Below are 133,402 nucleotides of genomic sequence, written 5' to 3'. Positions count from 1 at the left end.
GGGTAAGACCCAGAAAGAAATTTCTCAACAAATAGGCTGTTCCCAGAGTGCTGTATCAAGGCACCTCAATGGTAAGTCTGTTGGAAGGAAACAATGTGGCAGAAAACGCTGTACAACGAGAAGAGGTGACCGGACCCTGAGGAAGATTGCTGAGGAAGCAGTGGACTGAGTCTGGTGTGGAAACATCCAGAGCCACCGTGCACAGGCGTGTGCAGGAAATGGGCTACAGGTGCCGCATTCCCCAGGTAAAGCCACTTTTGAACCAGAAACAGCGGCAGAAGCGCCTGACCTGGGCTACAAAGAAGCAGCACTGGACTGTTGCTAAGTGGTCCCAAGTACTTTTTTCTGATGAAAGCAAATTTTGCATGTCATTCGGAAATCAAGGTGCCAGAGTCTGGAGGAAGACTGGGGAGAAGGAAATGCCAAAATGCCTGAAGTCCAGTGTCAAGTACCCACAGTCAGTGATGGTGTGGGGTGCCATGTCAGCTGCTGGTGTTGGTCCACTGTGTTTCATCAAGGGCAGGGTCAATGCAGCTAGCTATCAGGAGATTTTGGAGCACTTCATGCTTCCATCGGCTGAAATGCTTTATGGAGATGAAGATTTCATTTTCCAGCACGACCTGGCACCTGCTCACAGTGCCAAAACCACTGGTAAATGGTTTACTGACCATGGTATTACTGTGCTCAATTGGCCTGCCAACTCTCCTGACCTGAACCCCATAGAGAATCTGTGGGATATTGTGAAGAGAAAGTTGAGAGACGCAAGACCCAACACTCTGGATGAGCTTAAGGCCGCTATTGAAGCATCCTGGGCCTCCATAACATCTCAGCAGTGTCACAGGCTGATTGCCTCCATGCCACGCCGCATTGAAGCAGTCATTTCTGCCAAAGGATTCCCGACCAAGTATTGAGTGCATAACTGAACATTATTATTTGATGGTTTTTTTGTTTGTTATTAAAAAACACTTTTATTTGATTGGACGGGTGAAATATGCTAATTTATTGAGACAGGTTTTTTGGGTTATCAGGAGTTGTAGGCCAAAATCATCAGTATTAAAACAATAAAAGACCTGACAAATTTCAGTTGGTGGATAATGAATCTATAATATATGAAAGTTTAATTGTAATCATTACATTATGGTAAATAATGAAATTTAACACTATATGCTAATTTTTTGAGAAGGACCTGTACTTCGTAAGTTTATACGCCACTCCAGTGTCAGGAATAGATAGTATGTGAGAATACAGTATAATTCTTGTGTTTTCCTCCTATAGGGACTGCCCTAGTTTGGTATTGTAACAGCTGTTAATTAGTAGTGCAGACAAATTGTCCTGGACTAAACTCCGTTTTCAGACGGCCCAATATGTACCACTCAGGGAAAACTTACCTGCTCCAAAGATCAATAGCAGCTTCTAACTAATGGCCATGCTGCGGTCTGTCAAGGGATGAGTGCAATATCGTTATAAAGACTAGGGATGTGTGCAATCATAATGTCTGGAAGATCTGTGCCATTATTTAGTATGAATATGGAGATTATCTCTGAAAGTTAAGTGTTCCCTGAGCGGTATATACTGTATTGTCACATACTATCTATTCCTGACACTGGAGTGGTGTATAAACTTATGAAGTATATAGTTTGAGGTCTGCCAACATGTGGCTGGTTTTCTGACTGTTTCAGTTAATATGATACATGAATTTAGGGTTTTATTCATCTAGTCTCGCTTGAATATAGTTCAATATTAAATAGTCTCCTGAATGAATGAATCCAATTAATTTATTATTTTTTTTTATTATTATTATTATTATTGCGCCATTAAGTCCATGGCGCTTTACATGTGAGGAGGGGTATACATAATAAAAATAAGTACAATAATCTTGAACAGTACAAGTCACGACTGGTACAGTAGGAGAGAGGACCCTGCCTGCGAGGGCTCACAATCTACAAGGGATGGGTGAGGATAGAGCTGGTCGTGCAGTGGTTTGGTCGATCGGTGGTTACTGCAGGTTGTAGGCTTTTCGGAAGAGGTGGGTTTTCAGGTTCTTTTTTCTTAAGTAGCGGCACACGTGACCGCCGGCAGCAGCAAGAAGCCGGTGGCTGACATTGCGCACTACTGATGAGCAATGAATACTCACCGCTCTCTGCGCACAGTCCTGGCGAGTACTCCGGCAGCTGTGCTCTGCTTGTGACGTCCCTGCCATGTGCTGCTTACAAGCATAAAGCAGCTGCTGGCATCGGAGCAGGACGTAAGTGTAATGTTTACGGTTTTTTTATGTTTTCTGATGGGGCACTGCATACCAGGACCGGGATGGGGCCAATCATACCAGAATAGGGATGGTGCACTGCATACTGCGACCAGATGGGAGCCCAGCATACCAGGATAGGGATGATGGGGCCATGTGTATCAGGATGGGGGTGAGGGGACCGTGTATAATAGGATAGGGGATATTAAGTACAGAATTTACCACATTTTTTCCTTCAATTTTTTTTTCCTAATTTCCTCCTCTAAAACCTAGGTGCATCTTATAGTCCAAAAAATACGGTATATATATATATATATATATCTTTTTTTTTTCTCAGTGAACTCATTCCTCATGTTTGGCCTCATTAAAATAAAACCACTCATACTTCGCTGGCGGCCGGCTCCACTTCAGCGGTGTCAAGACTCACTGTCCCGGGGCTTATGTGAGGTGGTTACATCACACGAGCCCTGCACCCGATCAGCGGCAGCTTCACTGTTCCTTCCTTCGGACGTATTGAATACGAAGAGGAAGCCAGGGCCGCGGCTGCTCTCTGACTGCCTCATGATGCTTGATTTGTCTGAAGGTGGGGACAGTGACATCAGCACTGATTGGGCACAGGGCTCACATGACGTAACAACCTCAAAAGAGCCCCAAAAACGCAAGCGCCAACACCAGTGAAACGGTGCCACCATGGGAGGTTTGTATAAGTGTTTTTATTTTAAGGACCAAATATGAGGAATGAGAAGGGCTTGTCCAACTAGTTATCAACCTTCTTAACCCCTTTCATATATGCGACATACATTGAAGCCGATAGGCCGCTCACATGGGTGGTGTGCGGCCAATCGGGGCCGGGTGTCAGCTCTTTCTCACAGCTGTCACCCGGCACTAAGTGCCAGGAGCGATCACGGACTGCTTCGGCACTTAAACCCCCAGAACACTGCCATCAAACAAGATCACAGCGTTCCGGTGGCATAGAGAAGCATTGCGCAGGGAGTGGGCTCCCTGCATGCTTCCCTCAGTCCTTCAGAACAATGCAATGTGATCATGTTGTTCTGAGGGTCTCCCTGCCTGCAGACCCCCCGGATCCAAGATGGCAGCGCGGTCCTTCCTGGTCCTGTAGGGGGGTGTTGTGTTGAGAGCAAGACCTGAGAAGCCTCCTTCACTGCCTGTCAGATCTGACTTTATACAGTGATGTCCCATCCTGGGACAATGTAAAAAAGTTAAAAAAAAAATATTATACTGTGTAAAAATATATTTTTTTAAATTCCTAATAAAATAAAACTAAATATTGTTCCAATAAACTTATCTTTTCCCGCAAAAAATGAGCTGCCATACAGCATCATCAGCGAAAAAATAAAAAAGTTATAGCCCTCAGAATAAAGCGATGACAAAAATATTTTCATATAGTTTTTATTGTATAAAAGCACCAAATTATAAAAAAAAGATATAAATGAGGTATCGCTGTAATCGTACTGACCCGAAGAATAAAACTGCTTTATCAATTTTACCAAACGCGGAATGATGTAAACGCCCCCAAAAAGAAATTGATGAATTGCTGGTTTTTGTTCATTCCGCCTCCCAAAAATCGTAGTAAAAAGCGATCAAATAATGTCATGTGCCCGAAAGTGGTACCAATAAAAGCGTTAACTCGTCTCGCAAAAAACTAGACTTCGCATGACTCTGTGGGCCAAAATGTGGTGATGCAAAAACTATTTTTTGCAATAAAAAGCATCTTTTAACATGTGACAGCTGCCAAACATAAAAACCTGCTATCAAAATAAGCTATAAAGCGTAAATCAAACCCCCGTTTTATCACCCCGTTAGGGAAAAATAATAAAAAAAAAAAAAATGTATTTCCATTTTCCCGTTAGGGTTAGGGTTGGGGCTAAAGTTAGGGTTGGGATTAGGGTTAGGGGTGTGGTTAGGGTTGGGATTGGGGTTAGAGGTGTGTTCGGGTTAGTGGTGTGGTTAGGGTTATGGTTAGGGCTGGGATTAGGGTTATGGATGTGTTGGGGTTAGGGTTGGAGTTAGAATTGGGGAGTTTCCGCTGTTTAGGCACATCAGGGGCTCTCCAAATGCAACATGGCGTCCGATCGGAATTCCAGCCAATTCTGCGTTGAAAAAGTAAAACAGTGCTCCTTCCCTTCCGAGCTCTGCCGTGTGCACTAACCGTGGTCCCCCCACACATATGGTGTATCAGCGTACTCAGGACAAATTGAACAACAACTTTTGTGGTCCAATTTCTCCTGTTACCCTTGTGAAAATAAAAATCTGGGGGCTAAAAAATAATTTTTGTGGGAAAAATGAATTTTTATTTTCACGGCTCTGCATTATAAACTTTTGTGAAACACTTGGGGGTTCGAAGTTCTCACAACACATCTAGATAAGTTCCTTGGGGGGTCTAGTTTCCAATATGAGGTATGCGGTCACTTGTGGGGGGGTTCCACTATTTAGGCACATCAGGGGCTCTCCATATGCGACATGGCGTCCTATCTCACTTCCAGCCAATTTTGCGTTGAAAAAGTCAAACGGCGCTCCATCCCTTCCGAGCTCTGCCAATGGCCCAAACAGTGGTTTACTCCCACATATGGGGTATCAGCGTACTCAGGACAAATTGCACAACAACTTTTGGGATCCAATTTCTTCTGTTACCCTTGGGAAAATAAAACAAATTGGATGTGAAGTAAAAGTTAAATGTTCATTTTTTTAAACATTCAAAAAATTCTTGTGAAACACCTGAAGGGTTAATAAACTTCTTGAATGTGGTTTTGAGCACCTTGAGGGGTGCAGTTTTTAGAATGGTGTCACACTTGGGTATTTTCTATCATATAGATCCCTCAAAGTGACATCAAATGAGATGTGGTCCCTAAAACAAATTGTGTTGCAAAAATGAGAAATTGATGGTCAACGTTTAAGTCTTATAACTTCCTAATAAAAAAAAAATTTTGGTTCCAAATTGTGCTGATCTAAAGTAGACATGTGGGAAATGTTACTTTTTAAGTATTTTGTGTGACATATCTCTGATTTTAAGGGCATGAAAATTCAAAGTTGGAAAATTGCTAAATTTTCGCCAAATTTGTTTTTTTTTCAAAAATAAACGCAAGTCATATCAAAGAAATTTTACCACTATTATGGAGTTCAATATGTCATGAGAAAACAATGGCAGAATCACCATGATCCATGGAAGCGTTCCAGAGTCATTACCTCATAAAGCGAGAGTGGTCAGAATTGTAAAAATTGGCCCGTCATTAACGTGCAAATCAGCCTTGGGGTAAAGGAATTAAACATCAAAAATCCCACACAGGCAAAAGTCATTATTATACCTAGTGTAATGCATTGACCCATTTTACAGCCAGGGGGCACTGTATGTGCTCCAAAGAATATGCATGGAAGCGTATCTGTAATGGAACAGTGTCCGGCATGATTGTAAATGGCTGGTATGTGTTGCAGAGGGAGTCTGTGCTGTAATCTTGAAGTAATGTTGTTATGGGACCTGTAGTCCCACAAATATTTGTATAGTTGGAAAGGGAGGCTTGCAGGGTTAGTTTGAGAGCTGGGCGGGTCGAACTAACCACACACACCTCCCACCTATGGGGGTGGTTACAGCTACATAATGTGACCAGGGTTTGGGTCACATGTTCAGAGTGTATGGACCTGAATGGTCAGAGTGTGAGGTCCTGTGAATGGCCTGTGTGTTGGAATGTCCTGGAGTGGACTGGATTCCTGGAAGCACTGTTATGATCTGGTGGCCTAGGAGCAGCATGGATGAGCTCTGGAGTAGGTGGCCTCTATACTGACCGCAGACCCTGAACTTAACACCGCAACTAGAAGTAGCCGTGGGATGTTCCTGTCACTCCCTAGACACCTCGTCACAGCCGGAGGACTAACTACCCCTAAAGAAAGAAACAGGAAAACTATCTTGCCTCAGAGAAAATTCCCAAAGGAAAGACAGCCCCCCACAAATATTGACTGTGAGAGGAGAGGGAAATTACAAACGCAGACTGAAAACAGAGTTTAGCAAAGGAGGCCACGCTATCTAGAAAGAAAAGACAGGGCAGAGTACTGTGTGGTCAGTATTAAAATACTACAAAAATCCACCACAGAGAATACAAAAATCTCCACACCTAACTAAAGGCATGGAGGGTAACTCTGCAACTCCAGAGCTTCCAGCTTGGCTGAATAAATCCTTACACAGACAAAGCTGGACAAGAAAAAACATAGCAATTCACTGAACTATAAAGTCCACCGCATGTGGACTGCAAAAACAAAGCCAAGACTTATCTTTGATGATTTGGACAATCCAGCAGGAGAAACCAAGCAGAGATGTGAATCTCCAGAAAACAATGAACAACTGGCACTCACCAAAGGGTGAGGCCAGACTAAATAGCCCCGTCCAAAGTGGTCGCACCTGATGACTGCTGTGAAGGACAAACAGCAGCACTACCACTTATAACCACAGGAGGGAGCCCAAGAGCAGAACCCACAACAGAATTCACAACAAGCACATGGTGAAGCCATAAAATGAGGGCCTGTGTGTTGGAAGTGCCTGGGACTGGACTTCCTGAATAGTGCATGGAGAGGCCGTATCTGCAGAGCCTGTGATGGCTACTGATTTGGGGAAGCTACAGTTCTGTCTGCAGGTCTGGACTATCTGAAGTGCCCTGGTCACAAGGACAGTGACCCCAGTTTGGCAGCTTCCCTGGAAACCAGAACTGAAAGGAGTCAGCGTGTGGAGCAGGAGCTCCTGTAAGGTAACTCCAGATAAAGGGAGAATGGGCAGAGAAGTATCTGCCATTAGAACAGTGGTTTATGTGTTCCTTTGACGTTAATGAACTGTTCACCGAGTTAAAGTGCTATGGACTCTGTGTAGGCCTGTCATGTGTAACATGGCCTACAGTGTGGTTTATGATGTTTAAATAAACCAAATAGACTGTTTTCGTGAGAAACTGTGCCTGAGTGCTTTCATCCCGTTGCCAAGCGAGTGTCCCCCAACCCACTCAGGTAACGCTATCTCACACTAGAGTGTGAGGAATGAATTACAGGAAAATCGTATTTTGTTAACCTTCAAAAAAAACTCAGACGGGGAGAACCTATATATATTAGTGACAAATTGTACAAAAACATGATGCGCGCAGCGTGCGTTCAAGGATGAAATATTATATGGGAGTTTTATAGGATAAACCAAATACCAACAGAAAATAAATGACCCAAAACAAACATTTATCAGTAAAAATAACTCATCTTTATTAGGTAAAGTATAAAAGAATTGCACCATTTTCTGATACCCGTCGCATCTCCATTTTTCATGATCTTGGGTTGGGTGAAGGTTTATTTTTTGCGTGCCGAGCTGAAGTTTTTAATGACTACCATTTTATTGCAGATACAATCTTTTGATCGCCTATTATTGCATTTTAATACAATGTTGCGGAAACCAAAAAACATAATTCTGGCATTTTGACTTTTTTCTCGTTAAGCTGTTTAGTGATCGGGTTAATTCTTTTTTTAAATTGATAGATCAAGCGATTCTGAACACAGCGATACCACATATGTATATGTTTGATTTTATTTTCATTGTTTTATTTTGAATGGGGCAAAAGGGGGTAATTTGAATATTTTTTTTTTTTTTTTTTTTTTTAATATTGTTAAAAACATTTTTTTTTACTTTTATTAACCAGATGACTATTTTTAGCAAACTAAGAATACTAGAATGTTATCTGTATGTTTGCTTTCAAATTTAAGTGTTGATTTCTGGTTGGTCAAGAAAACATTTTGTTTGTGTAAGGGTGGTTTCACACTTGCGCTTTTGTCTGCAGCGTTTTTTGCACAAAAAACGCATGCGTTTTTTTTCCCTATATTTAACATTGAAAACGCATGCGGTTTTGGGTGTTCGCGTTTGCATGCGTTTCTGAACGCATGCGTTTTTTTACTGCATGCGTTCATTTTCAAAAATGCAACTTGTAGTATTTTTGAGGGGCGTTTTTTGGACCAAAAAAAACGCATGCGTTTTCATGCGGTTTTTTTGGGACCAAAAATGCATTGGCGTCAATGGGGACGCATGCGCTTTATTGTACATGCGTTTGCATGCGTTTTTTGGACGCATGCGTTTTTTTAACAAAGGTTGAATAGACTGTAGATAAGGTTGTCTAGACACTGATAAGCCTCCCCCATAGCAGCAGGGTTATAAAAGGAAGGTTGGGGGAAGTTTCTGGTCACTTCTCATCAGACTCCATAGAAGACAAGACCCTGCCCGGACGCATTGGTGGACAAGACCCAGAGCAATGTGAGTATATCCAAGCCAATGCATTTATTTCAAATTTTTTGGATCTACATGTCCTAATTTCTTCTTTTTTTTCCTTTCAACATGCATCAGAATGTCTTCTACGGAGTGTTCATCTGATGAGGAGTTCCAGCCACGTCAGTCAGAAGTGGATCATGTCAGTGAGGTTAGTTTTTTGTCCTTCAGCTTGGTAAGTATTGACTGTCACATCGACACATGAGACAATTTGATTTTTTTTTTTTATAGAGCACTTCAACTGAGGGACAGAGAGGGACAGAGCAGCGGAGTCGAGGTCCGATGAGAAGACGGCAGCGGGTATGTATACAAGGCAGACTGTCCTCATTGTAATATTCTTGAATCTTCCTTTCTGTACCCTTGATTTTCTTTTAATTTTTCTTGTATGATCCTTTTCTGAAAGTTGACTTTCATATTCCTGCCCTTTCTCATCTTCTGGTATTTTTTTTTCCCCAATGTGATTGAGCAAACTTAAATGATTTCCTTTTACTTTTAGGTTTCACAACGGGACGACGACCGGATCGATAATGACCTCCTGATCACCCTGGTCCAGGAGCGAGTCCCGTTGTGGGACAGCCGGGATCCACAGCACGCAGTCAATAGTACGCTACGTCGGTTGTGGAGTGAAGTGGCCCAAGCGTTGTGGGATGGCTGGGAGAATGCCCCGCCACGGGTCCGTAATGCATTTGGTAAGTATTGCACTGCAGTGTGAAGCAGCAGAGACCTTGGCCGGGCTCTCTTGACTGTGTGTGATGAAAGAAACTTTTCTGAGTTTCTGTCATCACACACAGTCAAGAGAGCACGGTCAAAAGTACTTTTTCTGACCATTATATGTTTTTGTTATTTCACAGTGGACAAAATAAGAACACGTTGGCGTGTAATGACCAGAGGTCCGAATAAGATCCAGTGAGTCACAAACCAAGACTAAGGCAGAAATCTCCAACGGTATTTACTCAAAGGCAAAATAATAAAGGTAATATGGAGAATATTAAAGTAGATGCACCCCAAAGATACAACAGCTCAGCAGCAGCTGAAATCACTGTGCCAGTCCAAGGTCTCCTGAGAACTGTATGCTACAACAGACTAGTAAGAAATTTACCTAACAGGGCAACTAAACAGGAACAAGTGTAAATTGATTGTAGTGTTATAAAGGGAGCCCCTGGAATGGCACACTGAGTATAACTTACACAACTCTAATATAAGATACACCTCTAAGTAACAATTAAACACTCTGAACAGGGATACCCGGGTATCTATAGCTATGGTACCGTATCCTGAGATGGATTTTCTCTCAGGCAGGAATCCGCACAGGCTGCAGCCCAGTCCAAATCTTCAGCGCCAATAAGTTACAACAAGCTCCTCTGTATTGTCGGCCGGTGCCGAGCCCAAACGCCGGGGACTTAGTTAGTGGTCTCACGATGTTGTTTCTGCTTCTGTAGCTCCTAGGGATGCTTCCACGACAGCCCGTCCGTCTCTGTATCCGCAGTCTGTCCAGGCTTGTTCCTCCACACGATGCACAGGGGATCCACAGACTTCCAAATACGTACTGGGTTTTTAATCAAGTCTCAGTCTTTTTTAGATAAAGGGTTAGCTCTTCTTCAGAATACGCTAGCAACGAAAGTCTCTCACAGGTTAACAAAAGATTAGCTCTTCTCCAGGGGAACGTTAGCAAGACAAAGTCTCTCAACAGCTTCTTTTCTCCACACACTCGCAGTAAAAGTCCACACACTGTCTCTTTGCAATATCACCGCAGCTTCTGTCTTTTCTTCCCGCACTTTTTCTCTCTCTCTTCCTTGTTTCACTTTTACACAGAAGACACCAGACCCCACCCACCAGCACAGATTGTCTCCGGGATTCTGAAAGTGTCTGAATCTGTCCCTTGCTGCAGCAGGCAAAAACCACAGGGTCCTAGTGCTCTCTCAGTGGGACTACAGTTCACCCTCTTACATGCCACCCCACTAGAGGTTGGCGTCCTCGACACACCTTCCCACTCAAATTCATCCTGAGCATATCACTGAGGCGGTATTCCTGCCGTAGATCGTGTAGTTCTCCTGAGTCCTACATCAACAGGTGCAACCCTAGAGGGAGCTAAAGTCTCTTCCGTGATCGTGTTAGTGGGCGCAAGTGGAGCTGCCTCCTTCCGCGGCTCGATGTCCCGCGATACAGCGTCAGGACCAAGCAGTTGACCTGATGCGCTCTCCTCAACAGCATCCGCCACATTCTCAACATTCTCATCACACGAGGCAAGATTGGTCACAGGGGGCAAATAAGCAGGCGCAGGAGTAAGCACACCATCAAACTCAAGATCATTCAGAGTTCCCGCCCCTTGGGACATGGCCTCTGGCTCTGGGGAAATAGGCGCCGAATCTTCAAACCAGCACCGTTGTAGCATGTTACGGTGCAAATTACGGGTTGGCCCCCCTGTCCCCACCGGTTCAACTTCGTACACTGGAATCTCAGGATTCACCTGTTTTTTTATCAGATACGGTATCGCCTCCCATCGGTCACTCAGCTTTCCTGACCGTCGCTTTGTCCTCACCAACACTCTGTCTCCCGGAGAGAACAATTCTGTTTGCATGGGTCGCGTGTCCCTATGGACCACCTGGCGAAGACGGTCGCCCACCACCTGATGCACCACCCTTAACCGTCGCCGATGTTCTCGTACCCACTCGGATGCAGTCCGAGGGGGGACGGAGGAGGGATCTGGCATGTTCAAATCCTCAATGTCTCGGCCAGGTCTACCAAACATCAACATGTGTGGTGAGTAACCAGTAGTACTGTGCACCCTGTTATTGTAAGCCCACATCAATTCGGGGAGATACTCAGGCCAGCATGTCTGTTGCTGACTCTCTAAGGACCTCAACATTTGCAACAAGGTCCGATTAAAACGCTCACATGCCCCGTTACCCTGAGGGTGGTAAGGCATTGTTCTCGACTGCTCGATACCATAGAGCTGGTGCAACTCTTTCATCAGCGTCCCCTGAAAGCAGGCCCCTTGATCAGAATGTATTCTCTGCGGACACCCGAACACTTGGAAGAAATGTCAGCCTCAGCCGCTGACTTGGCCGTCTGATCTCTTGTCGGCACCGCTACAGCATACTTGGTAAAGTGATCTGTCATCACCAGGCAATAGGAGTACCCTTACGTAGAGTACCCTATCAACACGTAATCAATCATGAGTAGCTCCAGTGGAGCTGAAGTCTTGATAGACTGTGTGGGAGCCCGCTGCTCAGGGCTTTTGTTGAGCCCACAAATTCGGCACTGCCGACACGCGTCGGCCACCATCCCTCCCAACTCAGGGCAGTAGAGAACTCGCTGCAACCACTGAAGTGTCTTTTCACTTCCAAAGTGGGCCCCCTTCTCATGCGCCTCACGAGCGACCACTGGACCCATCCCCACAGGAATTATCAGTTGGTACCTATGCTGCAGCTCCGATGGCAGGTACACCTTACGATACAAAAGACCTTGTTCCACACACAATTTATCCCATTGTCGAAGGAGTTTCATTCCTTCTATGGACAACTGAGCCTTGTCCTCTGCACTGGGCCAGGCCTTGTTTTGTACCCAACGGCGCACAAGTGCAACGTCCGGACACTCATCCTGGACTCTTGTCCAATCTGAGGATGTTTTACCCAGGACACAGGGCATCCCGGTGGCCACCCCACTTGAGTGTACCACACTTTGGAAGATAGGTATCTGCCCCAAAGCTGGAGTTTCAGTGTCCTCAAGTTGTTCGTCAACATCTTCTCCTGATGACCCAAGGGGCACTCTTGACAATGCATCTGCATTGCCGTTTTCACGACCAGAGCGAAATTTAATGCGGTAATTGAACTTGGCTAATCTGGCGACCCACCGCTGCTCTAACGCTCCCAGTTTTGCATTCTCTAAGTGAGCTAGCGGGTTGTTATCTGTCATGACTAGCACCTCAGCTGCTGTTAGATACTCGGCGAAGCGTTCTGTGTCATGATTCTCAATGGCGAGAGAACATAGCCCAGCATATATGAGAACTAGCTCTTGGAAGATGGAAACTATACTGACCATGAACTAAACCTGCCGCACAACTAGAAGTGGCCGGGTAGCATGCCTACGTTTTTTAACCCTAGATGCCCAGCGCCAGCCGGAGAACTACCTAATCCTAGCAGAGGAAAAGACAGTCCTGGCTCACCTCTAGAGAAATTTTCCCAAAAGGCAGACAGAGGCCCCCACATATATTGGCGGTGATTTTAGATGAAATGACAAACGTAGTATGAAAATAGGTTTAGCAAAATCGAGGTCCGCTTTCTAGATAGCAGGAAGACAGAAAGGACACTTTCATGGTCAGCAGAAAACCCTAACAAAACACCATCCAGAAATTCCTTTAAGACTCTAGCATTAACTCATAACACCAGAGTGGCAATTTCCGATCACAAGAGCTTTCCAGACACAGTAACGAAACAGCAGCTGTGAACAGGAACAAAATGCAAAAACACACAAGGACAAAAGTCCAACTTACCTGGGAGTTGTCTAGTAGCAGGAACAAGCACAGAAGGCTTCTGATTACATTGTTGACCGGCAAGAAACTGACAGAGGAGCAAGGTTATATAGCGACTCCCACATCCTGATAGGAGCAGGTGAACAGAGGGGATGATGCACACAAGTTCAATTCCACAAGTGGCCACCGGGGGAGCCCAGAATCCAATTTCACAACAGTACCCCCCCCTCAAGGAGGGGGCACCGAACCCTCACCAGAACCACCAGGGCGATCAGGATGAGCCCTATGAAAGGCACGGACAAGATCGGAGGCATGAACATCAGAGGCAGTGACCCAAGAATTATCCTCCTGACCGTATCCCTTCCATTTGACCAGATACTGGAGTCTCCGTCTGGAAACACGAGAGTCTAAGATCTTTTCCACAACGTACTCCAACTCACCCTCAACCAACACCGGAGCAGGAGGCTCAACGGAAGGCACAACCGGTACCTCATACCTGCGCAACAATGACCGATGAAAAACATTATGAATCGAAAAGGATGCAGGGAGGTCCAAATGGAAGGACACAGGGTTAAGAATCTCCAATATCTTGTACGGGCCGATGAACCGAGGCTTAAACTTAGGAGAAGAAACCCTCATAGGGACAAAACGAGAAGACAACCACACCAAGTCCCCAACACAAAGCCGAGGACCAACACGACGACGGCGGTTGGCAAAAAGCTGAGTCTTCTCCTGGGACAACTTCAAATTGTCCACCACCTGCCCCCAAATCTGATGCAACCTCTCCACCACAGCATCCACTCCAGGACAATCCGAAGATTCCACTTGACCGGAGGAAAATCGAGGATGAAACCCCAAATTACAGAAAAACGGGGACACCAAGGTGGCAGAGCTGGCCCGATTATTGAGGGCGAACTCCGCCAAAGGCAAAAAAGCAACCCAATCATCCTGATCCGCAGACACAAAACACCTCAAATATGTCTCCAAGGTCTGATTAGTCCGCTCGGTCTGGCCATTAGTCTGAGGATGGAAAGCAGACGAAAAAGACAAATCTATGCCCATCCTAGCACAGAATGCCCGCCAAAATCTAGACACGAATTGGGTCCCTCTGTCAGAAACGATATTCTCAGGAATACCATGCAAACGAACAACATTTTGAAAAAACAGAGGAACCAACTCGGAAGAAGAAGGCAACTTAGGCAAGGGAACCAGATGGACCATCTTAGAGAAACGGTCACACACCACCCAGATGACAGACATCTTCTGAGAAACAGGCAGATCCGAAATAAAATCCATCGAGATGTGCGTCCAAGGCCTCTTCGGGATAGGCAAGGGCAACAACAATCCACTAGCCCGAGAACAACAAGGCTTGGCCCGAGCACAAACGTCACAAGACTGCACAAAGCCTCGCACATCTCGTGACAGGGAAGGCCACCAGAAGGACCTTGCCACCAAATCCCTGGTACCAAAGATTCCAGGATGACCTGCCAACGCAGAAGAATGAACCTCAGAGATGACTCTACTGGTCCAATCATCAGGAACAAACAGTCTACCAGGTGGGCAACGATCAGGTCTATCCGCCTGAAACTCCTGCAAGGCCCGCCGCAGGTCTGGAGAAACGGCAGACAATATCACTCCATCTTTAAGGATACCTGTGGGCTCAGAATTACCAGGGGAGTCAGGCTCAAAACTCCTAGAAAGGGCATCCGCCTTAACATTCTTAGAACCCGGTAGGTACGACACCACAAAATTAAACCGAGAGAAAAACAACGACCAGCGCGCCTGTCTAGGATTCAGGCGCCTGGCAGACTCAAGGTAAATTAAATTTTTGTGGTCAGTCAATACCACCACCTGATGTCTGACCCCCTCAAGCCAGTGACGCCACTCCTCAAAAGCCCACTTCATGGCCAAAAGCTCCCGATTCCCAATATCATAATTCCGCTCGGCGGGCGAAAATTTACGGGAAAAAAAAGCACAAGGTCTCATCACGGAGCAGTCGGAACTTCTCTGCGACAACACCGCCCCAGCTCCGATTTCAGAAGCGTCGACCTCAACCTGAAAAGGAAGAGCAACATCAGGCTGACGCAACACTGGGGCGGAAGAAAAGCGGCGCTTGAGCTCCCGAAAGGCCTCCACAGCATCAGGGGACCAATCAGCAACATCAGCACCCTTCTTAGTCAAATCAGTCAATGGTTTTACAACATCAGAAAAACCAGCAATAAATCGACGATAAAAGTTAGCAAAGCCCAAAAATTTCCGAAGACTCTTAAGAGAAGAGGGTTGCGTCCAATCACCAATAGCCTGAACCTTGACAGGATCCATCTCGATGGAAGAGGGGGAAAAAATGTATCCCAAGAAAGAAATCTTTTGAACCCCAAAAACACACTTAGAACCCTTCACACACAAGGAATTAGACCGCAAAACCTGAAAAACCCTCCTGACCTGCTGGACATGAGAGTCCCAGTCATCCGAAAAAATCAGAATATCATCCAGATACACAATCATAAATTTATCCAAATAATCGCGGAAAATGTCATGCATAAAGGACTGGAAGACTGAAGGGGCATTTGAAAGACCAAAAGGCATCACCAAATACTCAAAATGGCCCTCGGGCGTATTAAATGCGGTTTTCCACTCATCCCCCTGCTTGATTCGCACCAAATTATACGCACCACGGAGATCAATCTTAGAGAACCACTTGGCCCCCTTTATACGAGCAAACAAATCAGTAAGCAGTGGTAACGGATATTGATATTTAACCGTGATTTTATTCAAAAGTCGATAATCAATACACGGCCTCAAAGAGCCGTCTTTCTTAGACACAAAGAAAAAACCGGCTCCTAAGGGAGATGACGAAGGACGAATATGTCCCTTTTCCAAGGACTCCTTTATATATTCTCGCATAGCAGCGTGTTCAGGCACAGACAGATTAAATAAACGACCCTTAGGGTATTTACTACCCGGAATCAAGTCTATGGCACAATCGCACTCCCGGTGCGGAGGTAGTGAACCAACCTTGGGTTCTTCAAAAACGTCACGAAAGTCAGACAAGAATTCAGGAATCTCAGAGGGAATAGATGATGAAATGGAAACCAAAGGTACGTCCCCATGAGTTCCTTTACATCCCCAGCTTAACACAGACATAGCTCTCCAGTCGAGGACTGGGTTATGAGATTGCAGCCATGGCAATCCCAGCACCAAAACATCATGTAGATTATACAGCACCAGAAAGCGAATAACCTCCTGGTGATCCGGATTAACACGCATAGTCACTTGTGTCCAGTATTGTGGTTTATTACTAGCCAATGGGGTGGAGTCAATCCCTTTCAGAGGTATCGGAGCCTCCAGTGGCTCCAAATCATACCCACAGCGTTTGGCAAAGGACCAATCCATAAGACTCAAAGCAGCGCCAGAGTCGACATAGGCGTCCGCGGTAATAGATGACAAAGAACAAATCAGGGTCACAGATAGAATAAACTTAGACTGTAAAGTGCTAATTGAAACAGACTTGTCAGGCTTCTTAGTACGCTTAAAGCATGCTGATATAACATGAGTTGAATCACCACAATAGAAGCACAACCCATTTTTTCGTCTAAAATTCTGCCGCTCGCTTCTGGACAGAATTCTATCACATTGCATATTTTCTGGCGTTTTCTCAGTAGACACCGCCAAATGGTGCACAGGTTTGCGCTCCCGCAGACGCCTATCGATCTGAATAGCCATCGTCATGGACTCATTCAGACTCGCAGGCACAGGAAACCCCACCATAACATCCTTAATGGCATCAGAGAGACCTTCTCTGAAAATCGCCGCCAGGGCGCACTCATTCCACTGAGTAAGCACAGACCATTTGCGGAATTTTTGGCAGTATATTTCAGCTTCATCTTGCCCCTGAGACAAGGACATCAAGGCCTTTTCCGCCTGAAGCTCTAAATGAGGTTCCTCATAAAGCAACCCCAAGGCCAGAAAAAACGCATCCACATTGAGCAACGCAGGATCCCCTGGTGCCAATGCAAAAGCCCAGTCTTGAGGGTCGCCCCGGAGCAAGGAAATTACAATCCTGACCTGCTGTGCAGGGTCTCCGGCAGAGCGAGACTTCAGGGACAAAAACAATTTGCAATTATTTTTAAAATTTTGAAAGTGAGATCTATTCCCCGAGAAGAATTCAGGCAAAGGAATTCTAGGCTCAGACATAGGTGCATGAACAACAAAATCTTGCAAATTTTGTACCTTTGTGGCGAGATTATTCAAACCTGTAGCTACACTCTGAAGATCCATTTGAAACAGGTGAACACAGAGCCATTCAAGGATTAGAAGGAGAGAAAGAGAGGAAGGCTGCAGTATAGGCAGACTAGCAAGTGATTCAATTAAGAGCACACTCAGAACTAGAGGAAAAAAAAAAAAATTGTAGCAGACTTCTTTTTTCTCTCCTTTCTCAGCCAGTAACTTAACCCTTTTTTTTTGGCCGGTCAAACTGTCATGATTCTCAATGGCGAGAGAACATAGCCCAGCATATATGAGAACTAGCTCTTGGAAGATGGAAACTATACTGACCATGAACTAAACCTGCCGCACAACTAGAAGTGGCCGGGTAGCATGCCTACGTTTTTTAACCCTAGATGCCCAGCGCCAGCCGGAGAACTACCTAATCCTAGCAGAGGAAAAGACAGTCCTGGCTCACCTCTAGAGAAATTTTCCCAAAAGGCAGACAGAGGCCCCCACATATATTGGCGGTGATTTTAGATGAAATGACAAACGTAGTATGAAAATAGGTTTAGCAAAATCGAGGTCCGCTTTCTAGATAGCAGGAAGACAGAAGGGACACTTTCATGGTCAGCAGAAAACCCTAACAAAACACCATCCAGAAATTCCTTTAAGACTCTAGCATTAACTCATAACACCAGAGTGGCAATTTCCGATCACAAGAGCTTTCCAGACACAGTAACGAAACAGCAGCTGTGAACAGGAACAAAATGCAAAAACACACAAGGACAAAAGTCCAACTTAGCTGGGAGTTGTCTAGTAGCAGGAACAAGCACAGAAGGCTTCTGATTACATTGTTGACCAGCAAGAAACTGACAGAGGAGCAAGGTTATATAGCGACTCCCACATCCTGATAGGAGCAGGTGAACAGAGGGGATGATGCACACAAGTTCAATTCCACAAGTGGCCACCGGGGGAGCCCAGAATCCAATTTCACAACAGTTCTGTCATTGCCCACACTAGGGCCAGCAATTCCAGCCGGAATGAGCTGTAGTTAGCCGGATTTCGCTCGGAGTCTCTTAAAGATCTGCTGCCATAAGAAATCACTCGCTCTCGGCCGTCCTGCACCTGTGCTAGTACTGCCCCCAACCCATGGAGACTACCATCGGTATACAACAAAAAAGGGGTGTCAAACCGGGCGTAGGCCAGCAATGGGGCACTCGTTAGGGCGGTTTTCACTTCATCAAATGCCTTTTTCTGTAGGGGCCCCCATGGGATGGGGCGATTTCAAGGACCCAGCGCTGTCCCTCTCAAAAGTTCATTCAAGGGACTCACCACTTGTGAGAATTTAGGCACAAACCGCCGATAGTATCCTGCTAGGCCCAGGAAGGACCGCACTTCTCGCAGGTCACAAGGAGGTGGTCACTCTTGTACCGCCTTGATCTTACTGTCTAAAGGTAGTACCCCGTCCGGGGTCACCAGATGCCCCAAATATTCAATCTGGTTTCGTAACGGTTGACATTTTTTTGGCTTTATTTTCAGGCCGTAGCTCTTGAGCCGCCGGAGAACTTGACGCAGCTTCTCCAGATGATCTTCAAATGAGGTTCCGAACACCACAATGTCGTCTAGATATATCAGGACTGATTCAAAATTTAGATCGCCCAAGCAATGTTCCATCAGGCGTTGGAAGGTTCCCGGGGCGGTGGCGAGGCCAAAGGGCATCCGGTTGAACTCAAAGAGCCCCATTGGCAAGACAAACGCCGTCTTGGCCCGATCTTTTTCAGCCATTGGGACCTGCCAGTACCCGCTTGCCAAATCCAACGTTGAGAAATACTTGGCCCGACCCAGGGCCGACAGGGATTCTTCAATACGGGGTAAAGAATATGCGTCCCGTACGGTGTGGGCGTTCAATTTTCGATAGTCCACACAAAATCGGAGTGTCCCATCCTTCTTGCGGACCAAAACTACAGGAGCCGCCCAGGGACTCCGGCTCTCTCGGATCACTTGGTTCTCCAGCATACTGGCCACCATGCTCTTCACCTCTTGATAAAGTGCTGGAGGAATTTGCCGATATCTTTCTCTAATGGGTGCAGTATTCCCCGTTGGAATCTCATGTTCAATCATCTGGGTACACCCGAAGTCCTCTCCATGTCAGGAAAAGGTCTCTTGATGTTCCCACAAAACTCTCTCCAACTGCTCCAACTGCACGGGGGTCAGCTTCTCCCGATCCACTCCCATCTGCTCCATGATCACATGACCATTCCATTCCTCCGTAGGAGGCTCTGTCCGGCCTACCTCCACTGCAAAGGTCCAGGATGACTGTTGGTCTGGTCGCAGTTCGAATCCTGCATTTTCCGGCACCTTTTCTGCCGGCACGAACAGTTCAGCCAGTATGGTTCCAGCAGGAATTGCAACAGCTTCATCTAAAACAATGATGCATCGGACCGGCACTCGTCCATTCTTCACAATCGCCAGAGACCGGGCCACATGTACCTTGGCAAATGAGGAACCCTCTCGGGCGGGCTCAAGTAGCACTTCAAGCCCATTCAATCTCTGTGCAGCTCCCACCGGCAGCATTAAGAGCTCCTCTTGTCTTGGTCCCAGCAGGATCGGGGCCCTCGATGGCACTCGGACCCGGCCCACCCGGCCGCCTGGGACCGCACTTTTCAGCAAGTCGCAACTCAGCACTAGACGGTGTAGAATTCTCTGTGTGGGTCGGTGTCTTGTCGCAACGGGCCCAGTATCGGGGTCCTTCACTGGCATACATCTGGTGATTCAAGTCTCGCAGCACGTTCATTCCGAGCGTCACTTCCATCCCTCTTCTAGGGGGGTGATCCACCAGTACTACCCCTTTCTGCCCCAGCTCTTGACCAAACATTTTTAGTTGCATCCACACGATTCCCTTGACTGACAGTTGACCATTATTTGCGGCGGTCAGTCGTATCACTCGGCCATCCTCTGGAATCACTAGTCGACTGAAGTATCTCTCATATACTTCTAGTGGCATTATAGTACATTCGGATCCCGTGTCAACCAAGCACCTCATCTTCCGCCCTTCAAATTCTGCTTCTATCACTGGGCTACATGCAAACAAATCTTGCTCATCCCGTCGAGGGCTTTGTGTGGGTGGGGCCGCTGCTGCTTGCCCTCTCATGGCAGCGGCCGGAAGTTTAAAGCCGGCGACGGGGTTTCTGGGGCTGCAAGCATCCGGCAGTAACGAGAGATGTGTCCCTGGCGCCCACACTTCCAGCAGGTGATTGCTCCTCGTGGACGAGGGCTTGACTCATTCTGATAGGACGACCTGGCCGTCTGTGGGGTCACCGTTCCAGGGGGTGGGGCAGGAGGCCCCCGTGAGGGGGTAGCGGCGGGCTCAACTGTCAGTTGAGACAATTTCAGCTTCAACTCCTTCACCTCAGCACGCAAAGCTTGTACCACGCTCACCAGCCCCTCTCCCCCTGACCCTGATGACCCACCTTCTTCCAGCTGGGCACTGTTCACTGACCCCTCAGGCACATGGGTAGATTTCTCTTCCCTTTCCACTGCAGCTCAGTAAATCTGCCAGAAGGATAATTCTGGTGCAGCCCGGGCCATTTCCAGCAGTTTGTCCCAGAGAAGTCTATTAGCTAAACCGGTGATGAATTGATCCCGGAGCAAGCGGTCTACTTCGCGGAACGCTCCCATGGCCCCCTGGTCTAGTCGCTGCATCCTATTCAGCGTCTCTTGCAAGATATTAGAGTACTGCATCAGGGACTCACATTCTCTCTGAGGACGATTAAAGAATAGGGACCGAAGCTGGGCCACACGCGCTCGGCCCCCCAAACTCCCCTCTAACAGTTCCAAAATCTTTTCTAACGTATCCCTCTCTGATTCTGGGCGCACCATCACCATACGTCTAATATCGCCCTCCAGTGCATTTAATGCCAGCTCAGCGCGTAACGCGGGGGTAAAATTACACATGCGCAGAATACTCCGGATTCTCTCAGCCCAATCTTGCAACGCCATATTGCGCCCGTCGTATTTCGGCATGTGCTGAAGCAAGGCTCCTACAGGCACATACCCTCCCGAAATCGCCGCGGCTGCCAGGGGAACCCCAACCCCCAAGGAGGATGTGGATACAGCGGAGTCATTTCTACCCTCGCCCTCGTCCATGACAAACACTGGATCCTGCCGACTACGCCAAAAATGTAATGACCAGAGGTCCGAATAAGATCCAGTGAGTCACAAACCAAGACTAAGGCAGAAATCTCCAACGGTATTTACTCAAAGGCAAAATAATAAAGGTAATATGGAGAATATTAAAGTAGATGCACCCCAAAGATACAACAGCTCAGCAGCAGCTGAAATCACTGTGCCAGTCCAAGGTCTCCTGAGAACTGTATGCTACAACAGACTAGTAAGAAATTTACCTAACAGGGCAACTAAACAGGAACAAGTGTAAATTGATTGTAGTGTTATAAAGGGAGCCCCTGGAATGGCACACTGAGTATAACTTACACAACTCTAATATAAGATACACCTCTAAGTAACAATTAAACACTCTGAACAGGGATACCCGGGTATCTATAGCTATGGTACCATATCCTGAGATGGATTTTCTCTCAGGCAGGAATCCGCACAGGCTGCAGCCCAGTCCAAATCTTCAGCGCCAATAAGTTACAACAAGCTCCTCTGTATTGTCGGCCGGTGCCGAGCCCAAACGCCGGGGACTTAGTTATTGGTCTCACGATGTTGTTTCTACTTCTGTAGCTCCTAGGGATGCTTCCACGACAGCCCATCCGTCTCTGTATCCGCAGTCTGTCCAGGCTTGTTCCTCCACACGATGCACAGGGGATCCACAGACTTCCAAATACGTACTGGGTTTTTAATCAAGTCTCAGTCTTTTTTAGATAAAGGGTTAGCTCTACTTCAGAATACGCTAGCAACGAAAGTCTCTCACAGGTTAACAAAAGATTAGCTCTTCTCCAGGGGAACGTTAGCAAGACAAAGTCTCTCAACAGCTTCTTTTCTCCACACACTCGCAGTAAAAGTCCACACACTGTCTCTTTGCAATATCACCGCAGCTTCTTTCTTTTCTTCCCGCACTTTTTCTCTCTCTCTTCCTTGTTTCACTTTTACACAGAAGACACCAGACCCCACCCACCAGCACAGATTGTCTCCGGGATTCTGGCAGTGTCTGAATCTGTCCCTTGCTGCAGCAGGCAAAAACCACAGGGTCCTAGTGCTCTCTCAGTGGGACTACAGTTCACCCTCTTACAGGCGTTCCATGAAGGACCGCTTCAACAAGGACCTTCGTGAAGAAAATCGTTCAGCAAGTGGTTCCGGAGCAAGGCACCGGCTGTACAAATATCACCGTGTGCTGGCCTTTCTAAGACCGGTCCTTCTCATGAGAACGTAAGTATTTCTCACATGCTTCCGGTTGTATTTCATTGACATAATCTGTAATTTTAAATTCCACAGGATGTACCGTCTTGTTATATTTTGGTATTCATTTTCTGTTTTCTTTTTTCACAGCACACACTGCACGACTGTCGCAACAGGTTCTGGAGCGGTCCTTCAGCCGGCAGCCACGGACCCGTCCCAGCCATCCAGCAGCGCAGCACCAGGTGGGTCTTCCACACTCACTGGAGACCAGGGGGCTGGCCCATCAGGTCTTCCCCTTTCGCAGTCCTCTTTCACTGCACCCATTTTTGGGGGTCATCCCGGCAGCGACAGAGGGCTTCGGATAGGTCCCTCATGCCCGAGTTTTTGCACTTGAGCTCGGTTTTACACGAAGCAATCAAGGCTTTAGGTGACAGAATGGATGTGTCCCATAACCTCTTAGATTGCCGCATCCAGGATGTCGCCAAAATCGTTGATCAAGTGAAAGCCGACCTCCAGAAGCCAGCTCATCATTTTTTTTATCAAATACAACAGGGCATGTCGGAACACCTTAGCCCTGATGTCCAGCTGAGTGTGATGCAGGCCTGCAATGTTGCTTTTGTGCAGGCTATGCAGCAGAGTCAGAGTCGCAATTTACAGCAGACAGGGCGGCCTATCCAACTGTGCCGTCACTGTCACGATTAACCACCATTCCTACCTCTGCTGCATACCACTGCACGGCCACCTCTATTCCATCCACAGGTGTACTCCACTACAGCGCCAACATGATGACGAGTGCTGTTGGACATCCCACCGCCACCACCATGACAACCGCTGCTCAGGCTTGGACCTCCTCCGCTGACACCACGATGACGCAGGACCCTGGCGTGGCTTATCGGCCCGGCCCCCTACCGATGCAGCAGGACCCAGGCATGGCATATCGGACCGCCCCCCCCCCGATGCAGCAGGACCGAGGCATTGCTTTCTGGGCAGGACACCCCCCGATGCAGCAGGACCGAGGCATTGCTTACCGGGCAGGACACCCCCCGATGCAGCAGGACCCAGGCCAGGCATATAGGACGGCACCCCCCCATGCAGCAGGACCCAGGCATGGCGTATCGCACCGGCCCCCCCATGATGCAGCAGGACCAAGCCATAACTTTCCGGGCAGGACCCACCCCGATGCAGCAGGACCCTGCCATGGCTTTATGTTCCCCCCCACCAGCAATGCAGCAGGACCCTGGGAGGGGTTTAGGTCCCCCCCAACTATGCACCAGGACCCTGGTATGGGCTTATGTTCCCCCCAACGATGCACCAGGACCCTGGGAGGGTTTTATGTTCCCCCCCCAATGATGCACCAGGACCCTGGGAGGGTTTTATGTCCCCCCCCCCCAACGATGCACCAGGACCCTGGGAGGGTTTTATGTTCCCCCACCCCAACGATGCACCAGGACCCAGGCAGGGCTTTATCTTCCCCCCCCCCCACTACGATGCTGTTGGACTCTGACGTTGCCGAGCGCTCCACAATGGAGACAGACTGTGTTATTGTGGAGCCGGATCCTGACGTGTCTCTCGCCAACACTCAACATCCTATTAGCCCAAGAAGACATCCCCCTACCAGGAAAACCCAAAAGAAAACCGCCAAAACACATAAAAAACAAAAAACTCTGAGTATTCCTCCTCCATCACCTACCGATGTGTCTCTATTGTCTGTTGTGTCTCACCCTTCCAGTGTGCAAAATATGAAGATGGCTGACAGCACTCACTCATTTGGGCGCTCGTTCCATATCCAGGGAACCCTCCTGGGTAAAGCTTCAAATTCTCACAGAAGAATGCTTTGATGCTATATGGCTGAATAAAGATTTCTTTGGATTGTTACACCCGGTGGTGCGCTGTTCTTCTGTGAGAATTTTCACCCTTCCAGTGTGTCTCAAGCCCCTCATGTTTTAAGCCCCATCCCCGAACTTCCAGACCCTTCCAGTTTTATTGCCCCTTCTCCTGCCACCTCTGCCTGCTCCACGGTGAGCCAGGCTTCAGTTCTGAACACCCCCCAGTTACGTCACTCCACCCCAAGCCGGCGCGGTACAACCCGTCGCGGTACAAAAAAATAAATTTGTTTGTTTTTACTCAATAAAAAAAAAAGTTTATTTGCAACAATTATGCTTGGTTTATTGTGTCTTTCACCGCTCTCAATACACACCAATAAACTTCGCCACACACTTATTCTTTTGGCCAAAACATATCTCCAGTAGTATAAAATACAAGACTACATCTATATGTGTTTCTTTAGTATACAGATATGAGTTGGCCAAAAAAATATTATTTATTTCCATACTCTTATTTTTGTACCTAGTGTAGTGTCACTGTACAAAGAGAAAATGGTGGAAATCAAGTTCAGAACTCAACTGAACCGGTCAGATGTCAAAATAGACACCTGACCGATTAAGTTGATTACTGCCTTGTATATTCACCATAGTCTATATAGCACATTATGTGACAATGGTTGTCAAACTGATGGGACAATGGTTGTCACACGCTACATATCTATGCTCACCTGGCCAGGTGTAAGAAATTGTGAATTCATGATCATGTATATGTTTATCATGAATTCATTATTTCTTACACTTGACTTGATGGGTATAGAGAGCATGACAGTCTTGACGCAATGACGTCAAGAAGATTACCAATAAATAAATCAAAATTTTGTACCATTATTATAAGTATGCGGCCTGTGTTTTATATCATTCTCTGTAAACCAAAATAGGGAGTGCAACAATATAAGAGGTCAAATATGATGAAAAAAAAATAATTATTACCTCATCATCTATCACCCACTCCTGGTTTTGGATTACAAAATATGATATACATATCTACTGCCCATCTTTGGTCAACCTTTGTTTAGAGAGGAAAAAGATAGGAGACATGGTCAACACAACCAACAATAAAGTTTATTAATTTGAAAAATTTGTATCAGTATTTAATAATTGGTAACGATAAACACACAACAGGACATTTACACAACATTGTCCTGCCATGACACCCGTCCAATATCGGAAACAAAATAGGCCGCAAATTGGTCCCGCATAAGACCAACGGCTGCAGTTGACCGCATCGGGTGATGCTGAAAATCAGGCAATGGGTGTGAAACTGGTTCATCAAGTTCAATGTGGGGTCGCTCCTTAGCAATGAGGTAATTGTGTAGAACCACACAGGCTTTGACCACCTCGTCCACTGTTTCAACTTTTAGATTTATGGCTGATGCAAGAATGCGCCATTTAGCAACCAGAATGCCAAAGCTGCACTCTACGGTTCTTCTGGCCCTGGTCAGTCTGTAGTTGAATATTCTTCTAGTGTGGTCCAAGTCCCGACTGGAATAGGGCTTCAGTATGTTTTCACACATCTGGAAGGCCTCATCCCCAACCATAACAAATGGCAGCGGTGGGCCTTGAGTGTTGGGGAGAGGCTGTGGAGGGGGAAAATTAAAATTGTTGCCATACACCCGACGGCCCATATCCGAGCTCTTGAAGGTCTGGAAATCATTGCCATGGCCAAAAGCTCCAATATCCACGGCGATGAAGCGACACTCTGCATCCGCTATTGCCATGAGCACTACCGAAAAATATTTTTTATAATTATAAAACTCAGATCCAGTTCTGGCAGGTTTGACAATGAGGATGTGCTTTCCATCCACCGCCCCTAAACAGCTGAAATCACTGTGCCAGTCCAAGGTCTCCTGAGAACTGTATGCTACAACAGACTAGTAAGAAATTTACCTAACAGGGCAACTAAACAGGAACAAGTGTAAATTGATTGTAGTGTTATAAAGGGAGCCCCTGGAATGGCACACTGAGTATAACTTACACAACTCTAATATAAGATACACCTCTAAGTAACAATTAAACACTCTGAACAGGGATACCCGGGTATCTATAGCTATGGTACCATATCCTGAGATGGATTTTCTCTCAGGCAGGAATCCGCACAGGCTGCAGCCCAGTCCAAATCTTCAGCGCCAATAAGTTACAACAAGCTCCTCTGTATTGTCGGCCGGTGCCGAGCCCAAACGCCGGGGACTTAGTTAGTGGTCTCACGATGTTGTTTCTACTTCTGTAGCTCCTAGGGATGCTTCCACGACAGCCCATCCGTCTCTGTATCCGCAGTCTGTCCAGGCTTGTTCCTCCACACGATGCACAGGGGATCCACAGACTTCCAAATACGTACTGGGTTTTTAATCAAGTCTCAGTCTTTTTTAGATAAAGGGTTAGCTCTACTTCAGAATACGCTAGCAACGAAAGTCTCTCACAGGTTAACAAAAGATTAGCTCTTCTCCAGGGGAACGTTAGCAAGACAAAGTCTCTCAACAGCTTCTTTTCTCCACACACTCGCAGTAAAAGTCCACACACTGTCTCTTTGCAATATCACCGCAGCTTCTTTCTTTTCTTCCCGCACTTTTTCTCTCTCTCTTCCTTGTTTCACTTTTACACAGAAGACACCAGACCCCACCCACCAGCACAGATTGTCTCCGGGATTCTGGCAGTGTCTGAATCTGTCCCTTGCTGCAGCAGGCAAAAACCACAGGGTCCTAGTGCTCTCTCAGTGGGACTACAGTTCACCCTCTTACAGGCATTCCATGAAGGACCGCTTCAACAAGGACCTTCGTGAAGAAAATCGTTCAGCAAGTGGTTCCGGAGCAAGGCACCGGCTGTACAAATATCACCGTGTGCTGGCCTTTCTAAGACCGGTCCTTCTCATGAGAACGTAAGTATTTCTCACATGCTTCCGGTTGTATTTCATTGACATAATCTGTAATTTTAAATTCCACAGGATGTACCGTCTTGTTATATTTTGGTATTCATTTTCTGTTTTCTTTTTTCACAGCACACACTGCACGACTGTCGCAACAGGTTCTGGAGCGGTCCTTCAGCCGGCAGCCACGGACCCGTCCCAGCCATCCAGCAGCGCAGCACCAGGTGGGTCTTCCACACTCACTGGAGACCAGGGGGCTGGCCCATCAGGTCTTCCCCTTTCGCAGTCCTCTTTCACTGCACCCATTTTTGGGGGTCATCCCAGCAGCGACAGAGGGCTTCGGATAGGTCCCTCATGCCCGAGTTTTTGCACTTGAGCTCGGTTTTACACGAAGCAATCAAGGCTTTAGGTGACAGAATGGATGTGTCCCATAACCTCTTAGATTGCCGCATCCAGGATGTCGCCAAAATCGTTGATCAAGTGAAAGCCGACCTCCAGAAGCCAGCTCATCATTTTTTTTATCAAATACAACAGGGCATGTCGGAACACCTTAGCCCTGATGTCCAGCTGAGTGTGATGCAGGCCTGCAATGTTGCTTTTGTGCAGGCTATGCAGCAGAGTCAGAGTCGCAATTTACAGCAGACAGGGCGGCCTATCCAACTGTGCCGTCACTGTCACGATTAACCACCATTCCTACCTCTGCTGCATACCACTGCACGGCCACCTCTATTCCATCCACAGGTGTACTCCACTACAGCGCCAACACGATGACGAGTGCTGTTGGACATCCCACCGCCACCACCGTGACAACCGCTGCTCAGGCTTGGACCTCCTCCGCTGACACCACGATGACGCAGGACCCTGGCGTGGCTTATCGGCCCGGCCGCCTACCGATGCAGCAGGACCCAGGCATGGCATATCGGACCGCCCCCCCCCCCGATGCAGCAGGACCGAGGCATTGCTTTCTGGGCAGGACACCCCCCGATGCAGCAGGACCGAGGCATTGCTTACCGGGCAGGACACCCCCCGATGCAGCAGGACCCAGGCCAGGCATATAGGACGGCACCCCCCCATGCAGCAGGACCCAGGCATGGCGTATCGCACCGGCCCCCCCATGATGCAGCAGGACCAAGCCATAACTTTCCGGGCAGGACCCACCCCGATGCAGCAGGACCCTGCCATGGCTTTATGTTCCCCCCCACCAGCAATGCAGCAGGACCCTGGGAGGGGTTTAGGTCCCCCCCAACTATGCACCAGGACCCTGGTATGGGCTTATGTTCCCCCCAACGATGCACCAGGACCCTGGGAGGGTTTTATGTTCCCCCCCCAATGATGCACCAGGACCCTGGGAGGGTTTTATGTCCCCCCCCCCAACGATGCACCAGGACCCTGGGAGGGTTTTATGTTCCCCCACCCCAACGATGCACCAGGACCCAGGCAGGGCTTTATCTTCCCCCCCCCCCACTACGATGCTGTTGGACTCTGACGTTGCCGAGCGCTCCACAATGGAGACGGACTGTGTTATTGTGGAGCCGGATCCTGACGTGTCTCCCGCCAACACTCAACATCCTATTAGCCCAAGAAGACATCCCCCTACCAGGAAAACCCAAAAGAAAACCGCCAAAACACATAAAAAACAAAAAACTCTGAGTATTCCTCCTCCATCACCTACCGATGTGTCTCTATTGTCTGTTGTGTCTCACCCTTCCAGTGTGCAAAATATGAAGATGGCTGACAGCACTCACTCATTTGGGCGCTCGTTCCATATCCAGGGAACCCTCCTGGGTAAAGCTTCAAATTCTCACAGAAGAATGCTTTGATGCTATATGGCTGAATAAAGATTTCTTTGGATTGTTACACCCGGTGGTGCGCTGTTCTTCTGTGAGAATTTTCACCCTTCCAGTGTGTCTCAAGCCCCTCATGTTTTAAGCCCCATCCCCGAACTTCCAGACCCTTCCAGTTTTATTGCCCCTTCTCCTGCCACCTCTGCCTGCTCCACGGTGAGCCAGGCTTCAGTTCTGAACACCCCCCAGTTACGTCACTCCACCCCAAGCCGGCGCGGTACAACCCGTCGCGGTACAAAAAAATAAATTTGTTTGTTTTTACTCAATAAAAAAAAAAGTTTATTTGCAACAATTATGCTTGGTTTATTGTGTCTTTCACCGCTCTCAATACACACCAATAAACTTCGCCACACACTTATTCTTTTGGCCAAAACATATCTCCAGTAGTATAAAATACAAGACTACATCTATATGTGTTTCTTTAGTATACAGATATGAGTTGGCCAAAAAAATAGTAGTTATTTCCATACTCTTATTTTTGTACCTAGTGTAGTGTCACTGTACAAAGAGAAAATGGTGGAAATCAAGTTCAGAACTCAACTGAACCGGTCAGATGTCAAAATAGACACCTGACCGATTAAGTTGATTACTGCCTTGTATATTCACCATAGTCTATATAGCACATTATGTGACAATGGTTGTCAAACTGATGGGACAATGGTTGTCACACGCTACATATCTATGCTCACCTGGCCAGGTGTAAGAAATTGTGAATTCATGATCATGTATATGTTTATCATGAATTCATTATTTCTTACACTTGACTTGATGGGTATAGAGAGCATGACAGTCTTGACGCAATGACGTCAAGAAGATTACCAATAAATAAATCAAAATTTTGTACCATTATTATAAGTATGCGGCCTGTGTTTTATATCATTCTCTGTAAACCAAAATAGGGAGTGCAACAATATAAGAGGTCAAATATGATGAAAAAAAAATAATTATTACCTCATCATCTATCACCCACTCCTGGTTTTGGATTACAAAATATGATATACATATCTACTGCCCATCTTTGGTCAACCTTTGTTTAGAGAGGAAAAAGATAGGAGACATGGTCAACACAACCAACAATAAAGTTTATTAATTTGAAAAATTTGTATCAGTATTTAATAATTGGTAACGATAAACACACAACAGGACATTTACACAACATTGTCCTGCCATGACACCCGTCCAATATCGGAAACAAAATAGGCCGCAAATTGGTCCCGCATAAGACCAACGGCTGCAGTTGACCGCATCGGGTGATGCTGAAAATCAGGCAATGGGTGTGAAACTGGTTCATCAAGTTCAATGTGGGGTCGCTCCTTAGCAATGAGGTAATTGTGTAGAACCACACAGGCTTTGACCACCTCGTCCACTGTTTCAACTTTTAGATTTATGGCTGATGCAAGAATGCGCCATTTAGCAACCAGAATGCCAAAGCTGCACTCTACGGTTCTTCTGGCCCTGGTCAGTCTGTAGTTGAATATTCTTCTAGTGTGGTCCAAGTCCCGACTGGAATAGGGCTTCAGTATGTTTTCACACATCTGGAAGGCCTCATCCCCAACCATAACAAATGGCAGCGGTGGGCCTTGAGTGTTGGGGAGAGGCTGTGGAGGGGGAAAACTAAAATTGTTGCCATACACCCGACGGCCCATATCCGAGCTCTTGAAGGTCTGGAAATCATTGCCATGGCCAAAAGCTCCAATATCCACGGCGATGAAGCGACACTCTGCATCCGCTATTGCCATGAGCACTACCGAAAAATATTTTTTATAATTATAAAACTCAGATCCAGTTCTGGCAGGTTTGACAATGAGGATGTGCTTTCCATCCACCGCCCCTAAACAGTTGGGGAAATCACACACGTTCAAAAATTTATTTGAAATTTCCCGCCACATGTCCACGGTGGGTACGGGTATAAACTCCTCACGGAGTACATTCCATAACGCATGACAGGTGTCCACAACAATTCCGGACAGGGTTGATATTCCAAGGCGGTATTGGAAGTGCAGGGAAGATAAACTCTCTCCTGTGGCAAGAAATCTAGAAGAAAAAGAAACAAAAAAAAACATTTAAAATCGGCTCTTTTAATGGTGTGTTGAAAAATAAGAAAAAGAAAAAAACAACATAAAATACATGTCATAAAAAAAAATTTGGACTGTCATTGGTTTAGTTTTGGAACGTACCGTAATGTCACTAACAGACGTTCCTCGGGTGGAATTGCTCTACGGAGCCGTGTGTCCTGTCGCCATATGGATCCTTCGACACGAGACAGTAAATCCCGGAAAGATTCTTGAGACATTCTCGTGTAATCCTGGAATTTCTCTGGGTTGGCATTCAGCTCCGCATAGAGCATGTGATATGCTCCACGGGTCTCACGCACTTCAATGATGGGATGCCTCCAAAAACGCCGACGCTGTCTCCTTCTCCATCTTTGGCGGTTTCGGTCTTGCTCCCAAGCAAAAACACAGGCAAGGAAAATCTTGAAGCTGAACTCCAGTTTGAAATAAAAGCTCTCCATTGAAAGATCCATCATGACACCGGAAACAGTAGCAAGCTGTGAAAATTTCTGTACCCCTAGGTACTGGACTCAGGCACTTGAAACGACTTTCATCAGACATGTATCAGACACAACTTCCATCAGGCTCTTCTGTAATCTTGATTGAAGATTGTTGATGAGGTTCCTCCATGGACAGATATGCAGATCTTTACTAGGCAGGTCAGAATTTCTTAAGTAGGGAGTGATGTCACAATACCAAAGTGGATTGTGGGAAAATTACACCGTCTAATTGTAACCGACATTCAATCCATCCCTTGCGAACTTCATCTAGGGATTAGAGTGGCAAATACCTTAGATGAGGGACCTGTCCCTAGGGAACCTTACTCTTTTCCACATTCACACAAAATACATATTACAATTCCATAATGCAAATAGAGACTTAAGCTCTACTGGCTGTAAATGCATGGACACCTTCACATGAACACACTTACTAAGAATGTCCATGTACAGGTAGTCCTGCACTTCCACCTAAAGTGTCTATATGCACACATATGGAATTACTACACAGTAACAAGACAATGAATATAACATCATTATTATATACAATATATATATATATATTGGATTCGGGGTAAAGGACTGGATTTTTCTTATGTCCTTTACCCTGCTTCACCGGCTGAGTTTATGGTGCTCAGCCTGACTTCCGTGTAGTTGGATGTCCAGTCTTTTGGTCCTCCTGCAGATAATAAACAGTACAATGTATATAAAATAATGACCAGGAGGAAAATGACAGGACGAAGTGGCGTTGGGCTTTATTACAGTCTCCTCCTCGTGGCTGAAATCTGAGAGGAGATGTTTCAGCTCGGCACCAAACGTAAGAGGGGTGTTCTGGAGTCTCTCAGGGGCATCTGGGCAAAGATCAAGACTTTTTCTCTGGAAAGTATAGGTGCTCTTCTACATAGATACCTAAAATGGGACAAAAGGAACAATATGCTCTGTGAGATCTCCCAGTGCAGTTAGTAAACATCCTTATTTGATGCTTCCCTGTCCCCCCAAACTCTCTCATTCTTTATACTTTTACTTCAGGGTGACCTCCCCTTGTTAACCTTTCTTGAGCTGCCCAGTAATTAGCTAATGCCTCTGCAGCGCCCCAGAGTCCTGGTCGTTGCAGTAATGTCGCTCTGCCACTAAGGGGAGGGATATTACGTCTGATTGCACTAAAGGAGTTTCTCTGACCAGGTAACACTCACACTACACTTCACACTCCGGCCACCAGGGGGGGTGGTTCTATCTAGTAGGCCACTCCTCACACTCTGGTAAAACTGGGGGTTGGACAGGAAGACAGGGAGAAGTAACTGGGAAGAGCTAGTGAGAGGACCTGTCAGGGATTGGATCCTGGCAGACTCCTAAGAGCAGAACTAACGAGTGAACAACGGGAATACAGGAAAGAGGCATTAGGACCAGAAGGAGTCGTGCTGTTAGACCGAGGCAACATCCTTCTGAGGCGCAAACAGTCGGTGGCCGGAACGCCGAGCAAGTAAGAGACTCTAAGTACTACTGCAAACCACGGCCGGACAGCCAATTATAGGTTGACTGTCCCACACAAATCACCTAAGCAGACACCGGAGGCAGCTGTGGGAGAGGGGCGACTCTAGGGTCCCGGAAGAACTCCAGGCCTACCCCATCATACGGGTGCGTCCTACCATATCATCTGGGGGACGGAGAGAACGAATGTCAGAGACAAACAGAATCAGTTGTGAGGACTATCCCAGGAGCTCAGCAGGGAAGGACTACAACACACAGCGCTAGAAGGTAGACACTGATTCCCACCTGTAAAGAGAACTCCTGATGTGCCTTTGGACCGGCCGGTCTCAGACAGCCCTGTTGACAGCGCTCTGGACTGAGGACTCTAAAACCTTCAGTAAAGAGGTAAAGAAACTGCAACCTGGTGTCCTTGTTATTTACTACGACCTACACTGCACCGCAACATCACCACCATTTACCACCACCTTTCACTGGACACCCCTCAGCAGGGTCACGGACCGGGTCTAGCCACCGTGACAACCCTAGAGCAGAGACTCAGAGGCCCGGTACCGGGTACCCCTCGGCCCTGCGGCAGTGGGGGCGCTCCAATTTGGCATCACGAACAGGATTCTACTTAAGCCTGAGGAATCGGGTCATGTGTGCCTTGGAACTGTGATTTATTGTGCTTGGACTGTAACTTATTGCAAAGACTGTGCGTCGACAATTGCCGCCAGGAGTTCCCACCACGATTCGCCATCGCAGTGTGCGGAGGGAGGAGCCTCAGCTTCGTGGGCGGAACCGGCCAAAAGAAGCGCGGAACGAGAAAGCGCGGTAACGTGCCGATCCCGGAAGAGGAACTCCGATCTCCAGCAGGTTAGTGGAGGAAGGGCCAGCCATGTCCGAGTCGGGAGGAGCGGAGGAAGAGGCCGCAGCCGGGGACGCAGGGGCACCTCCAGGCCCTGCAGCGGGCGAAGCCGCGGCCCTAATACAACCACCGTTTGCCGCAGAACCCGCTGTTCCCCTCAGTCAATCGGACGCTGCCGCTAACACAAAAGCCATAATGCCCTTCTCTATGCCGTACCTGCCCGGAGCGGCCTGGCTCCCACGATACTCTGGGGAGTCGCATACATTCACTGACTTTAAGGAAGGGCTCTGCAGCCTGCTCGAGTTCTATCCCCTGACAGAGCTTCAGAAGGTTCATATGATAACCGGCCAACTCTTTGGGGCGGCTCTGAGGGAATTGAAGTCCTGGCCCGCTGAGGATAAGGGAACTGCACAGCAGATTTTTGCAAAGCTTAAAGCCACCTTCGATACTCACACTGCTACAGAAATTAAACTGACTTTCTATGGATGCAAACAGAGACCGCAGGATAGCTTACGGGACTATGCCCTTAATCTCCAGGAGGCGATGCGGGCCATTAAGCAGAGTGACCCCGGCAGCATGCAGGATGAGGATAAACTCCTGAAGGAGCGGTTCATTGAGGGGCTCCTGTGCAGTCACCAGCGGGGCCAATTGCACTTCCTGGCCATGCAAAATCCAGACTTGACTTTTGCGCAATTCAAAGATAAAGCTATCCAGGCATTGCAGGAGCGACAGCCCCGCCGTGCAGCACCTCCCCGGCGTCCCGCTCTCACATACCACCAGGAGGTGGCGTCGGATGCCCCAGTCGCCGCCGAGGCCAATGCCCAGAGCCTAGAGGACGACTCCCCTGCAGGACTTCGCCTCCAGATGCAGGAGCTAACCAAGAGCGTTGCTGCCCTGGCCCGGACGGTGCAGTCCCTACAGGAGGCCCCCAAGGAGAAGATCCAGTTGGCCTCCAGACCAGAGGATGTCCCTTGGATGCGACAGAGGAGGACTCCGCCGACCAGAGGCCGGAACGACGATCGCTTCCACCAGGACGGACGACCCATCTGCTGCCGCTGTCACCAGGTGGGCCACTTTGCAAGGTACTGTCCTTTAAACGAGCAACCCCTGGGGCAAAGGGCCAACCCCCAGGAGTAGGACGGTCAGGCCCGCAGCATTGGAGAACGAAGTACATTTGAGGACGACCAGTTCTCCCTGTAGTGGTTGATGGAATCCCCTTGAACGCTTTGCTGGACACCAGGTTCTCAGGTGAAGACTATACCTTACGTGCTTTATAAACGGTATTGGGAGGACACCGATATTACTCGTGGCCCTGATGATGATTTCACCATAATAGCCAGTAATGGTCAGCCATTGCCACAAGTGGGGTATAAGGAGGTCACCATCAAGGTGGGGCGGGTGGAATTGAAAGCCCAAGGGATTGTGATTGTTGATATTGATCGTCGAGAATTTAATCCCATGATGACTCTTGGTACTAATGTTATAGAAAATTGTCTTGCAGAAGTTATTGTTTTGTTGCAACAGGTGGCAGAATCCGCTGGCCACAGTGAGCAACGTGCCCTGCAGAAGGAAATCAGAGCTCTGATGCAGAGACAGCAGGTAGAGCTGACTGGTGGTGAGATTGGTCGTGTCACTGTGAGTGATTCAAACCCCATCGCGATACCCCCCAGGAGTGAAATGTTAATATGGTGTCGGGCAGCCATAGGCCTCAGGGGAAAGGACTACCAGGCCTTGGTAGAACCCGTATATTCAGACAATAGGCCTACTATTCTGACAGCCCGGGGGGTGGTCGACGTTCGCCAGGGGAGAGTGCCCGTACGTGTCCTCAATTGTGGGGACGAAGAGGTTCACCTCACCAAATATGCCACGCTCGCCAAATTGTTCACTGTTAACAATAGTGTGATACAGACACCTGAACCCTTGGTCCCGTCAAACGTGGCGGAGGACAACGGTTCTGCAGAGCACTCGAAAGATTGGTGTCGGGAATTGCATGTGGGCACTGACTCTACCCCATCCCATCAAAAACAGGGGGCCTACAGGGTGGTACACGAGTACGAGCAGGTATTCAGCAAACACCCCTTAGATTTTGGACAGGTGAAAGGGATCCAACATCATATCCCCACGGGAGATCACCGACCCATAAAAGAGAGATATCGCCCTGTACCCCCAGCTCATTACCAGTGTGCCAAGGACATGTTGCGGGAAATGAAGGAGGCTGGGGTGGTGAGAGACAGCTGTAGCCCCTGGGCCGCTCCGTTAGTCCTTGTTAAAAAGAAAGATGGTACAATGAGGATGTGTGTTGATTACAGGCAGTTGAATCGCATTACACATAAGGACGCATACCCACTGCCTAGGATAGAGGAGTCTCTGGCTGCCTTAAAATCTGCTAACTACTTCTCTACCTTAGATCTCACCAGTGGGTACTGGCAGGTTCCTGTAGCGGAGGCGGACAAAGAGAAGACGGCCTTCACGACACCAATGGGTCTCTGCGAATTCAATTACATGCCCTTCGGATTGTGCAATGCTCCCGGGACGTTCCAGAGGATGATGGAGTGCTGCCTAGGACACATGAACTTCGAAACTGTGCTGCTGTATTTGGATGATGTCATTGTCTTCTCTAAGACCTACGAAAACATCTGAAGCACCTGGCCGAGGTGTTTGAAGCCCTGTCCAACTTTGGCTTAAAGGTGAAACCGTCCAAGTGTCATCTGCTGAAACCTAAAGTGCAGTACCTGGGCCATGTGGTGAGCGCTGAAGGAGTGGCCCCAGACCCCGACAAGGTCACGGTGATCAAGGATTGGCCAAAGCCCAGTGACCTTCACGAAGTCCGGCAGTTCCTCGGGCTGGTAGGTTATTACCGGAGGTTCATTAAGGACTTTACCAAGAAGGCCGCACCCTTGCAAAACCTGTTGGTGGGCCAACCAAAGAAGACCAAGGGGAAGAACACCCCCTTTGATTGGAACGAGGAGCTGGAGGGATCCTTCACCTGTTTGAAGTCGGCATTGATGGGAGAAGAGGTACTGGCTTACCCCGAATACGACCAACCGTTTGTGCTGTACACAGATGCCAGCAATGTGGGATTAGGAGCCGTGCTGTCCCAGGTCCAGAAAGGCAAAAAAAGGGTGATCGCTTACGCCAGCAGGAAACTCCGTCCCACGGAAAGAAACCCTGACAACTACAGTTCCTTTAAGCTGGAATTCCTTGCCATTGTCTGGGCAGTGACAGAGAGGTTCAAACACTACCTGGCCTCCGCGAAATTCACCGTCTTCACGGATAACAATCCGCTAACGCATCTGGATACTGCCAAACTCGGGGCCTTGGAACAGCAGTGGATGGCCCGGCTGTCCAACTACGATTTCACCATCAAGTACCGGGCAGGACACAAGAATGCCAATGCTGATGCCTTGTCCCGAATGCCCAATTTGCCAGAAGCGGGAGAAGACCTGGAGGCACTTGAAGAGGTGGAGCTGCCTGCATTCCATCGCCCCAAAGCCACTCAGAACTCTCATCATGTGAAGAACAGGCACAGGAACCAACCGGATGCCACGCTGAATCCCCTGCCCCATCACGGGTGGGCGGAAACTCAGGATGGTGACCCCACGGTCCGTCGGGTGAAAGAGCTCTTGACGCAGGCAGGGTTGCATCCCGGCCCAGATGATCCACAGGAAACCCAACAGCTGTGGAAGGGGAGAAGCAAACTGTTTATCCATGATGGCAAGCTGTGCAGGAGGAGCATCGACCCACGTACTCATAAATTGGTGTGGCAGATAGTGGTGCCAAGGTGGGATGCGCCCATGGTATTGGGAGCCTACCACGATGGAGCCGGACACTTCGGATGGAGGAAGCTAGAAAGGCTACTCCGAGGGAGGTTCTATTGGATTGGCATGAAGAGAGCCATTGAGAAGTGGTGTCGGGAGTGCGGTCCATGTAGCCTATGCAGGAAGGACCGTGGCAGGCAACGGGCTCCCCTGCAGCCTATCATCACCAAATGGCCGCTCGAACTGGTCGCGCTGGATCATGTGAAGTTGACACCTAGCCGGTCAGGCTATATCTACGCTCTTACCATCGTAGATCACTACTCCAGATTTTTGGTGGTTGTACCTGTCAAGGATCTAACAGCCAGGACGGCCGCCAAGGCCTTCCAGCAGTACTTTTGTAGGCCCCATGGCTACCCGGAGAAGGTACTGACCGATCAGGGTACAGCATTCGAAGCAGAAGTGTTCCAAGAGTTCTGACAACTGTACGGGTGTAAGAAGATCCGAACCATGCCGTACCATCCTCAAACCAATGGGATGTGCGAAAAGATGAACCAGGTGGTGATCGACTTATTGAAGACCTTGCCCGTAGAGGAACGGAACCTGTGGCCGACAAAGTTGCCTGACTTGGTGGATATCTACAATCACATCCCAGTAAATTCCACCAACTGTACTCCAGCGTACCTAATGAGGGGAAGGCCTAGCCAGTTAACCGTTGATCTGGACATGGGGGTCCTAGTCCCCAAAGATACCTCACCGGATGCAGATTGGGATGCAGAAAGGCAGCGAAGGTACCGCAAAGTACAGGAGTGCGTGGAAAGAAGTCTCGCCCAGGCTAGGCAAAAACAAGAAAGGGACTACAACCAGCACGCTTCTGCGACTCTCCTGTCACCTGGTGAGCAAGTACTTAAACGAAAGAGGAGACTACACAAGCTCGATGACCAATGGGAAGCGGAACCATATACCATCCTGCCATCCGACTTCGACAACACGAAGGTCTGTCTCATCAGCAAGGACAGAGGGGAGACCTCGACAGCGGTATCCAGGGATCACCTTAAGGTCTGCCCCGATAAGTTGAGAGAGAGGGACACGGCCCCAGGAATCTCCCCGCCGGTGGAAAAGGAGAAGATGATCCATACCGTCCTTGGTGACTTTCCCCAGTCCTGGACTCAGATAAATCAGGCCATCGTGGTACCTGTTCTAATGTTTCAACAGCCGGACCCACCAGAAACAATGGTGGTACCAGATCATCCGGCCCCGCAACCTCAACAAGCCTTACCTGAAGATGCCATGCCAACCCTTGAACCGGCAAATCCTCCCTCAGCTATCGGTGAATCTGCTGTACCCACTGTTGATAGCAGCAGCTCTGAGAGCCCCAACTGTTGTGATTTTGCTTTTTGCTCCCTCTAGTGGTCATTAGTGATTTGACTCTGGAGCGTCTGTCTTTTCCTATATCCTCACCTGGGCCGTTAGTTCAGGGGCGTTGCTATATAAGCTCCCTGGACCTTCAGTTCAATGCCTGGCATCGTTGAAATCAGAGCTAATCTGTTGTGCTCTTGTCCTCTGATCCTGGTTCCTGTTTTTCAAGCTAAGTCTGCTTCTTTGCTTTTGTTTTGTTTGGTATTTTGTCCAGCTTGTTCCTATCTGTATCCTGACCTTTGCTGGAAGCTCTAGGGGGCTGGTGTTCTCCCCCCGGACCGTTAGACGGTTTGGGGGTTCTTGAATCTCCAGCGTGGATTTTTATAGGGTTTTTGTTGACCAGATAAGTTATCTTGCTATATTCTGCTATTAGTAAGCTGGCCTCTCTTTGCTGAACCTGGTTCATTTCTGTGTTTGTCATTTCCTCTTACCTCACCGTTATTATTTGTGGGGGGCTTGTATCTTGCTTTGGGGTCCCTTTTTCTGGAGGCAAGAGAGGTCTTTGTTTTCTTCTCCTAGGGGTAGTTAGATTCTCCGGCTGGCGCGAGTCATCTAGCGATCACCGTAGGCATGATCCCCGGCTACTTCTAGTGTTGGCGTTAGGAGTAGCTATTTGGTCAACCCAGTTACCACAGCCCTATGAGCTGGATTTTTGTATCTTGCAGACTTACACGTTCCTCTGAGACCCTGTCCACTGGGGTCATAACAGTATGCCAGGCCAGTATTAAATGTTTAATGCATTGCAGAAGTGGGATTATAAGAAAGAAAATTTTGAGTTTTTTTTTTCCCTCTCTCATTTTTTTTTCTTTTCCCCTTTACCTCAGAGTGGCTTAAGCTTGCTGCAGACATGAATGTCCAGACCTTGATTACAAGTGTGGACCAGCTTGCCGCTCGTGTGCAGGGTATACAAGATTATGTTACCAGAAATCCTAGGTCTGAACCCAAGATTCCGATTCCTGAACTGTTTTCAGGAGACCGATTTAAGTTTAGGAATTTCAGGAATAATTGTAAATTATTTTTGTCCCTGAAACCTTGTTCGTCTGGAGACTCTGCTCAACAAGTAAAAATTGTTATTTCATTCTTACGGGGTGACCCTCAGGATTGGGCTTTTTCGTTGGCGCCAGGAGATCCGGCATTGGCTGATATTGATGCGTTTTTTCTGGCGCTCGGTTTACTTTATGAGGAACCCAATCTTGAGATTCAGGCAGAGAAAGCCTTGCTGGCTATGTCTCAGGGCCAGGACGAGGCTGAGGTGTATTGCCAAAAATTTCGGAAATGGTCCGTGCTGACACATTGGAACGAGTGTGCACTGGCCGCTAATTTTAGAAATGGCCTTTCTGAGGCCATTAAGAATGTTATGGTGGGTTTTACCATTCCCACAGGTCTGAATGATACCATGTCCCTGGCTATTCAAATTGACCGGCGGTTGCGGGAGCGCAAAACCGCAAATTCCCTCATGTTGTTGTCTGAACAGACACCTGATGTGATGCAATGTGATAGAAAAACCGCAAATTCCCTCATGGTGTTGTCTGAACGGACACCTGATTTGATGCAATGTGATAGAATCCTGACTAGAAATGAGAGGAAAATTCATAGACGCCGGAATGGCTTGTGCTACTACTGTGGTGATTCTACACATGTTATCTCAGCATGCTCTAAACGTATATCTAAGGTTGTTAGTCCTGTCACCGTTGGTAATTTGCATCCTAAGTTTATTCTGTCTGTAACTTTGATTTGCTCACTGTCATCTTATCCTGTCATGGCGTTTGTAGATTCAGGTGCTGCCCTGAGTCTTATGGATCTCTCATTTGCTAAGCGCTGTGGTTTTATTCTTGAACCATTAGAAAATCCTATCCCTCTTAGGGGTATTGATGCTACGCCATTGGCAGAAAATAAGCCGCAGTATTGGACACAGGTTACCATGTGCATGACTCCTGAACACCGCGAGGTGATACGTTTTCTCGTTCTACATAAAATGCATGATTTGGTTGTTTTGGGGCTGCCATGGTTACAGACCCATAATCCAGTCCTTGACTGGAAGGCTATGTCAGTGTCTAGTTGGGGCTGTCGTGGTATTCATGAGGATTCCCTGCCTGTGTCTATTGCTTCTTCTACGCCTTCGGAAGTTCCGGAGTACTTGTCTGATTATCAGGGTGTCTTTAGCGAGTCCAGGTCCAGTGCATTGCCTCCTCATAGGGAATGTGACTGTGCAATAGATTTGATTCCAGGCAGTAAATTTCCTAAGGGAAGACTGTTTAATCTGTCGATACCTGAACATACCGCTATGCGTTCATATATCAAGGAGTCTCTGGAGAAAGGACACATCCGTCCGTCTTCTTCCCCTCTTGGTGCGGGATTCTTTTTTGTGGCTAAAAAGGACGGATCTTTGAGGCCTTGTATTGACTATCGGCTTTTAAATAAGATCACTGTCAAATTTCAGTATCCTTTGCCGCTGTTGTCTGACTTGTTTGCCCGGATTAAAGGTGCCAAGTGGTTTACCAAGATAGACCTTCGTGGTGCGTACAACCTTGTGCGCATTAAGCAAGGGGATGAATGGAAAACCGCATTCAATACGCCCGAAGGTCATTTTGAGTACTTGGTGATGCCTTTTGGGCTCTCTAATGCCCCTTCAGTTTTTCAGTCCTTTATGCATGACATTTTCCGGAACTATCTGGATAAATTTCTGATCGTTTATCTGGATGATATTCTGGTTTTTTCTGATAATTGGGACTCGCATGTGGAGCAGGTCAGGATGGTCTTTAAAATTTTGCGTGAAAATTCTTTGTTTGTCAAGGGCTCAAAGTGTCTTTTTGGTGTACAGAAGGTTCCCTTTTTGGGGTTCATTTTTTTCCCTTCTGCTGTGGAGATGGACCCAGTCAAGGTCCGAGCTATTCTTGATTGGACTCAGCCCTCGTCAGTTAAGAGTCTTCAGAAGTTCTTGGGTTTCGCTAACTTCTACCGTCGTTTTATCGCTATCTTTTCTAGCATTGTGAAACCTTTGACGGATATGACCAAGAAGGGCTCCGATGTGGTTAATTGGGCTCCTGCTGCCGTGGAGGCTTTCCAGGAGTTGAAACGTCGGTTTACTTCGGCGCCTGTTTTGTGCCAGCCTGATGTCTCGCTTCCCTTTCAAGTTGAGGTGGATGCTTCAGAGATTGGAGCAGGGGCCGTTTTGTCGCAGAGAGGCCCTGGTTGCTCTGTTATGAGACCTTGCGCCTTTTTCTCTAGGAAGTTTTCGCCTGCGGAGCGAAATTATGATGTGGGCAATCGGGAGTTGTTGGCCATGAAATGGGCATTTGAGGAGTGGCGTCATTGGCTCGAGGGTGCTAAGCATCGTGTGGTGGTCTTGACTGATCACAAAAATCTGATGTATCTCGAGTCTGCTAAACGCCTGAATCCTAGACAGGCCCGCTGGTCATTGTTTTTCTCCCGTTTTGACTTTGTTGTCTCGTATTTACCAGGTTCAAAGAATGTGAAGGCCGATGCTCTTTCCAGGAGCTTTGTGCCTGATGCTCCTGGAGTCGCTGAACCTGTTGGTATTCTTAAGGATGGTATTATCTTGTCAGCTATTTCTCCTGATCTGCGACGTGTGTTGCAGAGATTTCAGGCTGATAGGCCTGATTCTTGTCCACCTGACCGACTGTTTGTGCCTGATAAGTGGACCAGCAGAGTCATTTCCGAGGTTCATTCCTCGGTGTTGGCAGGTCACCCAGGAATTTTTGGCACCAGAGATCTGGTGGCCAGATCCTTTTGGTGGCCTTCCTTGTCTAGGGATGTGCGGTCATTTGTACAGTCCTGTGGGACTTGTGCTCGAGCTAAGCCTTGCTGTTCTCGTGCCAGCGGGTTGCTCTTGCCCTTGCCTGTCCCTAAGAGACCTTGGACACATATCTCCATGGATTTCATTTCTGATCTTCCGGTGTCTCAGGGCATGTCTGTTATCTGGGTGATATGTGATCGCTTCTCCAAGATGGTCCATTTGGTTCCTTTGCCTAAACTGCCTTCCTCTTCCGATCTGGTTCCTGTGTTTTTCCAGAACGTGGTTCGTTTGCACGGCATCCCTGAGAATATTGTGTCAGACAGAGGATCCCAGTTCGTTTCCAGATTCTGGCGATCCTTTTGTAGTAGGATGGGCATTGACTTGTCGTTTTCGTCTGCTTTCCATCCTCAGACTAATGGACAGACGGAGCGAACTAATCAGACTTTGGAGGCTTATTTGAGGTGTTTTGTCTCTGCTGATCAGGACGATTGGGTGACCTTCTTGCCGTTAGCTGAGTTTGCCCTTAATAATCGGGCTAGTTCCGCCACCTTGGTTTCGCCGTTTTTCTGCAACTCTGGTTTCCACCCTCGTTTTTCTTCGGGTCATGTGGAACCTTCTGACTGCCCTGGGGTGGATTCTGTGGTGGATAGGTTGCAGCGGATCTGGAATCTTGTGGTGGACAACTTGAAGTTGTCACAGGAGAGGGCTCAGCGCTTTGCCAACCGCCGCCGCGGTGTGGGTCCCCGACTACGTGTTGGGGATTTGGTGTGGCTTTCTTCCCGCTTTGTTCCTATGAAGGTTTCCTCTCCCAAATTTAAACCTCGTTTTATTGGTCCTTACAAGATAATGGAAATTCTTAATCCTGTATCCTTTCGCCTGGATTTACCTGTGTCGTTTGCTATCCACAACGTGTTTCATAGGTCCTTGTTGCGGCGGTACGTTGTGCCTGTGGTTCCTTCTGCTGAGCCTCCTGCTCCGGTGTTGGTTGAGGGCGAGTTGGAGTACGTGGTGGAGAAGATCTTGGATTCTCGTCTCTCCAGGCGGAGGCTTCAGTACCTGGTCAAGTGGAAGGGCTATGGTCAGGAAGATAATTCCTGGGTGGTCGCCTCTGATGTTCATGCGGCCGATTTAGTTCGTGCCTTTCACGCCGCTCGTCCTGATCGCCCTGGTGGTCGTGGTGAGGGTTCGGTGACCCCTCACTAAGGGGGGGGTACTGTTGTGATTTTGCTTTTTGCTCCCTCTAGTGGTCATTAGTGATTTGACTCTGGAGCGTCTGTCTTTTCCTATAATCTCACCTGGGCCGTTAGTTCAGGGGCGTTGCTATATAAGCTCCCTGGACCTTCAGTTCAATGCCTGGCATCATTGAAATCAGAGCTAATCTGTTGTGCTCTTGTCCTCTGATCCTGGTTCCTGTTTTTCAAGCTAAGTCTGCTTCTTTGCTTCTTGCTTTTGTTTTGTTTGGTATTTTGTCCAGCTTGTTCCTATCTGTATCCTGACCTTTGCTGGAAGCTCTAGGGGGCTGGTGTTCTCCCCCCGGACCGTTAGACGGTTCGGGGGTTCTTGAATCTCCAGCGTGGATTTTTATAGGGTTTTTGTTGACCAGATAAGTTATCTTGCTATATTCTGCTATTAGTAAGCTGGCCTCTCTTTGCTGAACCTGGTTCATTTCTGTGTTTGTCATTTCCTCTTACCTCACCGTTATTATTTGTGGGGGGCTTGTATCTTGCTTTGGGGTCCCTTTTTCTGGAGGCAAGAGAGGTCTTTGTTTTCTTCTCCTAGGGGTAGTTAGATTCTCCGGCTGGCGCGAGTCATCTAGCGATCACCGTAGGCATGATCCCCGGCTACTTCTAGTGTTGGCATTAGGAGTAGCTATTTGGTCAACCCAGTTACCACAGCCCTATGAGCTGGATTTTTGTATCTTGCAGACTTACACGTTCCTCTGAGACCCTGTCCACTGGGGTCATAACACCCAACCTGCCAGTGCTACCCAGACTCACTAGAAGTGTAGCTAGAAGACAGTGCACTACACCAGCGGTAGCAAGCATAGCGGGCCCTGTTAGGCCAATAGCAACCCCTGCGCTGCGAAGGTCCACACGCAGCACTCAAAATCAAACTCCCCTCCGCTACAAAACTTGGAGGTATTAATAAGGGCTGCTATTTAGTTGAAAATGTTTGTGTGCATATCTTTTGTTACAGGTTTTAAAATGGACAGTAGAGTAATGGACGGTGAATTGCTCAAAAACTTTCAAAAGGGGGACCCCTTTGTTTACCCGGTGTCCCCGCTGTTTCAACCACTGAACTGAGAGTCATAAACTGTGCATGACCTAACTTTCGCAACATTCAAGAGTCCTCACCTCCCCTAAAGGGAAGCACTGTTATGTTTAATTGTTTATGCTATTTCAAAATTTTGTGTGTTTTCTGTTAACATGTATTGTTGTTCTTGTTTTCCCAGTCCGGGAGTACTGGATTTAACCGGGGGGGAGTGCAGCGCCCCAGAGTCCTGGTCGTTGCAGTAATGTCGCTCTGCCACTAAGGGGAGGGATATTACGTCTGATTGCACTAAAGGAGTTTCTCTGACCAGGTAACACTCACACTACACTTCACACTCCGGCCACCAGGGGGGGTGGTTCTATCTAGTAGGCCACTCCTCACACTCTGGTAAAACTGGGGGTTGGACAGGAAGACAGGGAGGAGTAACTGGGAAGAGCTAGTGAGAGGACCTGTCAGGGATGGGATCCTGGCAGACTCCTAAGAGCAGAACTAACGAGTGAACAACGGGAATACAGGAAAGAGGCATTAGGACCAGAAGGAGTCGTGCTGTTAGACTGAGGCAACATCCTTCTGAGGCGCAAACAGTCGGTGGCCGGAACGCCGAGCAAGTAAGAGACTCTAAGTACTACTGCAAACCACGGCCGGACAGCCAATTATAGGTTGACTGTCCCACACAAATCACCTAAGCAGACACCGGAGGCAGCTGTGGGAAAGGGGTGACTCTAGGGTCCCGGAAGAACTCCAGGCCTACCCCGTCATACGGGTGCGTCCTACCATATCATCTGGGGGACGGAGAGAACGAACGTCAGAGACAAACAGAATCAGTTGTGAGGACTATCCCAGGAGCTCAGCAGGGAAGGACTACAACACACAGCGCTAGAAGGTAGACACTGATTTCCACCTGTAAAGAGAACTCCTGATGTGCCTTTGGACCGGCCGGTCTCAGACAGCCCTGTTGACAGCGCTCTGGACTGAGGACTCTAAAACCTTCAGTAAAGAGGTAAAGAAACTGCAACCTGGTGTCCTTGTTATTTACTACGACCTACACTGCACCGCAACATCACCACCATTTACCACCACCTTTCACTGGACACCCCTCCGCAGGGTCACGGACCGGGTCTAGCCACCGTGACAACCCTAGAGCAGAGACTCAGAGGCCCGGTACCGGGTACCCCTCGGCCCTGCGGCAGTGGGGGCGCTCCACCTCAACTCTCCTGAACCCCACAAAATGAATGTAATTTTCTTATAATTTGATCCTAATCAATTGCCTCTGTTTCCTATACAGACACCCCTACCAGTTTTCCACAATTCAAAAGAGTAACATACAACCCTCGCAGCTACTTAACACCCTAGGAAAACTAAACGTTAAACTAAGGTACACTGACTATAGTTGTATCCTGCATCAGCTCATTTACAGTCATGAATAGGCGGCTCCACCCCTATGGGAGGTGGAGCCACATATTCATGACTCTAATCGGCGGCCCCACGTGACCGCATACAGTAGAAGGGGCGGCCAGCACAGGAAGCAGCGACAGCCAACGAGGGAAGCGGGTGAGTATTTTCAGAACAGCGGGGGGGCGCACAGGGGGTGGGAGGGCGGCGGACAGATAGATCTTTCTTTTAAACACTATTATTCATATCTTCTATGCAGCAAATGCTGCTGCACAGAAGATATGAATGGCGGCTTCAGCACCATGTGGGGGGGACAGCGCTTACTGGAGCGCTGTCTCCTGCACACCACAGGGACTGCACACGGAGAACGTCCGTGTGTGGTCCGTGTTTTACACGGACCCATTGACTTTAATGAGTCCGTGTAATACGTGCGCTCCCACGAACACTGACATGTCTCCGTGTTTGGCACACGGAGACACGGTCCGCAAAAAATCAATGACATCTGCACAGATGCATTGATTTTAATGGGTCTACGTGTGTCAGTGTCTCCGGTACGTGAGGAAACTGTCACCTCACATACCGGAGCCACTGATGTGTGAAACCGGCCTTAGTCCTGTCCTGTGCCCCCCACTCATAAATCCTGAACGTGTGCACACAGCCTTAGTCCTGTCCTGTGCCCCCCCACTCATTATAAGTCCTGAACGTGTGCACACAGCCTTAGTCCTGTCCTGTGCCCCCCCACTCATTATAAATCCTGAACGTGTGCACACAGCCTTAGTCCTGTCCTGTGCCTCACACTTATTATAAATCCTGAACGTGTGCACACAGCCTTAGTCCTGTCCTGTGCCCCCCACTCATTATAAGTCCTGAACGCCTGCACACAGCCTTAAGTAAAGAAAATTGGCGCGCACTCTGGATGAGGGGGAGCGAGATGCTGGTGTAGTGGGCTGTAATAGCCCCACGTATATGGAAAGTATAGTACACCGCACACTCTGTATGTAAATTGCAAATAGTGAAGAATTTATTAACAAAATTTACTATGTGACATGAAAAGCGACCAGAGGTAATGTATTGACGTTTCGGCTCAACCTGAGCCTTAATCATACAATCGCTATGGGAAAATAAAGAAAAAACAAAACATATAAGCATACAATATATACAATAAACAAAATCGATGGGTAGAATAAAACAAATAATAAAGTTCCCAACCTGGATAAAGGAAACAAAGGACCGGGTAAACAGAAGGATATAAAACATAGTAACTGTCGCAATATGATGCGTTTATCTAGTGATACACCACGTAAGTCCGCAAAGGGAAAACATAAACATGATCACAGGGGGAGACTAAGGTTCAGGAATCCCGATCATATGACAATATACATGGAGCATATAGTAGAGATAATTTACCTTTAATGTGCACAGAGGAGAGGATAATTATCCTTGGAAGTATGGAAATGAAGGCTTACACTGTAGATGAGATAGTAAAATATGTAAGATAAAGAAGGTACACAGAAAATATAGTGTTGGTAATGGAGTAGTTTGTAATGTACCTTAAGTGCCTGTTTGTAATGCGTGTGAACACGCCAAGGCTGCCCTTAAGTGGGGTCTGTGGAGAGGTGAGATATGGGGAGGTAAGGCACATATAGTAGATGAAGCCACGAGGTAATGGGATGGCGGTGGCAAAAGCCTGTAGTGGGTATTGGGGAAGCGGTTACCTTGTAGATAATGCTGATGAGCGGCGCTCCCGCGCCCTGCTGCCTGTGTGTAGCGTGGCCGGCGCTGCTGTGCCTTAAGTGCGCGAACCGGAAGTAGGACCTGCGGTACCGGAAGTGATGCGGGCGGCTAGGGAATGCCACTGCGCATGCGCTGCCGGCGTTACTGTGTGTGCCTGGTTGCTGGGTAACCCAGGTGCTGCAGAGTGTCGGCGGTTACAGGCAAAGTGCGCCTGCGTGGGCAGTGTTGAATGCCCGTTAATGGGAAGGACATTTAGAGCTGCAGCATGTTAAAGAAAATGTGTGCCACCTATGTATCCAATATAGGGTGTAGCTAAGGGCATGGAACTTAGTCCCAAATATAAATTGTTACGATATGAGTGGGTATGTGTACAGTGATAAAAGGGAAAAGTCCCAGAGTCATGTAGGGGGACTATATATATTGCAAAGGGCAATTACAGGTAAAGATACTAACGGAACTCACCAAACAATTCAACGGATCTGAAAGGAAAGAAGGAAAATATTAGTAAGCTAAAAGTGTTGGTTAAAGCAACCAGTCAATTTCCCTATTAAGGCCCCTAGGTGTAAGAGTATCTAGTGTATAGATCCAGTAAGTTTCCCTAGACCTCAGTAGCTTAATGTGATTCCCACCCCGCCTGGGACGAGGTACCTGCTCCAAGACCTGGAATTTGAGTTGGGCCACTGTGTGTCTTGCCTTCGTAAAATGGTCAGGGAGGGGGAGCCAGATTTTGTTGCACCTGATGGTGGACTTGTGGCTGGCGATCCTATCGCGTATGTGCTGCGTGGTTTCTCCCACGTAAAGCAGGCCGCACGGGCACTTAACGATGTACACCACAAAGTTTGAGTCGCATGTGAAGAAACCTCGGATAGGATAAGACTTCCCAGTCCTAGGGTGGGTTACATTGTCGGATTTAATTACGTTCGAGCACGCGGCACAGTTCAGGCAAGGGAAGGTCCCATTACGGCGTGAGCTCAAGAACCGTTGCGTTGGTACTCGTAGTGCGCTGCCCATGTCGGCCCTGACTAATTGATCCCGAATGTTGGGGGGTCTTCTTGTACTCATGAGTGCGGGCACCTTGAAGGACGGGATTTCGGGGTGGGTTCTACCCAGGAGGGGCCAGTGTTTTTTGATGACAGAATATACTTTGGTCATGAATGGATGGTGGGTGTGCACGAACGGTATCCTCTCTTGGGGTTGACGTGGTGCAGGGCTCATCGGTGGATCGGAGGACCTCCTGAGTTCCTGTGTCAGAAGGGCAGAGGGGTAGTTCCCGTCGCTGAACTTTTCCGCCATGGATGTTAGTCTTATCTGCCGTTTTTCGGGGTCTGTGACTATGCGGGAAACCCTTTTGAATTGGGACCGAGGTAGACTATTTTTGGTGGTAGTAGGGTGGCAGCTTGAATAGAGTAGCAAACTATTGCAGTCAGTGGGTTTCGTGTATAGATATGTTGTGAGGAATCCGCTAACATCTTTAAGTACAAGGGTATCCAGAAAGGCTATTTCCGTCCCATGGGTGTGGATGGTGAATTTGAGCTCTTGAAAAGTAGAATTGAGGATGGAGAAGAATGAATCAAGGGTATCAGATGACCCTGTCCAAACCAGAAAAATATCATCTATGTACCTGCAATAATTGAGGACATGTTGGGAAAAAAACTCATTGTTGTAGACGTGGTGTAACTCAAAATAATTCATATACGCATTGGCGTAAGCCGGGGCCACATTCGAGCCCATGGCGGTCCCGCAGGCTTGGACGTAGTATGTATCCTCGTAGAGGAAGTAGTTTTCGAACAAGACCGTACTCAAGAGGTCGAGACAGAAGGATATTGAATCCCGGGACATATCCGTTTGTTCCAAGAGCTCTCTGGTGGCCCGTATGCCCTTCTCGTGGGTTATAGATGTGTAGAGGCTGTTAACGTCCATAGTAACTAGAAGACTATGGGGAGGTACCTGATGTATCTCTTTAATTTTCTCAAGAAATTGACTTGTGTCCAGTACAAAGGACCTGGTGTTTTTTATTAAAGGTGTCAAAATTTTTTCCAGGAATATGGAAAGTGGTGAGAGGACCGAATCCGTGGAGGCCACGATTGGTCTACCTGGGGGGTTATTGAGGGATTTATGAATTTTAGGGAGGACGTAAAAAACTGGAATGATAGGGTGGGGATTCTGTAGGAAAGTGGCAGTCTTGCGGTCGATGGTTCCGTTGTCCAGGTATGCCTCAATGAGGTCCTTAATTTTCCTGGTGATGGCTGCCGTGGGGTCCCTAGGTATGGCCCTGTAGGTGTTGGTGTCTGAAAGTTGTCTGAGTATCTCGCCTCGGTACTGTGACCGATCCATGACAACTGTAGCACCCCCTTTGTCCGCAGGTTTTATGGTAATAGTATTATTGGAACGTATGGAGGAGAGTGCCTGCTTCTCCTCAAGTGACATGTTAGTATGTGTCGGGAAAAAACCTAATCTCTGTTCGTGTGATAAGGATTTAATGTCACGATCTACAAGAGAGATGAAAGTTTCAGTGGCATGATCGGAATGTGGAGGTGAAAAGGTACTGACATTACGAAGCCCCAGAGTAGAGATAGAAAGTGCCGAGGTATTATCAGTAGATCCGGAGGATATCCCACCCGGGTCCAATGCAGACATATTGCCAAAATGAGTCTTAAGTCTGATGGACCTGTAGAAGCGATTCAAGTCCTTCTCCAGTTGGAATGGATCCCAATGGGGTGTGGGACAAAAAGATAGTCCTTTCTGTAGGACTGTTAGTTCCGCTGGTGACAGGGAATAGCTGGAGATGTTAACCACTTGATTGGTTGGCTTACCTGGCTTCGGGTCACCATCCTTTCGCCGCGCTCGTCGGGTTGGTCTGTTTGGTGTCGTCCTCCCCTGCGGCCTGTAGCTAAAAAATGTTGCCTGGTGGAACCGGTAGAGGAGTCGCTGCCGGAGCTGTATGACCCTGGTCTCCTGTAGTTGTTGTGGCGACGCCAGTTTGTGGTGTTGGTGAAGTCGCTCCATTTGTACACCTTGTCGTTGGCGTAGTCCTCGCTGTCTCTCTGGAACTTGAGTCTCTTGCGTTCCTGTAGGTTCTTTTCAAATTCAGTGATGGCTTTGTCTGTCTTCGTTTTGAGTGCAGTCCAGTCGGTAGACGTAAGAGTGGTAGTCAGCTGGGTCTCGATGGCCTGAATGTTTTTTTTAACGTCAATAATTTCCTTCTGGAGGTATTCAATAGTGAGTACGATAATGTCCAATGAGCATTTATTAAGAATCTGTTTGTATCTGTCACAGTATTCGGGAATGTCCGCGAATAATGTGGGTCGCAAATTACACCTCAATCCCCTAGGGATTTTGCTCTGGCGATAATATTCGGCAAGCGTGGTACAGTGTAGGTCATATGAGACTAGCTTCCGCTTAGTCTTCTCATAATCCCTGGTTCTCAGGTCGGTTACGGGTGTTCTGAGAAACTCAGTGGAGCCAGTTACTGTAGAGATAATACTGGCACTAGTGGCTGTATCGTAAGCAAATGTGGTAGTGGACATCAGGGCAATCCGGTGCAGCGGCCAAGACTATGGCAAGATAAGTAAAGAAAATTGGCGCGCACTCTGGATGAGGGGGAGCGAGGTGCTGGTGTAGTGGGCTGTAATAGCCCCACGTATATGGAAAGTATAGTACACCGCACACTCTGTATGTAAATTGCAAATAGTGAAGAATTTATTAACAAAATTTACTATGTGACATGAAAAGCGACCAGAGGTAATGTATTGACGTTTCGGCTCAACCTGAGCCTTAATCATACAATCGCTATGGGAAAATAAAGAAAAAACAAAACATATATCCTCTACGAGGATACATACTACGTCCAAGCGTGCGGGACCGCCATGGGCTCGAATGTGGCCCCGGCTTACGCCAATGCGTATATGAATTATTTTGAGTTACACCACGTCTACAACAATGAGTTTTTTTCCCAACATGTCCTCAATTATTGCAGGTACATAGATGATATTTTTCTGGTTTGGACAGGGTCATCTGATACCCTTGATTCATTCTTCTCCATCCTCAATTCTACTTTTCAAGAGCTCAAATTCACCATCCACACCCATGGGACGGAAATAGCCTTTCTGGATACCCTTGTACTTAAAGATGTTAGCGGATTCCTCACAACATATCTATACACGAAACCCACTGACTGCAATAGTTTGCTACTCTATTCAAGCTGCCACCCTACTACCACCAAAAATAGTCTACCTCGGTCCCAATTCAAAAGGGTTTCCCGCATAGTCACAGACCCCGAAAAACGGCAGATAAGACTAACATCCATGGCGGAAAAGTTCAGCGACAGGAACTACCCCTCTGCCCTTCTGACACAGGAACTCAGGAGGTCCTCCGATCCACCGATGAGCCCTGCACCACGTCAACCCCAAGAGAGGATACCGTTCGTGCACACCCACCATCCATTCATGACCAAAGTATATTCTGTCATCAAAAAGCACTGGCCCCTCCTGGGTAGAACCCACCCCGAAATCCCGTCCTTCAAGGTGCCCGCACTCATGAGTACAAGAAGACCCCCCAACATTCGGGATCAATTAGTCAGGGCCGACATGGGCAGCGCACTACGAGTACCAACGCAACGGTTCTTGAGCTCACGCCGTAATGGGACCTTCCCTTGCCTGAACTGTGCCGCGTGCTCGAACGTAATTAAATCCGACAATGTAACCCACCCTAGGACTGGGAAGTCTTATCCTATCCGAGGTTTCTTCACATGCGACTCAAACTTTGTGGTGTACATCGTTAAGTGCCCGTGCGGCCTGCTTTACGTGGGAGAAACCACGCAGCACATACGCGATAGGATCGCCAGCCACAAGTCCACCATCAGGTGCAACAAAATCTGGCTCCCCCTCCCTGACCATTTTACGAAGGCAAGACACACAGTGGCCCAACTCAAATTCCAGGTCTTGGAGCAGGTACCTCGTCCCAGGCGGGGTGGGAATCACATTAAGCTACTGAGGTCTAGGGAAACTTACTGGATCTATACACTAGATACTCTTACACCTAGGGGCCTTAATAGGGAAATTGACTGGTTGCTTTAACCAACACTTTTAGCTTACTAATATTTTCCTTCTTTCCTTTCAGATCCGTTGAATTGTTTGGTGAGTTCCGTTAGTATCTTTACCTGTAATTGCCCTTTGCAATATATATAGTCCCCCTACATGACTCTGGGACTTTTCCCTTTTATCACTGTACACATACCCACTCATATCGTAACAATTTATATTTGGGACTAAGTTCCATGCCCTTAGCTACACCCTATATTGGATACATAGGTGGCACACATTTTCTTTAACATGCTGCAGCTCTAAATGTCCTTCCCATTAACGGGCATTCAACACTGCCCACGCAGGCGCACTTTGCCTGTAACCGCCGACACTCTGCAGCACCTGGGTTACCCAGCAACCAGGCACACACAGTAACGCCGGCAGCGCATGCGCAGTGGCATTCCCTAGCCGCCCGCATCACTTCCGGTACCGCAGGTCCTACTTCCGGTTCGCGCACTTAAGGCACAGCAGCGCCGGCCACGCTACACACAGGCAGCAGGGCGCGGGAGCGCCGCTCATCAGCATTATCTACAAGGTAACCGCTTCCCCAATACCCACTACAGGCTTTTGCCACCGCCATCCCATTACCTCGTGGCTTCATCTACTATATGTGCCTTACCTCCCCATATCTCACCTCTCCACAGACCCCACTTAAGGGCAGCCTTGGCGTGTTCACACGCATTACAAACAGGCACTTAAGGTACATTACAAACTACTCCATTACCAACACTATATTTTCTGTGTACCTTCTTTATCTTACATATTTTACTATCTCATCTACAGTGTAAGCCTTCATTTCCATACTTCCAAGGATAATTATCCTCTCCTCTGTGCACATTAAAGGTAAATTATCTCTACTATATGCTCCATGTATATTGTCATATGATCGGGATTCCTGAACCTTAGTCTCCCCCTGTGATCATGTTTATGTTTTCCCTTTGCGGACTTACGTGGTGTATCACTAGATAAACGCATCATATTGCGACAGTTACTATGTTTTATATCCTTCTGTTTACCCGGTCCTTTGTTTCCTTTATCCAGGTTGGGAACTTTATTATTTGTTTTATTCTACCCATCGATTTTGTTTATTGTATATATTGTATGCTTATATGTTTTGTTTTTTCTTTATTTTCCCATAGCGATTGTATGATTAAGGCTCAGGTTGAGCCGAAACGTCAATACATTACCTCTGGTCGCTTTTCATGTCACATAGTAAATTTTGTTAATAAATTCTTCACTATTTGCAATTTACATACAGAGTGTGCGGTGTACTATACTTTCCATGCACACAGCCTTAGTCCTGTCCTGTGCCCCACACTTATTATAAATCCTGAACGTGTGCACACAGCCTTAGTCCTGTCCTGTGCCCCCCACTCATTATAAGTCCTGAACGTGTGCACCCAGCCTTAGTCCTGTCCTGTGCCCCCCACTCATTATAAGTCCTGAACGTGTGCACCCAGCCTTAGTCCTGTCCTGTGCCCCCCCACTCATTATAAATCCTGAACGTGCGCACACAGCCTTAGTCCTGTCCTGTGCCCCCCACTCATTATAAGTCCTGAACGTGTGCACCCAGCCTTAGTCCTGTCCTGTGCCCCCACTCATTATAAATCCTGAACGTGTACACACAGCCTTAGTCCTGTCCTTTGCCCCCCACTCATTATAAGTCCTGAACGCCTGCACACAGCCTTAGTCCTGTCCTATGCCCCCCACTCATTATAAGTCCTGAACGTGTGCACAAAGCCTTAGTCCTGTCCTGTGCCCCCCACTCATTATAAGTCCTGAACATGTGCACACAGCCTTAGTCCTGTCCTGTGCCCCCCCACTCATTATAAGTCCTGAACATGTGCACACAGCCTTAGTCCTGTCCTGTGCCCCCACTCATTATAAATCCTGAACGTGTACACACAGCCTTAGTCCTGTCCTTTGCCCCCCACTCATTATAAGTCCTGAACGCCTGCACACAGCCTTAGTCCTTTCCTATGCCCCCCACTCATTATAAGTCCTGAACGTGTGCACAAAGCCTTAGTCCTCTCCTGTGCCCCCACTCATTATAAATCCTGAACGTGTGCACACAGCCTTAGTCCTGTCCTTTGCCCCCCACTCATTATAAGTCCTGAACGCCTGCACACAGCCTTAGTCCTGTCCTGTGCCCCCCCACTTATTATAAATCCTGAACGTGTGCACACAGCCTTAGTCCTGTCCTGTGCCCCCCCTATTTATTTTAAATCCTGAACGTGTGCACACAGCCTTAGTCATGTCCTGTGCCCCCCACTCATTATAAATCCTGAACGTGTGCACACAGCCTTAGTCCTGTCCTGTGCCCTCCCACTCATTATAAATCCTGAACGTGTGCACACAGCCTTAGTCCTGTCCTGTGCCCCCCACTCATTATAAATCCTGAACATGTGCACACAGCCTTAGTCCTGTCCTGTGCCCCCACTTATTATAAATCCTGAACGTGTGCACACAGCCTTAGTCCTGTCCTGTGTCCCCCACTCATTATAAATCCTGAACGTGTGCACATGTCCTGTCCTGTGCCCCCCACTCATAAATCCTGAACGTGTACACACAGCCTTAGTCCTGTCCTGTGCCCCCCCACTCATTATAAGTCCTAAACGTGTGCACACAGCCTTAGTCCTGTCCTGTGCCCCCCACTCATTAAAAATCCTGAACGTGTGCACACAGGCTTAGTCCTGTCCTGTGCCCCCACTCATTATAAATACTGAACCTGTGCACACAGCCTTAGTCCTGTCCTGTGCCCCCCACTCATTATAAGTCCTGAACGTGTGCACACAGGCTTAGTCCTGTCCTGTGCCCCCCACTCATTATAAGTCCTGAACGTGAGCACACAGCCTTAGTCCTGTCCTGTGCCTCACACTTATTATAAATCCTGAACGTGAGCACACAGCCTTAGTCCTGTCCTGTGCCCCCCACTCATTAAAAATCCTGAACGTGTGCACACAGACTTAATCCTGTCCTGTGCCCCCACTCATTATAAATACTGAACCTGTGCACACAGCCTTAGTCCTGTCCTGTGCCCCCCACTCATTATAAGTCCTGAACGTGTGCACACAGGCTTAGTCCTGTCCTGTGCCCCCCACTCATTATAAGTCCTGAACGTGAGCACACAGCCTTAGTCCTGTCCTGTGCCTCACACTTATTATAAATCCTGAACGTGAGCACACAGCCTTAATCTTGTCCTGTGCCCCCCCACTCATTATAAATCCTGAACGTGTGCACACAGCCTTAGTCCTGTCCTGTGCCTCACACTTATTATAAATCCTGAACGTGTGCACACAGCCTTAGTCCTGTCCTGTGCCCCCCACTCATTATAAGTCCTGAACGCCTGCACACAGCCTTAGTCCTGTCCTGTGCCCCACACTTATTATAAATCCTGAACGTGTGCACACAGCCTTAGTCCTGTCCTGTGCCCCCCCACTCATTATAAATCCTGAACGTGTACACACAGCCTTAGTCCTGTCCTTTGCCCCCCACTCATTATAAGTCCTGAACGCCTGCACACAGCCTTAGTCCTGTCCTATGCCCCCCACTCATTATAAGTCCTGAACGTGTGCACAAAGCCTTAGTCCTGTCCTGTGCCCCCACTCATTATAAATCCTGAACGTGTGCACACAGCCTTAGTCCTGTCCTTTGCCCCCCACTCATTATAAGTCCTGAACGCCTGCACACAGCCTTAGTCCTGTCCTGTGCCCCCCCACTCATTATAAATCCTGAACGTGTACACACAGCCTTAGTCCTGTCCTTTGCCCCCCACTCATTATAAGTCCTGAACGCCTGCACACAGCCTTAGTCCTGTCCTATGCCCCCCACTCATTATAAGTCCTGAACGTGTGCACAAAGCCTTAGTCCTCTCCTGTGCCCCCACTCATTATAAATCCTGAACGTGTGCACACAGCCTTAGTCCTGTCCTTTGCCCCCCACTCATTATAAGTCCTGAACGCCTGCACACAGCCTTAGTCCTGTCCTGTGCCCCCCCACTTATTATAAATCCTGAACGTGTGCACACAGCCTTAGTCCTGTCCTGTGCCCCCCCTATTTATTTTAAATCCTGAACGTGTGCACACAGCCTTAGTCATGTCCTGTGCCCCCCACTCATTATAAATCCTGAACGTGTGCACACAGCCTTAGTCCTGTCCTGTGCCCTCCCACTCATTATAAATCCTGAACGTGTGCACACAGCCTTAGTCCTGTCCTGTGCCCCCCACTCATTATAAATCCTGAACATGTGCACACAGCCTTAGTCCTGTCCTGTGCCCCCACTTATTATAAATCCTGAACGTGTGCACACAGCCTTAGTCCTGTCCTGTGCCCCCCACTCATTATAAGTCCTGAACGTGTGCACACAGCCTTAGGGTACCGTCACACATTGAAATTTTCATCGCTGCGACGGCACGATTCGTGACGTCGCAGCGATCGTATGAATATCGCTCCAGCGTCGTAGACTGCGGTCACACGTTGCAATCACGGCGCTGGAGCGATGCCGAAGTCCCCGGGTAACCAGGGTAAACATCGGGTAACTAAGCGCAGGGCCGCGCTTAGTAACCCGATGTTTACCCTGGTTACCAGCGTAAACGTTAAAAAACAAACAGTACATACTCACCCGTCGGTGTCCTTCAGGTCCCTTGCCGTCTGCTTCCTGCTCTGAGTGCAGCCGTACAGTGAGCAGAGCGCAGCACCGCTGTGATCTGCTCTCACTTTCCGGCCGGCACTCAGAGCAGGAAGCAGACGGCAAGGGACCTGAAGGACACCGACGGGTGAGCATGTACGGTTTGTTTTTTTACGTTTACGCTTGTAACCAGGGTAAACATCGGGTTACTAAGCGCGGCCCTGCGCTTAGTTACCCGATGTTTACCCTGGTTACAAGCGAAGACATCGCTGGATCGCTGTCACACACAACGATCCAGCGATGTCAGCGGGTGATCAAGCGACGAAAGAAAGTTCCATACGATCTGCTACGACGTACGATTCTCAGCAGGATCCCTGATCGCTGCTGCGTGTCAGACACTGCGATATCGTAACGATATCGCTAGAACGTCACGAATCGTAACGTCGTAGCGATGGAAATTTCAATGTGTGACGGTACCCTTAGTCCTGTCCTGTGTCCCCCACTCATTATAAATCCTGAACGTGTGCACATGTCCTGTCCTGTGCCCCCCACTCATAAATCCTGAATGTGTACACACAGCCTTAGTCCTGTCCTGTGCCCCCCCACTCATTATAAGTCCTAAACGTGTGCACACAGCCTTAGTCCTGTCCTGTGCCCCCCACTCATTAAAAATCCTGAATGTGTGCACACAGACTTAATCCTGTCCTGTGCCCCCACTCATAAATACTGAACCTGTGCACACAGCCTTAGTCCTGTCCTGTGCCCCCCACTCATTATAAGTCCTGAACGTGTGCACACAGCCTTAGTCCTGTCCTGTGCCCCCCACTCATTATAAATAGTAAATGTGTGCACACAGCCTTAGTCCTGTCCTGTGCCCCCCACTCATTATAAATCCTGAACGTGTGCACACAGACTTAATCCTGTCCTGTGCCTCCCACTCATTATAAATCCTGAACGTGTGCACCCAGCCTTAGTCCTGTCCTGTGCCCCCCACTCATTATAAATCCTGAACGTGTGCACACAGCCTTACTCCTGTCCTGTGCCCCCCACTCATTATAAATACTGAACCTGTGCACACAGCCTTAGGCCTGTCCTGTGTCCCTTCCACTCATTATAAGTCCTGAACGTGTGCACACAGCCTTAGTTCTTGTCCTGTGCCCCCCACTTATAAATTCTGAACATGTGCACACAACCTTATTCCTGTCCTGTGCCCCCCCACTCATTTTAAATCCTGAACATGTGCACACAACCTTATTCCTGTCCTGTGCCCCCCCACTCATTATATGTCCTGAAAGTGTGCGCACAGGCTTAGTCCTGTCCTATGCCCCCCCACTCATAAGGCCTTAACGCATGCACGCAGCCTTAGTCCTGTCTTGTTCCCCCCCTCTTATTATAAGTCCTGAACATGTGCACACAGCCTTAGTCTTGGCCTGTGCCCCCCCACTCATAAGTCCTGAACGTGTGTGTGGCGCCCCAGGTTCCTGGTCGTCGCAGTAATGTCACTTTCCTTCCCGGGAGAGTGATGTTTCGTTTGGAGGCAATTATGGATAACTGCATACAGGTATCACAAACATGCAACACATTTCATTCTCCAGGCACCAGGGGGAGCTTCTGATCCTATTTACTAGGTGACTCCCCATATATACTGTATATAACTGGTAGATTGGAGAGAAAGTTAGTCAGTCCTTCAGGGAAGCTGTGTCTGGCAGGAGTTGGTTCCTGTCAGAGAACAGAAGGTCCACGGAGCTGTGCATGCCCTAAGGGTATGTGCACACGATGCAGATTTAGTGCAGAATTGGTGCAGAACTGCAGCAGATTTTTCTGCTGCAGAAACGCTGCAGAACTGCACTGTGAATTACAGTACAATGTAAATCAATGGGAAAAAAAAAAAAGCTGTGCACATGGTGCAGAAAAATCTGCGCAGAAACGCTGCAGATTTCAAAGAAGTGCACGTCGCTTCTTTTGTGCAGTTCTGCAGCGTTTCTGCTGCAGATTTTTCTGCACCATGTGCACAGCTTTTTTTTTCCCCATTGATTTACATTGTACTGCACAGAAACTGCACAGAAACTGCACAGAAACTGCATAGAAACTGCATAGAATCTGTGCAGAAACTGCATAGAATCTGCATAGAAACTGCACAGAAACTGCATAGAATCTGCGCATAAACTGCATAGAAACTGCACAGAAACTGCATCAAATCTGCAGATGCAGATTTAGTGCAGAAAAGTCTGCACCACATTTCCTACGTGTGCACATAGCCTTAGAGCTGCAGCTTCCAGAAAGAGACATTTTGGAGGAGAATTGTATAGCAGCGAGCATGAAAAAAAGCAAAGCAAATGAGAGGATACCAGATGGGGACCAGCCCCTCTCAGGCTGCCTCCTTCTGAGGTGCAGAACACCGGTAGCCAGAACACCGAGGTAGTAAGGACCTCTATGCCTTACTTCAGAGACCGGCAGGACAGCTAATTGCAAGTTATCTTTCCGCACCTACACCCAGGAGGCACGTTGACACCCCACAGAGCCGGGTTATCTAAGAGACCCTATAAACAGGCTCAAGTCACCAGTCATACGGGTTTTGTCCTATCCTATACGGGGGACAGAGAGAGAGAGACATTACATCTGTGAGGACCTTATGAGACGCTTAGCAGTAAGGGACAACACCACTACAGCGCAAGAGAAGGCTATTGATTTCCACCTGGACTAGGGAACTCTGGACTTGCCTCTGAACCGGCCGGACTCTGCCTACCCTGTGGTCTGGTGCCCTGGACTGTGGATGCTGAAGTCTTCAGTAAAGGTAAAGAGTCTGCAACCTTGTGCACTTGTTCTTCACTAAGCCATTTGCCATCCACCATCTACATACTGGGAAGCCCTGGGGACATGCTTCACCCGTGGGAAGGTATATGATCTAGCTGCCATAACATCACCCCAGCAGACCCCTTAAAGCAGCGTCGGTCACCCTGACCGAATACCACAGGTGGCGTCAGGAACATAAACTTTATTCTCTTTACAGACCTTTCCCCTTTACATGGGTGCCCAGGGCCACGGACCGAGTCACCGCCACCGTGACATCCCCCTGTGAAGTACTGGACCCGGTACCGACTACCCCACGGCCCTGGCGGGCGACTCATCCGCACACAGCCTTAGTCCTGTCCTGTGCCCACCCACTCATTATAAGTCCTGAACGTGTGCCCACAGCCTTAGTCCTGTCCTGTGCCCCCCACTTATTATAAATCCTTGATAGCATCATAATGAATTAGTGGGTGGTAGAAGACGCCATCATCCTCCGCCACCTCCCAATTCATGACAAGTCCCTAACAGCGTCTTCTCCCACCTTTCAGTTCATTATAAAGGGTCCTATGCCCCTTACCGCCTTCTCTCCCACCCATCAATAAATTTTAAGTCCCCATTAGCATCACACATCTTTCTATATTATTTCAAAACACTCTTTTTCGGTGATTACTTTGTATCTCCATTCATACTTCACCCACACACACAAATGATGCACCATTTGAAAGGTAAACTTGCCCCCTTCAGCAAGAAAATAGCCAAACAAACCACACATTCATGATGTGATCACAAAATACACTTTAAACATTAATTTTCATAAAACTGCAGTAAGGAAAAATGACCTGCAGGTGGCACCACACTACCCCAAAGCACAATACCACAAAGCTGAAACAAATCCTAAGATTTGCCTTGGGGGCTTTCCAGCTTGCCGAACTCCTTGCCCAGCCGATTTCAGTATAAACCAAAAGAAAAAACAAAGATCCCTAAAATATAACCTTTATTAATTACAGTTAAAAAGACTATATTGATTCAAAATACATATAAAACAGTATTAAATGTACCTAGTGAGACCCTACGTCAACCTACAATGAGTCCTGCCTGGCAGTGGAGGTTGGCACCCTACTGTACTGTGGTTGGCGCCCCCACTCCTCGATGGCTCACCCTATAGTACCCTAAAAGGTGCCTACAATCAGGAAAATAACTGGTGAGCCCTATTACAAATTACTATAATGCCAACTGCCTGACAGTGGAGGTAGACACCCTGATTTACTGCGGTAGGTGCCCCCACTCAGCGACGGCTGACCCTAGGGTCCCTACTACTCCCTATAATAGGAGAAAGGCAAAAGATATTGTCCCACATACACCTCCGATACCCGTGAAAGAAAAAAATGAACAAAATACAAAAAACAACCAAAAAAAATTATTATAAAAAAAACAAAAATGAATAATCACAAATGTACTTATTCAATATGCCAAAAGAGGCAAATGCAAAGCACAATATCAAGAGAACAATGCCCCTCTAAAGATAAGGTAGGGTCAGATAGTTAAACCCACATACGGGTACACAGAGTGCTAAATGTTTTGTCCAAAAAAGGATAAAAAAGATGCAAGCACCAATGTGCATCAAATAATCAATTTAGTCAAACATAGGACATAATTATACACACTCCTCTATCTTATTGAATAAAGTATAAACTTGTCTTGTTGTTTAAAGGGAACCTGTCACCACGTTTTTGGAAGATGGGATAAAAATAGCGTTAAATAGGGGCAGAGGTGGGCGTTACATTAGTGTGTGTGTTATGCGTTTATTACCCACCTAAGTTGCCGAAATAACTTTGCAAAGTCTCCGTTTTCGCCTGTCAATCAGGCTGGTCAGGTCGCATGGGCGTTGTCTTCCCCCAGATTTGGCGTAGTTTTCCGTTGGTGGCGTAGTGGTGTGCGCATGCCCAAAGTCCGGAATCCTCTTCCAGGGGATTTAAAATAGCGCGGTGTTCGTTATTGCATTGGTGATCGGTGGGCGCGGCCATCTTCCTTTGGCCGCGCGTGCGCAGAAGCGGCGCTCTGCTGGCCGCGGCTTCAGGAAAATGGCCGCCGCGATCTCCATCTGCGCACGCGCGGCATCCCGCGGCCATTTTCCTGAAGCCGCGGCCAGCAGAGCGCCGCTTCTGCGCACGCGCGGCCAAAGGAAGATGGCCGCGCCCACCGATCACCAATGCAATAACGAACACCGCGCTATTTTAAATCCCCTGGAAGAGGATTCCGGACTTTGGGCATGCGCACACCACTACGCCACCAACGGAAAACTACGCCAAATCTGGGTGAAGACACCACGCCCATGTGACCTGACCAGCCTGATTGACAGGCGAAAACGGAGACTTTGCAAAGTTATTTCGGCAACTTAGGTGGGTAATAAACGCATAACACACACACTAATGTAACGCCCACCTCTGCCCCTATTTAACGCTATTTTTATCCCATCTTCCAAAAACGTGGTGACAGGTTCCCTTTAATATACCAATGTTAGATGTAGGAGGCAAAAAAGGACTATCAGTATGTGTCCTCAAGATTGGATATGATGTAGTAATCCACGGTCTCTTTGAAAAGTCTATCTTCCTTCTAAGGTTGCAGCTTATTGGTGACCTGGAGTCACCTCTGGTTCCAAGTAAAAAACTGCATCATTGACATATCTCAGACTGTACATTGTTTCCTGATGGGAGAGATTGGTGGAAACAACCTTGCAAAAATTGAAAAAATAAATCCAACGGTAGGGAAAAAGAGGTAAAGTAATCTGCAGATAGTACTTTTTTACAAAGGATATTCCCAATTATTATACAATGGTGTAAATACGCTCAGTTATGGGGTCAATTCTACTTCATCATTTTTACTGTCAAAGTAGCACTGCTGTAGAGGGAGCTGCTCCGTTCACATACATAGGGCTGTGTTGAACTTCCCTACACTGCAGATAGATGGCAGTGCTGCTGTGGAGGGGAAAAATGCTGCTGCCCCTGTTCTTTTGCAAGGTCCTGACAATCAGACCCCTTCTGATCAGTAAGTAAAATACCATTATGTTTAATGTTGGGCGATCTCCTTTAGGTTGGAGTAACACACAACATGTAAAAAAAAAAATTGCAGATATGTTCCCTGAACAGTGATCCGTATGTCATCGGTGTGCAGTGTAAGGGTGCGATTTTCTCGCATGTAAGCATCGTTGTGACATCCATTTGACATCCGTATGGCAAGATTTTCTCGCCGGCTTGCAAAATGGACATATAATGGATCCATGGGCTCAAATATTCGTGAAAACATACATAAATCAGTGAGAAACATACCTCTTCGTGATCATCATCTCATTAAACACATTTACATTTGACCAGCTTAATTTTCCTGAAATTGCCTGCACCCCCGACAACCAATGTGCGAAAATTTCACACGGACCAACTAAAGCAGCGGCTGTAACATACTCACCTGCTCCCGGCGCGGTCCCTGCATGTCCAATAGTCTCCGGGCGCCCGCAGCTCTTTCTGTGGTCAGTGGTCACGTGGTACCGCTCAATGAAGTAATGAATATGGACTCCACTCCCACAGGGGTGGAGCTGCATATTCATTACTGTAATGAGCAGCACAGGAGACTGACCACTCAATGCTGGAAGAAGCTGTCAGCGCCCGAACAAGGGACGTGCAGGGATCGCGCCGGGAGCAGGTGAGTATAACGGGGGAGGGTGAGCATTTCATATTCACCTTTCTTCCGCCGGGCGCCAATCCATCTTCAGCGTCTTCTGGCTGTGACTGTTCAGGTCAGAGGGCGTGTTAGTGCGTGCCCCGTTCTGCCTGACCAGTCAATGTGGAGAGATGGGATGCTGAGGAGCAGCGGGCAGCGACGAGAGGCGAGTATGTCATTTTTTTTTTATTGCAGCAGCATTATATGTGGCACATTATTATATGGAGCATCTTATGGGGCCATAATGAACTTTAATGCAGCATTATATGGGGCAAATGTTTCTATGGAGCATCTAAAGGGGCAATAATCAAACTTTATGCAGCATTGTATGGGGCCAATGTTTCTATGGAGCATATTATGGGGCCATTATTAACCTTTGTGCAGCATTATATGGGGCATATTTTAATATGGAGCATCTTATGGGGCCCATCAATCTGTATGGAGCATTATATGGGGCTTTTGACTCAATATGGATATTTAAAAACACTTAACCTGCTGATGTCTCAATTAATTTTACTTTTATTGGTATCTATTTTTATTTTTGAAATTTACCAGTAGCTGCTGCATTTCCGACCCATTTCCCAGTTTTTTGTGGCAAAATTAGGGGTCTCGGTTTATACTTGAGTATATACGGTAGTTTGAGGTCTGGGATCTGCCAATATGTGGCTAGTTTTCTGACTGTTTTGGATAATATTATACATGATTTTAGTTTTTTTTGTCTAGTCTCGCTTGAGTATAGGTCAATATTAACCCCTTTCTGCCATTGGACGTACTATTCCGTCCATGTGGGGTGGGCCCTAACTCCCAAGGATGGAATAGTACGTCCAGAGCGATCAGCCGCGCTCACGGGAGGAGTGTTGCCGATCGCGGCCGGGTGTCAGCTGACCGCCCCGGCACACTGCGATCAAAAATGATCGCATTGTTCCGGCGGTACAGGGAAGCATCGTGCAGGGAGGGGGCTCCCTGTGGGCTTCCCTGAGACCCCCAGAGCAACGCGATGTGATCGCGTTGCTGCGAGGGTCTCTTACCTCCTCCTCCCTGCAGCAGGCCCGGATCCAAGATGGCCGCGGCATTCGAGTCCTGCAGGGAGGTGGCTTCACAGTGAATGCTCAGAGCAGGCGCCGGGAAGCCTCACTGCTGTGTGCATGTCAGATCGCTGATCTGACACAGTGCACAGCAAAGTGTCAGATCAACAATCTTACACTATAACATGATGCCCCCCCGGGGCAATGTTATAGTGTAAAAAAAAAAAAAAATTCACATGTGTAAAAAAAATTTTAAAAAAATTCCCCCCAAAAAAATATATATATATATTGTTCCTATAAATACATTTCTTTATCTAAATAAAAAAAACAATAAAAGTACACATATTTAGTATAACCGCGTCCGTAACGACCCGACCTATAAAACTGTCCCATTAGTTAACCCCTTCAGTGAACATCATAAAAAAAGGGCAAAAAACAACACTTTATTATCATACCGCCAAACAAAAAGTGGAATAACACGTGATAAAAAAAAAAGATATGAAAAAATGGTACCGCTGAAAACGTCATCTTGTCCCGCAAAAAATGAGCCACCATACAGCGTCATCAAAGAAAAAAGAAAAAGTTATTGTCCTCAGAATAAAGCGATGCAAAAATAATTATTTTTTCTATAAAATAGTTTGTATTGTATAAAAGCGCCAAAACCTAAAAAAATGATATAAATGAGGTATCGCTGTAATCGTACTGACCCGAAGAATAAAACTGCTTTATCAATTTTACCAAACGCGGAACGGTATAAACGCCTCCCCCAAAAGAAATTCATGAATAGCTGGTTTTTGGTCATTCTGCCTCACAAAAATCGGAATAAAAAGCGATCAAACAATGTCACATGCCCGAAAATGTTACCAATAAAAACGTCAACTCGTCCCGCAAAAAACAAGACCTCACATGACTCTGTGGACCAAAATATGGAAAAATTCTAGCTCTCAAAATGTGGAGACGCAAACAATATTTTTTGCAATAAAAAGCATCTTTCAGCGTGTGACAGCTGCCAATCATAAAAATCTGTTAAAATACCCGCTATAAAAGTAAATCAAACCCCCTCTTCATAAACCCCTTAGTTAGGGAAAAATAAAAAATTTAAAAAATGTGTTTATTTCCATTTTCCCATTAGGGTTAGGGCTAGGGTTATTATTATTAATTTATATAGCACCATTGATTCCATGGTGCTTTACATGAGAAGGGGTAACATACAAGTTACAGATATCACTTACAGTAAACAAACTAACAATGACAGACTGATAGAGGGGCGAAGACCCTGCCCTTGTGGGCTAACATTCTACAGGATTATGGGGAAGGAGACAGTAGGTTGAGGGTTGCAGGAGCTCCGGTGTTGGTGAGGCGGTAGCTTTGGTAGTGATGAGGCGGCAGCGGGGTCAGTGCAGACTGTACTAGGGTTTGGGTTGGGGCTAGGGTAAGGGCTAGGTTTAGTTCTAGGGTTAGGGTTAGGGCTAGGGTTAAGGTTACAGTTAGGGTTGGGGCTAATGTTAGGGTTTGGATTACATTTACGGTTGGGAATAGGGTTGGGATTAGGGTTAGGGGTGTGTCAGTGTTAAGGGTGTGGTTAGGGTTACCATTGGGAATAGGGTTAGGGGTGTGTTTGGATTAGGGTTTCAGTTATAATTGGGGGTTTCCACTGTTTAGGCACATCAGGGGCTCTCCAAACGTGACATGGCGTCAGATCTCAATTCCAGCCAATTCTGTGTTGAAAAAGTAAAACAGTGCTCCTTCCCTTCCAAGCTCTCCCGTGCGCCTAAACAGGGGTTTACCCCAACATATGGGGTATCAGCGTACTCAGAACACATTGGACAACAACTTTTGGGATCCAATTTCTCATGTTACCCTTGGGAAAATACAAAACTGAGGGCTAAAAAAAAATTTTTGTGGAAAAAGGTTTTTTATTTTCACGGCTCTGCGTTATAAACTGTAGTGAAACACTTGGGGGTTCAAAGTTCTCACAAAAAACCTAGATAAGTTCCTTGGGGGTCTAGTTTCCAATATGGGGTCACTTGTGGGGGGTTTCTACTGTTTAGGTACATTAGGGGCTCTGCAAACGCAATGTGACGCCTGCAGACCAATCCATCTAAGTCTGCATTCCAAATGACGCTCCTTCCCTTCCGAGATCTGCCATGCACTAAAACGGTGGTTCCCCCCACATATGGGGTATCAGCGTACTCAGGACAAATTGGACAACAACTTATGGGGTCCAATTTCAACTGTTACCCTTGGAAAAATACAAAACTGGGGGCTAAAATATAATTTTTGTGGAAAAAAAAAGATTTTTAATTTTCACAGCTCTGCGCTATAAACTGTAGTGAAACACTTGGGGGTTCAAAGTTCTCACAAAAAACCTAGATAAGTTCCTTGGGGGTCTAGTTTCCAATATGGGGTCACTTGTGGGGGGTTTCTACTGTTTAGGTACATTAGGGGCTCTGCAAACGCAATGTGACGCCTGCAGACCAATCCATCTAAGTCTGCATTCCAAATGACGCTCCTTCCCTTCCGAGATCTGCCATGCACTAAAACGGTGGTTCCCCCCACATATGGGGTATCAGCGTACTCAGGACAAATTGGACAACAACTTATGGGGTCCAATTTCAACTGTTACCCTTGGAAAAATACAAAACTGGGGGCTAAAATATAATTTTTGTGGAAAAAAAAAGATTTTTAATTTTCACAGCTCTGCGCTATAAACTGTAGTGAAACACTTGGGGGTTCAAAGTTCTCACCACACATCTAGATACATTCCATGGGGGGTCTAGTTTCCAATATAGGGTCACTTGTGGGGTATTTTTACTGTTTAAGTACATTAGGGGCTCTGCAAACGCAATGTGACGCCTGCAGACCATTCCATCTAAGTCTGCATTCCAAATGGCGCTCCTTCCCTTCCGAGCCCTCCCATGCACCCAAACGGTGGTTCCCCCCACATATGAGGTATCAGCGTACTCAGGACAAATTGGACAACAACTTTTAGGGTCCAATTTCTCCTGTTACCCTTGGGAAAATACAAAACTGGGGGCTAAAAATAATTTTTGTGGAAAAAAAAGAATTTTTATTTTCACGGCTCTGCGTTATAAACTGTAGTGAAACACTTGGGGGTTCAAAGCTCTCACAGCACATCTATGAGTTCCTTAAGGGGTCTACTTTCCAAAATGGTGTCACATGTGGGGGGTTTCAATGTTTAGACACATTGGTGGCTCTCTAAACGCAACATGGCGTCCCATCTCAATTCCTGTCAATTTTGCATTGAAAAGTCAAATGGCGCTCCTTCCCTTCCGAGCTCTGCCATGCGCCCAAACAGTGGTTTACCCCCACATATTGGGTATCAGCGTACTCAGGACAAATTGTACAACAACTTTTGGGGTCCAATTTCTTCTCTTACCCTTGGGAAAATACAAAATTTGGGGCGAAAAGATCATTTTTGTGAAAAAATATGATTTTTTATTTTTACGGCTCTGCATTATAAACTTCTGTAAAGCACTTGGTGGGTCAAAGTGCTCACCACACATCTAGATAAGTTCCTTAGGGGGTCTACTTTCCAAAATGGTGTCACTTGTGGGGGTTTCAATGTTTAGGCACATCAGGGGCTCTCCAAACGCAACATGGCGTCCCATCTCAATTCCAGTCAATTTTGCATTGAAAAGTCAAATGGCGCTACTTCGCTTCAGAGCTCTGCCATGCGCCCAAACAGTGGTTTACCCCCACATATGGGGTATCGGCATACTCAGGACAAATTGGAGCTAAAATAAATTTTTTGTGAAAAAAAGATAAATGTTCATTTTTATTTAAACATTCCAAAAATTCCTGTGAAACACCTGAAGGGTTAATAAACTTCTTGAATGTGGTTTTGTGCACCTTGAGGGGTGCAGTTTTTAGAATGGTGTCATACTTGGCTATATTCCATCATATAGACCCCTCAAAATGACTTCAAATGAGATGTGGTCCCTAAAAAAAAATGGTGTTGTAAAAATGAGAAATTGCTGGTCAATTTTTAACCCTTATAACTCCCTAACAAAAAAACTTTTGGTTCCAAAATTGTGCTGATGTAAAGTAGACATGTGGGAAATGTTACTGATTAAGTATTTTGCGTGACATATGTCTGTGATTTACGGGCATAAAAATTAAAAGTTGGAAAATTGCGAAATGTTCGCCAAATTTCCATTTTTTTCACAAATAAACGCAGGTAATATCAAAGAAATTTTACCACTATCATGAAGTACAATATGTCACGAGAAAACACTGTCAGAATCATCAGGATCCATTGAAGCGTTCCAGAGTTATAACCTCATAAAGGGACAGTGGTCAGAATTGTAAAAATTGGCCCAGTCATTAACGTGCAAACCACCCTTGGGGGTAAAGGGGTTAAATAGTCTCCTGATGAGTCGCCTTTGGTGAGGACAATGAAACTTGTAGAAATAAGAGGCTTGGAGAGTGACTGTGTATACGTCACCTCACCCTATATACAGAACTGTGGGGTACATGTTTTTTCTATTAGTCACCAACTGACTAATCTCCAGGGGGTGAATTATGGGTATAGTTTTACATTTGGAATCAATAAAGTTTATTTTTTCCTTTTGACACCAAACATGAGAAATGACAAGAGACAACCCGTTTAAGAAGATTTAATTTTGGTTAACTATTCCAAGATTCTGAACATAAAAAAGGCTTCTACCCCTATGTGACATCTCTGATGTTTATTAACAGTTGATTTCCAAGTAAAATATTTCTCACATTAAGAAAATGAAAAAAACTTCTCTGTGTGAGTGCTCTCATGTCTAACAAGAAGCGCTTTCTGGTTAAAACATTTCCCACATTCTGAACAGGAAAAAGGCTTCTCCACTGTGTGAGTTCTCTGGTGACTAGCAAGATACCATTTATGGCTAAAACATTTCCCACATTCTGAGCAGGAAAAAGGCTTCTCCCCTGTGTGAGTTCTCAGGTGTCTAACAAGATGCTCTTTATAGGTAAAACATTTCCCACATTGTGAACATGAAAAAGGCTTCTCTCTTGTGTGAGTTATTTGGTGTGCAACAAGATTCCCTTTATGGTTAAAACATTTCCCACATTCTGAACAGGAAAAAGGCTTCTCCCCCGTGTGAGTTCTATGGTGTTTAACCAAATCTGATTTCCAGTTAAAACATTTCCCACATTCTGAACAGGAAAAAGGCTTCTCCCTTGTGTGAGTTCTCTGGTGTCTAACAAGATGCTCTTTATAGGTAAAATATTTCCCACATTGTGAACATGGAAAAGGCTTCTCTCCTATGTGAGTTATTTGGTGTGCAACAAGATTCCCTTTATGGTTAAAACATTTTCCACATTCTGGACAGGAAAAAGGCTTCTTGCCCGTGTGAGTTCTATGATGATTAACCAAATCTGATTTATGGCTAAAACATTTCCCACATTCTGAACATGAAAAAGGCTTCTCCCCTGTGTGAGTTCTCTGGTGAATAACAAGATTCCCTTTCCGGTTAAAACATTTCCCACATTCTGAACAGGAAAACGGCTTCTCCCCTGTGTGAGTTCTCTGGTGACTAACAAGATGCCATGTCCTTTTAAAACATTTACCACATTCTGAACATGAATATGGCTTCTCTGCTGTGTGAGTTCTCTCATGTTTAATAAGATGTGAATTGTGAGCAAAACATTTCCCACATTCTGAACATGAAAAAGGCTTCTCCCCTGTGTGAGTGCTTTGGTGTGTAACAAAATGTGATTTGTTGTTAAAACATTTCCCACATTCTGAACATGAAAATGACTTCTTTGCTTTAGGAGCAGTTTGTTTTTTAATGCCTCTTTTGTGACTTTGATTTTCCTTAGTATTCAGTAATGAATCAGAAGATGGGACCTGTTTCATAGGATCAGATGACAGGTCTTTGCTGTGAATGGTTGATGATATATCTGGAGTAACAGCAATCACTTCAGTTGTATCTTGTAGGATCTCAAGATCATCAGATTTAAAATTTGAAGATGTCAGATGTCCCTCTGATCTCCTGGTACAGCCATCTGCTAAGATAAAAACATTTTTTTTAATAAAATATCCTCGACTTTTATATTTTTGAACATTTCTACTTAAGCTGTGCATAAAAATGGCAAGCTATGTAAAAAAAGTTTAATTATTTACCACGACTATGACAGTTCACAGTCTAATAGAAAACCTTGCTGGATGAACCAGTAGTGTGTGGTGTTCAACTGTTTGTTCATTCTGCTTCCCAAGTATCGAATAAAAAGAAACCAATCAGTGTTATGTAGACAAAAATAGAACCAATTCTCATCTCACAAAAACAAGTCCACAGTCAGGTCCATCATCTGTCAAAGGAAAAACAGAGGTTTTCATACTATTAGTGGCTCAAAGGCTGATGAAAAGCAACAGAGTTTCTATAAATAGTGATGAGCGAATATACTCGTTACTCGAGATTTCTCGAGCATGCTAGGGTGTCCTCCGAGTAATTTTTAGTGCTCAGAGATTTAGTTTTTATTGCCGCAGCTGAATGATTTACATCTGCTAGCCAGCATAAGTACATGTGGGGATTTACTAGCAACCAGGCAACCCCCACATGTACTTATGCTGGCTAACAGATGTAAATCATTCAGCTGCGGCAATAAAAGCTAAATCTCCGCGCACTAAAAAATTCTCAGAGGACACCCATGAGTTCTCAAGAAATCTCGAGTAAAGAGTATATTCGCTCATCACTATCTATAAACCAATCCAGCAAAATCCGCTCTTACTTCTGAGTCTTGCAGTGTGCTCAAACAACATTTAGGATCCCTGTATTTAGCAATATTATAGTGAGAAGAATCCACTTAATTTGCGATGTGTGTCTCCTGGAGCACAATCTGGGCATTATGTGCTGGGGAATAAAATGGCAAATGTGTAATTTTCACTCTCCAACATCCACTGCATGTTACCGTATATACTGGAGTATAAGCCGACCCGAGTATAAGCTGACCCCCCTAATTTTGCCACAAAAACTGAGAAAACTTAATGACTCAAGTATAAGCCTAGGGTAGGAAATGCAGCAGCTACTGGTAGATGTCAAAAGTAAAAATAGATACCAATAAAAGTAAAATGAATTGAGACATCAGTAGGTTAAGTGTTTTTGATTATCCACATTGAATCATGAGCCCCATATAATGCTCCATAAAGTTTATGATGGGCCCCATAAGATGCTCCATATTAAAATATGCCCCATATAATCCTGCATAAAGGTTAATAATGGCCCCATAAGATGCTCCATACAGACACTTGCCCCATATAATGCTCCGCAAACGTTAATTATGGCGGCCCCATAAGATGCTCCATACTGACACTTGCCCCATATAATGCTGCACAAACGTTAATTATGGCCCCATAAGATGCTCCATACAGACACTTGCCCCATATAATGCTCCACAAACGTTAATTATGGCCCCATAAGATGCTCCATAAAGATATTTGCCCCATATAGTGCTGCACAAACCTTGGTTATGGCCCCATAAGATGCTCCATACAGACATTTGCCTCATATAATGCTGCACAAACGTTAATTATGGACCCATAAGATGCTCCATAAAGATATTTGCCACATATAGTGCTGCACAAACCTTGATTATGGCCCCATAAGATGCTCTATAAAGATATTTGCCCCATATAATGCTGCACAAACGTTGATTATGGCCCCATAAGATGCTCCATAAAGATATTTGCCCCATATAGTGCTGCACAAACCTTGGTTATGGCCCCATAAGATGCTCCATACAGACATTTGCCTCATATAATGCTGCACAAACGTTAATTATGGACCCATAAGATGCTCCATAAAGATATTTGCCACATATAGTGCTGCACAAACCTTGATTATGGCCCCATAAGATGCTCTATAAAGATATTTGCCCCATATAATGCTGCACAAACGTTGATTATGGCCCCATACAGACACTTGTCCCATATAGTGCTGCACAAACGTTGATTATGGCCCCATACAGACACTTGCCCCATATAGTGCTGCACAAACGTTATGGCTCCATACAGACACTTGCCCCATTTGCTGTTGCTGCGATAAAAAAAAAAAAATCACATACCTCTCCAACGCTCAGGCCCCCGGCACCTTCAATATTCACCTGACTTCGTTCCGGCGCTGCTCCATCTTCAGCGTCTTCTGCACTGACGTTCAGGCAGAGGGCGCGCACTAACCACGTCACCACGCCCTCTGACCTGAGCGTCACTGCAGAAAACGCTGAAGACGGAGTGGCGCCGGAAAGAGGAGCAGGTGAATATCGCTCAGCGCAGCGCTCCCCTCCCCGTTATACTCACCTGCTCCTGGCGTGGTCCCTGCTTACCCGGAGCTGCAGCTTCTTCCTGTACTGAGCGGTCACCGTTACAGCTCATTACAATAATGAATATGTGGCTCCACCCCTATGGGAGGTGGAGCGGCATATTCATTACTGTAATGAGCGGTACCATGTGACCGCTCAGAACAGGAAGAAGCTGGGGCGTCAGGGAGCCAAGGACCGCGCCAGGAGCAGGTGAGTATAATTAGACAGCCCCGGCTCCTCCTCCCCTGCCGACCCCTGGGTATGACTCGAGTATAAGCCGAGAGGGGGACTTTCAGCCCAAGAAAATGGGCTGAAAATCTCGGCTTATACTCTAGTATATACGGTAATTTCCGGAAGGTGGCTGTGGAGTCAAAATATTCACGCCTCAAACACATGTGGTCAAAATTATTGGTACCCCTCTTTAATGACAGAAAAACCGACAATGGTGACAGAAATAACTTGAAAATGACAAAAGTAATAATAAATAAAAAATGTATGAAAATGAGCAAATGAAAGTCAGACATTGCTTTTCAACGATGCTTCCACAGAATAAAAAAAAATAAAACTCATAAATTAGGCCTGGACAGAAATGATCGTACCTTATGACTGTCAATGGTAGATAAACGTCGGCGCTAGCAGGGCTTTGTGCAGCGCTGATGTTTGTCTACGGTTGGTGGTTTTGTGCTCATCAGGACCCCACATACCTTATAACGAGGGGATTCTGGCGCACAACGCTTACTGTGACCCCCAACCTCATTGAGACCTGATTGCTTCAGGTCCTGATGACGTCAGCATCACACCAGCCAATGAGACAAATCACTAGGAAAGTTTGTTGTAGCAACGGACTTTTTTGGGCGATCTGTCTCATAAACACGATGTTTGTCCTCAGATCTCCTGTCAGTGAGAGATTAGAGGAGAAACAGTGTTACAAGTGCTGCTGGCAACAGCTGTGTCAGTCAGCGATCTTGTTATAACGTAGAAAAAACAGATAAGGCAGGTTAGGGTTAGTGCTATAGTAAGGGTTAGCTTTGGGGCTAAAGTTAGGGTTACTGATAGGGTTAGTGCTATAGTTAGGGTTAGTGTTGAGGCTAAAGTTAGGGTTAGTGTTGGGGCTAAAGTTAGGGTTAGGATTTATTCTAAAGTTAAGGTTAGGCTAAAGAATTTGGCTTTTCTCAATTGTCTCACCAATAATCTGGTCAAATCAGAGTTTTCTATTACCTTGCTAGAGCATATTGTCCTACAAACAAATTTATATGCGTCCCAATTCATCAGCCAGAATCCATGATCCTATTACGCTAGGTCAAATTTATGGACACCAACTAATATCCTAGAAATGAAAATTTTTTTAGGACTTACATTCGCTGTGGGGCTTGTTAAAAAAACGAGCATTCGGTCCTATTGGTCCTGTTCAAGCCACCCTAATGTTTTCTGCCGTTCTTCCTAGGACCCATTATGAAATGCTCATGTGATTTTGGCATTTTAACGACAATAGTAAATGCCTGCCCAGAAATGCCCCAGGACATGACAGAATATTCAAAATCAGACCCATCATCGAAGACTTGACAGAAAAGTACTTAAAGCTTTACGCCCCAACAGAAAACATTTCCATTGATGAGTCTTTTGTAAAATTCAAAGAAAGACTGCACTTCAAGCAATTTATTCCTTCAAAGAGGGCAAGATTCGTAATAAAGCTCTATAAAATGTGCGAGAGTTCAACTGGATACACATCAGCTTTTAACTCCCATTTTTACAAAAAGGCTACAATCTGTATGCTGATAACTACTACACCAGCATACCCCCATTTAAAAGTCTGGTTGAACATAACATGGGGGATTGTGGGACCATTCGCAAAAACTGTCAGGGGTTTCCACAATCATTGGTCAACGAAAATTTCCGAAAGAGGCAGTCAGGAGCTTTACACAATGGAGAGCTGCTTGCCCTTAAGTATAAGGATAAAAAAGATATTTTTATCCTGAGCTTGATCCACACAGATGCCACAAGGGCCACTGCAGACCAACAGGGATCCACTACTCCAAAACCTGTGTCTGTCATTGACTACAACAAATATATATGGGGGTGGTGTGGACCTTGCAGACCAGGTTCTACAGCCATAACAGGTATCAAGAAAATCATATACCTGGTATAAAAAGTTAGTCATTTATTTGTTTCAGGTGGCCACATATAATTCTTTTGTGCTATACAAAAAAGCCGGAAATGCAGATACTTTCCTTGATTATCAGGAAAAGGTCATTGAAAATCTTGTTTTTGAAAATGTCCCCGCCAATCCTTTAGAATCTGAAGATGTCAGAAGACTCACTGAGCGACATTTTATTGCACTCATTCCAGCAACTGAAACAATAAAGATCCCCCAGAGAAGATGTCGTGTATGTTCCAAGAGAGGAATGAGGCGATACCCGCTATTATTGCCCACAATGCCCATCATTGCCGGCCTTATGCCTCCATGACTGCTTTATAATCTTCCACACAGAACCACGTTTTTAAACTGTTCTGACATTCAAGCATTTGGTTTATTTAGTGACAGACACATCTGAGTAGATAACGATATAAGGAAGACGTTCCAGCTCCATAAAATTCAGATACTTTATTTCTTCATTAAAAGTTGATACAGCATAACAGGTCCTTGCCTTGGTGCAAATGTGCCAGTACAAAGTGCATGCGAGGCATTTCGATCGTACCCGATCTTAGTCAATGCATAGTTTTCCAAAGTTCGCGCTAATTGTTATCAAGTGTTCATGGACCAATCCAGTGGTCAATACTGATCACATGATTATTGCCACAGGTCCTGAACCCATGAACTTCACCGCAGCTGCGAGAATTTCACATAAGTGCGGTGAAGTGATAACAATTGACAAGACAATGCTCATAATAAAAACACAGTGATAATTACAATAATAAATACATAAACATTACAAAAATTAATAACAATTAACAATAATGATATGCAGCGCCCCAGAGTCCTGGTCGTTGCAGTACTGTGGCTCCGCCACTATGGGGAGCTATGGTACGTCTGATTGCACTAAAGGAGTTTCTCTGACCAGGTAACACCTCACTACACTTCACACTCCGGCCACCAGGAGGGGTGGTCCTATCTAGTAGGCCACTCGTCACACTCTGGTAAAACTGGGGGTTGGACAGGAAGACAGAGAGAAGTAGCTGGGAAGAGCTAGTGAGAGGACCTGTCAGGGATGGGATCCTGGCAGACTCCTAAGAGCAGAACTAACCAGTGCACAACGGGAATACAGTAAAGAAGTATTGGGACCAGAAGGAGTCGTGCTGTTAGACCGAGGCAACATCCTTCTGAAGCGCAAACAGTCGGTGGCCGGAACGCCGAGCAAGTAAGAGACTTTAAGTACTACTGCAAACCACGGCCGGACAGCTAATTACAGGTTGGCTGTCTCACTTAACACCTAAGCAGACAACGGAGGCAGCTGTGGGAGAGGGGCGACTCTAGGGTCCCGGAAGAACTCCAGGCCTACCCAGTCATACGGGTGCGTCCTACCATATCATCTGGAGGACGGAGAGAATGAACAGTAGAGACAGACAGAAACAGTTGTGAGGACTATCCCGGGAGCGCAGCAGGGAAGAACTACAACACACAGCGCTAGAAGGTAGACACTGATTCCCACCTGTAAAGAGAACTCCTGATGTGCCTTTGGACCGGCCGGTCTCTAACAACCCAGTTAACAGCGCTCTGGACTGAGGTCTCCAAAACCTTCAGTAAAGAGGTAAAGAGACTGCAACCTGGTGTCTTCATTATTTACCGCGACCTGCACTCCACAACTGCACCGCTTCACCACCACTTATTCTACCGGACGTCCCCCACTGACAGACAGGGCCACGGACCGGGTCTAGCCACCGTGACAACCCCAGGACTGAGACCCAGAGGCCCGGTGCCGGGTACCCCTAGGCCCTGCGGCGGTGTGGGGGCGCTCCAGATACATGATCTCGTTTTTTCGATTAAGACCAGATGGATATCTGGTTCGCAAATTGTAGATCCAAAAAGCTTCTCTGGTTAGAAGCTGTCTTTTGGTATCTCCACCCCGCTGAGACAGATTTATACGCTCTATGCCCTGAATTGTCATCATGGATGTATTTCCTGAATGGCACATGGTAAAGTGTTTGGCAACAGCTGATAAATTCCTATTTGGAGTGTTGCTACTCCCCAAATCCCTCAGATGCTCGGATATCCTAGTTTTTAACTTTCTCGTTGTACACCCTATATATGCCAAATTACATTCCCTGCAATCAATTTTATAAACTACATTATTTGAATGGCAGTTAATAAAATTTTTAATTTGAAAAGTTTTACTATTATCCCTATCCTGGAATGTGTTTTTCGTCAGGTTGTGCGGCCTCCATTCTGTCACACTGCAGCGCCGCAGCGTTCGTCATTCCCCCTTTGGTGGGCGGCCGTGGAGTTCGGGCGGAATGATTAATGAATGTACTCTGCTGTGACACCATCAGCTCTGCTACATCTGTGTTCAGTGTTTCATAAACCCGACAAATGAATCACTCTGTGTATGAAATCTACAAGTGACACATTCCTCTCTGCTACATCTGGCCTCATGCTAAAGCTTTGTGGTACTTTTATCAGTGCAGTGTGGACCGATAACTTCTCTTGAGAGCACATGATCAATGACTAACACAGGTCTGCTACATCCGCACCGCCGTGCCGGAGGAAATGTTATGGAATGATCAGGAAACTGTCAAGGAGCGAAAGAAAAAGAACAAATGCAGCCCTCATTATAAATGTCATAATTATATGATAAGTATGCACTAAGCTCCATCCCTCCATAACCCCACCCCCATATGACCAAAACCCCGCCCCTGCCCCACCCCCACCGGGCCATGGAAAACTGGTCTTGCTTAAAGCCGGTCCCTGGTGCAAAAAAGGTTGGGGACCTCTGCCATAGATGAATTCCCAGTGGGGTGTCATTACCAAAATGGGGTTGTAGCGCCCCCACTGCCGCAGGGCCGAGGGGTACCCGGTACCGGGCCTCTGAGTCTCTGTTCTGGGGTTGTCACGGTGGCTAGACCCGGTCCGTGACCCTGCAGAGGGGCGTACAATAAAGGTGGAGGTATGGGATGATGTTACGGTGCGGTGAAGTGCCGGTCGCAGTAAATAACGAGGACACCAGGTTGCAGTCTCTTTACCTCTTTACTGAAGGCTTCAGGATCCTCAATCCGGAATACGGTTAACCAGGCTGCGCAAGTTCGGCCGGTCCGATGGCACCTCCAGAGTTCCCTTTGCAGGTGGAAATCTGTGCCTACCTTCTAGCGCTTGTGTGTTGTGGTCCTCCCCTGCTGTGCTTACGGGATAGTCCCCACAACTGTTGTGTCTGTTTCTCGTGTTCCCTCACAACTCGATTCTCATGTTCTTCTGCGTCCCCAGATGTTACGGATAGGACGCACCCGTATGACGGGGAGGCTCGGAGCTCTTCCAGGACTCTAGCGTTGCCCCACTCCTGTTGTTACCCCCCTGTGTCTTCCTAGGTCAATCGGGTGAGACAGCCCGCCTCTAACTGACTGTCCTGCCGTAGGTTTGAAGTATGGCTTGGAGCTTAGTACCTCCTCGGCGTTCCGGCCACCGGTTATGCGCCTCAGTAGGATGTTGCCTCGTCTTACAGCACGACTCCTACTGGTATTCTCCTTGTTGCGTTGATCTCGTTTCTCACTCAGCACAATAAACCTCGCTTCTTGTCCTTTCTTGGGGTACCGCCGCTATATCGTGCAGGCGCGGTCCCGTAACGTTCTCTCTGGTTGCTAGGCCTCTGTCAGGATCCCACCCGACAGGGACCCCTCTGAATCTTCCCCTACAACACCCTCTGCCACAAGGTGTTGCCTGGTTCCAACCCAGTCAGCTTTCTCTCTAACTTCCTGCCTAACCCCCAGTTTTACCAGACTGTGAGGAGTGGCCTAATACATAGAACCCTTAGCTCCCCCTGGAGGCCAGACTGTGAAATGTATTGGTGTATGTGATACCTGGTCAGATGAACTCCTTCAGTGCCATCAGACGTACCATAGCCCCCCTTAGTGGCGGAGCAACAGTACTGCAACGACCAGGACTCTGGGGCGCTGCAGGATCACTTCAAGGGGGGGGGGGATTCTGTTGTTCTGGCATTTAGCGGCTCTCTAAAGTGCCATAACAGCAGAATCCCCCCTGAAGTGACCCCATTTTGGAAATGACACCCCTCTGGGAATTGGTAATGACACCCCTCTGCGAATTCATCTATGGGTGTAGTGACCATTTACCTATCTGCCTATTTTCCAATGTAAATTCTGGGGTTAAAACAACAGCTTAGTGGTAAAAATGTAATTATTTTTCTTCACTGCCCAATGGTGTAATTTTCTATGGAGCAGCTGTGGCGTCAGTATGCTCACTGCACCACTAGAAGAATTCATTCAGGGAAGTATTTTGTAAAATGCAGTCACTTTTGGGGGCTTATGCTGTTCTGGCACCTCAGTGGCTCTGACAATGTGACATGTCACCCACAAACAATTCCAGCAAAATCTGCTCTCCAATATGGCGCTCCTTCCCTTCCGAGCTCTCAAACAGTGGTTTACCCTCGCATATGGGGTGTCAGCATACTCTGGACAAATTGCACAACAACTTTTGGGGTCCAATTTCACCTGTTACAGTTTGGAAAAAAATGAGAGTGAAAAGATTTTTTGTGGAAAAAATGATTTTTTATTTTCACAGCTCTACGTAATTAACATCTGTCTAGCACGTCAAAGTGCCCACTACACATCTAGATAAGTTCCTTGGGGGTCTAGTTTCCAAAATGGGGTCACTTGTTGGGGGTTTCCAATATTTAGACACATCAGGGGCTCTGACAATGTGACATGTCACCCACAAACAATTCCAGCAAAATATGCTCTCCAATATGGCACTCCTTCCTTTCCAAGCCCTGCTGTGCACCCAAACAGTAGATTTCCCCCACATACGGAGTATCAGTATACTCAGGAGAAATTAAAAAAAAAATGTATAGACCATTTTCTTCAGTTACCCTTGAGAAAGTAAAAAAAAAAATAGATCTAAATGAAAATTTTTGTGTAACAAAAGTAATTTTTTATTTTTTCCTTCCACATTCCATTCATTCCTGTGACGCACCTGAAGGGTTAATAAACTTCTTAAATGTGGTTTTGAGCACCCTGAGGGGTGCAGTTTTTAGAATGGTGTCACTTTTGGGTATTTTCTGTCAAATTGACCCTCCAAACTCACTTCAAATGTGATGTGGTCCTTAAAAAAATGGTTTTGTAAATTTTGTTCTAAAAATGAGAAATCACTGGTCAATTCAACTTTTAACCCTTATAACTTCCTAACAAAAAAAATTGTTTCCAAAATTGTGCTGATGTAAAGTAGACATGTGGGAAATTTTATTAACTATTTTGTGTGATATGACTCTCTAATTTAAAAGCATAAAAATGTAAATTTTGAAAATTGCTAAATTTTCAAAATTTTTGCCAAATTTCCATTTTTTTTTTAACAAATAAACACAAGTTATATCAGAGAAATGTTACCACTATCATAAACTACAATATGTCAAAAGAAAACAATCTCAGAATCACCAGGATTCATTGAAGCGCTAGAGATATGACCTCATAATGTGACACTGGTCAGAAATGAAAAATGTAACCCGGTCATGAAGGTAAAAACAGGCTCTGGCGCGGAAGGGTTAATATTTTTCTGCACAACCTTTTGAGGCAATCTCTGCAATCAAACGATTCCTGTAACTGTCAATGAGACTTCTGCACCTCTCGACAGGTATTTTGGCAGCTCCTCAAGAGCAAACTGCTCCTGTTGTCTCGTGTTTGAAGGTTGCCTTTTCCAGATGGCATGTTTCAGCTCTTTCCAAAGATGCTCAATAGGATTTAGGTCAGGGTTCATAGAAGGCCACTTCAGAATAGTCCAATGTTTCCCTCTTAGCCATTCTTGGGTGATTTTAGTTGTGTGTTTTGGGTCATTATCGTGTTGCAAAACCCATAACCTGCGACTGAGACCAAGTTTTTTGACACTGGGCAGCACATTTCTCTCTAGAAATAGTCCCTTGATAGTCTTGAGATTTCATTGTACCCTGCACAGATTCTAGACATCCTGTGCCAAATGCAGCAAAGCAGCCCCAGAACAGAGCCTCCTCCATGTTTCACAGTAGGGACAGTGTTATTTTCTTGATATGCTTCATTTTTCCATCTGTGAACATAGAGCTGATGTGCCTTGCCAAAAAGTTCCATTTTTGTCTCATCTGTCCACAGGACATTCTCCCAGAAGCTTTGTGGCTTGTCAACATGTAGTTTGGCAAATCCCAGTCTGGCTTTTTTTATGATTGTTTTCAACAATGTTGTCCTCCTTGGTCGTCTCCCATGAAGTCCAGTTTGGCTCATACAATGACAGATAGTGGGATCTGACACTGATGTTCCTTGAGCTTGAAGTTCACCTTTAATCTGTTTAGAAGATTTTCTAGTATCTTTTGTTATCATTCATATTATCCATCTCTTTGATTTGTCATCAATTTTCCTCCTGCGGCCACATCCAGGGAGGTTGGCTACAGTCCGATGGATCTTACATTTCTGAATAATACGTGCAACTGTAGTCACAGGAACATCAAGCTGCTTGGATATGGTCTTATAACTTTTACCTTTAACATGTTTGTCTATAATTTTCTTTCTAGTCTCCTCAGACAACTCTTTCCTTTGCTTCCTCTGGTCCATATTGAGTGTGATACACACCATGTCACCACACAGCACAGTGAGGATCTGTTGCCCTACATACAGGCCACTCACTGATTCCAAGATTGTAGACACCTGTGATGCTAGTTAGTGGACACACCGTGATTTAACATGTCCCTTTGCCACATTATTTTCAGGGGTACCATCATTTCTGTCCAGGCCTATTTCATTAGTTTTATTTTTTGAAAAATTCTGTGGAAGCTTGGTTGAAAAGCAATGTCTGACTTTCATTTGTTCATTTTCATAGATCTTTTATTTCTTATTACTTTTGTCAGATTCAAGTTATTTCTGTGACCATTGTGGGTTTTTCTGTCATTAAACGAGGGGAGCTGTTATGATCCGGTGACCCTGGAGCTGCATGAGACTATCTCTGGAGTAGGTGGTACCTGTACTGACCGCAACCCTAAACTGACACCGCAACTAGAAGTAGCCGTGGGGTGTTCCTAACACGGCCTAGACTGTTATGATCTGGTGGCCTAAGAGCAGCATGAGACGTACTCTGGAGAAGGTGGTACCTGTACTGACCGCGGACCCTGAACTTAACACCGCAACTAGAAGTAGCCATGGGATGTTCCTGACACTCCCTAGATACCTCGTCACAGCCGGAGGACTAAATACCCCTAGAGAAAGAAATGGAAAAACTATCTTGCCTCAGAGAAAATCCCCAAAGGATAGACAGCCCCCCACAAATATTGACGGTGAGAGGAGAGGGAATTAACATACACAGACTGAAATCAGGATTTAGCAAAGGAGGCCATTCTAGCTAAATAGATAGGATAGGACAGAGTACTATGCGGTCAGTATTAAACCACTAGAAAATATCCACCACAGAAAATACAAAATCTCCACATCTAACTAAAGATATAGAGGGTATATCTGCATCTCCAGAGATACCAGCTTGGATGAGCAAGTCCTTATACAGACCAAACTGGACAAGACTAAACATAGAAATGCACTGAACTATAAGGCCCACAGCATGTGGACTGCAAAAACAAAGCCAGAACTTATCTTTGTTGAAATGAACAGCCAAGCAGGAGAGACCAGGCAGAGATGTGAATCCTCCAGGAACAATGGACAACTGGCACTGACTAAAGGGTCAAACAAAACTAAATAGCCCAGTGGATTGTATTAAGTGGACCCACCTGATGAAATGCAGTGATCGAAGACAGCAGCGCTACCACTTATAACCACCGGAGGGAGCCCATGAGCAGAATTCACAACAGTACCCCCCCCCCCCCTTGATGAGGGGTCACCGAACCCTCACCAGAGCCCTCAGGCTGATCAGGACGAGCCAAATGAAAGGTACGAACCAAATCGTCAGCATGAACATCGGAGGCAATAACCCAAGAATTATCCTCCTGGCCATAACCCTTCCATTTGACAAGATACTGAAGCCTCCGCCTCGAAAAACGAGAATCCAAAATCTTCTCAACCACATACTCCAACTCCCCATCAATCAACACCGGGGCAGGAGGATCAACAGAGGGGACAACGGGCACCACATATTTCCGCAACAAAGATCTATGAAAAACATTATGGATGGAAAAAGAGGCTGGAAGGGCCAAACGAAAAGACACTGGATTAATAATCTCAGAAATCCTATAAGGGCCAATAAACCGAGGCTTGAACTTAGGGGAAGAAACCTTCATAGGAACATGACGGGAAGACAACCAGACCAAATCCCCAACCCGAAGCCGGGAACCAACACACCGACGACGGTTAGCAAAATGCTGAGCCTCCTCCTGAGACAACACCAAATTGTCCACCACAAGAGCCCAAATTTGCTGCAACCTGTCAACCACAAAATCCACCCAAGGACAATCAGAAGGCTCAACCTGCCCTGAAGAAAAACGAGGATGAAAACCAGAATTACAAAAGAAGGGCGAAACCAAGGTAGCAGAACTAGCCCGATTATTAAGGGCAAACTCGGCCAATGGCAAGAAAGCCACCCAATCATCCTGATCAGCAGACACAAAGCATCTCAAATAAGTTTCCAAAGTCTGATTAGTTCGCTCGGTTTGGCCATTTGTCTGAGGATGAAATGCGGAAGAAAAAGACAAATTAATGCCCAGCCTAGCACAAAAGGCCCGCCAAAACCTAGAAACAAACTGGGAACCTCTATCGGACACAATATTCTCCGGAATGCCATGCAAACGAACCACATGCTGAAAAAACAACGGAACCAAATCAGAAGAGGAAGGCAATTTAGGCAAAGGTACCTAATGAACCATCTTAGAAAACTGGTCACAAACCACCCAGATAACCGACATCCTCTGGGAAACCGGAAGACCTGAAATAAAATCCATAGAAATATGCGTCCAAGGCCTCTCAGGGACCGGCAAAGGCAAAAGCAACCCACTAGCGCGGGAACAGCAAGGCTTAGCCCGCGCACAAGTCCCACAGGACTGCACAAAAGAACGCACATCCCGTGACAAAGAAGGCCACCAAAAGGACCTACCAACCAAATCTCTGGTACCAAAAATCCCAGGATGGCCAGCCAACACAGAACAATGAACCTCAGAAATCACTTTACTAGTCCATCTATCAGGAACAAACAGTTTCCCCACTGGACAGCGGTCAGGTTTATCAGCCTGAAATTCCTGAAGAACCCATCGTAAATCAGGGGAGATGGCAGAAAGAATCACCCCTTCCTTCAGAATGCCAACCGGCTCAAGGACCGCAGGGGAATCAGGCAAAAAGCTCCTAGAGAGGGCATCCGCCTTAACATTCATAGAACCCGGAAGATACGAGACCACAAAATCAAAGCGGGAGAAAAACAGGGACCATCGAGCCTGTCTAGGATTCAGCCGCTTTGCAGACTCGAGGTAAATCAGATTCTTATGATCGGTCAAGACCACAATACGGTGCTTGGCCCCCTCAAGCCAATGTCGCCACTCCTCAAATGCCCACTTCATAGCCAACAACTCTCGATTGCCGACATCATAATCGCGTTCTGCAGGTGAAAACTTTCGAGAAAAGAAGGCACACGGTTTCATCAAGGAACCATCAGAATTCCTCTGAGACAAAACGGCCCCTGCCCCAATCTCAGAAGCGTCAACCTCAACCTGAAATGGAAGAGAAACATCCGGCTGACGCAACACAGGGGCAGAAGTAAATCGGCGTTTAAGCTCCTGAAAGGCAGAAACCGCCGCAGAGGACCAATTCGTCACATCAGCGCCTTTCTTCGTCAAATCGGTCAGGGGTTTAACCACACTGGAGAAGTTGGCAATGAAACGGCGATAAAAATAAGCAAAGCCCAAAAATTTCTGAAGGCTCTTCACAGATGTGGGCTGAATCCAATCATGAATGGCCTGAACCTTAACTGGATCCATTTCTATAGATGAGGGAGAAAAAATGAAGCCCAAAAAAGAAACCTTCTGCACTCCAAAGAGGCACTTAGACCCCTTCACAAATAAAGCATTATCATGAAGGATCTGAAATACCATCCTGACCTGTTTCACAAGACTCCCAATCATCGGAAAAAATCAAAATATCATCCAAATATACAATCATGAATTTAACAAGATAACTCCGGAAGATATCATGCATGAAGGACTGAAACACAGATGGAGCATTAGAGAGCCCGAATGGCATCACAAGGTATTCAAAATGGCCTTTGGGCGTATTAAACGCAGTTTTCCATTCGTCACCCTGCTTAATACGAACAAGATTATATGCCCCTCGAAGGTCAATCTTAGTAAACCAACTAGCCCCCTTAATCCTAGCAAACAAATCAGAAAGCAAAGGCAAAGGGTATTGGAATTTGATCGTGATCTTATTCAAGAGGCGATAATCAATACAGGGTCTCAAGGAGCCATCCTTCTTGGCAACAAAAAAAAAAACCTGCCCCCAATGGTGAAGAAGATGGCCGAATATGCCCCTTTTCCAAAGACTCCTTAACATAACTCCGCATGACGGCATGTTCTGGCACAGACAGGTTTAAAAATCGGCCTTTAGGGAACTTACAGCCTGGAACCAAGTCAATAGCACAATCACAGTCCCTATGCGGTGGAAGGGAACTGGATTTGGGTTCATCGAATACATCCTGGAAATCTGACAAAAACTCAGGAATTTCAGAAGAAGGGGAAGAGGAAATTGACATCAAAGGAATGTCACCATGAACCCCCTGACAACCCCAACTAGTCACAGACATGGATTTCCAATCTAACACCGGATTATGTACCTGTAACCATGGGAAACCCAGCACAATAGCATCATGCAAATTATGCAACACCAGAAAACGACAATCTTCCTGATGGGCTGGCGCCATGCACATGGTCAGCTGTGTCCAAAACTGAGGTTTATTTTTAGCCAACGGTGTAGCATCAATACCCCTCAAAGGAATAGGGTTCTGCAAAGGCTGCAAGGGGAAACCACAACGTTTGGCAAATTCTAAGTCCATTAAATTTAAAGCGGCTCCTGAATCCACAAATGCCATGACAGAAAATGACGATAATGAGCAGATCAGGGTCACAGATTACAGAAATTTAGGTTGTACAGTACTGATGGTAACGGAACTAGCGATTCTCTTTGTATGCTTAGGGCAATCAGAAATAACATGAGCAGAATCAAAAAACAACAAAGAAAAAGACGAAGGTCATATGAATGGGGATCACCACACTTTGGATTTAGCAAAAAGTAGAAACAATTTTATTATGCTGCAAAAACACATGAAACACGCAATACAGAAAACAGACAGTTAAAAACAATTAAAAAAGCAACACACTTGTTCCTTAGAACCATGGCCCTTAATAAGGCCTGCACCTGCGCTATGGCAAATAGGGCAATGTCACATAGCATGAATACCTATATGGACACCACTGTACATACACTTAGTAATGCAATGAAATAGGCCCACAATAAAGTATACCCGGTGATCACTATGAGAGACAATCCTCTGACCCTGTATCATAAGCACCGTATACACCAGAGGGTTCTGCCATAAGTGCAGACTAATGTTCTCCCTCATACAGGCATGACCCTCACTTTAGCATGCACAGAGGTGAGTGGCCTCACACAAGTCACTGAATAAGGTCTATAGGTAAAATACCGAACATAGACCTCCATGTGTAGCCATACCATACAATACCATGGACATGTGCAGCCAAGTGGATAGCGCAAGTGGAAGAGGGACCCAACGCGTGTCGCCCCGCAAAGGAGGCTTCGTCAGGGGTACCGACCACTGTAACTGTTTTACCTTATATGCAGGTTCCAATAAAGTTTACCAATTGCAGCTGTGTGTGAGCTGCCGCGTGTAGGCTTCAGTGAAAAGACTTCCTGGTAGAAGGTACAACTGCGCAGATGCGCACAGTAACCACCCCCTACCAAGGTGCCATAGTAACCCAGTGTGTATAAACAATACCATATCTGCATGCAGAGAGACTCGTCTCAAAGATTTATCTACCATACACTGGGCTGCAGTGTTTGCGGAGAGAGAAGATAACTATGTAAACATACTTTGCCTGCACATCCAAGGTCTCCGTGATCTGTAGTCACTTCATGTAAACGTGCACAGGCTTGAATGGAGTGCTTCCTGGTAATGGACTCGACTGCGCAGCTGCACACAGTGACAGCCCCATGCCCAGGCACCATGGTAACACAGCGTACACACACAGTGTTGTGTAACCCTGCAGGAACTCACATCTCAAGAGCAATACGCAGGTGTCAGGAATACCTGTCTTACGCCGGCTGCAATATCAGCAGAGACAGAAAATCTATATAGACTCATATTACTTGCCTGTCAGAGGTACCCATAATCTGTGGCCACCCCATATAAACGTTCGCAAGCTTGAATGAAGTGCTTCCTGGTAGTAAGCTGAACTGCGCAACGCGCACAATGACTACCTCATACCAAGGTACCATGGTAACACAGCATATACTAATAGTGCTGTGCAGCCCTGTAGGGATTCACATCCAGAAAGCAATACACAGGCATCAAAGATACCTGTCTTGCACTGGACTGCACAAAATATTCAAAATAGCCATATACCTAATTTGTACCCATCCAAGGGGCCCACATATAGGCTATAGAGCTACAGAGAACGGTGAACATCTACCCCGGAATACAATTCTACATAGATATTTCAGAGTAAGAAGGCGCAGATGTCACCTGCAAGTTCTAAAGATAGAATGATATCTAGCCATGATAAAATCATGCAGATGTTAAACATGCCTGTCTTAGAAATGGCTAGTATAGAAAAATAGCCTACCCCAAAACACGGAAGTACTAATGATAATCCCATATGCACACACATAAGAATATAAGAGTAAGAAGGCGCAGGTGTCACTTGCAAAATATAAGAATAAACTATTATCTAATAACGATCGAATCATGCCGGTATAGACAAGCCTATCCTACAGATAGCTTATGTCAATTATGCTATGAGAGAAAAAAAAAAAAAAAAAAAAAAAAAAAAAAAAAAAAAGCCAAGGTATATGTGCATATCCCTATAGGGCTTAATCTGGGAAACAAAACTGCCATGTAGATGACATATAGAACACGTACTACAGGCCCCCAGATGCATGAGGACATATGAATCCCGCCAGCCAGGTTCAAATGCAACGCCGCTGGTATTCCAAAACACACCTAGATATTGAACTAAATCAAAAAAATATATAACGTTGGAGTGGTGTCCAAATAGGCAAAAGTGATGTCCATATAGGTACAATTTAGACCTAGAGAGTCACAAAGCAAAACCAAACACTATAATAACTATTTAAAGCTGTTTATAAAAGCCCGTAAAGAGCAAGTCCTCATTAAGGCCAAATGGTGTAACGCTGTTCAGTTCATAAATCCATTTTGATTCCCGTCTCAGGAGATCCAAAGAGATATCTCCACCTCTAATGTTGGTCCGAACCCCTTCTAGTCCCATGACCTTGGTTCCTTTCCAATGAGCACCGTGTGCCTCCAGATAATGCGCTGCCACCGACGTCAAAGTCTTCCCTTTGTTGTTATCACTCCGGGCCGTTGTAATATTAGAGAAATGTTGTTGGATACGTCTCCTAAATTCTTGGGTTGTCTGTCCAACGTACACCTTGGGACATGGACATAGCGTAGCGTAGCGCACTTCATTCAAGCTTGCGAACGTTTATATGGGGTGGCCACAGATTATGGGTACCTCTGACAGGCAAGTGATGTGAGTCTATATAGATTTTCTGTCTCTGCTGATATTGCAGCCGGCGTAAGACAGGTATTCCTGACACCTGCGTATTGCTCTTGAGATGTGAGTTCCTGCAGGGTTACACAACACTGTGTGTGTACGCTGTGTTACCATGGTGCCTGGGCATGGGGCTGTCACTGTGTGCAGCTGCGCAGTCGAGTCCATTACCAGGAAGCACTCCATTCAAGCCTGTGCACGTTTACATGAAGTGACTACAGATCACGGAGACCTTGGGTGTGCAGGCAAAGTATGTTTACATAGTTATCTTCTCTCTCCGCAAACACTGCAGCCCAGTGTATGGTAGATAAATCTTTGAGACGAGTCTCTCTGCATGCAGATATGGTATTGTTTATACACACTGGGTTACTATGGCACCTTGGTAGGGGGTGGTTACTGTGCGCATCTGCGCAGTTGTACCTTCTACCAGGAAGTCTTTTCACTGAAGCCTACACGCGGCAGCTCACACACAGCTGCAATTGGTAAACTTTATTGGAACCTGCATATAAGGTAAAACAGTTACAGTGGTCGGTACCCCTGACGAAGCCTCCTTTGCGGGGCGACACGCGTTGGGTCCCTCTTCCACTTGCGCTATCCACTTGGCTGCACATGTCCATGGTATTGTATGGTATGGCTACACATGGAGGTCTATGTTCGGTATTTTACCTATAGACCTTATTCAGTGACTTGTGTGAGGCCACTCACCTCTGTGCATGCTAAAGTGAGGGTCATGCCTGTATGAGGGAGAACATTAGTCTGCACTTATGGCAGAACCCTCTGGTGTATACGGTGCTTATGATACAGGGTCAGAGGATTGTCTCTCATAGTGATCACCGGGTATACTTTATTGTGGGCCTATTTCATTGCATTACTAAGTGTATGTACAGTGGTGTCCATATAGGTATTCATGCTATGTGACATTGCCCTATTTGCCATAGCGCAGGTGCAGGCCTTATTAAGGGCCATGGTTCTAAGGAACAAGTGTGTTGCTTTTTTAATTGTTTTTAACTGTCTGTTTTCTGTATTGCGTGTTTCATGTGTTTTTGCAGCATAATAAAATTGTTTCTACTTTTTGCTAAATCCAAAGTGTGGTGATCCCCATTCATATGACCTTCGTCTTTTTCTTTGTTGTTTTTTGATGTACTGTTTTGGAGGTCAGGGTGATCCCATTATATAATCCGTGGTGCCCCCTTCATATTTATAACATGAGCAGAATCGCTGCAGTAAAAACACAACCTATTCTGACATCTGAATCCTTGTCGTTCAGCTCTAGACAAAATCCTATCACACTGCATAGGCTCAGTACTCCGGTTCGGAGGACAATGCCATAGTGTGCACAACTCTGCGCTCGCGCAAGCGCCGATCAATCTGAATGGCCAGAGACATAGAATCACTCAGACCAGCAGACGTGGGGAACCCCACCATAACATCTTTAACGGATTCAGAAAGACGCTTTCTGAAAATTGCCGCCAAGGCATCCTCATTCCATTTAGTCAGCACAGACCATTTTCTAAATTTCTGGCAATATGATTCTGCCGCTTCTTGACCCTGACACAGGGCCAACAAGGTCTTCTCAGCATGATCCAGTGAATTAGGTTCATCATACAATAACCCTAGTGCCTGAAAAAAGGTGTCTACATTAAGCAAAGCCGGATTCCCAGATTCCAGTGAAAATGCCCAATCCTGAGGATCACTGCGCAGCAGAGAAATGACAATCTTAACCTGCTGTATGGGATCACCAGAGGAACGTGGTTTCAGAGCAAAAAACAGTTTACAGTTATTTTTAAAGCTCAAAAATTTGGACCTGTCCCCAAAAAACAAATCAGGAGTTGGAATTCTAGGCTCTAAAACCGGAGTCTGAACGATATAATCGGAAATACCCTGTACTCTAGCAGCAAGCTGATCCACATGAGAAGCCAATCCCTGAACATCCATGCCAGCGCCAAACTCCTGAGCCACCCAGAGGTAAAGAGGGAAAAAAAGACACAACAGACTACAGAAAAAAAAAATGGCTCAGCACTTTCCTTCCCTTCTTTTGAGAAGCAATTAACTCATTGTGGGCCAGTTGTACTGTTATGATCTGGTGGCCTAGGAGCAGCATGAGACGTACTCTGGAGAAGGTGGTACCTGTACTGACCGCGGACCCTGAACTTAACACCGCAACTAGAAGTAGCCGTGGGATGTTCCTGACACTCCCTAGATACCTCGTCACAGCCGGAGGACTAAATACCCCTAGAGAAAGAAATGGAAAAACTATCTTGCCTCAGAGAAAATCCCCAAAGGATAGACAGCCCCCCACAAATATTGACGGTGAGAGGAGAGGGAATTAACATACACAGACTGAAATCAGGATTTAGCAAAGGAGGCCATTCTAGCTAAATAGATAGGATAGGACAGAGTACTATGCGGTCAGTATTAAACCACTAGAAAATATCCACCACAGAAAATACAAAATCTCCACATCTAACTAAAGATATAGAGGGTATATCTGCATCTCCAGAGATACCAGCTTGGATGAGCAAGTCCTTATACAGACCAAACTGGACAAGACTAAACATAGAAATGCACTGAACTATAAGGCCCACAGCATGTGGACTGCAAAAACAAAGCCAGAACTTATCTTTGTTGAAATGAACAGCCAAGCAGGAGAGACCAGGCAGAGATGTGAATCCTACAGGAACAATGGACAACTGGCACTGACTAAAGGGTCAAACAAAACTAAATAGCCCAGTGGATTGCATTAAGTGGACCCACCTGATGAAATGCAGTGATCGAAGACAGCAGCGCTACCACTTATAACCACCGGAGGGAGCCCAAGAGCAGAATTCACAACACTAGACACCTCGACACAGCCGGAGGACTAAATACCCCTAAAGTTGGAAATGGGAATACTATCTTGCCTCAGAGCAGAACCCCAAAGGATAGGCAGCCCCCCACAAATATTGACTGTGAATATTAGAGTAAAGACACACACAGGCAGAAAAACAGTATTTAGCAAAAGAGGCACTTCTAGCTAAATAGAAAAGGATAGGACAGAATTCTAAGCGGTCAGTATTAAAACCCTAAATATATCCACAGCAGGTAATACTAATATTCTACATCTAACTAAAGACATAGAATGTATATCTGCATCTCCAGAGAATCCAGTATGACAGAAAAATCCAAACAAAGTCTAAGCTGGACAAAAACACAATAAATTGCACTGAACAGAAAAGCACACTGCATGCGTGCTACAGAGACAAAAAAACAGACACTTATCTTAGCTGAATTGACAGCAGGGCATGAGGAGCCAAACAGAGATGCAATCCCTCCATGAACAATGGACAACTGGCATGGAATGCTGGATCCTACACACCTAAATACCTAATAGAGCTGCAATCAGCAGAAACACCTGCCCTACCAGAGACAACTGCACTACCACTAACAACCACCCGAGGGAGCCCAAGAGCAGAATTCACAACAGGGAGCCAACAATTTTGACCACATATGTATAGATTATAACCCTCAGTGAATTAATTTATAAAATGGAATCACTTTATGGGGATTTTGAATATTCTGGTTTTCAGTCATTTAGTCATATTAGGGCTTCTGCACAGGGCCGGCTCTAGGTTCTCGTGGACCCCGAGCGAAAGAGTCTCAGTGGGCCCTTTTAACACATAGAGCAATTCATGATGCACAGATACCGCACAGAAACATAGGTATAGTACAATGCCCAAGATTTCACTTACTTCTTACATTACACGACTGATGTCTGTTGTAAATTATACAATAGGTCAGAAACCAGACAGTATAGTCCTCCATACAGTATTATGGGCACCACATAGTGCTCCATACAGATTAATAAGCCCCATATATTTCTCCATACAGTATCATTGGCACCACATAGTGCTCCATACAGAATAATGAGCCCCATATATTGCGTCATACAGTACTATGGGCCCCATACATTGCTCCATATTGTACAATGGGCAACATATAATGCTCCGTAACGAATAATGAGCCCCATATAGTTCCATTCATAATGGGTCCCATATAATGTTCCATACTGTATAGAATGGGCCCTATAAAGTATGAGCCCCATATATTGCTCCATACAATATGAGTCCCATATAATGCTTCATACAGTATATGATGGGCCCCATATATTGTTCCATACCGAATGGGCCCTATATAATGCTCCATACAGAATAGTCCTCATATAATGCTCCATATATAATGGGCCCCATATGATGCTCCATGATGAGCTTCACATAATGCTCCTTATATAATCAGCCCCATATATGATGCTGCATTGTATGATTGGCCCATATAATGTTCCATATATAATTGATCCCATATGATGCTCCAGTGTATAATGGGCCTCATATATGATGCTTCAGTGTGTAATCAGACTCACATATAATGTTCCATATATGATGGGCCCAAAATATGATGCTCCAGTGTATAAATGGGCCCCATATACAATGTTCCAAATGATAGGCCCCATATAATGCTCCATTTATGATGGACCCATACATGGTGCTCCAAACATCAAAAAAAGAAAAAAATAAATACCTCTCATCGCTGGCAGCTGCTCTGCTCTGAATTCCTCAGCGTCGCTCTCTTCCAGCTCTCTGCACTGTGACTGCTGAGGTAGAGCGGGCACCAATGTGACATCATCGTGCCCTGTGTCCTGAACGTCAAAGTTAGGAGAAGCGGAAGACGCTGCAGCGATGGAGATGAGAGAGGTAAGTATCACAAGTGTCGGGGCCCAGAACAGGCGGGGGGGCCCAGTAGCAGGTACAGGCACAGACAGTGGTCCATAGTGCGCCGGTGTCCCTAACTGCAAGTGGGCCCACCCGCCCGCTCAGGGCCCCGGAATTTGCCTGGGTGCGCCGGGTGCTTCTGCATATGGTGTGTCCAATCTCATCTGGGATCTGTTCCTGCTGTCCAGCTGGAGTAATCTGCTCCCTACTTCAGCCTACTGGAAAGTACCCCACCCTACTAAAGCTCAAAGCACATGGCCGGAATATGCCAGAAACAGCGTTGTTCTCCTCCGGTTCAGTCCTCTGTGCTCAGCTTGCGGCTTGTGTATTTGTTTACTGTTGTGACCGTGGCCTGTTTGCTAACTACTCTTGTGTCTTCTGATTCTGTATTCTGTCCTTCTGGTTCTGACCCAGCTACCTGACTATTCTTCTTGCCATCTAATACCACAGAATAGCAGGTAACACCATGGTCCAAGCCTAGGGGTCCCAGTGCAAGTCCAAATCCATGCAAGGCTGTTAAAGGGCGATGAGCAAGGCAATCCTTGGGATATGGAAAGCAGAGAAGATAGTGCCAAGCATGTTCATGGTGGAGATCTTTTGAGCTGCCAGTTGACCACGAACAGTGCTCCCAATACATTGTGTCTGCAAACTATTCCAGCTAGATCTGCAGTCAAACAGCTAAATGGCGCTCCTTCCCTTCTGAACACTGCCGTGTGCCCAGAGAGTAGTGTACAATCGTATGTAGGGTATTGTGAGAAGCTGGAAAATAATTTGTAAGATCCATTTGTTTTCTATTATCCTTTGTGAATAGTTCCAAAGTTATCACCACATAAAGTGACCACGTCAGATTGTAAAAATGGGGCCTGATTAAGAACACAAAACTGGCCGCGAGAAGAGGATAAATCAGAGGATTCTGGACACTACTGTAATCAGAAACTGACTATAGACAATAACATCTACTGAAATGCTCAAACTGAACAGTCTCCATCAGTAATAAATGAGGAGCTAGTGGTGAAACCTCTCTGGGGTAATTAGAGCACGGGGCTCGGTGACTTCACAATCTAAACTATTGGAAGCTCCAAGATTTTCTGTCAGATGAGTTTCAAGAAGAAATATTACACATTTATAGAGAACTGTGTATAATAGTGCAGAGCGGAGATGTCTTATAGGGAACCTGTCAGCAGGATTGTGCTCAGTGACTACAGACACTGTCAGGTCGCTGCCGTTATACTGATTACACCGATACCTGGTGATGAAATCCGTCTTGTGGTTGTTGTTTAATCTGCATTTGTAGTTTTCAGTTAATGAGATTCTCATGCTCTGTGGCAGGGCTGTGGGCGGGGCTTTATGTAGTGCACTGATTACATATGCATCTGTATTGGCTTATGACAGGTCATAAGGTCGATGGTGGCGCCTGCGCAGTAGAATCTATAAGAGATAGATGCTACTGGACAGGCGCCGCTGGTGTCATTTTGATGGATGTAATTTTTTTTTCTAAGCCTCCCAATAGCCACAATATTATAGGCATTATCAAGGCCTCAACAACCCTACCTGACTGCGGAGGTTGGCACCCTAGATCCTGCGCAATGGCGCCCCCGCTCCACGTCGACTGTCCCTTCTAATCACACTTGGAGCGGGGTAGAAAAAATCTTATTTAATTTCCAAATAGGGGATTTTGAAGGCGGGAGCAAGAATAATGAAAATCAAGATAAGGGGGCAATGATTGTACAAACCCTATCTTGTCCCTGTCTGACAGCGGAGGTTGGCACCCTAATTTGGAAGATGAACGACAATGGTGCTCCGCTCCTCGACGGCTGTCCCAAACAAGAATCCTAATATGGTGATTGACGGCAGGGATGTTGGGAAAAACCTAAAGTGCTCTGATGTAGCCTGTTAAATGGTATAAACTATGGGCCAACATATAGCTAATGAAGGGAGATTAGGGGAGTTTAATTAGTGGCATCAAAGTCATGCCAATACTTAGATATATAAGTTAATAACAGGGTATAAAGTTTCATCCCGTGTAGAGCCCACCCCCATAGGCTCCTCACAGTATCGCTCACCCAAATAGAACCTCTAAAGTTAGATATACCAAATCATCTCCATCGTCTGCAAAATGGCACTGACCCATTACAACATGTACATACAAGAACTCAATGCGTTTTCCCTCTCAACATTAAGTTCATCAAGAGTATACATGTTAAAGAAAACAACTCAGCTTAGTTATCATCATGTGTAGGGTTGAGCAACTTTTACTTTTTTAAGATCGAGTCGGTTTTTGTGAAACCCGACTTTCTCAAAAGTCGAGTCGAGTGAAATCGGCCGATTATCGCAAAGAGTCGGGGATCGACCGAAACCCAATGCAAGTCAATGGGAAATCTCTCTCTCTCTCCTCCGTCCCTGCACAGCAAAGCTGGTGTTGCACATTGCAAATCGCTTTGCTGTTGCACATTGCAAATCGCAGCACAAGCGATAAGATGGCGATAGGCGTGCACGCCCCTGACACCTATGTCATCATGCTGCCCACGCTCCTTCATTGGCTGAAAAATGGTGCTGAACGCGTCATACGAAACGCGACTTTGGCGCGAAGATCGCGTACCGCATGGCCGATCCCACGCTGGGATCGGGTCGGGTTTCATGAAACCAGACTTTGCCAAAAGTCGGCAACTTTTGAATTTGTCCGATCCGTTTCGCTCAACCCTAATCATGTGTCCATAGCGATACAGTCATCAGATCACAGGGTGATTCCCCTCTCGACAAAGTGCCCAGTATGCTCCAAATATATATTCCATTGTTTAGTGGACCGAGAACATCTGTGTGGTCCGGCGTGCGTGTTACATACCGGAAGTTCTGGCGTCCCTGCCTGTGTTTGCACTCCATTCGATTGTGGCGATGCGGAACTATCTAATCTCCAACATTGTGTTCTAAGGGGATCTATCCAGCGCAAGCACAGAATATGTGGCATGTTTCACCGCGCGCAGGCGCAGACTCCCCCGATCTCCCGAGCGTCAGAACGGAAGTGTGTAACAACACTTCTGGTTAACATGCGTCTCAACTGCGTTCCACCAACGAGTACCTGTATTTCTGGTTCACATGCATCTTAGTGGAATTCATCCGAGTATGCAGGTACAGGAGCATCTCGTTGGAACTATGTACAATCCCCACTTTGTGTTACTAACTACATACTACTACTACTAATGGCATCCAAAAGATATATATGCGCCAGCACAAGATATTTAGTCTATATGAGCTGAGTCACCACTCAGATTATGAACTTTCATATATTATTTGATCATTTGACATCATTAAACCATTCTGGATCAATTTCCGACGTAAATTTAAGACCCATGTTGTTAATATTGAGATAATGAACAAATTTGTTGAAAGAAGGAACATTACCGGTCCACAAAATCAAAATATCAGAAACACATAGGCTACTTGCACATTGAACAAGTCTGTAGGAACATGTTCACACCACCAAGAAACTTGAAGACACAAAAGAGCAGTGAGGTCAAAAATACTCTGTTGTAAAAAAAAAATCACAGTAATAAGCAAGTGCTAGTCAAAAGATGGAAAAAACAGGGTATTTAGTTGATACGTTTTTTTGCCAAAAAAATGTATACTAAGCTGCTCCATCAATTGTCAAGGTATACCCATATAGAGCAGTCCTAACTAATGCATATAATCCCTATCTGATGTATTTCAAAACCTGATCATCTGTATAGTACCTGTATAAGCAGGGTTCAAAGAGGGAATAGCCATGTGGGCATGCTGGATTTAACAGCTTAAGTGCAAATAACCCACAAAGGAGTGGTGGACTCCCAGTCTTGTAGAAACAAGAGAATAGAACCAGAAACACATGGGCTACTTGCACATTGAACAAGTCTGTAGGAACATGTTCACACACACCACCAAGAAACTTGAAGACACAAAAGAGCACAATGAGGTCAAAAATACTCTGTTGTAAAAAAAAAAATCACAGTAATAAGCAAGTGCTAGTCAAAAAATGGAAAAAAAACAGGGTATTTAGTTGATACTTTTTTTTGCAACAGAGTATTTTTGACCTCACTGTTCTCTTTTGTGTCTTCAAGTTTCTTGGTGGTGTGAACATGTTCCTACAGACTTGTTCAATGTGCAAGTAGCCCATGTGTTTCTGGTTCTATAATTGTTCTCTTGTTTCTACAAGACTGGGGAGTCCACCACTCCTTTGTGGGTCATTTGCACTAAAGCTGTTCCATCTAGCAGGTCCACATGGATATTCCCTCTCTGAACCCTGCTTATACAGGTACTATACAGATGATCAGGTTTTAAATATATCAGATAGGGATTTTATACATTAGTTAGGACTGCTCTATAAGGGTATACCTTGACGATTTGGTGGAGCAGCTTAGTATACATTTTTTTGCAAAAAAACGTATCAACTAAATACCCTGTTTTCTTTACATCTTTTGACTAGCACTTGCTGATTACTGTGATTTTTTTACAACAGAGTATTTTTGACCTCACTGTGCTTTTTTGTGTCTTCAAGTTTTCTGGTGGTGTGAACAGGTTCCTATAGACTTGTTCAATGTGCAAGTGGCCCATGTGTTTCTGGTTCTCAGAATCAAATTAGCGTAGGACTGCCCATGGCTGTGCCCCTGAGCTGGTGGTAGAATCTCCTGTCAAATAAAAATAATTGTGGGTCAATATGAAATGAATGAGTTGACTTAGGACCCGATTATGTTCCATAAACTGAACACCCCTGGATCTCAGAAAAAAATCGACAGCCTTTAAACCCATGTCATGGGAGATGCTACTGTATAGGGCCTCAATGTCTATTGACGCTAAAAAAGTGTCCCTGTCCACTGTGATATCCTCAATTTTCAACAATAGATCAGAAGTGTCCCATATATATGATGGCAAGGCTGTGACAAACTGTCTCAGGATTCTATCTACATAGACACCAGAGTTCTGCGAGATTGTGTCACGAAACAATTCTATCGGCCGTCCCTTGAGGGGTGACAATCCCTTATGCACCTTTGGAAGTGCATAAAAGACAGGTATAGTTGGTGTCTTCTGTCACAAAGTCCCTTTGGTTCTTTGATATCAAGGCCTTGCCATAGGACAACATCAATAAGCTGTTCGGTTCAGCATTAAATCTTTCAGTAGGGTCACTACGTAATACTCCATAGGTCGATGTATCGGTCAGTATTTTAAGACACATGTCCTTATAATTAGTATGGTCCAGGACCACCAGGTTACCCCCCTTGTCTGCTGGCTTAATCACTAACTCACTCTTTGCTGATAGGGCATCTAAGGCCCTTCTTTCGTCATGTGATAAATTTGAATTGGTTTTCTTTTTTCCACTGTCAAGTTTCTTTAGGTCACTTAACACCAATTGCATAAATATATCAACACTTGTATTAGCAGACAAGGGAGGCATCCTGGTGCCATCTGGTTTCAAATCCGTAAAAGTACCATTCCCAATTGGTTTAGAGCCTTCATCCAATATATCTACCACCAGCTAAGGGGCACAGCCATGGGCAGTCCTTGTGCCCCTACCTACGCTAATTTGCTCCATTACTATTCCTTTACTGTGAATTTTTTATAGGCATTATCAACATTAATATCAATGCTATAATATGCATTATGTAAAAATGGGGGGCAGGTCAGTGAGGGATCAGTGACGTCATAAGCCAATATAGATGAATATGTAATCAGAGCACCACATAAAGCCCCACCCCAGAGCACCATATTAATTGTCGCCCACAGCCCCGCCCCAGAGCACCACAAAGCCCCGCCCCAGAGCACCACATAAAGCCCCGCCCACAAGCAACACAAAGCCCCACCCACATCCCCGCCCACAGTACGAGAATCTCATTAACTGAAAACTACAAATACAGATTACACAACAGTAAACCAGAGTTGCATTCATTTATGGTGGACCATTGGAGCTACTACGAATCCTGACCAGAAGATTAGAGAAAATAATATTGCTCCCATTTCAGGAGAGATTGTGCAGTAATCTGAATTTCTTAGGATCAAAAACAATGTAATTTATGAGGTGGAGTGAATCCATGAAACCAGGGCTGGAGCCAACACATCTCCTGCAGGCGGGAATAAATGTATATTACAGCCATCAGCCACGCACAGCTCAGAGATATATCATGGCACCGGTGTGATGGGTTTATGTAGATTATCACAATCCTCCTGGAAGTTAGTCGGTTTTAATACAAATTGAAAAGTCCGGATAAAGGGAAACTCTGTTATTGTCCAGAAATTCACACTTGGCCTCACTGCACATTTAATGTTGTCGATCATAAAGGTGAAGTTTGGCCAGAAAGACTGGACCTGGTCTTGTAGGGACCATATGATCACATTCAGCAGCACAGAAGGGAGAGAAGGGAGATTCCTCCGATAGGATCTCCGGGTTCTAGGAAGCCAACAGCATCATTACCCTCCGCTTTCTCTTACAGGACCATCAGAATATTTTTCTTCAAGTGATTTTCTATCTTGTCAGCACATCCTACGTACGCTGTCATTTGGCTTTATACAACCCCTTGCAAAAATTATGGAATCTCCGACCTTGGAGGATGTTCATTCAGTTGTTTAATATTGTAGAAAAAAAGCAGATCGCAGACATGGCACAAAATTAAAGTCATTTCAAATGGCAACTTTCTGCCTTTAAGAAACACTAAAAGAAATCAAGAACAAAAAATGTGATAGTCAGTAATGGTTACGTTTTTAGGACAATTAGACGGGAAAAATTATGGAATCACTCAATTCTGAGGAAAAAATTATGGAATCACCCTGTAAATTTTCATACCCAAAAATAACACCTGCATAAAATTAGATCTGCTCGTTAGTCTACATCTAAAAAGGAGTGATCACACTTTGGAGATCTGTTGCACCAAGTGAACTGACATGAATCATGGCTCCAACATGAGAGATGTCAATTGAACCAAAGGAGAGGATTATCAAACTCTTAAAAGAGGGTAAATCATCACACAATGTTGCAAAAGATGTTGGTTGTTCACAGTCAGCTGTGTCTAAAATCTGGACCAAATACAAACAACATGGGAAGGTTGTTAAAGGCAAACATACTGGTAGACCAAGGAAGACATCAAAGCGTCAAGACTGGAAACTTAAAGCAATATGTCTTCAAAACAGGAAACATACAGCAAAACAAATGAGGAACAAATGGGAGGAAACTGGAGTCAACGTCTGTGACCGAACTGTAAGAAACCGCCTAAAGGAAATGGGATTTACATACAGAAAAGCTAAACGGAAGCCATCACTAACACCTAAACAGAAAAAAAGAAGGTTACAATGGGCTAAGGAAAAGCAATCGTGGACTGTGGATGACTGGATGAAAGTCATATTCAGTGATGAATCGCGAATCTGCATCGGGCAAGGTGATGATGCTGGAACTTTTGTTTGGTGCCGTTCTAATGAGATTTATAAAGATGACTGCCTGAACAGAACATGCAAATTTCCACAGTAATTGATGATATGGGGCTGCATGTCAGGTAAAGGCACTGGGGAGACGGCTGTCATTACATCTTCAATAAATGCACAAGTTTATGTTGATATTTTGGACACTTTTCTTATCCCATCAATTGAAAGGATGTTTGGGGATGATGAAATCATTTTTCAAGATGATAATGCATCCTGCCATAGAGCAAAAACTGTGCAAACATTCCTTCAAAAAAGACACATAAGGTCAATGTCATGGCTGCAAATAGTCTGGATCTCAATCCAACTGAAAATCTTTGGTGGAAGTTGAAGAAAATGGTCCATGACAAGGCTCCAACCTGCAAAGCTGATCTGGCCACAGAAACCAGAGAAAGTAGGAGGCAGATTGATGAAGAGTACTGTGTGAATACTAGTGATGTGTTGGAGGGTTTTTTTTGCTTGTTTTCCATAATTTTTTCTTCAGAATTGGGTGAGTCCATAATTTTTCCCCTATGCTTGGTTAAAAAAGAAACCATTACTGACTACCACATTGTTTGTTCTTGATTTCTTTTACTGTTTCTTAAAGCCAGAAAGTTGTCATTTGCAGTGACCTCAGTTTTGTGCCATGTCTGTGATCGGCTTTTATTCTACAAGATTAAACAACTGAATGAACATCCTCCAAGGCCGGTGATTCCATAATTTTTGCAAGGGGTTGTAGTTTACAGATCTGGGCAGGTAACAGCATCTCCTAACACAGGGGGTAGGTGGATCCTCCAGGTTGTAAGTTCTATAGAAAAGGGCTTTCAATGCCCAAAGTCATTTGAACAGTTTTGGGTGGAGAAGAATGTTGTGGTCTAGAGGCAAAATGGTGATCATGGTAATACGGCCGGACTACACCACCGATAAAGCAGCCACAGCCGGTGACTGAGAAGAATCTGTGACTTCTCTGCATTTAGTGGTTACTACTCACCTGGGTAGCCATATGTGGGAATCTCCTCTTTACACCACTCATCCCCCCTCACATATGTCTCTGTAGTATTAATATGGGTCAGATCTTCACCCTGAAACAAATATTATAAAAGTCACCGACAGATGGAGAAGTCCCATCTATGATCAGCTCTAATCCTGCCATCTCCACCGTTCTCATTACACAAGTATAAAACATATAATACTGGTGGATAAAACAAGACTGAGCACAAGACCTTCACCGGCGTCTACACATCATAGGGGAGATCTCCTGACACCTTCTCTCCATCTACCTGATGATCCTGAGGAGCATTGGGATCTTCTTGGTTACAGTCCTGTGGAAGAAGAGGACGGGGACATCTCTCTGGTGTTGTCCTCTTACTGGATAGATCTGGAGGAAACACATACAGGGAGTGAATTCATTCTTTACATACAGATAATTATAGGTGTGTGTATTTAGTCCTGTCTATTACCTGGAGATGTGAGGGGCTGGGGAACCTCCATTATGACGTCCTTGTACAGATCTCTGTGTCCTTCTAAATACTCCCACTCCTCCATGGAGAAATAGACAGCGACATCCTGACACCTTATAGGAACCTGACACGACACATACAATGATACCGTCATCCCCCCGATCCCTTCATAGTGTTGCTGTATAATGTCCCAGCATTCCCAGCAGTGTCACCTCTCCAGTCAGCAGCTCAATCATCTTGTAGGTGAGTTCTAGGATCTTCTGGTCATTGATGTCCTCATGGATCAGGAGGTGAGGTGGAGGCCCTGTGATTGGGCTCAGGGGTCTTCCCCATCCCTCAGACACAGGGTCCTGACAGCGATCACTAGAGGTCTTCTTCACCACTGTGTAATCCTGGTAATGGAGAGACACATTAATAAATCTCACTACGGACATTTCCAGAGTCCTCACCTCTCCAGTTCTGTCCATCTGTTATTCCCATAGATAAGAATGATGTAATGTGACGTCATCAGAATCTCTCACCTCTCCAGTAAGCCGGAAGAGGATCTCTAGGGTGAGGTGTAATATCCTCTCCGCCATCTTGTCTCTGTCCATATCCATCTGTGATGGGTAAATCAGGTAAATTCTCTTTTGTAGAAGATCTTCACTGAGAGGATCCGATATTGTAGAGACCTGAATGAGAAGATGAGCCGATGTAACATCATAAGAATCCTCTGTAATAATACAATTACTGGAGATAATAAGGGAAACATATGAGGAGATTTATTATTTTACAGGATTTAGTTTCCTTCTTTACATCTACTAATAAAACCTATATATTTAGGCCACAGACAACAAGCAGTTTCCTCCTCGGAGTCGGCAGCTGAATACGTTTCTCATAGACTCATCTTCCATAACGCTAATTCTCGTCTCATTTACCGACCCTGGAATCGGCATTAGCAATACTGCAGGAGATATTCATTACACGCGACATGAGAAATAACTACTTCATGATGAGGACGACATCTTCATCTTCTACTACGGCTCTAGAGACATATGTGGCCAGAGTCGGTCACTGACTCCATCACCACCGGCCGTCTATATGAAGGTTTCCCGTCTTCCCCGCACTGGAATCTTCTATCACGTTAGATCTCAGCTCTGATTCACACACACAAGTTTGAGGCTTTAAAGGCCACGTTCACACTTTGCGGGTTCCTCTGCGGGTTAATCCCGCAGCGGAATTGATAAATCTGCAGGGCAAAACCGCTGCGGTTATCCCTGCAGATTTATCGCGGTTTGTTCCGCGGTTTCCGCTGTGGGATTACTCCTGTAGTATTGATGCTGCATATGCAGCAATATGCAGCATCAATAGTAATGTAAAAAATAATAAAAATTGGCTATACTCACCCTCTGACGTCGCGATCTCCTCGGCGCTGCAAGCGGCTGTGCCGACAAGGACCTTCGTGACGTCACGGTCATGTGACCGCGGCGTCATCACGGTCATGTGACCGCGACGTCACCACAGGTCCTGCTCGGCACAGCAACTGAGACCGGACGCTGCGGGCAGCGCAGAGAGGTGGGTATAGCATTATTTTTTATTTTAATTCTTATTTTTACACCAAAATATGGTTCCCAGGGCCTGGAGGAGAGTCTCCTCTCCTCCACCCCGGGTACCATCGGCACATTATCCGCTTAACTTCCCGCAACGTGGGCACAGCCCCATGCGGGAAGTTAGCGGATCAATGCTTTTCTATGGGTGCAGAATCGCTGCGATTCTGCACCAAGAATTGACATGCTCCTTTTTTTCCGCAGAAAAGCCGTGCGGCTTTTTCCGCGGAAATCCGCAGCATGTGCACAGCGGGTTTTGTTTTCCATAGGGTAACATTGTACTTTACCCTGCATGGAAAACTGCTGCGGATCTGCAGTGTCAAAACCCGCAAAGTGTGAACATAGCCTTAGAAAAGCTTTTTTGTTTCCACAATCAATGCGGACAGAAATGATCTGATCCCAAAGTCTCCATGTACAGTGATTTATGGGGTTTATTTCTGGCCTTAGGCTTTCCTATATTACAAGAAAAACATCAGAAAAAAAACCAGATATTGAAATGTTTCTAAAGAAAATTGGCTCCAACAAGATGTAATAAAGATAAAGGGGTGTTCCTGCACATTTGGTGGATTGTGATAAGATTAGACCATTTTGGAATAGTGTTTTGAAAATTTTTACCAATTTGTGCAAACTTTCAAACCCCCCACGGGTGAACCTCATCTTTCTGAACTGGTCTAGCGATATTTCATAGACCAAGTACAAATCACTAGTCTTATTTTTATTAGCAGTGGCCAAACTAATTATTCCCACAAAATGGCGCTCTCAGAGAAGCCCGAGCATTGTTGATTGGCTCCAAAAAGTTGATCAGCTTTATTATGTAGAGGAAATTGGAGCTTTCACAAACTTCTCAAGAGACAGGTTTGGGGTAACATGGGAGCCATGGGTTCTGTATAGAGAATCGGATGAATACTTAAGGATGATGAGTCAGCAGTCTCAAACAGCGACTGAATGAAGATCTGGCATCCACCCTAAGGGTATGTGCACACGTCAGGATTTATTGCAGAAATTTCCTGAAGAAAACCGGAAATTTTCTGCAAGAAATCCGCCTTTTTTTTTGCGTTTTTTTCGCATTTTGCAAGCGAAATTAGCTTGCAGAATGCTAAACTGACAGGTTGGTCACACTTGTCAAACATAGTGTTTGACAAATGTGACCAAGTTTTTACTATAGATGCTGCCTATGCAGCATCTATAGTAAAAGATAGAATGTTTAAAAATAATGAAAATAAAAAAAATGGTTATACTCACCTGCAGACAGCCGATCTCCTCAGCGGCGTCCATTCCTATAGATGGTGCGTGCAGGACTTTCGGTGACGTCACAGTCACATGAGCGGTCACATGAGCGGTCTCGCGACCAATCACAAGACCGCGACGTCATCGCAGGTCCTTCACACAGAGCATCTGTAGGAACGGAAGAGAGAGCGTGCAGCGCTGAGAGGCGGGAACACTTCGGGGGCCATCGAAGGTGAGTATATGACTATTTTTTATTTTAATTCTTTTTTTTTTACCAATTATATGGTGCCCAGTCCATGGAGGAGAGTCTCCTCTCCTCCACCCTGGGTACCAACCGCACATAATCTGCTTACTTCCCGCATGGTGTGCACAGCCCCGTGCGGGAAGTAAGCAGATCAATGCACTCCTGGGTGTGCGGAATCCCCGTAATTCCGCATTTTTAATGAACATGTTGCTTTTTTTTCCGCGATGCGATTTTTTCACGGAAAAAAATGCAACATTTGCACAAGAAATGCGGAATACACTGTAAATAATAGGAGGCACATGTTAGCTTTTTTCACGTTTTTATCACGCTTTTATAGCAAAAAAACTGAAAAAAACGCAAAAAATACTGAACGTGTGCACATGGCCTAAAAACTAACAAGCTTTCATGAGAGATTAAAGCTACCCCTCCCCCTGACTGACCACAACCTACTGACATTCTCTTCCCTCTCCTCTCCTAATGTGCAACCCCTACTCCACAAACTCCCCCGCAGAAATCTCAAACATCTCAATTTACAATCACTCTGAGTCCCTTCTCCCTCTCACAGACATAGCTTCCCTTCATGACACAGATGCTGCTGCCACTTTTTAATACACCACAATAACAGCAAAACTCGATTCGGCCGCCCCACTCATGCATAGCAAAACTCGTACACTCAACAGGCAGCCCTGGCTGACTAGCCTGACCAAAGAATTGAGACAGGCTTCCAGGATCGCTGAGTGGAGATGGAAGCGATCCCGCTCTGCCAACCACTTCACTGCATACAAGCAGTCCCTCGCCAGCTTCAAGTCTGCGCTCACTGCCGCAAAACAAACTTACTTCTCATCTCTCATATCCTCCCTGTCTCACAACCCTAAACAGCTTTTCAACACTTCCAATTCTCTACTCTGTCCCCCAGCACCTCCTCCCTCCCCCCTCATTTCTGCTGAAGACTTCACCTCTTTCTTTAAACAGAAGATCGATACGATCAGAGAAAGCTTTGCCCCACAGCGCCCACTGACCCTCTTAGTTGCTCAACCCTGCTGCTCCAAAACCAGCTTCTCCACCATGACAGAAGATCAGCTCTCCACCCTCCTGTCAAGATCACACCTCACCACCTGCACGCTCGACCCGCTCCCATCCCACCTCATCCCTAACCTTTCCACGGTCTTCATCCCAACTCTAACGCACCTCTTCAACCTCTCATTCACAACAGGTGTCTTCCCCTCATCCTTCAAGCATGCGAAGATCACACCCATTCTCAAAAAGCCCTCCCTCGACCCATCCTCTGTGTCTAGCTATCGCCCGATATCTCTTCTCCCTTATGCCTCCAAATTGCTGGTGCAACACGTCCATCTTGAACTGCCCTCCCACCTCTCCTCCTGCTTCCTCTATGATCGGTTACAATCTGGCTTCCGTTCCCATCACTCAACTGAAACTGCCCTAACTAAAGTCAGCAATGACCTACTAACTGCCAGGAGCAAGCGACATTACTCTGTCCTCCTTCTCCTGGACCTGTCTTCTGCCTTCGACACTGTGGACCACTGCCTTCTGCTACAAATCCTCTCATCTCTTGGCATCACAGACTTGGCACTTTCCTGGATCTCGTCATAGCTGACAGACCGAACATTCAGTGTCTCCCTCCCCCACACCACCTCTTCACTTCGCCACTTGGAAGTCGGTGTTCCTCAAGGCTCTATTCTAGGACCCCTACTCTTCTCCATCTACACTTTCGGCCTGGGACAGCTCATAGAATCCCACGGTATGCAGTATCATCTCTACACCGATGACACGCAGATCTACCTATCCGGACCTGACCTTACCTCCTTACCAAAATCCCACACTGTCTGCTATCCCGGCCTTCTTTTCTGCTCGCTTTCTAAAACTGAACGTGGACAAAACAGAATTCACCATCTTTCCCCATTCTCGCTCTACCCCTCCACCAGACCTATCTGTCAATGGCTGCTCACTTTCCCCAGTCCCACACGCCCGGTGCCTCGGGGTGATCCTCGACTCTGCCCTCTTTCAAGCCACATATCCAAGCCCTTGCCTCCTCCTGCCGTCTCAGACTCAAAAATATTTCCCAGATCTATGGTTTCCTTGACCGCGACACCGCAAAAACGCTAGTGCATGCCCTTATCTTCCGCCTCGACTACTGCAACCTCCTACTCTCTGGACTTCCCTCTAGCATGTTGGCACCACTCCAATCCATCCTACACTCTGCTGCCCGACTAATCTACCTGTCTCCCCACTATTCCCCAGCCTCTCTCCTATGTCAAGCCCTTCACTGGCTTCCTATCGCCCAGAGACTCCAGTTCAAAACCCTCACAATGACATACAAAGCCATCCACAACCTGTCTCCTCCATACATCTGTGACATGATCTCCCGATACCTACCTACAAGCAAACTTCGATCCTCTCAAGACCTCCTTCTCTACTTCCCTCTCATTTCTTCTTCCCACAGCCGCATCCAAGACTTCCCCCGTACTTCCCCCCATACTCTGGAACTCTCTACCCCAACACATCAGACTCTCGCCTACCATAGAAACCTTCAAAAAGAACCTGAAGACTCACCTCTTCCGACAAGCCTACAGCCTGCAGTGATCCTGAACTTACTGAACTGCCGCACAACCAGCTCTACCCTCTCCTAGTGTTTCATCACCCATCCCCTGCAGACTGTGAGCCCTCGCGGGCAGGGTTCTCTCTCCTTATGTACCCGTGTGTCTTGTTATTTGCTCATGTTTAATGTATTTGTCTATATTTGCCCCGTATTCACATGTAAAGTGCCATGGAATAAATGGCGCTATAAAAATGTATAATAATAATAATAATAATAATAATAATACATAGGTCTCATGACGCTGTAAGGCACTAACCGCCGATACCACTATCCATTCTTACATGGAGGACTCCCCTGCCTCTCCCCTACCTCCTCTCCTTCATCTGATTTTCCCCACCCTACTTTTTCTATCTGTCTCTCTACATCAATGTTTTAATTTAAGATCTATAGGTGTGTACACATTGGGTTAGACTCCTTCCTTATAAAAATTTAGGAAAATGAAGAAAAATTTGTGGAATGAAAGATTGTAACTTCTACTATGATTAATCTTACCATGCACTATGTGATGACCTAATGAATGAACTTTTGATAACATTCTATTGAAAAAAAACACACACCCTGTTATGTAGTTTTACATGATTATTTATTTGTGTTATATAACCCCAAAAAAATGTTTAAAAGAAAAAAGAAAATTGGCTCCAAAATCCTTGTAAAAAGAAAAAAAAAACATGGAAAAGGGAGAAGCCATTTTTAATTTTTTCACACAAACTATTGTTTTTTTTTTTAAATTAACTCTTTTGGGCCCCAGAACATAGATGTACACTGCCTGCAGGGATGGCACAGGAGCGGCAGCACTAAAACCCTGGCAGTTTAACCACTTGCTGCTGTGAAAAACAAACATGGCGTCTACAAAGGTGTGACAGAGTTTGGCTGAATGCCCCCCGCCTTCAAGTACTCGATAGTATGGGGCGGATGAGTTATTACGATATGCCAATCATAGTTTTAACAACAAGAAATATCCATCACTATATGGAAAGCAGCGTCACTGCACAATGTTAGTTACGTCTCGTCCATAACTACTTTATTATACTCTATTATCCTGTACACAGTGGAGGAGACAGAAATCACAGGTCCGACAGCAACAGCTGGAATTGGGCCCTCCAACATACAGAAAAAAAATCTATATATATATAAAGCTGAGTGTATGCATGTGGAGCGCCCCACACTGTCGCAGGACCGAGGGGTACCCGGTACCGGGCCTCTCTGTCTCGGTTTTGGGATTGTCACGGTGGCTAGACCCGGTCCGTGACCCTACTAAGGGGCGTCCAATGAAAGGTGTAGGTGGTGGTGTGCGGTGCAGGTCGCGATGAATAACGAGGACACAGGGTTGCAGTCTCTTTACCTCTTTACTGAAGGCTTCAGGATCCTCAGTCCAGAGTACGGTTAACAGGGCTGTCTGAGATCGGCCGGTCCGATGGCACCTCCAGAGTTCCTTTTGCAGGTGGAAATATGTGCCTTCCTTCTAGCGCTTGTGTGTTGTAGTCCTTCCCTGCTCAGCACCACGGGATAGTCCTCACAACCGTTGTGTCTGTTTCGGATGTTCCCTCACAACTGATTCTGATGTTCTTCTCCGTCCCCCAGATGATATGGATAGGACGCACCCGTATGAAGGGTAGGCCTGGAGTTCTTCCGGGACCCTAGAGTCGCCCCTCTCCCACTGTTGCCCCCTATGTCTGCTTAGGTGATTTTAGGTGAGACAGCCCACCTATAACTGACTGTCCTGCCATTGGTTTGAAGTACTGCTTGGAGCTTAATACTTCCTCGGCATTTCCGGCCACCGGCTACACGCCTCAGTAGGATGTTGCCTCGGTCTTACAGCACGACTCCTACTGGTGTTTCTCCTTGTTGCTTTGATCTTGTTTCTCACTCTTCACAATAAACCTCGCTTCTTGTCCTTTCTTAGGGTACCGCCGCGATGAAGTGCAGGCGCGGTCCCGTAACGTTCTTTCTGTTTGCTAGGCCTCTGTCAGGATCCCACCCCTGACAGGGACCCCCCTGAATCTTCCCCCGCAACACCCTCTGCCACAGGATGTTGCCTGGTTCCAACCCAGTCAGCTTTCTGTCTAACTTCCTATCTAACCCCCAGTTTTACCAGATTGTGAGGAGTGGCCTAATACATAGTGCCCTTAGCTCCACCTGGAGGCCAGACTTTGAAGTGTATTGGTCTCTGTGATACCTGGTCAGGTGAACTCCTTTAGTGCCATCAGATGTACCATCACTCCCCTTAGTGGCGAAGCAACAGTACTGCAACGACCAGGTCTCTGGGGCGCTGCACTCCCCCCCGGTTAAATCCAGTACTCCCACACTTGGAAGAAAACAACAATACATGTCAGCAAAAAGACATACAATTTTGAAATGCAATAACAGGTAATAAGAACAGTGCTTCCCTTTATGGGAGGTGAGAACACTTGAACGTTACAAACATGGTTTATTATTTTAAATAACAGTCTATAAATAACTTCTATTACCCAGCCGGGCATTCTACTTAGTGCAAATTCTGAACAATAATTTAACTTTTTCTTTAAGGGCGTATAAGTTGAACCCACTAAAGAATTACTTATAAAACACTATAATGCTAATCAACTTTTCTTCATTTTTCCAACTTTACATTCACAGGACCGCCTGTCTATTTGCCCAGGCCTACTGCCTCTCGCTCTTTTGCAGGACCGCCTAGTTCCTCGTCCGGGCCTACTGCCTTTCTTCTACTATACACAGTATAGAACTTATCAACCTTCTCTCAGATCACTGAGCCATCTCTCTATGGCTCCTAGGAGGATTCACCATCTAACCCCGTACTGGTTGACTTCCCTGTCCTCATTCTCTAACACATTATTAAACATTTCCTATAATCAACTAACTAACTACATATAACTTTCTATGTAAAACATTATTTTCATTTATTCTCTTGCAAGGCGACATTGTACCTTAAATACAATTAACGAACATTCCCTTTAAGAGGGAGCCAAGTCTCTTTGAGGTAGTGCAGCTACTCATGCTGCCAGTCCGTGTAGACAGAAACTCCAATGCTGTTCTCAGGAGCAGTTTCTTCGCAAAGAGTTCTCTTTGTTGTAAAACCAGTAGGGGGCACCTTTAAGAAGGCGCAAACTATTTACATTACAGTTTGTGAACCATTCACCGTCCCTGATCTTTGTAACATGGGTGAACAAGAAGCAAAATGAAAGAAAAAGCAAAAATAAAAAGCAATAGAGATCCCGGGTAAACGAAGGGATCTCTTTAAGAATAACCCAGGTCGGGTATTGGCAGCAAAAAGCAGGGAAACAAACAGTTAACTATTTACAGGTTCAGGTTTCCGAGGTTTAGTTGGACGGCTTCCTGGGCTGCACCTGGCACCTAACCCTTCTTGGCCCGGGAAAAGTGAGGTCCAGGGTTACACCCAGTGCTGGACAAATGCCGTTAATCCATCTTTCATGTACGGTTAAATCGTGCGCAGCGATGGAGGTCTGCGCAGCTGAGTATGGACATTTGCTGCAGCAGAGGTAGTGGCTGCTGCAAGATCAGTCATTGGAACGGACTCAGCAGCTGTGGCACTAGCAGTCACAGGGGTGGTGTCGATCGTCAGGGCAGGGTCGTCCTTCATACCTGCTTCAGATGCGGTCCCTCCGGTGCCGGTCTGCTCTGCCTCCGCTGGGGTCTGGAACGCTGGTTGCAGGGCCTTGTGCTGCGACGTTGTCATCTCTGCTTGCAGCATCTCGCTTTCTGGCAGGGCCTTGCTTTCCGGCTTCGGTGCGCTGGAACTTCTTTCCTGCCTCGGGCCAGACGTGGCTGCCGACAGACGTCTGGTGAGGCTCCCGATGAAGGTCTTCTTCCACCCGGCCTCAATGCTCCGCCGTGTCTGCCGGAGTTGGTCGCGGAGCTGGTCCACTCCGGCCTGCAGGAGTTCAGCATCAGCGGTGGAGACCTGGTTACGGTGCCCCTCCGGGTAGCTGGGGGAGTCCTCTGCTCCGACCCCACGCTCCGACTCCGGGTGGCTGGCCATGGCATCCTCCACGTGTCTCACTTCTTCTTCCTCGTCCTTTTCCCGCTCTCTGCTTCGTGGGCGGTTTCGCTTTCGTTGTCGCCGCCCTCTATTGAGGATTAGGAGGCAGATCTCGGCTGCTGACGGACACATCCTCACAGCACAGTAATACTTAGACTGGGCGGCCATTGTCCTTCGCGCTATTCAGCTTGTCTACGCCCACTCCACGCCCTTCTTCCTTTGCGCTCTCCTTAGCACTGTAATGGCGGCGGTTTTGGCGGGAACTTCTGGCGGCAAGTGGCAATACACAGTCTTTGCAATAAGTCACAGTCCAAGCACAACAAATCACAGTTCCAAGGCACACATGACCTGATTCTTCAGGCTTAAGTAGATCCTGTTCGTGACACCAAGTTGGAGTGCCCCCACTGTCGCAGGGCCGAGGGGTACCCGGTACCGGGCCTCTCTGTCTCGGTTCTGGGATTGTCACGGTGGCTAGACCCAGTCCGTGACCCTGCTAAGGGGCGTCCAATGAAAGGTGTAGGTGGTGGTGTGCGGTGCAGGTCGCAATGAATAACGAGAACACAGGGTTGCAGTCTCTTTACCTCTTTACTGAAGGCTTCAGGATCCTCAGTCCAGAGTACGGTTAACAGGGCTGTCTGAGACCGGCCGGTCCGATGGCACCTCCAGAGTTCTCTTTGCAGGTGGAAATCTGTGCCTTCCTTCTAGCGCTTGTGTGTTGTAGTCCTTCCCTGCTCAGCACCACGGGATAGTCCTCACAACTGTTGTGTCTGTTTCTGATGTTCCGTCACAACTGATTCTGATGTTCTTCTCCGTCCCCCAGATGATATTGATAGGACGCACCCGTATGACGGGTAGTCCTGAAGTTCTTCCGGGACCCTAGAGTCGCCCCTCTCCCACTGTTGCCCCCTATGTCTGCTTAGGTGATTTTAGGTGAGACAGCCCGCCTATAACTGACTGTCCTGCCGTTGGTTTGAAGTATTGCTTGGAGCTTAATACTTCCTCGGCGTTTCTGGCCACCGGCTGCACGCCTCAGTAGGATGTTGCCTCGGTCTTACAGCACGACTCCTACTGGTTTTTCTCCTTGTTGCTTTGATCTCGTTTCTCACTCTTCACAATAAACCTCGCTTCTTGTCCTTTCTTAGGGTACCGCCGCGATGAAGTGCAGGCGCGGTCCCGTAACGTTCTTTCTGTTTGCTAGGCCTCTGTCAGGATCCCACCCCTGACAGGGACCCCCCTGAATCTTCCCCCGCAACACCCTTTGCCACAGGATGTTGCCTGGTTCCAACCCAGTCAGCTTTCTGTCTAACTTCCTATCTAACCCCCAAAAAAGTGTGAAACAACTGAAATTATGTCTTATATTCTAGGTTCTTCAAAGTAGCCACCTTTTGCTTTGATGACTGCTTTGCACACTCTTGGCATTCTCTTGATGAGCTCCAAGAGGTAGTCTCCGGGAATGGTTTTCACTTCACAGGTGTACCCTGTCAGGCTTAATAAGTGGGATTTCTTGCCTTATAAATGGGGTTGGGACCATCAGTTGTGTTGAGCAGAAGACTGGTGGATACACAGCTGATAGTCCTACTGAATAGACTGTTAGAATTTGTATTATCGCAAGAAAAAAGCAGCTAAGTAAAAAAAAATGAGTGGCCATCATTACTTTAAGAAATGAAGGTCAGTAAGTCAGAAAATTGGGAAAACTTTGAAAGTGTCCCCAAGTGCAGTGGCAAAAACTATCAAGCACTACAAAGAAACTGGCTTACATGAGGACCGCCCCAGGAAAGGAAGACCAAGAGTCACCTCTGCTTCTGAGGATAAGTTTATCAGAGTCACCAGCCTCAGAAATTACAGGTTAACAGCAGCTCAGATTAGAGACCAGGTCAATGCCACACAAAGTTCTAGCAGCAGACACATCTCTACAACAACTGTTAGGCTATGTGCACACTTTCCGGATTTTATGCGAATTTTTAGCGTTTTTGCGCTATAAAAACGCTATAAATCCGCATACTTTAAGCATCCCATCAATTATAATGAAATCCGCAATTTCTGTGCACATGATGTGTGTTTTTCCACGCTAAAAATCCCACACTGTCTGCTATCCCGGCCTTCTTTTCTGCTCGAAAAATAATGAACATGCTCATTCTTTTTGCGGAATTTGAGCAGATTTCCCACTGCCTAATGCATTGGGAAACATTTGGGAAAATCCAAGCAAAAACCTCGCAATTCCACGCAAAAAAACGCGCAAAATCAGCAAGCGGATTTCTGGCAGAAATGTCCGGATTTGGTCAGGAAATTTCTGCTAGAAATCCGGAAGATGCAGAAAAATCTTTAAATGAGAAGGTGTGTATGTATGTCAAGCCACGCCCATTCCACATAGCAACCAATCACTAAGCATCTTTCATTTCTCCAGAGCTGTATAACAGAAGCTGAGCTGTGATTGGTTGCTATGAGCAGCAGTTTTCCCTCTCCACAACACCTCAGCAGACACTGACCGGGTGGGAGAAATCTCGCATCCCTGGGAACATAAGCTCCAGCCATTGTCTGCCCCCCAGAAAGCAGCAGAGAGCACATGACAGAAATGAATCCCCCTCCTCTATTACTGCCGCGCTCTATTGTTACCGGTGTAGAAAATCGCATCATCAGCGGCCGCACACAGAGCTGCACTGCTAACAGCACATCTCCAGGAACTCCCTGCTCAGCGCCACCCAGCTCGGGACTATGGGATGGAGGATGTGTGATGGGTATATGGGCACGGGACTATGGGATGGAGGATGTGTGATGGGTATATGGGCACGGGACTATGGGATGGAGGATGTGTGATGGGTATATGGGCTCGGGACTATGGGATGGAGGATGTGTGATGGGTATATGGGCACTGGACTATGGGATGGAGGATGTGTGATGGGTATATGGGCACTGGACTATGGGATGGAGGATGTGTGATGGGTATATGGGCACGGGACTATGGGATGGAGGATTTGTATGATGTGTATATGGGCACTGGACTATGGGATGGAGGATGTGTGATGGGTATATGGGCACTGGACTATGGGATGGAGGATGTGCGATGGGTATATGGACACTGGATTATGGGATGGAGGATGTGTGATGGGTATATGGGCACAGGACTATGGGATGGAGGATGTGTGATGGGTATATGGGCACTGGACTATGGGATGGAGGATGTGTGATGGGTATATGGGCACTGGACTATGGGATGGAGGATGTGTGATGGGTATATGGGCACGGGACTATGGGATGGAGGATTTGTATGATGGGTATATGGGCACTGGACTATGGGATGGAGGATGTGTGATGGGTATATGGGCACGGGACTATGGGATGGAGGATGTGTGATGGGTGTATGGGCACTGGGCTATGGGATGGAGGATGTGCGATGGGTATATGGACACTGGATTATGGGATGGAGGATGTGCGATGGGTATATGGACACTGGATTATGGGATGGAGGATGTGTGATGGGTATATGGGCACAGGACTATGGGATGGAGGATGTGTGATGGGTATATGGGCACTGGACTATGGGATGGAGGATGTGTGATGGGTATATGGGCACTGGACTATGGGATGGAGGATGTGTGATGGGTATATGGGCACGGGAGTATGGGATTGAGGATGAGTATTATGTGTATGATGGGTACATGGGCACGGGAGTATGGGATTGAGGATATGTATGATGGGTATATGGGCACTGGACCATGGGATGGAGGATGTGTATGATGGGTATATGGGCACGGGACTATGGGATGCAGAATGTGTGATGATCTCCTGCAGCACAAGGAAATTGTTCTCCTGTGTGCCAATGTAGCTCAGTATGAAGTCTCCCACACGGTATGACAGCCCCACAGCACCTCACACAGTATTATGGCTAGAGATTAGCGAATATTTCTATGTTCTTTTCAGCTCATAATCGTCGATTAAAATCGCCAAATATAGCCAAACATGCACAGCACAAAACTTAGGGGACGTAGGGGGAATTAGCCCATATGCTGTGCAGATGTTCCTGTATACAATTCCCGCTACTTGGTTGTGGCGTTCGGTATACGCTGTTCCTGCTTGCATTTTGCATGCTGCCACTATGTGTTGGACGGTTTCTGAGGTTTCTTTGCATAGTCTGCACCTTGGGTCTTGTCATATGTGGTAGATTCCTGCTTCTATGGATCTGGTACTTCGTGGTTGCTCTTGTGCCGCTATGATTAGTGCCTCTGTCCTGTCTCGGAGTCCAGCTTTCTCCAGCCATTGGTAGGATTTCTCCATGTCAGCCACCTCCATTATCTGTCGATAGTACATCCCATGCAGTGGCTTGTCTTGCCATGGCAGTTCATAATCCTGTTCTTCCTTCCAGATCTGTTGTTGTTGCTGTCTTAGGCTTTCTCTCATCATCTCATCTTTTGGTGCAATTTTCCTGATGTATTCCTGGATACTCCTTGTTTCATCCGTGATGGTGGCTTGGATGCTTATCAAGCCTCGGCCACCCTCCTTTCTGTTGGTATACAATCTTTGGGAGTTAGACTAGGCTTTCATGTTATCACATCTGCAGCTTCCATCTCTTCTTTTGGCAAGCACACTATACCAGCAGGGTATCTGATAACTGGCAGAGCATATATATTGATAGCGCAGATTTTATTCTTCCCATTGAGCTGGCTCTTCAGGACCTGTCTTACCCTTTGATGGTATTTGTATGTTGCTGCTTTCCTTGCCTCCTCATCATGGTTACCGTATGCCTGTGGGATGCCGAGGTATTTGGAGCATGTCTGTACATCTGCTATGTGCCCTGCTGGTAATTCCGCTCCATCAGTCTTGACTACCTTGCCTCTCTTTGTTACCAACTGGCCGCACTTCTCCAGTCCGAAGGACATCCCGATATCTTCACTGTAGATCCTTGTTAGGTGGATCAGTAATTGATATCTCATACATTTTTCGTATACAGCTTGATGTCATCCATGTAGAGGAGGTGGCTGATGGTGCTTCCACTCTTGAACTTGTATCCATAGTCAGACTCTGTAATTATGTGACTGAGGGGGTTCAAGCCTATGCAGAACAGCAATGAGGACAGTGCATCACCTTGGTATAGGCCGCATTTGATGGTCACTTTATCTAGTTGTCTTGAGTTGATTTCTAATGTTATTCTCCATAGCCTCAGTGAGTTTCTGAGGAAGGTTCTTAATGACCTGTTGACATTGTACAGAGCCAAGCATTCACAGATCCATGTGTGTGGCATTGAGTCATAGGCTTTCCTGTAGTCAATCCAGGCTGTGCTGAGATTGGTCTGTCTGGATCTTGAGTGACTTCTCTATCTACTAGGAGCTGGTGCTTAGAGCCTCTGGTGTCCGTCCCAATGCCTTTCTAAGCTGGATTCATGTACTGGTTCATATGGATCTGTAGCTTGGTGGCTATGATGCCTGACAGAAGTTTCCATGTTGTTGTAAGACAGAATATTGGGCGGTAGTTGGATGGAACTGTTCATTTTTGAGGATCCTTCAAGATCAGCACTGTTCTTCCATGCGTTAGCCAAACAGGGTGGTGGCCTGCTTCTAGCAGTTGGTTCATCTGCTTTGCCATGCATTCATGTACCGCTGTGAATTTCTTTAGCCAGTAGGTGAGGATCATGTCTGGGCCAGGTGCTGTCCAGCTCTTCATGTCCTTGACCCGCTGTTGGATGTCTGCTTCTGTAATGGTGACTGGTTCTTGCTCTAGGTGGTTGCTGTGTTTCATTCTCAGATATTGCAGCCACATTGCACTGGTGTTGTGTTTTTTCCTTCTCCCATATGTTCCTCCAGTATTGTTCAGTCTCTGCTATTGGTGGAGTTGCTGCCTTTGTGCTGTTCCTCTGTAGTTGGGAGTACACTTTGTATGGTTCTTTAGAGAACAGGGCATTTATCTTCTTGGCCTCAGCTTCTCTAATGTATCTCCCTAGCCTTGCAGTGAGTGCTGTGAGCCTTTGTTTAGCAGTCTCTTCAGTTGGGGTCAGGCCTTTGTACTTGTCCATCTTGGTCTTATTTTTGATCTTTACACACTTCTGTATTTCTGATAGTTGGCCGACTTCCCTTCGTGGCACCTTGAGCTTTGTCTACAGTATTCTATTCCAAGGGGAGCACGTACTTCTGTTGTTATTGCTGGTTGTATAGCCAAGCATTTCCATGATTGCTGAGGCAGTAGCATAGATTAGGTTATTAGTTTGAGTTATGGTGGTGGTAGGTATTGATGCAAGTGCTGCTCTATTGGCATCTTCTAACATACTGTCTGGTGGTCTTTCTTTGCTGAGCCCTGGCAGTCGATCTCTGGTATTGATGGTATTTAGTGTATCTAAGATCTTCTGATTCAGACCAGCTGCAGTGCTCTCTAGTTGCAGGGTTGGATCAGAATCTTCAGGGGGTTGCACATGTTGTTCTTCCACGTGTTCATGTGGGGTGGATCTGCAGTGCAGTTGATCCATCTCAAGCTGTGGTAATAGCTTTCTCTTTATGATATTGAAACGTTTGGTGACTAGTTGCTTCTCAGTTAGTGGACATGCAGGTCTTGTATCCATCCAGAGTTTCCTCATAAGCTTCATATATCCTCTCTCATTTGGTCTGCTGTTATAGTAGCATTTCATCAGATCCAGCTTCTCTTCCCTTGTCCATGTATGGTTTGTAGCTAGTGTTGAGCGATACCGTCCGATACTTGAAAGTATCGGTATCGGAAAGTATCGGCCGATACTGGCAAAGTATCGGATCCAATCCGATACCAATACAAGTCAATGGGACTCAAGTATCGGACGGTATCCCTGATGGTTCCCAGGGTCTGAAGGAGAGGAAACTCTCCTTCAGGCCCTGGGAACCATATTAATGTGTAAAATAAAGAATTAAAATAAAAAATATTGCTATACTCACCTCTCCGACGCAGCCTGGACCTCACCGAGGGAACCGGCAGCGTTGTTTGCTTAAAATGCGCGCTTTTCCTTCCTTCCGTGACGTCACGGCTTCTGATTGGTCGCGTGCCACCCATGTGGCCGCGACGCGACCAATCACAGCAAGCCGTGACGTAATTTTCAGGTCCTTCTAGGCATTCAGTATTTTAAAATTACGTTCCGGCTTTGTGATTGGTCGCGTCGCAGTCACATGGGCGACGCGACAAATCACAAGCCGTGACGTCACGGGAGGCAGGAGACGCGCGCATTTTAAAATGCATTATCCTGTGTGTGGGGGAAGCCACTATTGTGGGCACAAAATACTGTGTGTGGGGTATGGCGGTACTATGAGAACATTATACTGTGTGTGGGGGTATGGCGGTACTATGAGAACATTATACTGTGTGTGGGGGTATGGCGGTACTATGAGAACATTATACTGTGTGTGGGGGTAGGGCGGTACTATGAGAACATTATACTGTGTGTGGGGGTATGGCGGTACTATGAGAACATTATACTGTGTGGGGGTATGGCGGTACTATGAGAACATTATACTGTGTGGGGGTATGGCGGTACTATGAGAACATTATACTGTGTGTGGGGGTATGGCGGTACTATGAGAACATTGTACTGTGTGGGGGTATGGCGGTACTGTAGGAACATTATACTGTGTGTGGGTGTATGGCGGTACTATGAGAACATTATACTGTGTGGGGGTATGGCGGTACTGAGAACATTATACTGTGTGTGGGTATGGCGGTACTATGAGAATATTATACTGTGTGTGGGGGTATGGCGGTACTGTGGGAACATTATACTGTGTGTGGGGGTATGGCGGTACTATGAGAACATTATACTGTGTGTGGGGGTATGGCGGTACTATGAGAACATTATACTGTGTGTGGGGGTATGGCGGTACTATGAGAACATTATACTGTGTGTGGGGGTATGGCGGTACTATGAGAACATTATACTGTATGTGGGGGTATGGCGGTACTATGAGAACATTATACTGTGTGGGGGGGTATGGCGGTACTATGAGAACATTATACTGTGTGGGGGTATGGCGGTACTATGAGAACATTATACTGTGTGTGGGGGTATGGCGGTACTATGAGAACATTATACTGTATGTGGGGGTATGGCGGTACTATGAGAACATTATACTGTGTGGGGGGGTATGGCGGTACTATGAGAACATTATACTGTGTGTGGGGTATGGCGGTACTATGAGAACATTATACTGTATGTGGGGGTATGGCGGTACTATGAGAACATTATACTGTGTGGGGGGGTATGGCGGTACTATGAGAACATTACACTGTGTGTAGGGTATGGCGGTACTATGAGAACATTATACTGTGTGGGGGTATGGCGGTACTATGAGAACATTATACTGTGTGTGGGGGTATGGCGGTACTATGAGAACATTATACTGTATGTGGGGGTATGGCGGTACTATGAGAACATTATACTGTGTGGGGGGGTATGGCGGTACTATGAGAACATTATACTGTGTGTGGGGTATGGCGGTACTATGAGAACATTATACTGTATGTGGGGGTATGGCGGTACTATGAGAACATTATACTGTGTGGGGGGGTATGGCGGTACTATGAGAACATTACACTGTGTGTGGGGTATGGCGGTACTATGAGAACATTATACTGTGTGGGGGTATGGCGGTACTATGAGAACATTATACTGTGTGTGGGGGTATGGCGGTACTATGAGAACATTATACTGTGTGTGGGGGTATGGCGGTACTATGAGAACATTATACTGTGTGTGGGGGTATGGCGGTACTATGAGAACATTATACTGTGTGTGGGGGTATGGCGGTACTATGAGAACAATATACTGTGTGGGGGTGTGGCGGTACTATGAGAACATTATACTGTGTGTGGGGGTATGGTGGTACTATGAGAACATTATACTGTGTGTGGGGGTATGGAGGTACTATGAGAACATTATACTGTATGTGGGGGTATGGCGGTACTATGAGAACATTATACTGTGTGAGCGCCATCATATATATTACATAAGGGGTGTAATAAGGAGAGTCATAAAAAAGCCTCCTCCGGGCTGTGCTGCATTTGTACAGACTGCTATCTGCCGTCCAGACGGGACCATGTGACACCAGTGGGAAGAGGGAGGGTTTCCGGAGGGAAGAGTCTAGAGGGTGCACCTGGTCAGGAGACCTTGATGGCGCAGTTACTGAGATTATAAAGGCCGGAGCCCCAAAGGCAGAACAGATTTGGCGCCAACAAAGGAAAGGGGTGCGGGGAAGAATCTGAGGTACCAGCTCCTGGTAAAGTGCCCGAGGCAGCTGGGTGTGGGGCAGAACCTGCTTACAGGGCATAATGGGGGCATTACACTGTGTGGGGCCAAGAAAGGGGCCCTGTACTAGGAGAACACTCCGCTCCTCACTTCCTGTCCTCCATAGTTGGCTCGTATGTATCTATTACAGGAAACAACAACGTTATGGTTCTTATAAAGAGTCTCCTCCGTGCAGAAGGGGTTAATGTCCCCGGCTGCGCTCAGTACTGGGGAATCTCCACATACCTCCACCTGCAGAGCCGCACTCCACAGATATGGCTGCTCTGTGCGCACAGGACCTGTGATGAGGTCACAGGGGAGGAGTCAGGGGTCACGTGATCCGCAGTGAAGACGCTACATGGAGACTTCTCCTCAGTCAGTGACATTCCCGCCATTATTCGCCCTCACTACTGGCACAATCACCTCGCGCCGCCTTTTCTACACAATGTTCTGTGTGGAATGTAACGTGTGATTTCTCTGGAGACAAATAGACCCCACACATGAGGGGATTATCACCGGTTACCGGACGTCTAGTATATGGCGGCATATGATTGTGCTATCGCCTCCACACCGGGGGCTAAAAGGCCGAAATCTCGCTTATTTACCCCCTTCCAGTGTCCGGCTAAGGACCCCTTTCCACTTGCGATGAAGACGGACGAGTACAATCCAATTAAAAAATCGGATTGCACTCGGACCAATGTTAGTTAATAGGTGTCTTTTCATTTGTGATTTTTTTCTCAGCCGAAATCGGACTGAGAAAAATGTGGATCGGCTGAGAAAAAAATCGCACAGCACTCGCACCATGCGAGTTCTGTCCGATTTTTACGCACCGGTGTCCTTTGAAAAGCCGGTAATTCAGCGCGGTGTACAGTAAAATCACACTGACAGGTTAGAATAGAGTAGATATATACACATAGAATCGGTATATATATATATATATATATATATATATATATATATATATATATATATATATATATATATATATGTCAGTGAGACACCTATATATGTATATTTATATTTAATGCACTCGCTCGTGCCTGTAATCCCCGGGTGCTGAAAGGAAAGCTGGATCTGTACTTACATTGAGTCGCGGTGATGCGCCCCTGCTGGATGTTCTCATGAACTGCAGCCTGGGAACTTTTTCCCACGCTCCAGGTCATATGAGGACATCCACCAGGGGGCGCATCACCGCGACTGTAGGAAATGTAGGTCAATGACCTACATTTCATTCATTCGCCGGGAATTACAAGCACGAGCACAGCTGCATTAGCATTAGCAGGGCTCCTGCCTGTAATATTAGTTAACCCCTTCAGATGGATTACCTCGTGGGACGTGATCTGACATCAGAAGGTATGTATCTTGTGCGTTTATTATTTTGCCAATAGAGGGTGTTGCTGATGGATTGAGAGAGCAATAAATTATTACAACAACCGCTGTGTTTATTTCATTAAAATACTTTTAAATCATGTGTGTGTGTGTTTTTTAACCCTTTCAAACAATTGGATTAATAATGGATAGGTGTCATAATTGACGCCTCTCCATTATTAATCTGGCTTAATGTCACCTTACAATAACAAGGTGGCATTAACCCTTCATTACCCCATATCCCACCGCTACAGGGAGTGGGAAGAGAGTGGCCAAGTGCCAGAATAGGCGCATCTTCCAGATGTGCCTTTTCTGGGGTGGCTGGGGGCAGATGTTTGTAGCCACGGGGGGCCAATAACCATGGACCCTCTCCTGGCTATTAATATCTGCCCTCAGTCACTGGCTTTACCATTCTGGCGGAGAAAATTGTGCGGGAGCCCACGCCAATTTTTTCTGCAAGTTAACCCTTAAATTTACTAGCTACAGCGCCGAAATTTTGCACATACACACTACTAACATTAGTAGTGAGGAATATGCAAAAAAAAAGGGGATATGAGATGGTTTACTGTATGTAATCATGTCTCATATCCTGTCGGGTTTGTGAAGGAGAAATGAAAAGCCGGCAATTGAATTAGCGGCTTTTATGCTATCTAGCGCTGCATTAAATATAAATATACATATATAGGTGTCTCACTGACATATAAATATATATATACCTATTCTATGTGTATATATCTACTCTATTCTAACCTGTCAGTGTGATTTTACTGTACACCGCGCTGAATTGCCGGCTTTTCAAAGGACACCGGTGCGTACAAATCGGACAGTAATACGGATGTCATACGGATGATGCGATTATAAAAAACGGATGATGTGATTAAAAATCGCATTGCACTCGCATGACAATCGCATACGTTCCATCCGTTTTTTCGGTCCAGATTACGGACCGTTTTTTATCTCGCAAGTGGAAAGGGACCCTAAGGGTCATATACGGCCATGCTCCTCTCCAGTCACTGTGGGGTTTGGTAATAGGATGGAGGGCGGCGTCCATGCTTGGACTTCAGAGAGAGTAATAAAATCACAGCTCACCTTCCCTGTCCTTTACCCCTTACACCTGACCTGTTTAGCCAATTACCTGGGGATAAATGGTTTTACATACTTAACGTGAGAGGGGCATATAACCTTATACGTATCGCCATGGTGATGGATGGAAGACCGCACACAATACACCTGAGGGGCAGATTGAACATTTGATGCTGCCATTCGGGGTAACCAATGCTGCGGCAGTCTGTGAAAATGTCATTAATTATATTTTTTCTCCCTGATTGGTAGATTTGTGGTAATTTTCCTGGATGATATGTTGAGTTAGGCCGGGATCACACACACCGTCTCACAGGTTAAAAACAAGCTCTGGCACCGGCACTCCGAAGCGGAGCATGCGGCCGCATAGCAATACATGGAGCCGCACGCTCTGCTCCGGAGTACTATATACAGCGGTCCTGTGTATAATGTCACCAGTGATCACTATATTACCTGTACACAGACACTATATACTAAGTACAGATCTCCTGTGAATACTGGCACTTATGGTGATATTAGTATTGGTTTTTTTTATTACTGATCAGTATTGTAGTATTCAGCCGCTATGTGGTGATAATATGTTGTCTGGCCATGGTGTGGCGCTATTTGTTCCTTGTATGTGCTATTATTTGGTCACTATGTGGTGGTAATATGTGATCTGGACATGGTGTGGTGGTATTTGTTCCTTGTATGTGCTATTATTTGGTCACTATGTGGTGGTAATATGTGATCTGGACATGGTGTGGTGGTATTTGTTCCTTGTATGTGGTATTATTTGGTCACTATGTGGTGGTAATATGTGGTCTGGCCATGGTGTGGCGGTATTTGTTCCTTGTATGTGCTGTTTTGAACAGCTGACATGTCCCCGCAATAGCGGCGGGTGAAATCGCTATTCACCCGCCGCTATTAACCTGTTAAATGCCGCTGTCAAATGCAGACAGCGGCATTTAACTACCGCATCCGGCCGGGCGGCCGGATATGACGTCATCGCCGACCCCCGTCACATGATCGGGGTCGGCGATGCATCAGGAAGGTAACCATAGAGGTCCTTGAGACCTCTATGGTTACTGATCGCAGGTAGCTGTGAGCGCCACCCTGTGGTCGGCGCTCACAGCACACCTGCAATTCTGCTGTGTAGCAGCGATCTTATGATCGCTGCTACATAGCAGAGCCGATCGAGTTCTGCCTGCTTCTAGCCTCCCATGGAGGCTATTGAAGCATGGCAAAAGTGAAAAAAAAAAGTTAAAAAAATGTGAAAAAAATAAAAAAAACATAAAAGTTTAAATCACCCCCCTTTCGCCCCAATCAAAATAAATCAATAAAAAAAAAATCAAACCTACACATATTTGGTATCGCCGCGTTCAGAATCGCCCAATCTATCAATAAAAAAAAGCATTAACCTGATCGCTAAATGGCGTAACGAGAAAAAAAATCGAAACGCCAGAATTACGTTTTTTTGGTCGCCGCGACATTGCATTAAAATGCAATAACGGGTGATCAAAAGAACGTATCTGCACCGAAATGGTATCATTAAAAATGCCAGCTCGGCACGCAAAAAATAAGCCCTCAACCGACCCCAGATCATGAAAAATGGAGACGCTACGAGTATCGGAAAATGGCGCAATTTTTTTTTTTTTTAGCAAAGTTTGGATTTTTTTTTCACCACTTAGGTAAAAAATAACCTAGCCATGTTAGGTGTCTATGAACTCGTACTGACCTGGAGAATCATAATGGAAGGTCAGTTTTAGCATTTAGTGAACCTAGCAAAATAGCCAAGCAAAAAACCAGTGTGGGATTGCACTTTTTTTGCAATTTCACCGCACTTGGAATATTTTTCCTGTTTTTTAGTACACGACATGGTAAAACCAATGATGCCGTTCAAAAGTACAACTTGTCCCGCAAAAAATAAGCCCTCACATGGCCAAATTGACGGAAAAATAAAAAAGTTATGGCTCTGGGAAGGAGGGGAGCGAAAAACGAAAACGGAAAAACGAAAAATCTCAAGGTCATGAAGGGGTTAAACATCCATCTTACATATACATATGATGTCAGCAAGGTCAACCTTTTGGACGTTAGTTTTGAGGTTGACCATGCTGGACATATCGTAAACCGACATCTGTGAACGCACTGATTTATGCGTCCTCTGCTCACAATCCTTCCACAATTAGGGTGTCCCGGTCAGACAGTTCCTTAGGATGAGGCGGATCTGTTCATCTGATGCCAAATTTGAAAAACGGGCCTCTGATTTAAAATCCCGGTTTGCTGCATGTGGTTATTCTAACCGGTGCATCAGGCAGGGATATCAGAGAGCGAGGGCAACTCCACGGGGTGATCTTTTGAAACCTTCCAGAGCTCGACCAAGTATAGTGAAAAACTGACCTATAAGGTTTATATCTACGTTCAGCCATAAATGGTAGGATATGAGGCAAATCCTTAAAAAAACATTGGCCTATTTTGAGTACTGAACCCTCCCTGGGAGTAACTCTTGGCGATTATCCCTCTATGACTGGAAGGAGATCGAAAAATCTCGAAAGACCTCCTAGTGAGTAGTCATTATATTCCTACTTCTAACCATCCATTTGGCTCCAGAGGTCCAACACTTGGTTCCATACCATGCGGTCGCTGTCTTGCCTGCACAAATGTCCTACGTTGTACCACGTTTAGCTCTTCCGATGGTAAAAAACAATTTAATATTAGACATCGGATATCGTGCAGTAGCACGGATGTCATCTATTATGCGACTTGCGGGTGTTCTAAAATCTACATAGGACTTACATCGAGAGAATTGAGAGTACGTGTGCGTGAGCAAGTGCAGGACATTTGTGCGGCCAAGACAGCGACCGATATCACCCTCCTCAAAACGATCCCACGTCATTTTAGACAGCACCATAATAGTGAACCATCTTCGTTCAGGGTGAGAGGGATTGATATCATCCATTTAGGGATCGGGGGGTGATTATTAAAAAAAACTCTGGCCCAAGTAGAAGCCAAATGGATTGTGTTATTGGATACCGTGACCCCTAGGGGTCTAAATGAGTCATTGTCATTTGCATCCTTTTTATGATTTATTGTAATATGGGATTAACCCCTAATGTGTTTCCGCTCTCCTGGGATTCCTATTATGTGTTCCCTTTTTCCACATCTCCCCAATTATGGTGGTGGTTTTGTTTTTATTTTAGTTATATTTTAATTGTTTTTAATAAATATTTTTTATTATTTTGCTTATAATCTTTGCAGCGGGACTTATTTTGTGGTCCACTTTACATCTACTATGGACGTTGAAAGTATGGACTCATCTTTTATCTGATGACCTATTCAAGTGGCTGATGACGCTATCAACAATCGCATAACTTTATACACTCACCGGCCACTTTATTAGGTACACCATGCTAGTAACGGGTTGGACCCCTTTTGCCTTCAGAACTGCCTCAATTCTTCGTGGCATAGATTCAACAAGGTGCTGGAAGCATTCCTCAGAGATTTTGGTCCATATTGACATGATGGCATCACACAGTTGCCGCAGATTTGTCGGCTGCACATCCCAAAGATGCTCCATACAAGGCAGGATGGATCCATGCTTTCATGTTGTTTACGCCAAATTCTGACCCTACCATCCGAATGTCGCAGCAGAAATCGAGACTCATCAGACCAAGCAACGTTTTTCCAATCTTCTACTGTCCAATTTCGATGAGCTTGTGCAAATTGTAGCCTCAGTTTCCTGTTCTTAGCTGAAAGGAGTGGTACCCGGTGTGGTCTTCTGCTGCTGTAGCCCATCTGCCTCAAAGTTCGACGCACTGTGCGTTCAGAGATGCTCTTAGGCCTACCTTGGTTGTAACGGGTGGCGATTTGAGTCACTGTTGCCTTTCTATCAGCTCGAACCAGTCTGCCCATTCTCCTCTGACCTCTGGCATCAACAAGGCATTTCCGCCCACAGAACTGCCGCTCACTGGATTTTTTTTCTTTTTCGGACCATTCTCTGTAAACCCTAGAGATGGTTGTGCGTGAAAATCCCAGTAGATCAGCAGTTTCTGAAATACTCAGACCAGCCCTTCTGGCACCAACAACCATGCCACGTTCAAAGGCACTCAAATCACCTTTCTTCCCCATACTGATGCTCGGTTTGAACTGCAGGAGATTGTCTTGACCATGTCTACATGCCTAAATGCACTGAGTTGCCGCCATGTGATTGGCTGATTAGAAATTAAGTGTTAACAAGAAGTTGGACAGGTGTACCTAATAAAGTGGCCAGTGAGTGTATATGAGACTTATGTATTTTTTTTTATAATACTGTCCATCTACTTATGGCATAATTGCGCTATATTTACAACATTATATGTCTGATTTTGGCGATTTGGTGATTTGTGATAATATTGCTTTATGTGCCAATTGATGGTGATCTTATAGCACCCAAATGGCTACTTAGGTCTTACCATTCGTCTGGACGTGATGGTGCCATTTCTAAATAGGTACCCTGATTCATCAGCTGCAGCTTTGTTAGAAGGAGGTTTTCGGGATGGTTTCCGTATTCCATTCGTGGATGCGGAACATAAATTTTCCACAACAAATTTGAAATCGGCTCTGCAATTTCCTGACGTGGTTGCCAAAAAGCTGGAAAGTGAAGTTAAATTGGGTAGGATGGCCGGCCCTTTTTCAGTGGCGCCTATACGCAATCTGGGGGTTTCCCCGTTGGGCGTGGTACCAAAAAAGGAACCCAATAAATTCAGATTGATTCATCATCTGTCCTTTCCGAAAGGGTCCTCAGTAAATGACGGAATTGACCCTCAGTTATGTTCGGTGATTTACACTTCATTTGATGCGGCTATGGATTGGGTGCGGGTATGTGAGGGTGGCGCACTGTTGGTGAAAACGGATATCGAAGCGGCTTTCAGGCTACTACCGGTTCACCCGGAGAGTATGCATCTTCTGGGTTGCTATTGGGATGGAGGTTTTTACGTCAATCGCTGTCTCCCCATGGGTTGTTCCCTTTCCTACGCGTACTTCGAAACTTTTAGCACCTTTTTGGAGTGGGTGGTGAAAGATGTGTCGGGCTTGAAATCCTGCATTCACTATCTGGATGACTTCCTGCTTATAGGCCCGGCTCAAAGTACCGCTTGCTCGGTGCTATTGCACACTATGGAGAGAGTGTGCAAGATTTTCCGGGTTCGTTTAGCTCCGGACAAAACTGTGGGTCCAGTCACTGTTCTGAGTTTTCTGGGTATAGAAATCGATACCTTAGAAATGGTGTGCAGGCTGCCTGGGGATAAGGTTAGCGCTCTGAGCGAAGAGGTGTCTAGGGCATGTAGTGCTAAAAAATTGAAGCTGAGGGAGGTACAATCTTTGCTTGGCAAATTGAACTTCGCTTGCCGTATTATGCCGATGGGAAGGGCATTCTGCCGCAGGTTGTCGTTGGCGACCAGGAGCGTTCAATCTCCGGTTCATTTTATCAGACTAAAGAAGGAATTGCGTGAAGATTTGGCAGTATGGGCAAATTTTTGGGAGAATTACAACGGAAAGTCTATCTGGATAAAACCGGTTGTAAATTCAGAGGATTTGGGTTTCATCATTGCCGTGGTGGATGATCGTGGTTTTGATTTGTTTTTTCAAGGCAGTTGGTTGTTGGCTGAATGGCCGGGTTTCTGGCGGGAGCAAGGTTGGCTACAAAATCAGGTTCTTCCTCATTTGTTCCCTAACGTTGTTGCGTTGTTGTTATGGGGTAACAGTGTGCGAGACAGGAACATTCGTTTTCCATGTGGGTCCGATGCGGTTGCCGTGGCGATAAATTCACTGTCGGCTGATTCACTGGCGGTAGTAAAAAATTTGGTGTTTTTTGGGCTTTGTGAATTGTGGCGGAGGTCATGTCGATGGCTTCTAACTCTGTCTCTGTTGCTCTTTCTCACTTGAAGGGAGATGGTTTTCGAGAATTGGTACCTCAGGCGGAGTCGACAGGCTGGGAGTGCCCAGCAGAGTTATGGAAGCTTCCTGGCAGGGCAGTAGATTATTTGTTTCAGAACTCTTTATCGGCTAGATCTTGGAGTCAGTATCAGCAGGCATGGGGTACTTGGGAAGAGTGGGGTGTTTCTTTAGGGGTGGGACTACAGGATGAGAGCAGATTATTGTTGTTGATCGGGCATTTTAAAGAGTCAGGTTGGTCCGTGTGTAGACTGAACAAGTTGTTGGCGGGCATTGCATTCGGTTTCAAGGCTCGGGGCCTTAAGGACGTCACAAAGTCTTTCTTGGTAGTTCAGACGTTAAAGGGATGGAGAAAAGGTTGGGCGGTGAGCTATAAAAGGCGGCCGGTATCATACGAGGTATTGTTAATTTTGGGCAATCAGTTAGCTTCGGTCTGTTCATCGCAATAGGAAATAATTCTTTTTAAGGCGGCCTTCGCATTAGCGTTTTTTGGAGCCTTTCGGTTAGGGGAGTTGGTCAGCCCCTCTAAAAGAACCAAAGGTGGTTTGTTGAGGGACAACGTGGATGTGTATAATGATAGGGTAGTCATTCGGCTTCGATTTTCTAAGACAGACAGTCAAGGTAAAGGCTGTAAAGTGGTGTTATTTAAGGTGGCCGGTTCCCCGTTATGCCCGGTCCTGTGCGTCAATGCTTTCATGGGGGTGGGCGGAGGATTGTCCAACCCCCTTTTGGTCCATGAGGGCGGTTCCTTTTTATCCCGATTTCAGTTCATAACGGTTTTCAAGAAATGTTTGATCGCAGGGGGAATTTCACCGCGGGATTACAGTGGGCACTCATTTAGAATTGGCGCAGCGATGGAAGCTGCCAGGAGGGGCCTGCGCGAGGAGGTGGTAAAAAAGATCGGTCGGTGGGAGTCGAGGAGATTCATTTCCTATATCCGCCCGAACTTGGTCTAATGGTTTAATAGTTGAATTGTTTTTTTTTCTTAATGTTGTGTTATCTATTTCAGGCCGCGAGCACCGGCTGGTGTGGATCATGGGTGTCACGCTCGCGCCCTGACTGGTAGGCGTGAGCTCGGGGGGTTTGTGGCCCCACTGTGCCACAAACCAGACTACCCTGGAAGGGGCGTGACTATGACAGCTGCCTGGGTTTTCACTGGAGCCCCTGATGGTGAGGTCAGGCTTGTGCAGCAGGCAGCTGCCAGGTGCTACTCCAGGGCGGTGTCTGGCTGTGGCTGCTGATCCCACTTGGGAGACAGGAATACCAGGATTGGTGCGGGCATCAGGACTGGCAGAAGAGCACGGCTGAAACTCAGACGAGTAGGCTGGCACGGCTGAGACAGGGCTGGCAGAGACACAGCAGAGATCACAGGGCTGGCAGAGACACGGCAGGGAACACAGGGCTGGCAGGAACACAGGACTGGCAGGGACGGCAGGAAACACAGGACTGGAAGACACGGCAGGAACGGTAGGACTGGCAGGAACACGGGATTGACAGGACCACTGGATTGGCAGGCACGGCAGAGAACACAGGACTGGTTGATGTGGTGTAAGAAGGAACAGGTAGGGACCTGTTCACACTAGAGGTGCAGGTACGGATATGTAGTTAGGAGGAACAGGTAGGGGCCTGTTCACACAGGTGGTGCAGGAACGGATATGAAATATGAAGGAACAGGTAGGGAATGAGGTATGGAAATAAACCAGAAGGAAAGGAGAATGAAGGAACAGGTTGAGACCTGTTCACACAGGAAGAGAACCGCAAGGCTGCGGATAGGAAAGGTAGAGCAGCAAGAGATAGCGCAGCAATAAAATTAAAGCAGAGCAGAACCACAAGGAATGTGGAGAAGAGCTGCAGCATGAGATTCTTACAGCAACGGGAGCAGAGCAGAGATGAACGGAGCAGAACCGCAAGGAATGCGGAGAGGAGCTGCAGAAAGAGATTCTTACAGCAACGGGAGCGGAGCAGAGATGAACGGAGCAGAACCGCAAGGAATGCGGAGAGGAGCTGCAGAAAGAGATTCTTACAGCAACGGGAGCGGAGCAGAGATGAACGGAGCAGACTGAGAACACAAGGAAAGACACAGCAGGGAAGGAAGCCACAGACAAGGAGACAGAGATAAGACTAAGTACAGACAAGGCAATGGAACAAGACACAAGGACAAAGACACAGGGACCAGGATATTCTGCCTCCTGGAGGGCGGACAACAAGACCAAGGCAAAAATACAGAGAAAAGCCTCCAGAGAGGGAGTAACTCACAGCAAGGCCTGGCAAACTCAGAAGCTAAACACTAACTGAGCTAACACATTGCACAGCCCCAGAACACTGGGTGGAGCTGCACTATATACTGGAGGCCTCTTGGTAATTGGTCAGGAACAGATTAGACAGATGCACCTGATAGCTATAAGAACCAGAGAGTTCAGGCGCCGCCCCCCTATACACAAAGCCATGAAGCATGCAGAGAGCAGAGACACAGAACATGGAGCTGGCATAAAACAGAAACCACATCATGGCCTGGAGCAGTGGGTAAGATAGTGTGAGAGATGTGAGGCCATGCCGTGATGCCAGCAGAGTTGTTACAATGGGCCACTCTTTCGTTTTTTGGGCGGCTTTGCGGGCCGCAATTCGGCCAGACGAGCGGCAACTGGGGTTCCCAAGAGAGACAGCGATTCTGCGGTGGATCGGGAAACGCGGAATAATATGGAGCCAGCTTTTGCCG

The 133,402-nt window shown here is 46.3% G+C and overlaps 1 protein-coding gene across 1 annotated transcript; it reads right to left on the bottom strand.

Annotated features, from left to right (window-relative positions):
- Positions 1-70,226: 70,226 nt before the first annotated feature.
- Positions 70,227-122,713, bottom strand: LOC143766940 (uncharacterized). Its single transcript, XM_077254956.1, has 7 exons — positions 122,575-122,713; positions 103,956-104,105; positions 103,647-103,826; positions 103,435-103,558; positions 103,255-103,352; positions 102,966-103,056; positions 70,227-71,625 (listed from the first exon to the last, which is right to left on the bottom strand). The coding sequence occupies exons 2-7, from the start codon at positions 104,031-104,033 to the stop codon at positions 70,352-70,354; spliced, it is 1,845 nt and encodes a 614-aa protein (XP_077111071.1). The 5' UTR covers positions 104,034-104,105; positions 122,575-122,713; the 3' UTR covers positions 70,227-70,351.
- Between the last annotated feature and the right edge of the window lie 10,689 nt (positions 122,714-133,402).

Source organism: Ranitomeya variabilis, chromosome 4 (genome assembly GCF_051348905.1).
Source record: "Ranitomeya variabilis isolate aRanVar5 chromosome 4, aRanVar5.hap1, whole genome shotgun sequence".
NCBI lineage: Eukaryota > Metazoa > Chordata > Amphibia > Anura > Dendrobatidae > Ranitomeya > Ranitomeya variabilis.
Note: the sequence above shows the minus strand (reverse complement) of the source record. Positions and strands in the feature narration are given on the sequence as shown.

What these genes read in the sequence shown, in the direction of transcription:
- LOC143766940 (XM_077254956.1), bottom strand. Translation starts at nt 104,033, where the DNA reads ATGGATATGGACAGAGACAAGATGGCGGAGAGGATATTACACCTCACC. An exon ending in TTGAGCTGCTGACTGGAGAG is followed by an intron (nt 103,559 to 103,646) that starts GTGACACTGCTG and finishes GTGTCGTGTCAG; the next exon opens with GTTCCTATAAGGTGTCAGGA. An exon ending in TCCCACATATGGCTACCCAG is followed by an intron (nt 71,626 to 102,965) that starts GTGAGTAGTAAC and finishes TTTTTATCTTAG; the next exon opens with CAGATGGCTGTACCAGGAGA.